Source organism: Glycine max, chromosome 10 (genome assembly GCF_000004515.6).
Source record: "Glycine max cultivar Williams 82 chromosome 10, Glycine_max_v4.0, whole genome shotgun sequence".
NCBI classification, from domain to species: Eukaryota; Viridiplantae; Streptophyta; class Magnoliopsida; order Fabales; family Fabaceae; genus Glycine; species Glycine max.
Genome location: NC_038246.2, coordinates 6,823,004 through 6,965,868, shown reverse-complemented (window position 1 = coordinate 6,965,868; position 142,865 = coordinate 6,823,004). Strand labels below are relative to the sequence as shown.

The window sequence follows — 142,865 nt, the reverse complement described above, 5'->3', positions numbered from 1 at the left end:
TCCTCATTAAACCCCACGCACGTCAACCACATCGAACCTGACTCACCTGAACCTCATCGAAGCTGACGCATCTCAACCTCATCGAAGCTGAGTAGTTGACGCACCTAAACGGTGTTCGGTTTTGTTAAAGTGAGGCGCATCAAAGCGAACCATAGCTCGTGTTCCTCGAACAGTGGGCTTCGACCAACCCTAGCCTCGTTGAACTAGTAATGTCGTCAACCCTAGCCTCCTTCTATTTCCCGTTTAATTTAGTTCTATTAATTGCGGCTAATAGAAGAGTAATGTGTGTTCAAGGTTCGTTTTCAATTAATGTTTTGTTATAATGCTAATATTTCTATTTCGAGAGAGATGTAAGCAAGGGTGTGAGGGAGGAGAGGGGCGACACTGGACAATGTTTCCCCTTGTCAGGATTAGTGCTGGTTTTACAACAAAAGAACTCGTAACTTCTCTTGTCTTTTTTCACTCTAATTAAACATACTTTTTGCCCATTAAAATTTACTCCCTTAAATTTCACCCATTGTTAGGCTGTGGTCAAATGCACCCTAAATCACAATGTAAGAAAAATGGGGCCTTAGGTTATAAAATTAAGTATGTTTATGTTTTCTTCCCTTCTTGTTTGTAGTAGTTAACTAGTTATTTCATAACTTTTCAAGTTCTTTGCTGGTGGCAGGTAAGTGAGGCGGAGAAGTGGGGCTATTCCTCTGATCGGAAGAAAGTGCATGTTTACTTCTTTGGAACCCAACAAATGTAAGTATTCAAAACAATGTTTCATTTGATTGGTCAAATGCTGGTAGTATGGTTGTTGTGTGAATTGATTTGTATAACATAACACAACTTTAGAAATCAAGTTTACATGTTCAAATTTGATAATGTAGGTAATTGAATCTTAGCTCTTGTTTGGTGAAAGGGAAGAAGCAACCTCCTATCTGTAAAGAGGTACATGTCATTAGAATTTGTTATGAACTAGATCACATAAATTCTGGTATTTTTATGTCATGAATTTGTCATGAACTAGATCACATAAATTTTGTAGGACAACACCATGTGACATATTGTATGACCTTATGCTCCATAGGTCCTCTGACTCTTATCTCATACACTATCTGTTGAAGTAGCCAACAGTTTGTTACATATCCTTTCATCTATATATATTGATGCCTGCAAGAATTTAGGAACAAATCGTCCATGTCCTGAGATATTTGAAATTCAAACACTTTCATGTTATATTTGCTCAGTTTTTTTATTATTTGTCTTGGTTCGTTGCTGCAAGTCATCTTAACTTGTACCAAAATAAAAGACTAAACAATTTAAATAAAAAATAATAAAATATGTTTAGTCTCCGTACTTATGGTGAAAGTTGGTTTTAGTCCTCGAACCTTAACATATAAGTTCTGATGTAAAGGAGAAATACTCCCCAAAATATTAGCATGTTATGATTCTTAACTAGCAGGTGACTATATGGTTATCCAGAGTTAGTTGTACTTAGAAGGAGGAAGCCTAGTTTAACAGGGATGTGTTCTACTCTACATTTTATATAATTTAGTTAGTCTTTTAATATCATTTAGTGATTATAACTAAAAAATAATGCCATAATTTGTTGCCCTCGTGCCGCCCTCCAGCATGTACTAGGATAGAGAAAAGGGATAAATCAACTCCACTGGTTAGTATCGTAGCCTCTGCTAATAGAATTGCAAATGAAATGCGGCCCAATATAAAAGCCAATGATATCTCAAGTTGTTTCCATAGTATACATCGCCATAGAAATTGTGATAAATTAACATTTCTGTAAGATATAATTGTTTTATATAGTACTAAGTACCTAATAATAATATTTTTTTAAGCAAATGACAATTGCCATTACTTTTGTAAAATAAAAGAAAATGACTTTCTAGTGATGTTTATGGAGATGATTTATGATAGTATCACGAAATCAATTTTAATAGCATAAATGCATAAGGCCATTGTTAAGTCAACTTTAAGTTATAGGTTGATAGTCTATAGGGTGATTTCCTAAATTTTTGTATCTCTAAGTAATGACACCAACATTAACAGTTATGTAACAATAATGCATTTAAGTCCTTTTGTTTCTTATTTACTATCTTGCATTCTTTCCTAGTACAAAACTAGACAAAGGATTCTTATTTGTCTAGTTATTCTCTGATGCTGCATCAAGTACATCGATCTTGTTTCCTAGTACAAGGAAAGGTACATTTGCCAATGACTCATAAGAAAGAAGAGCATTTAACTCCTTTTTTTTTTATTTTGGGAATCTCCCCTTGTCATATGCATCTACCAAGTGCAAATTAGGAGAAATTTTCTTGTGTATAGTATGAGAAAACAAACAACGTTCAGTTCACTGTCCAAGGCAAAATGAAAGCAAAAGTAACGATTTTGATTCGTTTACTTTTGGTCTCACCTGTGGCGTCCCTAAATTAATGACTGGTTTAATAGAAATAATTTAAATAACAAAAACCATGGTAAATTTTTTTTTTTCTTCTTTTTCTTTTTCATTTCTTTCTCTTTTCACTATAAATAGGTTTAGAAGGAAAATCCTCACTATAAAGTCCTGAATGGCCAGTTCACAACTCTATTCGGAGTCATTTCTTTCTTACCGCTCATAAGTCTCTAAATTATTTTGTTGTTTCAAAAGGAAGAATGTACCAGCCATTACTTTAGGTCGTCACGTGAAAATAAAAGAATAAAATACGGTCGATAAAATCTTTTACAATAAAGTTGCTAACGCTTTCTTTTCAAATAACAAGATCGATCATAAATGCATTCATCATTTAAAGTTGTCCAAAATATGGGAGTTTTACAAAATATACAGTGTCATCCAGAGCAAAGGTATCCATAGTGGTGGCTTCAGCCACAAGTATACAATAATCAAATGCTTATACATCGGGTCTACCCATACAAAAACAAAAGAGTAAACCTAACAGTTAGTCCTAGATACACCCACCCTCAAAAAGTATACAAGACTAATCCAAAAAGCTGTCCACTAGGATGAAGAGCCTCCGCTGATCGCCATCTCCCTCGGGCCGCTATCCTCCGTAGAGTCTGCCTCAGATGCCGACATGACTTCCTCGGGAGAATCCACCTCGAGAAGTGGATCCTCATCACCCTCTAGAAAGTCAAGGGCATCCACAGCAGGCTCAGGAGGTAGCTCCTCCAGGTCCTCCTCAGGGTCTTCCTCGGATGACGTTACCTCGATCACTTGAACGGGCTCCACTAGACGATATGGTGTAGGCGTGGGTAGTATCCACTCCACAGTGCGCTGAAGCGTCCATGCAGGTTCATCTGGATGCACCAAAGAAGTAGCCGTGAATCGAATGGTGCCCCGAAATCGGCACCTCGTGTTGCCTTCGAGGGTCTCCCAAGCTCCCTCTAGGCACTCCATCTCTACTCGATCACGAATTTGCTGTGCCGCCATCACGATCTACAAGAAAGAAGAGAAAGGGGTAGACTCTTTCACAAGAATCTAACTGCGCTACACACAATGCATCTCATAACCACTACATGACGTTAAAAGGAGTATCTTGAGGCTTTTCATCTCTGGTAATCGATTACACAACCTTGGTAATCGATTACCAGAGGCTAAACTTGAATTACACAGCCTCAGGACATGAAACATGCAATACTACACTGTGTAATCGATTACACATGCCTGGTAATCGATTACCAGTGACCCATTCCTCTGTGTAATCGATTACACAGGCTGGTAATCGATTACCAGAGGCTCCCTAAGTTTCCTGACTTCGTTTTCAAGCCTGGTAATCGATTACACCCCTTGGTAATCGATTACCAGAGACCATCTTAGCCTCCTGTCCTCAATTTTAAGCCTTGTAATCGATTACCCACCCTTGGTAATCGATTACCAGAGGCCACCATCCACATATTACACAAAATTCACAGCTGGCCAGCTACCACAAGCCTCCTTGCTTTGTGGTCTTGTTTTCCTTTTATCTGTTGACTGCCAGGAGCTCGCCTGCTTAGGTACATCACAGGTTCTCACTGACCGACTATGCCCGGGTTGGGTCGGGATTGGTCAAGTTTGGTTTTGGGCAATAGCACCCCACCTGACGTCCCCAAGGTCTCCTGACCCCCGCGACATATCTCCAGGTACCACTCTGTGGTCAACAATAAAAGCAGGAAGTTTCACCCTTCAACACTTCCTCATCTCAAGCTTGTAGGATTATGGGGTACCCATCACATGTGGTACTAGGTGGCGGTCGGGCGATGGTGCACAACAAGTTTTCCACATCCACAATGCGCGCATAAACCCACCATCCCCGGTTGCCCACCTCCAACTGAGCTCACGTACTCCCACGTAGCCCATATCCTCGTTTCTCTCAACACCGGGTCCCCATCAATCCTCCCAAGCTTCCACAACATCCAAGCAAAACAACATTCAAACAGCACAAGCTATCGCAGCCAAGCAAAACAGAGCAAAGGCAGAAAACTCTGCTCAACACATCAACCAAAATCACAGCTTTTCTCACTTAAAGACCACAGTAACAATTCCTTCGATCCAATTCGTTAACCGTTGGATCGACTCCAAAATTTTACTGGAAGTCTATAGTACATAAGCCTACATTATGACCGTTGGGATCTACTAGCAAACATCCAGAACTCATTCTGCACTAGACTTTCCACAGCCAACCACACACAAGCATTTTTCTGCACTTGTGCAAAATTCTGCTGCACAATTTCACAGCAAAAATTCTGCATAAGTGCAGATTTCGAAAATCACACTTCCCCTCATCCAATCTTGCTCAAATCAAATCCTACAAGTCCCAATTCATGTATCAAACATGTCTAAACCAAAGCCAAGCTTCAAACCACAGCAACACAAAATCTAGGTGTCCAAAACCCCTCAATTCAATGGCTTTTCTAGGTTTGAAAGGTGAAATTTAGAATGAGGTAAATTTGAAGCAAACTCTCACCTCACACAAGTCCATAACATCAATCTAAACTTGCCCAAACTGGATTTACACCAAAAATTCCACCAAATCAAAATTTGACTCTTCAACACCCAATTTTGCCCTAGAAATGGCTCTTGGTTCACTTTGGTCATTTGTTTTTCTCTCTAGCTCAGCCTAACCTTTCTCACATGTCCTAAATGACATTTCAAGCTAGTATTAACTCACTTTAACCTCCATTTACCACAGAATTCAGACTTAGCCTTCCAACTCTCAAAGTCTCACTCTTTTTCCACTCATAACATCACATTCTCACTTTCTAACCTTGGGTTAGTTCTACCCTTCGTCTCTAACAGATTTCCATCAGCAATTTCAGCATATAAACATCACAAACATCATCACAAAAACCCTAAAACAGAATGGGTATGTTTAACTCATCCAAACATGGCGATTTCAACAAGTTTTCAGCAAATGCCTTCACAAATAATCATCACACAGCAGAAAACTAACAAAACCACCCATCATATCTCCCAAAACCCCATACCCACGAAATTTAAGAGAGAAAGAAGTCCACCCAAACCTGGATTTTCGAAGTCCCACTCGTAGCCACGCACTTCACGACCCCGAAAATGCCCTTCTTTCGCGATTTGGAGCAGAAATGAGCACCAAAGGTTGGAGCTTTGTTGGGGTTTCAATGGAGAATGGAGGAGAAGAAAGGCAACGTGAGGGAGAGGGAGAGAGAGAGCTGTTCTGAAATTTTGTGGGGCTGAGTGAGGAGAGAGAAAAGCTTTTGGTCTTAAATAAAAAGGGTTTTCCCTTTTTCCCTTATTTTATTCAAGCTCTGCCACATGTCCTTATTTGAGTGGAGCAAGAAGGGCCCACTTTCTCTTTTTGACTGTGACCCATACTCAGTCACAAAAGTGAGAAAAAATCTGACCTTTGAAACGCTAAAATCCTGCCTCGGTTTGCGTGCCATTTCTCTGATTCCAGTTTCTCGCGTTTCTCTGCGTCCGCCGGGGCCAGTTTTCGAAAGCAAGCAATATATATATCAAAACGCTCAGAATGAAACCCCGAGCGTGGTTTAGAGGTTGGTTTCGTTAAATTTTAAGTCGCACGCAAAACGATGATTTTTAACTAATTAATTAGGAATTAACCCATAACCTCCCAGTTATGGATTTCTTTCCCTTAATTAGCCTAACCCGCATATCTTGCCCCCCGCTATTCCTACTTCTACCAAGAATATATAGGCATATACACTGAATAATACTTATATATAATCATTCAAAATACATCGTTTCCAAAAATTCCGGATAGAAATTTCCAGGATGTTACAATACTCCCACCCTTTTAGGAATTTCGTCCCCGAAATTAACTACTCTATGAACAAACTTGGGTACAATTCTCTCATCCTATCCTCCAACTCCCATGTAGAATCACCCTCATCGGTTCCCCACTGCACCTTCACCAATGCGATCTCCTTTCCTCTCAACGACTTCATCCTTCGGTCAGTGATTTCCTGAGGTTGTGCTCTATAGGTGAGGTTATCCTTCACCTGTACCTCGTCCACTGCAAGTATATGTGATGGATCTGGGTTGTACCGTCTCAGTTGAGAGACATGGAACACAGGATGCAAATTCGATAAACTCGGAGGTAAGGCGATATGATAAGCTACAGGCCCAATCTTCTTCAAAATTTGATATGGACCTAGATACTTGGGTGTCAACTTCCTAGCTTTAAGAGCCCTTCCGACTCCGGTTAAGGGAGAAACCTTCAAAAACACATGTTCTCCTTCCTGAAAATCTAGTGGCTTCCTCCTTCTATCATAGTAGCTCTTCTGCCTATCCTGAGATGCTTTTATCTTCTCTCGAATCAACCTCACTTGTTCATTAATCTGTTGTAGCATTTCAGGTCCAAGAAGTACTGCTTCTCCATCATCATACCAACAAATAGGAGTTTTGCACTTTCGTCCATATAAAGCTTCAAAAGGAGCCATACCAATACTGGCTTGGTAGCTATTGTTGTAAGTAAACTCAATCAATGGTAAACAATCCATCCAGCTACCTTGTTTCTCTACAATACACGCCCGAAGTAAATCCTCTAGAGTCTGAATGGTTCGTTCAGTCTGACCATCTGTTTGAGGATGATAAGCTGAACTAAGCTTCAGCTTTGTCCCCAAGGCTTCATGTAGACTCGCCCAAAATCGCGAAGTGAACCTTGGATCCCTGTCAGATACAATACTAGAAGGAATTCCATGCAACCTTACTACTTCCTTGATGTACAACTCCACCAGCTTTTCCATTCTATACTTCATATTCACCGGAATAAAATGAGCAGATTTGGTGAGTCGATCTACTATGACCCACACGGCATCATGTCCACGACTAGTCTTGGGCAAACTAGATACAAAATCCATAGATATGCTCTCCCATTTCCATTCCGGAATCTCCAATGGCTTCAATTCTCCTGATGGTCGCTGGTGTTCAACCTTAGCCTTTTGACATGTCAAACATCTTGCTACATATTCGGCTACATCTTTCTTCATGCCATGCCACCAAAAACTTCTCTTCAAATCTTGGTACATCTTAGTCATTCCTGGATGGAAACTAAGACGACTTTTATGAGCTTCCTCCAAAATCTGAACTTTCAAATCATCTAGAGATGGCACACATATCCTCCCCTTGAATCTAATTAACCCGGTTGTGTCCTTCTCAAACTCCACATCCTTATCCTCCATTATATCTAACACCTTGCCTTGCAAAAATGGGTCATCCCCTTGAGCCTCGCGTATGTGATCTACAAATTCATTGGTGATCTGCAATGCTCCCACAAATAAGCTCTTGGGTCGCGTCTCGATTGCTAGATTCAGATCTCGGAACTCCTCTATCAATCTCTGCTCCAAACTCATCATAGTCGCAACATGTAAAGATTTCCGGCTTAGCGCATCGGCTACTACATTAGCCTTTCCTGGATGGTAGGAAAGTCCAAAATCATAATCCTTGAGGAACTCCATCCATCTTCGTTGTCTCATATTGAGTTCCTTCTGATCGAACAAGTATTTGAGACTCTTGTGATCACTGAAAACTTCAAAACGAGTACCGTACAAATAATGCCTCCAAATCTTTAAGGCAAAGACCACCGCTGCTAATTCCAAGTCATGAGTCGGATAGTTAACTTCATGAGGACGTAATTGACGCGAAGCATAAGCCACTACTCTTCCCTCTTGCATCAACACACATCCCAAGCCTTGCCCGCTTGCATCGCAATACACTTCAAATGTTCTCTTAGGGTCGGGCAAAATTAACACTGGAGCTGTCGTCAACCGCCTCTTCAACTCTTGGAAACTTTGATCACACTTCTCATTCCAGACAAACTTCTCATTCTTACGAGTCAACTTAGTTAGGGGCAATGCCAATTTAGAAAATCCTTCAATGAACTTTCTATAATAGCCAACTAACCCCAAGAAGCTTCGAACCTCCGTGGGAGTTGTCGGTTGTTGCCACTCCATAACCGACTCCACCTTGTTCGGATCCACCGCGACCCCGTCCTTAGAAATCACGTGCCCTAAGAACTGCACTTTCTCCAACCAAAAGTCACATTTTGACAATTTGGCGAACAACTTCCTATCCCTCAGGATATGCAACACAATCCTCAAGTGCTTCTCATGCTCCTCCTTATTCCTTGAATACACTAGGATATCATCAATAAACACAACCACAAATTGGTCCAAGTAATCATGGAATATACGGTTCATATAGTCCATGAAAATAGCCGGAGCATTAGTCACTCCAAATGGCATGACTAAATACTCGTAGTGCCCATACCGAGTCCGAAACGCAGTCTTTGGGATATCTTCCTTCTTAACTCGGATTTGATGATACCCAGATCGTAGATCAATCTTCGAAAATACCGTCGCTCCCCTCAATTGGTCAATCAAATCATCTATCCTTGGTAGAGGATATTTGTTCTTGATAGTGACCTTGTTTAACTGCCGGTAGTCTACACACATCCTCATACTGCCATCCTTCTTTTTAACCAACAAGACCGGCGCTCCCCATGGTGATGCACTTGGACGAACAAATTGTTTGCTCAAAAGATCCTGTACTTGTGCCTTCACCTCTGCTAGTTCTACCGGAGACATTCTATAAGGCGCAATCGACACTGGACTCGCCCCAGGCACCAAGTCAATAATGAATTCCACTTCTCTCTCAGGTGGCAATTCACAAATATCATCCGGAAAAACTTCTGGAAATTCTGACACCACCGGTATACAACTAACTTCAGCGTCCTCTTCCACATACATAGAGAACAACACCATGTAAGTTCGAACATCTTCCATTTCTTCGTTGGCCGCATCCTCTTTCAACGATTCACTTGGAACTATCTCTCCACCAAACACTAGCATCTTCTCCTTACAGTCTAGAAAGATATGGTTAGCAGATAACCAATCCATCCCCAAGATCACATCTAGGTGAGCTAAAGGTAGGCAAATCAAGTCCGCCATAAAAGATCGACCCTCAACAATTATGGGACACTTCAAACACACCCGAGAGGTGGTTACAGGCTCGCTCGTCGGAGTAGACACCACCATATCATATGGCAACTCCGTCGCACATAACCCCAACCTCTCCACACATGCATGAGATATGAAAGAATGTGTGGCACCTGAATCATAAAGTACATCTAGTAGTTTATCAGCAATCAAACACTTACCCCGTATCAAATCGTCGGAGGCAGCCGCTTCTGAGCCACTCATAGCAAATACCCGAGAGGGTACTTTTGGTCTTCCACCACTATTGTTGTTGTTGCTAACATTACCGCTCCTTGTGGAATTAGTGGGTCCACGATTGACGGTGTTGGAATTGGCAGTTACCGTCGGTCTCCCGGTCACCCTACATTCTCGAGCATAATGGCCCACCTTGCCACACACATAACAACGGTTCTCCTGTGTCTGCTGGAGCTGTGGGCAATTTCTCTTAATATGCGGTCCTCCACACTGAAAGCATTGTACCCCAGTCCCCCTTGACTAGCTCATGTTGGAGGTAGCCATAGGTTGCTTCCCCTGGTTGCTAGCATACGGCTTCATCCTCTTGTTACCATTTCCTCTAAAAGGATGGTTTCTCTGAGGTCCTCCAACACCTCTAGCTTGCCTCTCCTTCATCTTGTCCTCAAAAATCCTGCACTTTGTCACCAACTGATTAAAATCCGTAATCTGCATATAACTAACCGCCTGTTGGATCTCCAACCGAAGCCCATTCTCAAACTGAGCACATAGATCTTCCTCATTCCGAGCATCTTGGTATTGAGGCCAATACTGCAGAAGCTCATTAAACTTAGCCGTGTACTCCCCAACAGACATGTTTCCTTGCTTCAAATCCAGAAATTCCCTCGCCTTCCGCTTCCTGAGATCTCGCGGGAAGTAATTCTCCAAGAACTTGTCCTTGAAGGCATTCCAAGGAATCACGCCTCCAGGTGCAACAAATGAAGGCTTCACGAACTTCCACCAATTTTCAGCCTCCCCTTGGAGCATAAATGTCGCATAAAGAACCTTATGCTCCTCAAGGCAACCCATCGCCTCAAAAATCTTTTCCGTCTCAGCCAACCACAACCTAGCACCTTCCGGATCATAGTCTCCACTGAACTTTGGCGGGTGGTTCTTACGGAAAGCCATGAGTCCCCGATACTCCGCCGGCTCCACATCACGTTCCTGCACTAGAGTTTCCAGCACAGCGGTGATGCGGTCAAGGACATCACGGTTCTGATCCCTACCACGTCCTGCCATACCTATCCTGTAGGGAAACTATTAGCACCCAAGAAATCCTAATGAGAGAGTGTACCACACAGGCTATGACAGTTATAACAACATCCTTCTCTTTATACATACTTATACACACAACAATCCTACGAATCAGTCACACATCCATGCTCAAGACAATAAGGCAGAAATACACACAATGTGTGACTTAACGTCACTCCCCGAAACCTACATCCAAGTTTCAGAGATACACAGCATTCACACAGCAAGACCATAACAGGTTCACTAGAATCCAACTTTTGCTCTGATACCACCAATTGTGGCGTCCCTAAATTAATGACTGGTTTAATAGAAATAATTTAAATAACAAAAACCATGGTAAATTTTTTTTTTTTCTTCTTTTTCTTTTTCATTTCTTTCTCTTTTCACTATAAATAGGTTTAGAAGGAAAATCCTCACTATAAAGTCCTGAATGGCCAGTTCACAACTCTATTCGGAGTCATTTCTTTCTTACCGCTCATAAGTCTCTAAATTATTTTGTTGTTTCAAAAGGAAGAATGTACCAGCCATTACTTTAGGTCGTTACGTGAAAATAAAAGAATAAAATACGGTCGATAAAATCTTTTACAATAAAGTTGCTAACGCTTTCTTTTCAAATAACAAGATCGATCATAAATGCATTCATCATTTAAAGCTGTCCAAAATATGGGAGTTTTACAAAATATACAGTGTCATCCAGAGCAAAGGTATCCATAGTGGTGGCTTCAGCCACAAGTATACAATAATCAAATGCCTATACATCGGGTCTACCCATACAAAAACAAAAGAGTAAACCTAACAGTTAGTCCTAGATACACCCACCCTCAAAAAGTATACAAGACTAATCCAAAAAGTTGTCCACTAGGATGAAGAGCCTCCGCTGATCGCCATCTCCCTCGGGCCGCTATCCTCCGTAGAGTCTGCCTCAGATGCCGACATGACTTCCTCGGGAGAATCCACCTCGAGAAGTGGATCCTCATCACCCTCTAGAAAGTCAAGGGCATCCACAGCAGGCTCAGGAGGTAGCTCCTCCAGGTCCTCCTCAGGGTCTTCCTCGGATGACGTTACCTCGATCACTTGAACGGGCTCCACTAGACGATATGGTGTAGGCGTGGGTAGTATCCACTCCACAGTGCGCTGAAGCGTCCATGCAGGTTCATCTGGATGCACCAAAGAAGTAGCCGTGAATCGAATGGTGCCCCGAAATCGGCACCTCGTGTTGCCTTCGAGGGTCTCCCAAGCTCCCTCTAGGCACTCCATCTCTACTCGATCACGAATTTGCTGTGCCGCCATCACGATCTACAAGAAAGAAGAGAAAGGGGTAGACTCTTTCACAAGAATCTAACTGCGCTACACACAATGCATCTCATAACCACTACATGACGTTAAAAGGAGTATCTTGAGGCTTTTCATCTCTGGTAATCGATTACACAACCTTGGTAATCGATTACCAGAGGCTAAACTTGAATTACACAGCCTCAGGACATGAAACATGCAATACTACACTGTGTAATCGATTACACATGCCTGGTAATCGATTACCAGTGACCCATTCCTCTGTGTAATCGATTACACAGGCTGGTAATCGATTACCAGAGGCTCCCTAAGTTTCCTGACTTCGTTTTCAAGCCTGGTAATCGATTACACCCCTTGGTAATCGATTACCAGAGACCATCTTAGCCTCCTGTCCTCAATTTTAAGCCTTGTAATCGATTACCCACCCTTGGTAATCGATTACCAGAGGCCACCATCCACATATTACACAAAATTCACAGCTGGCCAGCTACCACAAGCCTCCTTGCTTTGTGGTCTTGTTTTCCTTTTATCTGTTGACTGCCAGGAGCTCGCCTGCTTAGGTACATCACAGGTTCTCACTGACCGACTATGCCCGGGTTGGGTCGGGATTGGTCAAGTTTGGTTTTGGGCAATAGCACCCCACCTGACGTCCCCAAGGTCTCCTGACCCCCGCGACATATCTCCAGGTACCACTCTGTGGTCAACAATAAAAGCAGGAAGTTTCACCCTTCAACACTTCCTCATCTCAAGCTTGTAGGATTATGGGGTACCCATCACATGTGGTACTAGGTGGCGGTCGGGCGATGGTGCACAACAAGTTTTCCACATCCACAATGCGCGCATAAACCCACCATCCCCGGTTGCCCACCTCCAACTGAGCTCACGTACTCCCACGTAGCCCATATCCTCGTTTCTCTCAACACCGGGTCCCCATCAATCCTCCCAAGCTTCCACAACATCCAAGCAAAACAACATTCAAACAGCACAAGCTATCGCAGCCAAGCAAAACAGAGCAAAGGCAGAAAACTCTGCTCAACACATCAACCAAAATCACAGCTTTTCTCACTTAAAGACCACAGTAACAATTCCTTCGATCCAATTCGTTAACCGTTGGATCGACTCCAAAATTTTACTGGAAGTCTATAGTACATAAGCCTACATTATGACCGTTGGGATCTACTAGCAAACATCCAGAACTCATTCTGCACTAGACTTTCCACAGCCAACCACACACAAGCATTTTTCTGCACTTGTGCAAAATTCTGCTGCACAATTTCACAGCAAAAATTCTGCATAAGTGCAGATTTCGAAAATCACACTTCCCCTCATCCAATCTTGCTCAAATCAAATCCTACAAGTCCCAATTCATGTATCAAACATGTCTAAACCAAAGCCAAGCTTCAAACCACAGCAACACAAAATCTAGGTGTCCAAAACCCCTCAATTCAATGGCTTTTCTAGGTTTGAAAGGTGAAATTTAGAATGAGGTAAATTTGAAGCAAACTCTCACCTCACACAAGTCCATAACATCAATCTAAACTTGCCCAAACTGGATTTACACCAAAAATTCCACCAAATCAAAATTTGACTCTTCAACACCCAATTTTGCCCTAGAAATGGCTCTTGGTTCACTTTGGTCATTTGTTTTTCTCTCTAGCTCAGCCTAACCTTTCTCACATGTCCTAAATGACATTTCAAGCTAGTATTAACTCACTTTAACCTCCATTTACCACAGAATTCAGACTTAGCCTTCCAACTCTCAAAGTCTCACTCTTTTTCCACTCATAACATCACATTCTCACTTTCTAACCTTGGGTTAGTTCTACCCTTCGTCTCTAACAGATTTCCATCAGCAATTTCAGCATATAAACATCACAAACATCATCACAAAAACCCTAAAACAGAATGGGTATGTCTAACTCATCCAAACATGGCGATTTCAACAAGTTTTCAGCAAATGCCTTCACAAATAATCATCACACAGCAGAAAACTAACAAAACCACCCATCATATCTCCCAAAACCCCATACCCACGAAATTTAAGAGAGAAAGAAGTCCACCCAAACCTGGATTTTCGAAGTCCCACTCGTAGCCACGCACTTCACGACCCCGAAAATGCCCTTCTTTCGCGATTTGGAGCAGAAATGAGCACCAAAGGTTGGAGCTTTGTTGGGGTTTCAATGGAGAATGGAGGAGAAGAAAGGCAACGTGAGGGAGAGGGAGAGAGAGAGCTGTTCTGAAATTTTGTGGGGCTGAGTGAGGAGAGAGAAAAGCTTTTGGTCTTAAATAAAAAGGGTTTTCCCTTTTTCCCTTATTTTATTCAAGCTCTGCCACATGTCCTTATTTGAGTGGAGCAAGAAGGGCCCACTTTCTCTTTTTGACTGTGACCCATACTCAGTCACAAAAGTGAGAAAAAATCTGACCTTTGAAACGCTAAAATCCTGCCTCGGTTTGCGTGCCATTTCTCTGATTCCAGTTTCTCGCGTTTCTCTGCGTCCGCCGGGGCCAGTTTTCGAAAGCAAGCAATATATATATCAAAACGCTCAGAATGAAACCCCGAGCGTGGTTTAGAGGTTGGTTTCGTTAAATTTTAAGTCGCACGCAAAACGATGATTTTTAACTAATTAATTAGGAATTAACCCATAACCTCCCAGTTATGGATTTCTTTCCCTTAATTAGCCTAACCCGCATATCTTGCCCCCCGCTATTCCTACTTCTACCAAGAACATATAGGCATATACACTGAATAATACTTATATATAATCATTCAAAATACATCGTTTCCAAAAATTCCGGATAGAAATTTCCAGGATGTTACATCACCAACCTTTTCCCAAACATGCATATGTTGTTTGAGTTAAAATATTAATTATGTAATAAAGTTTAGATTAAAATTCAAGCATCTTGAACTAAATATGTAGTTAGTGTCAATTAATTATTAGAATTTTATTATGAGGCCTAATTTGTTCAAAACTTCTTGGGGTACTCTAAGACTGACAGTTTATCCCATCTTCATGAAATTAGTAACGCAACTAAGTTATTCAAAGAAAAACCCATAAATTTGAGAGAGATTAAAAAATACATAATAGACCTTTCATTTAGTAACAAACCTAAGGCAACAAGCTTTGGTGTTTATTTTCTACTTGAGTGAAAAGTGAGTTTTACATACATGTTTACCCAACTAGTATTGGCACCAGTCAGAGATTTAGAAGTACCACGCATCATAGTTGTCCAATAGCCATTAATTGAAATATTGGATGGCAGGTTCATATTCTTTTTTAAGTTTCAGTAAGCTGTAAGCACAACATGTCATTCTTTGATTGGATGGAAAAAGAAAGCAGTAGTTAAGCTTCCTGGTTGATATAAATTATTATATCACACCCCCCACAACCACAATCATTATCATTATTAAAATAAAAATAAGTATATGAGTTAAAGGTATATAATTATAAGCATGAAACAAAAAATGTAGCAGAAACAAACCTGAGCAAAATAGTCCTTCCAAACTCTGCTAGCAATCTGGTGGCCACCCAAATCGAAAGCCTTGAATTTAATCTTCCTCATACTCAACTCCTCCGAAGTTGCACTACTACAAAAGCAGTTTTTAAGTCACGAGACCTACGACGATTGTGAAGAACCGCCTTAGTATAAGGCACGGTGACAGTTTTTTACTAGCATTCACTTATATCTTCTCTCATGTTTCTTCCCTTCGAATGTTTAAATATTGAAATCTTTGCATTTTTCTATTCAAAGGTTTTGTAAGTTTCTTGCTATCTGTTATGCTGATCCTTTGAATTAGTCTAACAGGTGTTTGCATAGGTTCTGTATTTCATTTGTCATTACTTCCATTTTGTCTTCTGTTTTGCTTATTGGCAACTTCAATTCCTGATTCTTCTCCAAAACAAAATTTGTACCTCTTCTTGCAATGGCATGAACTCCTTATGAACAAAATTTGTTTGTGTCAAAATTGTTTCCGCCTTCTGCTGAATCAAGGGACCAGTATTACTACCCAAAGTATCAGCTAAATCTCCAAGCATAGCAATTGCTGTCTTAGCAAACAACATCATCCCTGGAAGGACAACAGGCACCAATAAATTAAAATAACAAAAGAATGATCAAAATGAATGCATGTGATCTACATGTCCAGTTCTATTTAAAATAGTAGGACTAAATTAAAAAAGTCTAGCAGACAAACCTTCCCTTGCTAGCTGTTATAGCATGGTGTTGTACGTACCAATGTTATTGAATATTAGAATTTTTTTTGAGTTTGGACGATTAGTGAATTTAGTTCTATAAAAAAAATGAGTTGAATTGATAATTTTTATATTTTTCTTGAAGTTCATATAATTATGTTTATTTTTGTTTAAAATTATCACATATATTATTATATTCAAGATAAAATATGTTTTTAATACCTCAAAATATCTCAAGATTCAGTAATTTTCTTTCCTCAGTCATTCTTCTTTTTGGCTAAAAAAATCAAATTAAGACAATTGTCAACTTTTCAATGATAAGAATTATATATATATATATATATTTACGAGATCCGTAGTGCATTACATGGTTGCATTGTGGGTAGTACTGAGTGTGAAAAGATTGGAAGTGATAACAGCCATGCTAGTATAGATTTGACCTTTAAATTTGCCACGGCCCCACTGAATCTTTATTTTCACATGATCATGAATAGTTTTTTTTTAAGATCAAAAGTATTTCATTTATAAAAAACAATATTACTGAAACTAGATATTATTATTATGAGTAATAAATTTCTCTTTATATATTTAGGCAGTATTTGGTTTAATTAGACTTTAATACATGATGAAACTATATTTCTCTTTATTGTGAGTAATAAATCTTTTTATTAACTTTGAAGATAACTTTTTTTAAATTAGAAAAAGTGTTGAAAGTAACTAAAAAGATTATGGGGTTTACACTTCTAAAGTTATTTTTTATCATATTTTAAAAAATAATAATTAAGGAGTAATTTGAAAAAACAAAAAATAATTAATTAATAAGAAGACAACATCTAATTTGATTGATTAAAAAATTAGCAATATCAAAATACTTAAATTATTGGAAGTACCATAAAAACTCAGGAATATACCAGGAAAATGTCAAATTCGGGGGGCAAACGTGTGTTTTTTTTTTCCTTTTCTTCTTATGGTAGCATTCATGCTTTCATACTTGTCTAGTAGTACTAATATATTATCAAAAATATTAACTGTTAACTAATATATTATTTAGTTTAATTTGTATATGTTGTATTTTCTATAGGCAAGTTTTCCGGATTCAAATTATATATGGAGAAATTGTTTTGTAGAAGAGCCAACTCTATCATACAATGAATATTTTAAATTTGAACAAAAGTGTCTCTTACAAGAAATGTCTTGGTCTAAATTATTTTTTTTATTAATTTATGATTTCATTAAGTCATTTTATTTGTGCTAGAGCTTGATTTCTTAATAAATTATACAATATTTTATTTTAAATTATTTATATTCAAAAACAAGAATCCTGTGAATGTGTACTTTTTTTATATAAAAAAATGAATGAGTGCTTTTTTTTATGGCAATTGAAAGAGTACCTTGAGATTATAAATTAAGGAAATACTAATATATATAACATTATGAAAAAAAATGATTCTAACAAAAACTAAAATCAAATTTACTAATTTTAATTGCATGTAAAAAATTATTTAACCCAACGTATATTTTGATTGGATGAATTAAAATGTAAAAAAATTAAAAAAATAAAGATAATTTTTTTAAAAAAAGTACAAAAAAAAAGAAATTCTACAACGGTTATTGTATAACCATCTTAGTATATTGAACTTATTAAGCTGGTTATTTAACAACCGTCGTAAAAAGTCACTTTTGCATGTCACATATAACGATGATTCTAGATAATCGTCGTAGAAAAGAGAAGTATACAACGACAGTTCAAGGTCACCCGTCGTAGAAAGCTGAAAAATATAACAACGGTTCAGGGATACCCGTCGTAGAAGTGAGAGACATACAACAACGGTTTAGGAACAATCGTCGTAAAAATTGAAACATATAACGACAGTTCAAGAACAACCGTCGTAGAAATGAAAATATACAACGACGGTTCAAGAAAAACCGTCATAAAAAGTAATATTTACAACGACAGTTCACAAATCCGTCTTTATACTATTTTTACTTTTTACGATGGCCGCTGTTACAACGGTTGAGAATCGTCGTAAAAAGTGCTATTTAACCGACTTAAAAAGTCATATCTGCAGTAGTGTATCTATTAAGTTAAAATTATACATGTTCTTTTGTCGCACAATCTGTGTTACTAAATAATGCTGGATGAGATTTGATAAAGAAAAAAGAGTGGAAATCGAGGCAAATACAAACAAGGATTAGGTGGAGTTTTTCTATTTTTTTTAATTTTCCAAATACTTTTATTTTGGATTGTACCTGTGAAATTGAATCTCATTTCTTAGTCATACTCAACAACAAAAGTTTCTCATGATCAACATTATCTATGAGATTGATGCCCAATGAAGTAACCAATGGTGAGGGTGAAGTTTTTTAGAGGTGGTGACTTTGTTCATTTATTATCTCCAATTATTTTTTGTTTATAGTTTCCATTTCAAATAACATATCAAGTAAAATAACCCATCCTCTTATCATGAGTTCAAATTTCTCTTAAAGTGGAGGTAATGCTTTAAAGGACAAGGGTTCAACATCTTGATCCTAATTTTAAGGTAAATTAATATAAGATTGTGATAGAATTTATATAATTAACTTATTGTAAGTTAGTTTTATTTTGGTGTGAAATGACACCATGACATAACCATGGAACTTAATTATCCCAATTCCTTCCAACTTTTGTACCTCTTATTTTTTTTTTTTATAAAAAACTTTTCCTTTGTGGTTGAGTTTGGTGTATGGTTTTTCTCTTGTCTCTCACAAGTCACAGGTAAGTTAATTTTCCCGCTTCTTGGAACAATTGACAAATAGAGAAAACTATTAATGTTTATTTTTTCTCTTTAAATTTGGCCGTAGAATTTCTAATCCTCTTTTAACTTCCTTCGAGCATCTTTGTCCTTGGTTCTTCTTCATTCATCTTATACTTTGGTTACTTTCATTTTATTTTTATTTTTTCTTTTAATTATAAAAATGTAATTTTATTTTCACTTTATTTTTTGTTTACAAAAAATTATATAAGAAACATAAAACATTTTTTTTATTATATTCTGCTTATACTTTTTATACAATCTTTTAGAAAAACAAATACAAAATATCTTTCCACACCTAAACGACTCTTAATTTTTTTGTATTTTCTTAAGTCATCAATTTTAGTAATAAATTAATGGTTTAGATTAAAAAATCACTACAAATATAATCATGTACTTACTGATATAGTGTTTTCAATTATAAATGAAAAGTCTAATGTGCCTCTATTCAAGTAAGAAAATATCAGTGATATAAATAGAAAATATAAATTTTAAGAAAATAATAGTTTTTGATTAATAGTATATTAGAATTTTAAAATTCAAAATATTTGAAAGTTTTAAAATAATAGTGGTTCATTTAAGAAGTCAGGAGACTAGTGACTAGTGAGATAGTTTAAAATATAAAATTTCAAAAAAATATTTAGTAGTTTGGCATTTTAAAATTAAAAAATGGATGTTTTCAAATAGTAGTTTGGAATTTTAAAATAAAAAATGAAAGTTTTTAAACAATAGTAATTCTGAATTTTAAAATTAAAAAAATGTCAGTTTTTAAATAATAGTGTTTATTTTTACTTTTTTTTTTCTAAAAAAAGAAAGCCAAAAACAGATTAGTGGGGTAGTTTGAATTTTTATTTTTTTATTATAAAAAAGTAGTTTTTACATAATAGTGGTCTATTTTATTATTCATCATTAAAAATATGAAGAAACAACTTAATCCAATCAAACAATTAACAAATATCAAGCGATTGCTTTAACAGTAGTGATTCATTTGAGAAGTCAGGATAACAGTTGAAATACAAAAATTCAAAAAGTATTTAGTAGTTAGGCGTTTTAAAATTAAAAAAAATTGGAATTTTTCAAATAGTAGTTTGAAAATTTAAAATCAATTTTTTTTAAATAATGGTAGTTCAGAATTTTAAAATTAAAAAAATGTTAGTTTTTAAATAATAATGGCTTTTCTTAAAAAAAAATCCAAAAACATATTAGTGGGGTAGTTTGATTTTTTTTTTCTTCATAAAAAGTCAGTTTTTACATAATAGTGATTTATTTTATTATTCATTATTAAAAATATAAAGAAACAACTTAATCCAATCAAACAATTAACAAATATCAAGCTATTGTTTTACCAATAAATATAAACCAATGTAACATAAAATAGATATTAGAAAAATATCATTGTGCATAAATTTCCATGAAAAAATAAACAAAACCTCTTGTATGTTTTAAATAATTAAAAATATAGGATTAAATAGTTAAAGAGATATTAGCCATGTTCAAATTATTCTTATCCTCAACATTTATTATGAGTATAATTTTTTGTAACGGCTTTGATTTGTTAATTACATAGTCTCCCATTTAAAGTAATAATATTTTTAGATCTAAAAATCTACCAATTAGTTAATTAAACTACCAAACTTTTTTCTATCTTTTTTTAAAAAAACCTTTTTGCCTATCTAGATTATATACTATCTCTTAATCTGACATATCCCTCTTATAAGATAAATTATAAAATTTTTAATTTATAATATGACATTTATATTAGTTTTAAGTTTTTTTTATTAAAAATAATCTGATGTGTCATCTAGAGAAATTATAAATTTTTAGGATAAATTACATTTTTTTTAATTTATAATATGTTGTGTATATTAATTTTAATTTCTTTTTTTAAAATATATGGTACAACCACTTACATATATAATAATTACAATAATATTTTAACACAATAAAAAGATAGATACCTAATAATTTAACGAATGCATTTTGTATAATATAAAATTAATTTATGCAATATATCAATGTTTATTTTCTGCATATACATATTATATACAATTTTATTTTATTCAACATATGATATATAACTATATATATATATATATATATATATATATATATATGTATATTAAATTTAACACATTAAAAAATATAATGACATAATAGACGTCGTTGCGCCTGTGTTTTCGCTCGTGCTAATAAAACAAAAGAAATAAAGGAGTTATAATATGGTTTAAAATTATGAATCAATGCATCAAATTATGAACAATTAATATGCTAGTTTTTTTTTAAGTTCCAACATTGCATATAGTATAACATATGGTACCATCAAGGGGGACTTGTTTATCATATAATTAGATATTAATGTTCAAATGAGCTTCTACCAAATGGTTATATCGTATAAGAGCTATGAGAGAAGAATAAATACTGAATATAATTAACCAGCTCCCCTCCATAACTTATCCATCCCTAAAGGTGACAAATCTTACTATATCTTACATCAAATCTTGTATATCTTCGAGTAAAATACCCTACTTGCTCAAATAATTAATGGACTCGTACTCTAGAAACTCAAGCATAAAAAGAAGGTTGAACTCTTTTGCAACAGAAAGAGAAAAAATGGATGATTTTTTGGAAGGTGGAGAAAAGAATAGATGATGACTATGTCCAAGACTTGTATGTTGTGTGTTACGTTGTCCATTATTGTAGCAATGTGAGATTAAGATAATTGTGACATGTGATGTTTATTTGGGGACTAGTAGTGTTGTTTTCATAAAAAAATTGGCTAGCAAACAACAATGCGACCCAAGACTATTGGAGCAAATGACTTGTGTACTAGAGAATATATGACAAAAGAGAGTGTTGCTAGGTGCATCCACCATTATTACTAGTGCACCTAGCACTAATAACAAAAAGACAGAAATACCCCTTACGGATCAAGTTAATCCGTAAGTTGATTTTTAAAATTTACGGATCAACTTGATATGTAAATTTTTTACGGATCAAGTTAATCCATAAGTCTTAAAAATAAATTTACGGATCAACTTGATCCGTAAGGGAAGAAATTAACAAGAACAGTTTTGTCATTTTCAAAGAATGTTGAATGCACTAGCAATAATGCTGGATGCACCTAGCAACACTCAATAGAAGATCGCGATGTAGGATCCGCAAAGTATCGCCAGTTTAGTGGGGTATTCGACCCTGAGGGAACCCATTGGTGGTTAGAGAAGCATAAAGTCACCTTTTAATTTTAATTTGCAACCTTCATGTTCAATGGGGAAGTAGAGAATTGATGGCGTTTTACGAGTTAGATTGTATCGATAATGGAAGAAATCATTACTTGGGATGCATTCAAAGCGAAGTTCCTTGAGAAGTATTTTACTGAGGATTTGTGCAAGTGTAAAGAAAGGAAATTCCTAGATCTGAAGCAAGGTGGCATGACAGTGGGGGAGTAGTACGAAATTCGATGAGTTGCTGAAGTGTTAGCTGTATTACCGTGAGAATGGATTGAGGGCAAATATCATGCAAGCCATAGGGTATAAGTAATTAAATTACTGACTTTGCAGCCAACTCTACTAACAATATGAGAATGATTTTATATTGTTAGTATATTTGAGAATGTGTTTAGCAATTCCTATTTATAGGAATGGTTTTATCTTGAGCGTTTTTATAGGATGACTCTTTGCAACACAAAGAAACACAAAAACTATCACTGTATTATTCTTTGGATTTTGTTAACTGGAGTCATTAAGAACTTGGTTAAGAATATAAAAAGAAAAAAAATATTTTTTTATGAAAATCATAAAAGAACAAAAATAAAGGCATGAACGACATAATTTTTCGTATTCCAATACAAATATATTTTTTTTATTTCTTAACTAATGTTATAAGGATACTGAATAACATTTACTTTATTCTTAAAATACTATTTTTCGCTTAAAACTTTTAGTATAACAAGTTGTTTATATTTTCTTGTTCCACTTATGAAATATATGACAATCAAGGCCAATGTTGGTATGGATACAGATGATAAAATCTTCGACAAAAGTAAAGAAAAATCTTAATGATACATGAACTTATATCTATGGAACACAAATCTAATGATTTTTATTGTTTTAATAAATTTAGGTGCAAAAGATCTATACTATTTTGTTGTACGCTTTACGAACATTGTCTTGGTCTTCAGTGTCATCCTTATCTAATTAAAGGCAGGAACAAGAATGCTACGTTCAACAACTGCAAAAAAAAAGAAGAGAAAAACAAGATGTAAATACATGATGCTGTTTCGCTTTAAAATAAAAATTTATATAGATAAATTGGCAATAATTCATGTGTTGATGTGTTCTATGCTTTGAACGATGTTGAATTTTTCATGGGAAGATGAAATTAGACTGATATATGATTAAGTGTATCATCTTAGCTGTAAAAGATGATGTTCACAAAAAAAAAAAAAAACAACAATTTAGCTAATTTATCCGTGTTTTGTATTTCGTTTGAAAGTTGGAAGCCATATTAAGCAAACAACCTTATTTATCAAAAAACTAGAAAAGAAATCAGATAGCTATTTGTTTTAAGTGATAGTCTTGATATATTTAACTCCTCAAATGGTAAACAGATTTTAAGAGAATTACCTTCCAGTTCAGCATATAGAAGGATCTGGTCGAATCTGGACTTGACAAATCTACATATTTGGTCTGGTACCAGAGAATTGTAGCAGGAATAATACTTCCTAGACCCTAAAACATTATCACGAAATAAATTTCCAACATTATTGGAAGGTTTAAATAAGTTTATATATAGCAATATGTAAAATAATAGACGTATGCTTTATTATGAAAGAATGCATTCTTTAAAGATCAATTTTTATCCTTGGCACTACTATCAAGATTATAAAATTGGAATAATCGATGCAATAAAACATTTTTCTCTACGAAATATTTATTCATTTAAGTGTCGATATCAAACAAAATGAAGTCTGTTGCACTCTAGTAAACATTGTATCTATATTGAGGTTCAAAGGGAGAAAAAATTACGTGTACTCCTATCAGTTTTCCAGCTTGGACCTTAGTTGGGAGCATTTTCTTTTGCATTTTTTTTATATTTCTTCTATTTTCTTACCAATAATAGAATCTTTCTTGTTATATGGTAACTATTTGTATTAGATTCATTAGTTTAAAGATTTTCTTTTAGAAATGGTTGGAAAAACAAACAAAATGCTTACAATAATAAAAATGATATTAATATTAATGTGAAAACATGTCACAAAAGATAAAAAAAAAACTATTTTTTATTATATTAAGAATAAAACCCAAATCCAAATTAAATAAAGAAATAATTCATTATATTAAAAAAAAAACATTCCTAAGACAAAATCTGAGTCTCTATAAATCACTTAAGATATAACCAAATATTTTTTAATTTTATTTTTTATATTTTAACACTTGTTAATCAAAATCAAAACCCCCATCCTAGGGTGCAAAACAAATAAATCCAACACACCTATAAATGAAACCTATATATGTAATAAGCATATTACCGTAATAATTTTAATCCAGAGGGGAGAAGAAGATGATGCTCCTGCGAGGAGGACAACTCCAAAAGCCACTTCGAATAGGGAAACACAAATCCAAAATACCTAACAAAGATTATTTAGGAACAACCAATAATTATACAAGAGGATATAACCAATTTTGCTAAGATGTTGCAATTGAAAACCATACCTTTTTTTTACCTAAACGTGTTGCAAAAGAACGTATGCCAAATTTTGTATCTCCTTCGATGTCGGGTATATCCTATATAAATTCAATAAAAGGTTTTACATTAAGCACACATATACTGAACCAAAAGCTTGATGTTAGAAAACATATGTATGTTCTGAAAAAATTAAAACCTTTACCTTGGACAATGCTAAACTTATAGAGTAGAAACCATAGAATACCATAGAAACAATCAACGATCTTGTAAAGACAACTGGCCTTTTGAACACAAACGTCTGTACATTTGTTACATGAATTAGCAACAAAAAAACATATGGCTTCATTACATATATTTCTTCCTTTAGTTAATTGAAAACATGAAAGGGTTGTTAGATAATATAGCATTCCTAGGACTATTTAGCAAAAATGTATTCATGCATACAGAGCGTGATCTCAGTTAATAGCTTATGACATACATGTAAACTATTTTTAACTTATTGACAACTAGTTAGGTATACGCTCTCTATTATTCAACTGAGATAATTGTAGCTTCTATAATTAAGTCTTAAAAATAAATGTACATATATAAGACTAAAGCAATGAAAGGGAATCTTCGTCTTTTCTCTCTATAAGAAACTTTCTTTCAACTTTCTCACTCACATCTCATATTAAGTTCTGATTGGTGAATTCAAATAGTTGAACCCTAAAATATTGGGACAAGATTTGCTATTATTTTTACGTTTAGTACTAAAGATCTATAAAAGCATAATTAGCTATAGGATAGCACCTGCATGTGAAGGAAATATGTAATTGGAAATATAAGTGTCCAACTAGAAAACATAATCATTGCTGTGAGTACTGGTGATCTCTTCCATCTCAACAGGGGCACCTGAAAAGTTTCCAAACAATGCGATGATCATTAGATAAGTTTTTTCTTCATCAAAATGAGCGATTCTTTATTATTGGAAGAGTATAATTGAAGGAGTGTACTAAAAGATGTATTTCTAATACTCCTTTATAGTGTATTTCTAGCACTCTCATCAAATAATAGTGAATGATTAAATTCATAAACTTATTAATATCTTTACTTATTTTTGTGGAATTTAAAAAGTAACTCATTCTAATGCACATATATGCTTTTGGAATACTTGGTTTATGACATGGTATCTGTTTAACAACCACAATTGTCCTCCCAACTTCCACCATGCTCTTCACCTTGTCAGCCCACCACGAGGGACAGATTCACGATATTTACATCGTGCTTGTTACCTAGCTAGGCTAACCAAGAGGTCGTAAAATTATAATTCTAAACTTTTTGGTTAGATGTTGAATTATATGTGGAGGGAAATAAGAAATCAGAGGTATAACATAAACGGAGAAAAAGAAATTAATCTTAGAATGAAAAAATGATTATCAATAAAAAAAGATAAAAATAATTGTAAATAAATGAATATTAATTAAAATGATATTTAATTTTTTATAAAAATAATAGAAAAATAAGTAAATTTTTTTAATATTTACCTATAAAAAAATACTAATTAAATTTACCATAAGACAATATTCTCAATTTGTAAATTATTTAATCGTTGTGGATATGTCTAATCTAACGTGAAATTAAATGCATGTTTAGGGTCAATTAATTTTAGTTGAAAAGATTTCTATATATATATATAGAATTGTATGTCTATTTAAGGAGTCTTCGATACATTTGTGAGGTACTCTTTCAGACACAAATTTTCAAGTTTAGAAAGAGAAGTTCTACTCTAAAATATTCTATGTAAGTTTTTCTTTCAATAAATTTTAAGTTTTCTTTTCATTTTTCTTCTTCCATTTGACTGATCCTGTGCGGCTCTGTCATCGCTTCAGTTTCTTCTCTTCTTTCCCCTCACGAATTCTATTCGGTTTTACCATCGTTTATGTTTCTTTTAATGATGTTTACTTTTTAATTTCTCGTATACTTAATAGTTTTGGTTAATTTCATTTTGTTGATCATTTTGTTGCGCATTCTTGCTTCTCATTTGTCCGTTGATCCCGTTCCGCTGATCTTTGGTATCAGAGTTTGATTGGGAAGTAAGAATATAATCCGTAAGAAAATATGTTAACTAATTTCATGGATTTGAAATTCTGTACAATAAATGTTTTTGTCCATGTACAGTAAGTTTAATTTAAACAGTATGTGTTTGAACAATATTTTTGTCCATGTTTTAGTTGAAAGATACTGTAGCAGTAAGTCTCGTGGATGAGAAAGGATAATAAGACCAAGGTGTATTGTTCAAATAAAATATTAAGACATAATATACTGGTGGCTATAAGAGTAATGTTCAAACTGTATTGAAAAAAAAAAGTTAAAAATTTTGTTTTTTCCAGATCCAAAAAACTTAGTAATATATAATCTTATGAAAATATTTCTATGGAACCACATGAAGACAAAGATACCAGAGGATGAATCATAATATGTCTCGCCTGTTACGATCATTTTCTCGAATTTCTTTCTATACCAATTCATCATCTTCATCCTCAAATTCTAGTTCAAGAAACCGAAATTTGCTCAATGAGCATGACAATTAGACCTATGAGGTCGCTCCAAAATATAAGAAGTCTGATTCGAAGAAATAAACTAAAATATAGATGACTGGAATATTCCAGAAATCTCTCAGGACACATCTTATGTTCCTAAAACAACCAAAGTTAAACATAATTTTGATTATATAATTAAGATTATAGAAAATAATATTCCTCTAAGACAAGACATAAGCCCTCAAAAGAGTTTATGACTTGTATCCAAACAGGCTAATAGAAAAAAAATTCTATTTACTTTCAAAAAATTCAATCTTAGAACATAATAAAAATACAAATACATATATATATATATATATATATATATATATATATATATATATATATATATATATATATGTTGTGAGACAGGATTAGATAACCTAGTACTAAATATTAACATCCTACAATGAAAAAAATTCAGCTTCTTGAATATTTTTTAATTGTTGTGTATATTAATTAAAAGATGAACTAATAAATTTATAATTATTATATAAATTCTAAAGTAATATTTTTAATTATAATAAGTTTTTAACCTGAAGCAAATTAATTAATAATTAATCTAATTGAATAACTTTTTGGTCCTTTATAAATATGCAAACTTCATTTTATCTCGAGTGCTGTAAATGGAGATTTGAAGAGGCTGGGTTCTTTCCAACAGTATGGGAGTCCACAAGATTTTTTATTAAGTAATTAACTCCTTTTGTTTCATCTTTTCGATCTACTTTCTATCTAACCGTTGCAACTTTTTTTTCCTTCTTTAATTAAAAGAAGAAAAGAAAGAAAAGATTACGGTTCAATTTATATTGTTAACAAAAAATAAATAATGAACAATTAATATTTGGTGATAAAAAAAATCATGCCTTCCTTCGAAACATTAACATACACCTTAAAATATTGTAAAGGGAAAAGAAGTTTAGATGCGATTGAAAAGAACTCACATTTACTGAATAGGCAGTCCACAGCAAAAAGCACAGCGCAACGTTCCAAATCAATGACCAAGAACCTATAATCAAGCTTAGCCAAAAACTCTGAAAAATAGAATAAAACAATAAGTCTCCTTCTACTTATCAATGAAGCTCATCATTTTGATTGAAAAATATTATTGTAAAAAGGGATGGATCTATATGGCACCAGAATTGCAGATGATGCTACAATAAAGACAGCATTTGTAATGGATAAGTTCCCAGATACTAATGGTAAAAATGGTTTATTTATCTGCAATAAAACAAGGAACATAAATTAGTAATAGAAGTTTGCATGTTTTCACCACCATATCAAAGGATATAATAATTAGGAAGCCTTGACAAACCAAATTATGGAATGAAGTTTGGTAGTAAATATTATATAATTAAATTGTTCAAATTGTTGTATGAGCAAATTCTCTCGTGTACACCTTGTCTTTATATGATTTTTTAAAATCTAACTAAACATAAACCATAGAAAAATCCCGCTGTTATCATATTTTATAATGGAACAATATAAAAGCCCTAAAGAAATTAAGAAAAGTAATTTAATTATTTCTAGTAGTAAGTTTGATACCTTGTCTATTTCAAGGTCAAACAGTTGATTCACACCATTAACATAAATATCCATAAAGAAGTTGGGTACCAAGACCTGAAACATTTTAAAAGTCCAAAATGGATTAATGAGATTCAAGGGTAGTTTACAATTAACAATTTAAAGAGAAACAACATATTTGAAGTCTCACCTGTAACAAACCAATGAAAAATAATGGAGATATATCTGACAATTTCTCCACTGCAAGCAGACACCCAGATGTTGCGCTTAATGTCTGGGCAAAGACAAAAAATTAGGTATTACTATATCCAAAGAGGTGTTTTATACAAAATTAGGTATTAAAAAATTTTTAGACGATTATTTATGAATACTAGAAAAGTTTGAACTTACTCGGCCAATCATCGAGTGAGGATTGCAAAACCAGTACAAAGCAACCAAGAATTTTTTGACAGGGTCCAAAATGTTTTTGGGACTGGAAGCGTGAGATTCAGAATCAAAAGATGGTATAGCATGGGCTGCTTTTACAACATATTTTCTATTGCATTCTTGAAATGTAGGCCTTCCTTCAATGCATTTGTAATGATGATTCAAAATTGACTGTTGTGACCTCAAAAGATTGCATTCTATTTGAGTTTTCCTATGGCATTGTGAAGCTTTTGATACGCAAGAAGCTAGAGATCACCAAATAATGGATATAGTTTTAGTGATCATAAAAAAAAGAGGGAGAGTATATTCATGTTTTAAAACTATTAATAGTTTTAATGGAAGTATAAATCATTTAGGAAAATAGTTTAAACATGTTATATATGAGGATTCTCTGTGACAATGAGAGTATCTGAGTATTGTCTTTAAGGCCATTGTAAAATATATATTTTCTCTGTTCTAAATAATACTCTTATAGGTTGTTTTATAAGACCAAGACAAAATAATAAATAAATAAAAAGAAATAATAATTTTATAAAATTAATTTTATATCATCATTAATTTATTTATAAATTTTATTGTCTACGGTTAATATTATAAAAAATATAAATGAAAAAAAGTAATTAATGATACAATGAAAAATTAAAATTTTTTCAATTTTTTTTATCTTAAACAGTAATTATAATGGGAGGGAAGAAATATACTTTAAATGTCACAAATTAAATTCAAAATATGTTTATGGATTATCTTTAATTATAGTATAAATCATTAAAGAATTATTGCAAGTTTCTGTTTCCAAAACTATGCATTAATTGAGTATGTGAGAGAACTAAGTTAAAAATATGTAATATATATAGGGTGGGGGGAGAAACTTCAATGCTAGGGGGAACATTTATGAAAACTAAAATTTATACATGCATATCAAATTTCATGTTAAATATTCATGTGTTGTAAAATACTAATTATACTGATTAACAAACAATTTCTTAAAATATGATTGTATGTACAATATTTTTAAACAAACTATATAAATTTGTTTATATATTGTTACATTCAAATTAAATAAAATTATTCTGTCTCTCACCGAAGAATTCACCTAGTGCATTCCAAATTTAGGAGATAATTTTTGAAGAGGGGAGATAACAAAAAATTATTTTGAATTAATATATTCTAATTAAACCAATTTTAAAGTATAAATAATATATTAACATAAAATTAATGTCCTAAAAATTTATTTTTATTTTAAGGTTAAATTAATTTTTTGGCCCTATAATTTATTTTTTTAGTTCGTTTTGATCCTTTAATTTTTATATCTCATCTATTTTACTATTTTATATTATATATTTTTATAAATACAAATATAATGCATGAGAAAACATTTAATATTTAATTTCGTAACTCTCTTCAGTTTTTTTTATCATGGCTCTTCAGCTAATTTTTAGATCCACAATTTATTAAAAAGTCATATATTTATTTTTAGAAACAAATAATCCTCCTCTTTTCTAATTATCACTTATATAAATTATCGTTTCATTTTCTCTTTCAATATAGACTATTAAAATTAAACACAGTAATAATTGGGAAAAAAGTAAACTATGTAGATTAAATTGTTATAACTGAGTTCTTGATTTTTAAACTTTAAATTTATTATAAATACTAAATGGAAATAGTTAAATTTAAATTAGTAATTGTAAAATCTAATTATTAATAAACAATTTCTTCAAATATGGTTTGTGTATCCAGTATTTTTAAAATGAGTATATAAATTTGTTTATATATTATTATTATTATATACAAATTAATTAAAATATTTACTTTGTCTCACAAAAAAAATTAACCGTGTGCATCCACGGGATACACACTATTTCAATCTTATCGTAAGAGATAATTTAGGAGATAGTTTTTGAAAAGGGGAGATAACAAAAATTTTATTTTGAATTAATATATTCTAATTTTACAATTTCTTTAAAGTATATATATATATATATATATATATATATATATATTAACATAAAATTAATGTTCTAACACTTTATTTTTTTAATTTAAGGTTAAATTAATTTTTTGTCCTCTAATTATTATTTTATTTAATTTTATCCTTTAATTTTTCTCGAGTTCAATTAAAATTTCTATCTTTTGAAATATGTTCAATTAAATCCTTAACATGAATTTCGACGAACATTAAATCTGGGTTTAGGTGACAAAAAACAGAAAATGACATCAATATCATTACACACTTAATGTCGTTAGTCAAAATTGAAGGTAAGGAATTAATTGAAACTATTCTAAAAAGTAGGGAACCCAATTGAACTTGAAAAAAAATAAAGAATTTAATTGAACAACAATATTAGAGGATTAAATTGAAAAAAATAAATAAATTAGAAGAACAAAAAATTAAACATTTATAATTAAGTTTTTTAAATATCATATAAAATTAGATGGCATTTTATTACTGGACTCAATCATCTAAAATAAGATTTTGTATCAAAGTCATACAAATGAAAAAAATATAATTTAAAAAAAAAGATCTTATTAAAGATAATCAAACAAATTTTTAAGTGGATATTAATTATCAATAAAATGAATGAATATTTTGTACTAAAATAATTAAAAAAAATAAAAAATAATCCTCCAATCTTTTTAACTTGGAACCTCCCCAAAGCCAAAGTTGAGTCTTCAATTTATAACATCTCAAAGTTAACATGTAATCTATCATTACCATATCAATGTCAATACATGCAAAACTAGTGAAACAAAAACTAGTCTGTTATAATGCTGCATCCATGAAGAATAAAAGTGATTCCTTCTACAAATACATTTCACGTAAAGCCAGCAGATGAAAGAAAAATGTGAAAGACTGAGATACACAAGAAGTTAAGTAATGATAATAAAGGTTCATTATAGTAGTAGTTGAGAATATTAGAGACATACTTGGATAGTATATATTGTTGGCCATGGTGGAATGTTTCCTGCGCATGAGATTTCCACCTACAACGACCATGGTTCCTCATATTAGTCAGCAGATAATTTTGTAATGATATTAAAATGGAGCAAACTTGCTAGGACATGTAGGGTACCATTAGTGTTTGAACAGACATTAGGTGAAGACATAACAAGCGTACGATCCATGGAAACTGAACTCACTAACAACACAAAGCACTCTCTATAGAATAAGTAAAGAAGCACACACCCCTACGGCGGAGATGATAGGAATGAGATATTTCAATTTATAGACTTGGAGTGGATAAAAAATTTTGATTGGTGTTTAATTAGAAATTAATACAGAACGCATATGGTAAACTTTTCGTGGGCAAATAATTGTAATGTTAGTCAAATAAAGTAATATTAATACATATAAAGAATAATTGCCTGCAGAACTAAATCAAGTAGAAAGAAAGATTAAATATATTTTTTTTCGTTAGTCAATTTTGTTTTTCATCTTTCAAATTTGAACCTGATTATTTTTGTCTTTTAATTTAGAAATTGCCCACCTTTTGTCCTTATCACGGGCTACATTATTCGTAAAATAAGGATGAAAAGTAAACATTTCCAAATTATAATTTATAAAACTACAAAAAAAACACTTTTTAATTAGAAACTGATAGCGAACATTACCTACATTTAAGAGACTAAAAAATATTTAAATCAAAAGAAAAATATCAACACCTAGCTGGGGGGGAGTGAGATAGGTGGACTTGTAATAATTTTATTACTAGCTAGTCATTTAATTGAAATTGTCAAGTCAGAGTTATTAGGTCAAGTCAGCAATTCCGAAATTATAATATAAGTTATTCAAATTATATCTTATCTTTAATTGCATTCAAACTAGCTTGTTTGACCATAAAATCTAATCATTCTACAATCTAACTGCATCCATTTTTCCCAATATCTCGACATTTCTGGATTCATCAGATAAACTTGTTAACGCTTTTTTTTCAAGATAACAGAATGATTAAGAGCATCTCGAATAATCTTCATATATAAAATTCAATTTATCTTACGTAAATCTTAAACAATTTAATTAATTTTCTCTCCAATAAGAGTTTCTATTAATAAGCTGTTTAATCCACAAATACTCTTTTTTTCTCTTATATTTAAGACAAAATTAAGCAACCAATGAGCAATAGTTGCTTATATATACAATTTGCCTCAATTTTACGCAACTTAAAATCACGTGTAATACTAAAATAATATATTTTACAAACAACTCCCAATTGTGAATACTCTAACTAAACATGAAATTATGAAATACAGTAAAAATAACAAGAACTTGACTCACAAAGTTAATAAATAATATTTAACACAACATTATTTTATTTTTTAAAAATATGAAAATAAACCCAAGGTGTTTATTATTATTATTATTATTAAATTTTAGATATGAACTTGTGATAATGGACATTATTCTCTATTGTTGAAGTTTATACCTATATATTATAATACATTTTTAGTTTGATTTTTTTTTGTATATTTTGAATTTTAAGAACCAACAAATATAATGTTTTATTTTAAATTTTTAGAATTAAAAAATTACGATATAATATATCATATTAAAATATTTATTATATGTACTTTTATAATTAAATATTTATGATATTTATTATATTTTAAAAAAAATTTATTGAGTCCTTTTTATAAGAAACAAGTAATAGTGTAAAATATACTCTCAATTTTTTCCTATAAAAGACCGTAATATCATTTAAAATTTACAATTTTTATTATTTATTTATTTATTATTTTATTAATATCAGATTAACTACCATTCAACCGTTAAACTTTTTTAAACTATTGTTTTCAGAATAAGAAAATTTTAAACTAGTCTTTTGAGCCGTTCATTCACCAGTTTATTTTAAAACCATTTATTTACACAGTCCAAATCGAGCTTCCTACGCAAATGGGTTTTCTAAATTTATTACTACTATACTTTTGTATGACTAAAGATATAAATAGGTTGTCTTTATCGAGCTAGCTTGTAATTAAAAATCATTTTGAAACAGTGTATATTTCTCGAAGCAGATGAACAAAAAGAATGTGAGATATTTGAGTAGTTACTTTATATATTTTAAACCATTAGTATTTTTGACCGGATATAAATCCTGTAAATAGTTAAGCTATAACAGCAAAGGTCAAAGGAAGGGGGATATCCGGATATGTGACACATACTTGTATGATAAATATACTAATTAATAGTTCTTCTCATATTAGTCAGCAAATAAATTTATAATGAACGGATAAAAAAATAATTTTATAATGATGAAATATTGACCAAATACCCAAGGGTGAAATCAAAGAAAGTATTGGTAATACGAAAGCAGTACTTAGAGATACAGGTAGCAGTTGTGACTAATAAGCGCATTTGGATAAGATGTAACCAAGGCAAATAATTACAAAGTATTAACAAATGAATAATCGTCAAAAGTAATTAAATCAAACAAACAAAGAAAGAAAACTGCCGGCGCCGTGATATTGACTAATCAAATTTCATTGCTACTGATCATAATTCCTAGTTTTTTTTTCTTTTTTTCTTTTAAGGATGAAATAGTCATATATGATTGTATTTTGATGTAGCAAGGAGCGTTAGATAAATTCACCAGTATGCAAAAGTAACCCATTTTAGCTAGTTTTAAATTGGATTGGATCTGACTGGCCAGTTTAATTAATTTCTTAATCGGTGAATCAGATCATTGTTATGATTAAATATATAGAACTAACTTTATCAAATCTTATCGAACATTTCAAATACCATGTATCTGTTCCACGTGTTGAAGATAGACACATTATCATTTGACGTAGCATGTAAAATAAGGGATGACCTTTGCAATTAGTTTGTAACTGTTCAAATACAAAAATTAGGTAAAGTCTCATCATTAAAAGGTTGAGAATTATATAAGTAAATATAAAATTTATAAATCAAGACTTTAATATTTTAGTTTAGATTAAAATATGATGTCAAGTTTATTTATGTGATTATTCATATTTATTGATATAAATATCTTTCGCATTTATCTCCTCGATTGCATAACAATTAATATGGTTTGATTTGTTGATTGATTCAAATGAATAAAATAACACTGATAATAAAGAAAGTCTTTCGAGATGAATGAATCCATGCCCGGAAGTCAAGCAATAGATTTTCTAGGTGTTGCGACGATATAGAAACAAACAAAACTTAATTGATAATAAAGAAACCAAGGTTTCACAGCACAAGGAGTGTAAAACCCAAATCCAAACAAGAGATGCAATTAAAAGAGTCAGACAAAGGCCCAAAATATAAACCAAGGACTCGATAAATTAATCTTACATTTGCATTGTTTTTCAATACTTTTTTGTTACAATTTAGGTATTTTTATGTTTCAAGAGGTTGTCTCTTGAACTTTGAGACATCAAATCAAGGAGAAAAATGCATGTTGTCTCGAAAGATGGAAGCTAAAAGCATAGAGACATTTAAAAATTAGAAGAAAAGCAAAACCAAAACACCTGACAAAGGTCATGGCCATGACATTTGAGTCATCGTCATTACCCACACTGACCTTCAATTCTTACTCTGGCAGCAAAAAGTCTTGGTAAAGACCTTAAGTCAATAGTAAGTAATGGTGTGAAACCCAATTTTAGAAGTTATCTTAATATTTATTTCATCCTTTTTGAATGTTTGTTTTATCTTAATCTTATCTTTATCTTAAATTTAATTAATCTTTTCAATTTCAAATCTTTTCTTATTAAATCATATCTTCCCTTTTTTTATTTGCATTAAATTATAAAAATTACAAAGTAAAAAACGTACTCCTTGTGAAGATGATAATTTTCAAATCTTTTCTTATCAAATCATATCTTCCCTTTTGTTTTATTTACATTAAATTATAAAAATTACAAAGTAAAAATCGTACTCCTTGTGAAGATGATAATTTTATTACTTGACGATAACTATGTACTTAGGATAAATCTCACATCAATTGTCACTCATTTGAAAAAAAAATTGTTTAGACTAAAGAACTCCCAAGGTTGGGAAATTATTTACGTGAAAAAATCAATTTATTTGTGCAAAGTTTTAAGCAATAACTATCTAACCTTCATTCCTTTATTTATCTACAAGGATTCAAGAGAAAGTCCAAAATTAATATATTTATATATGAATCAATGAAATTTATTCACATCCTACTTTTATTAGGGTTTTTCAATTTTTTTTTTCTTCAAATAGACCAAGGGGGAAATCAGGAAAGCTTATTGAAGGTAGCACAATTTCAATCATCATAATCATGGTATGTGGGCTCAAATTCAAAAGATGTTACTTGAGTCTTGCGATCAGTTTAAGAGTCATGAAGTTTTTTTTGGCCCATTTTCAAAAAAGATCATCCATGACTTGGTGCTTGTCATGTTTGTTAACATAGCAGCCTCAATGGGAGTTGTCGCAACGGGCCCTTCGCGGGTGAGTGAGGGCAAGGTTCATGGGTGCGCTTTTCAAAGGAGGAAAGATGCGCGGAGTCGTCACCAACGTTTATTTGTGGAAAACGTCGGAAAAACCGAAAGAAACCGGTCAAAATGAAAATTCTAAGTTCGGGAGTTGTATTTACGCTTGAGGAAGGTATTAGCACCTCTTACGTTTGTCTCGAAAGACAACAGCCTATTTTTTAGAATTGTGGAATTGTGTTATCTTAACTTTTATTTCTTTTTATTTTTTGAGGTCGACAAAAGCGGGGCTTTTGCTCCTACGTACCCTCCTTTGGAGAGGAAATCAGACCTACGTAGTTCCTTCTTATGCGTGAATCAAGTGATTTTTTTACTTGAGGGGTGATCATTTTAAGGCGTTGGACCTTAAAAATGATCCTTTTTTACTTAGTAAGAAACTGACATGATAAACTTTCAAAAACCTATTTTTGTGGACGAGCTTGACTAGGCGAGTTGATTTTAGCTTTAATTTCACTTTAGTTATTAGTCAATTCAATTAAGAATGAGAAGTCCCAAAGAGAAAACGTCCGATTGATCTTACGCTTTTATTTTACTAAAAGGTATTTTTTGATTATTATATTATTATTTTACCTCTTTTTTGATTTCCAACGTGGTTACGACACGACCGAACGGTCGGAATTCATTTTAACCGAAATTAACGGATGACACAATTCAAACGATCGGTGGAAATTTATTTTATTTTTAGATTAAGCGAGAAATGACTTAAATAAATGGCTTAAGCACGTCAAAAGGGGGTATAAAAAGTGAATGAAAACGAGAACAAAAATACATGAAACAAAATGTGGACCACTACGGGTACATAGAATGAATTGAAAAGCTTGGTTTGAGGTACTTACCCGTTGAAGACTGAAGAAAACGAAGAACGAACGATGAATCTTGAAGAACGGTCGAGAATCTTCGCGTAATTACTCACGGAAACGTTACGAAAACGTTACGGAAGCGCCTCGGCTTGAATTTTCTTCACGGAACTAATTTTCCTCAGCTATTTCGAGAGAGAGAGAGAAGTGCCTAAGGGGCTGAACCCTTTTCTTCTTCACTTCTCCCCCTATTTATAGCAAAATAGGGGAGAAGCTTGCCGCCCAGCTCGCCCAGGCGAGCAAGGTTGCTTCCTCCAGAAGCAACAGCCTTCTGGAGGAATCTTCTGGAGGGCTCAAGTGGGCCTGGTTGCTATTTGCACCCCCCTGTTTACTAAATGCACCCCCCTTTCTATTTTTTTTGTAATTCTTTTTCCGTAACGTTACGAAACTTTACGAATTTCGTAACGATACTTATTTTCCTTCCGCAAGGTTACGAATCCTTACGGATTATGTATTTACTCTTTTTTAGCTTTCGAAGAAGTTACGGAAACCCACGGATTGCGCAAAAACACCTCTTTTCGACTTCCGCCACATTACGGAATTTCACGGATCGCGCAAGCCTGCTTCCTTTTGATTTCTGAGACGTCTCGGGACTTCATTTACTGTGCAACAAAGGACGCCAAGTATCTCAAAGCGGCTAACCAAAGGTTGCATGTCATCCAGTAATAATCCCCGGACGAAATTAGGGTATGACAGTTGCCCCTCTTTACTTACCTCTCATCGGAGATAAGAGGAAAGCAAAGATAGGACACTGATTTCGTCCGTCCTGCCCTTTCCGTGATGATGACTCCCATCTCTAATTCTTCTTTTTCCTTCTCCACAAAACAAAATACAAACAACAACCAGAGCAACGAATATAATATACATATACACATATACACATACTTGGCGAAGGAACCGATCTGGAAAACAACAGAATAACGTGCTTCCCAGTCACCAGAAGCTTCGCACTTGATAATGGAAAACACATGAACAGCGCTAGGCAATGACATTCATGGTGCTCCGAACAAAGGTGGAGTATGGAGGATTGCCTTGAGGGTCCGCACTTAGGCAATCATGAAACTCAGCTCCAAACTCGAAAGTGGAGGACACACGAACAGCCCTAAGCAATAAAATTCATGTGGGTCCGGAAAAGGATGAGAATGGAGGATTGCCTTGAGGGTCCTCTCTTAGGCAATCATGAAACACAACTCCAAACTCAAAAGTGGAGGACACATGAACAGCCCTAAGCAATAACATTCATGTGGCTCCGAAAAGGGGTGAGAATGGAGGATTGCCTTGAGGGTCCTCACTTAGGCAATCTTGGAACACAGCTCCAAACTCGAAAATGGAGGACACATGAACAGCCCTAAGCAATAACATTCATGTGGCTCCGAAAAAGGGTGAGAATGGAGGATTGCCTTGAGGGTCCTCACTTAGGCAATCATGGAACACAGCTCCAAACTCGAAAATGGAGGACACATGAACAGCCCTAAGCAATAACATTCATGTGGCTCCGGAAAAGGATGAGAATGGAGGATTTCCTTGAGGGTCCTCTCTTAGGCAATCATGGAACACAGCTCCAAACTCAAAAATGGAGGACACATGAATGACAACGCAATTCATTCAGGTGGCTCCGGAAAAGGATGAGAATGGAGGATTGCCTTGAGGGTCCTCTCTTAGGCAATCATGGAACACAACTCCAAACTCAAAAGTGGAGGACACATGAACAACCCTAAGCAATAACATTCATGCGGCTCCGGAAAAGGATGAGAATGGAGGATTGCCTTGAGGGTCCTCTCTTAGGCAGTCATGGAACACAACTCCAAACTCAAAAGTGGAGGACACATGAACAGTCCTAAGCAATAACATTCATGTGGCTCCGGAAAAAGATGAGAATGGAGGATTGCCTTGAGGGTCCTCTCTTAGGCAATCATGGAACACAACTCCAAACTCGAAAATGGAGGACACATGAATGACAACGCAATTCATTCATGTGGCTCCGGAAAAGGATGAGAATGGAGGATTGCCTTGAGGGTCCTCTCTTAGGCAATCATGGAACACAGCTCCAAACTCAAAAGTGGAGGACACATGAACAGCCCTAAGCAATAACATTCATGCGGCTCCGGAAAAGGATGAGAATGGAGGATTGCCTTGAGGGTCCTCTCTTAGGCAGTCATGGAACACAGCTCCAAACTCGAAAATGGAGGACACATGAATGACAACACAATTCATTCAGGTGGCTCCGGAAAAGGATGAGAATGGAGGATTTCCTTGAGGGTCCTCTCTTAGGCAATCATGGAACACAGCTCCAAACTCGAAAATGGAGGACACATGAACAGCCCTAAGCAATAACATTCATGTGGCTCCAAAAAAGGGTGTTGGCGGGACCGAACGGTCCACCGGGTTTTTCCACCTAAAAGGATAACATGCTTTTTGCAAAGAAAGATAAATCATTCGCGAGAGCACCACATCTTAGAGAAACAATATACTTGTGCCAAGGGTAATCTTCCTTGTAACCGAGAATGAAGGGTAGGATGTCAACTTCTAGCTTTCAAATGAACACGCAGGGGAAATATCGGGCTAAGCTGAAAATAAATCACTCATAGTGTATAAAACTCACAAGGCAAGTGTCTCATCCTATTCTCAAACCATAACTGCACCAGGACTCTATTTTGCACACGACTTCCTATCGAATCATAAATCACACGTACGATCACGGACCAATAGGATTTTCTCGAGGTCAGGGTTTTTGGAGAGGAATCTGGGTGTTTCGGTCTTTTCCTCTTTGTTCATGTGGGGGGGATATTGCCATTCAAGAATGATTCTGAGTGGCAATCTGGCTTTTGGAGACTTTCTATCCTCTTTCTTTCATTGATCGAGAATTGCTTCTTTTCCCTTTTTACTTCCTTTTGATCTTTGATCGGGAATCCTTCTTTCCTTTCTTTTGTTCTTTTCTCTATTTTTACTTTTCTCTTTTTTCTTTCTTTCCATTTCTTCCTTGTCTTTCTTTTCACTTTTCCTTCCCCATCCCTTTCTTTGGGAAATCGGGTTTTAGCATTCTATTCGCTTTCCCTTGAGGAGATTCCGCTGTCCTTTGCTTCGGGGGAAAGAATGAGGATTCCTTTTTTACAGGCCAAGTTTCAAAAAGGTCTAAGGTTATGTTTCAATGGGGTCTTTTATTGTGGGAACCCAATCTTGATATCTGGGGCGCAACAAATTTGGGTGTCAAGGTATCGGTCTCGGGCCGAACTCCCATATTGTTCCATAAGGCACGCGTGACAATGATGATTTGAAAACAACGTGCAAAATTAGTCATGGCTACAGCTAGGTGGGCACTCAAGCATCCTGTTTATGGCATTGTGATACTACGGTTGGGAATTTACACAGACAGACCCAACGTTTCCAAGTTATGTTCTTTCATCAGTTCAATGAATTCATCCATCCTTATCTCGGTTCATTCCGGAAAATAAACTTTTAGCATCAGTCCCTTGTTTCCAGAAGATGCGTTTGCTCTTTACGAATGATTTATACTTCTTAACTATAACATGTCGACCTTCGCGGTCTCTCTTTCTCTTTACTTTTTTGTTTTATTTTTATACATGTTCACTAAAACTATACACCTGCTGTCCTTTATGAGGAAAACCTTTCTTTGTACATCCATATTTTTATACATGACAAACTGTTTCTGTACACGCATTAGAACTCTTCTCTTTATGTCACACGGTCTATATACAAACCCTATTTATATTCAAAGATTTTCATTTTTTCCAACCCACACTTATGGTTCACACAAAAGTTTCTTCATATACACTCGTTGCTCACACACATAAGAATTCCTTTCCACGCATCATTTACACAAAGACCTTCTATACACATTTTCCTTTTACACACATGTATAGATAAAAACCTTTTTCTTTTCTTTATGAACATGACTTTTATTCACAACACTTTTTCCTTTTTATTAGGATTTTTGGTTCATTTTATTTTTAGGACGACGTCCCTAAATAAAAAACTCTACACGGTTCCGGAATTTCAACAAACACTATTGATAACAGTGAAACAGGTACCGACGTAACAACTCGAACGATATGTATGTACAAAACAAAAGTCAAAACATGAAACAAACGTTAGTCCCTTAGTCAAACAAAAATAAGATGATATGTAACAGCAAAAAACAAAATGGAAACAAGAAGAAATATGGATCAAGGAATCTCCCAATCATGTAGCTCCGCTCCCTCCTAAGGAATCTAGTAAATCGGTCATCTCCTCGTCCTCGCGGGCCTCATCTGCCTCGTCGGGAGCCTCTGCTGGTGCCTCCGCTGATGCCTCTCCTGCCCGGGCCTCGGGCCTGAACTGGTCCGGAGTAGGGCACGGAAAAGAAGTAAAACCCTGGCTCTGCAGGCTGAGGCTCATCTGGTAAAGACAATCATGAGTTTGTACATGTGCCCGGTGGTTGGCCGCCTGCTGGCGAACCAAATGCCGCAAATACTGCTCCGTGTCAAATGATCCAGCTGGACCAGCCTGATGTGGTGGCGGCGCGTCCGCGGCCTGTGGTGCATCACCCTGGACCTGTCTCTGCGTGCAGTACTTCTCAATAAAAGCTCGGGTGATGGGCGGCCGAATCACCTTGCTAGGTGCGACGGGGACGTCAAACGATTGGCAGAGTCCTGTGATCAAGGCAGGAAATCCCAGGGCCCTGTTGGACTTATCCGGGTCCAGAGGGTGCCTGGTAGGCGTTATACCTGCAAATATATAGATGGCATCAGCGATTAGCTGAGCCACATAAATGCTCATCCGCGTCAGGATGGCGTACACCAGCTGACACTTCGGCAGGGGGAGGTCGGAATTATGGTCGCTGGGCAGGATGTTACTGAGCAGCAAAGTCATCCATATCTGAGTCAGGGTGGTCATGTTGGTGCACATGATCCGCACTCGTCTCCCGGCAGCAGTCCGAGCAAAATCTTGCCCCGGTATACATAGTAACTGGGCGATGGCCTCCTCATCGAACCCATCAGACCGGTTCCTCCTCTGGCCATACTCGCACTCCTGGCCCTCTTCCAGCACTAAAGGATATCCCAGGAGCTGGCCGATAGCATCTGCATCAAACGGGATCCACTGACCCCTCACCCAGGACCTCATATCACGCATGCCCTCCTCTGTTGGCCAAGCATTGGCATAAAATTCGAGGACTATGTCTGGATCAAACTTGGCCATGGGGGTAACCAGTGATGCCCACCGCCGGTGACCTATTTCTTCCTAGAAATCGGTATACTCATCGTCCCTGAGCTGGACGCGTTGCTCCCGGAGAAATGACCATCCCTTGATGGCCTCGAAGCGCTGCTGGTGTTCAGCGCTCCTAAAACGGTGACTATCATACTCGGGAGCAGAACTAGTTCCTTCGGCCGCCTTATCCTTCCTGGATCTCTTTGAGGCAAGTTTCCTCGGGGCCATTTCCTGCGAGAACAAACATTTGGAAGTCAGTTTTACAAGATAACACTTATCTTAACGCAAAAAAGGTCGTGTTAATCCCTCTGATGGAGAACGGACTCATGTAATCCATTTATGCACACGCGTATGTGTAGAAAATATCCTATTATTTATATCAACATACAAGGATATTCAAAGCATTCTAGTTACCACACATATATATTTTTTGGAAAGAATACTTACACGCACGCTCAAGGTATCGTGCCAAAATTACATATGTTCATATCATAACTATTTTGCTACCACAAACTACCCACACACATTTGAAGTATTTTATTAACATACAAATTTTTGTTGTTTCATTTATATTTATTTACATATATGCACATTGGAGAGCCAATCTCACGTCACGCACACACTTGCATTTGAAAAGGAACTTTCATGCCATCTATTTACACTTGAGGAGCAATTCCACATCATATATTCATTTGGGAAGCATTCTTGTGCCATTTTTGGCATGGGTACATTTTTTTTTTTGAAAGGCTTCTTATGCTACCTATCCACAAATATACATATTTTAAAAGGTATTTTTACGCTACCTATCCATAAATATACATTTTTGAAATGCATTATTTACTATTCATTCACTTTGCAAGGTATTTTCATGCCATATATTCACATATATACATATTTTTATGCCATATATATTTACACACTTATCTACACACCATTGAAAAGCATCTCCCACGTTACTTAGGTGCAAAGTGCCAATCATGGGGCAGCCCAAATTTTTACAAACAAGTCCCTATTTTCATGCTTTTCTAATCCTAAAACCAAACTTTGGGTTCCTAGTCATGAGTATGTTTTCTTGCATTGAAGTTTAAAAAGTTTGGGTTCCTAAGCTTGGGACTGCATTTGGGCATCTATTTTGACTTTCCTATGCTGTCTCTACATACACAAAATAGCCCCACCATCCCAATTTTGCAAAATCACATTCATTCATCATTGGGGCATCTCACCGAGCACTTGGTGAGCGCCTGTTTGAACATAAATTGCAAGAGGATGGGGACAATGTGGCATGCCCCATTGCTTCAGAATACAACCTAGGCCTAAGGCCTTCTCATCCAAATCCTCAACCCAAGAAAACAAGGATCAAAGCAAACCAAAACTGCCTCACAAATATAAGCATGTTCTCACAATTTAGAGTACCAAAAGATGAAGAAAACACATCAATGGGAAGCAAAAAACATCAAGGATGGAATACTTACTTGTTGGAGTGAATGATAACACCAAAAATGAAAGCAAAAGGCAACCAAAAGTGGCTTGAGGGGGCAAGAACCGCAAGCCTTCGTGTTCTTTCTTTCTTGAATGAAGGGGGGGGGGGGGGAAGTTTTTGGATACAAAAACGTTCCCCTCCTTCGTTTTTATATTTTGAGTGCAGGGGTTGCTCGCCCAGGCGAGCTAACCTGCTACTTTTTTTTTTTTGAGGGGAACATTAACCATGTCCCCTCCTTTTTCATGGGTTAGCGTTTCGCCTAACTTGAACTTACTTAAGTTAGAATTAGGCGTCGATTACTTATTTTAAAAAAACAATAGTAAAAGAAACTGTGAACACAAAGGATATTGGGCTGCCTTGCAGCGACGTTCTCTGCTTGTTTAGCGCCGGGAAGGGGCAACGATCGGTCGGTCGTGACCCTAGCCCCACTTGCATCCGTCCCTATGTACCTGCAAGTAAGAGCCAAACGATATGCGACCAATCGTGAGCGGTCATCGTCTTACCTTGGTTGACTTCTGCCATTGACTTGCCTTGACTTCTGACCGTGGCCTGAGACGATTCTGCTCCTTGCTACCACAAGATATGCATGTGCATGTGCATGTATGAATGTTTTGAATGCGATGATTTTATTTTAGTGAAGGCTGGTTAGGTTCAATTTTAAATAAGCGTTTGGGGCACCCCATACACCGAGCGAAGAGGGCTCAAGTTATAATAAATCTAGAACATAAAGTTTGAAACACCAAAGGGGGACTAAAACCTCACCCATCTTTTCTTTTCAAAGAAACGAGACAAATACAGTGAATGGGAATCCCTAGAGGAAACCAAAAGGAACGAGAAAAACTCAGAAATAAAAACGTGCAACGGTCCTCTCGATTGCCCCAGACTTCAAGCGTAATATCGTTTAACTACATCGGAGTTCACGGGCGAAGGCAATTCCTCGCCATCCATGTGGGTGAGTATCAGAGCACCCCCAGAAAAAGCTCTTTTCACTATGAAAGGTCCTTCATAATTCGGGGCCCACTTGCCTCGATTATCTTTAACAGCGTGAGACATTTTCTTCAGCACGAGGTCCCCTTCGTCGAACTTGCGCGGGCGTACCTTCTTGTCGAATGCGTTTTTTATCCTTTGTTGATACAAACGCCCATGGCTCATGGCGGCCAAACGCTTACCTTCAATAAGGTTAAGTTGGTCGTAGCGCGCTTGAGCCCACTCTGACTCTTCTAGGCCTGACTCCGCCATTATCCTCTGAGAAGGAACCTCTACCTCAAATGGGAGCACTGCTTCCATCCCATAAACCAAGGAATACGGCGTTGCCCCAGTAGAAGTTCGCACCGAGGTTCTATATCTGTGCAGGGCGAAAGGCAACATCTCATGCCAATCTTTGTATGACACTGTCATCTTTTGAACAATCTTCTTGATATTCTTATTCGCAGCCTCTACAGCCCCATTCATCTTTGGCCGATAAGGGGTAGAGTTATGATGCTGGATCTTGAAGTCTTCGCACATCTCCTGCATCATCTTATTGTTCAGATTGGTGCCATTGTCAGTAATGATCTTCTTGGGGAGTCCGTATCGACAAATCAACTCCTTCTTTATGAATCTAACTACCATATTCCTTGTGACATTAGTATAAGAAGCCACTTCGACCCATTTGGTGAAGTAATCTATCGCCACAAGAATGAAGCGATGACCATTCGACGCCTTGGGTTCGATGGCCCCAATGACATCTATTCCCCACATAGAAAAGGCCAAGGGGCGGACATAACATTCAAAGGATGTGGCGGAACATTGACGTTGTCTGCGTATGCCTGACATTTATGACACTTCCTTACATGAGCGCAGCAATCGCTTTCCATGGTGAGCCAATAGTAACCGGCCCTAAGGATTTTTCTGGCCATAGCATGCCCATTGGCATGTGTCCCAAAGGAACCCTCGTGGATCTCCTCAATCATGAAGTTCGCCTCTTTGGCATCTACGCATCGTAGGAGGGTCATGTCGTGGTTTCGTTTATACAGGATGGTACCACTTACAAAGAAACCAGTAGCCAATCTCCTCAACGTCCTTTTGTCATTGTCAGAAATCCCGGGTGGGTATTCTTTGTTCTCGACATACTGCTTGATGTCGAAATACCACGGTTTCCCATCCTGCTCTTCCTCTATTGCATAACAATATGCCGGCTTGCCTTGAGATTTGAATTCGATGTATGGCAGATCCTCGTGTGGGGCAAGTTGAAACATGGATGCCAGGGTGGCTAGTGCATCAGCCATTTGATTCTCTTCCCGAGGTATGTGGTGGAAGGAAATGTCGTCAAAGTACTTGGCTAACCTCAAGATGTGAGTTTGATAGGGTATCAACTTCGAATCCCTAGTTTCCCATTCTCCTTTCAACTGGCATATCACCAAAGCCGAGTCTCCATATACCTTGAGTAGTTTTACATCAAAATCAATGGCCGCCTGCACCCCGAGGGCGCACGCTTCGTACTCGGCCATATTGTTGGTACAATCAAAACCTAGCCTAGCCGTAAAAGGAATACACTGATCATCCGGGGATACAAGGACTGCCACTACTCCGTGGCCCAAAGCATTTGATGCCCCATCGAAGCAAACAATCCATTTGTCTAGGTCCTCATGCGTCCGCTTCTCTTCAAACAGGGCCATGATATCCTCATCTGGGAACTCGGGGTGCATCGGCCGATAATCCTAGAGGGGTTGCTGCGCCAAATAATCTGCTAAGGCACTTCCCTTTACCGCCTTTTGGTGACGTAAACAATATCGAATTCAGACAATAGTACCTGCCACCTGGCGATTCGTCCCATGAGGGCCGGTTTTTCAAAGATGTATTTCACGGGATCCATTTTGGAAATGAGCCACGTGGTATGGCTGAGCATGTACTGCCTGAGCCGATGTGATGCCCATACCAGAGCACAACACGTCCTTTCCAACATTGAGTAATTCATCTCACATGCGGTAAACTTCTTGCTCAGATAGTAGATGGCTTGTTCCTTTTTCCCAGAATCATCATGCTGACCCAACACGCACCCCATAGACTCGTCCAAAACGGTCATGTACAGGAAAATGGGTCTTCCCGTTACAGGTGGCATGAGTACCGGGGGATTTGCGAGACTTTGTTTGATTTTCTCAAAGGCCTCTTGGCAGTCATTATTCCACAGGACCGCCTGGTTCTTACGTAATAGCTTAAAAATGGGTTCACAGGTAGGGGTGAGTTGCGAGATAAATCTCGCGATATAATTCAACCTGCCCAAAAATCCCCGAACCTGCTTCTCCATGCGTGGTTCCGGCATTTCAAGGATAACCTTCACTTTCTCGGGATCTATCTCTATCCCTTTCTGACTTACGATAAATCCTAGCAGCTTCCCCGACTTCACCCCAAAGGTGCACTTGGTTGGGTTCAGTTTTAATTGGTATTTCCGCAACCTTCCAAACAGCTTACGCAGATTGACAAGGTGTTCGTCCTCAGTCCGAGACTTGGTAATCATGTCATCTACGTAGACCTCTATTTCCTTATGCATCATGTCATGGAACAACGCCACCATGGCACGTTGATAGGTTGCCCCAACGTTTTTCAACCCGAAGGCCATCACTTTATAGCAGAATGTCCCCCATAGGGTGACGAAAGTGGTCTTCTCTACATCTTCGGGCGCCATCTTTATTTGATTATACCCCGAGAAACCATCCATAAATGAGAAAAGAGCGAATTTGGCTGTATTATCTACCAATATGTCAATGTGTGGGAGAGGAAAATTGTCTTTTGGACTAGCCCGGTTCAAGTCCCGGTAGTCTACACACATTCGAACCTTGCCGTCCTTTTTCGGGACTGGGACAATGTTGGCCACCCACTCCGGGTACCGCGCCACAGCTAAGAATCCTGCATCAAATTGCTTCCTTACTTCTTCTTTAATTTTTAAAGACATCTCGGGTTTCATTCTTCGTAACTTTTGCTTAACCGGAGAAGAGCCAGGATTCAAAGGCAACTTATGCTGCACAATGTCGGAATCCAGACCGGGCATATCTTGATATGACCATGCAAAGACATCTTGATACTCTTTAAGAAGGGTTATCAAGCCTTGGTGGATAGGCGCGGTCATACCGGTTCCTACCTTTACTTCCTTCTTTTCCTCCGTGGTCCCCAAGTTTACCAATTCGGTTTCTTCTTGGTGAGGCTTTATTTCACGTTCTTCCTGAGCGACCAGCCTCTCCAACTCTGGTGACAGGACGTCCTCTTCCTCTTCCTCGTTTATCGTTTGGCTTATATCTCGATCGAAATCGATTGTCAAACCCTCGTTGTTAGGTTCCTCAAAGAATTGACCCTCACATCTATACCAAACAAGACAAAAGAAACAAAAACATGCAAAATGATATGAGAAAAGGTGGTACTGCAAGAACAGATGAAACAAGATCTCTTTGTTTATTTAATAAGGTAGGTTTCACAAAACAAAAGAGAACGGAAATCTATAGGCTCTAATTACATTGAATCAGCGGTATAGACTTCTGACTGGCTTATCACACGCCAGTTCCCCACTTGGGAATCGGAGTGGCATGGTTGCACAAAACTTGGTGGGTCTTAAGGGAACTCCTCTTCTATTGCAGCCACCTCCTCCTCGGATACCATTCCAGCGCTGGTGAAACACTGGCTAATACGGCTGGGCCATACCCTATCCGCCCGAAATCTTGACGGCACGTTCCTCCTCCCCGGCACCCCGGGTTCATACCCTAATCCATACTTGTATGGATTTCCCTTGATATCGACCACGTCGGCATTCCCGAGGCAGTCCTTGCCTAGACCCATTCCGGGCTCAAATCCATTCCTGAGCATAACACGCGCCACCATTATGGCCGCTTTGGAGAGAGAAGGTAGCGACGGACTCGGTTCCACAGAGGCGCAGCTCACCACCTCAAAGGATTGGAAAGCCGTTTCCAATGATTCTTCCGCCGCTTCTACGTACGGTGCGAAGGAGGGGCAGCTCACTAACATATCCTCTTCACCCGACACTATCACTAAAAGTCCACCCACTGCGAACTTCAATTTCTGGTGAAGCGTTGAAGGGACCACTCCCACGGTCTTCCCAAGAGGCAGCTATAGGCAGGATTTATATCCATTACTTGGAACACCACATTGCAAGTGTGGGGGCCTATCTGAATGGGAATGTCGATTTCCCCCATTACTTCCCGCCGAGTACCATCAAAGGCCCGCACCACCATCGAGCTCGGTTTTAAACGTGACGCACTAAAAGGAAGTTTTTCCAAAGTGGTCTTCGGCATTACATTTAAACTCGATCAGTTATCGATAAGTACCTTTGCGACAATGTGGTCCATACATCTCACCGACACATGTAGAGCCTTGTTGTGTCCTCTCCCCTCAACGGGAATCTCTTCTTCCGCAAACGCGATGTAGTTGTTGGTGGTTATATGATTAACGATGCCTTCGAAACCCTCCACCGAGATATCATGTGCTACATGGGCATCGTTAAGAACCTTCATCAACAGCGTACGATGAGGCTCGAAGTTTATGAGTAGTTCAAGCAAGGAGATCTTTGCTGGAGTTTTATTCAGTTGCTCAACCACCTTAAACTCGCTTTGTTGGATGAGGCGGAGGAACTCATGGGCCTCTTCCAAAGTCACTGTTTTTCCTTGAAGTCCCTCTTTCTTTTCGGCTCCTCTTGCCACGGGAGGATCCACTTCTTTCGAGGGGGTGGCTATATCTGTGGGCTCTTGGACCATGGGCGCCTTTCCTTTAGAGGGCAATTCCGCCGGGTGAGGGGAAGCGAACACCCGACCACTGCGGGTTACGCCACTGAGGCCGATGATGTTGGTTACCTTAGCTGATAGGGAGTCAACTTCGGTTGCAATTCTTTCGCTGGACGCGGGAGGGGTATACTTCCAGGGAACGGCCTTATCACTTTGATATGCAAATGGCGTTGGCTTGGGCGCCGCCCGCGGGTATATGGGTGTGGAGCCGGTCCCTTTCCTAGTAAAACATATCACTAGGGCCTTGGGGGTTAGAGGAACCCTCTTCTCTTCCGACTACATGCAAATTTGTGGTTCTTCCTTCCCTCCTATGAACACTTCAAGCTGCCTACAATCCATGAGCCGCTGAAGCAATTCTTCCACCACGGGACAGGTTTCCATGTCATGCGACTCCCCGAGGTGAAACAAACATTTATCCCTTTCATCTCCACCTCGGGAGACCATGCACGCCGCTTGCAGTGATTGATAGATGAAGAGTCTAGAAGTAGCCACGTCTCCTAACCTCTTTGTCCATGATGGCCCGTCCTCTTCGACGGCGTTCACGCTAGCACCTCCATGACTAGCTAGCGGGTTGGTTTTAACATTTGGGCCTTCTTCCTGAAACGCTAGCCAGCCGACACTAATCAGATGCTTCACTTTATACTTGAACGGGATGCAGGAGTCAATATTGTGTCCGGGAACTCCACTATGGTACACACACTTGGCACCTGGATCATACCACTTGGGGTAGGGTGGCTGGAGAACCTTCCCGGGTATGGCCACCACCAAGTGATTCTCCAATAATGAAGGCCATAACTCGGAATATGTCATGGGAATAGGAGGGAAGTTGTCTTTCGGGTGCTGTGCATATTTATAGGTCGCGCCGGGGGCTGTATTATTAATTGGCCGGGGTGCGGCTGGAGCTGTGCGTTGGGTCGGCGCTCTTTCTGCTATGGGTGGTCCTTTTACTTGAGTCAGGAGGGAGTTCCCGGCTCGGATTAAAAATTTTGGGGGATTGGGCTGGTATGAGCTTTGGATATTTTGGGGTGCTTTCATCCATGTTGGGGCGGTGGTGACTGCGTGGGCATCTCCTTCCTTTTTCCTCGCGCCCACTACTGGGGCTCTTCTGTTGTTGTTGGGGGCCATATTGGCAGCATATTCAAACTTGCCTTTTCGTAGCCCGGATTCAATCCTTTCTCCGGCGAAGACGAGATCCGCAAAGTTAGCTGGCATGTAGCCTATCAGCTTTTCATAGTAGAACGTGGGTAACGTATCTACCATAATTGTGATCATCTCCCTTTCCATCATGGGTGGTACGACTTGGGCTGCGAGATCTCTCCATCTCTGGGCATATTCCTTAATGGACTCATGCTCTCGTTTAGTCATACCCTGAAGTTGGTTCCGATCGGGAGCCATGTCCGTATTGTACTGGTACTGCCTAATGAAGGCAGTTGCCAAGTCCTTCCATGATCGGATCTGGGAAGCTTCCAGATTGGTATACCATGCTACAGCTGCCCCGGCCAAGCTGTCTTGAAAGAAATGGACCAACAACTTTTCGTCCGCAGAATACGCCCCCATCTTCCGGCAATACATCCGGAGATGCCCCTTTGGACATGTCGTCCTTTTGTACTTATCAAAGTCTGGTACTTTGAACTTGGGAGGGATGACGATGTTGGGCACAAGACATAAATCTGCCAAATCCGAGAATGGGTAATTACCGAGGCCCTCGACTGCTCTTAACCTCTCTTCAAGTGCCTCAATCTTTCCCTTATCTTCCGCAAAGGGAACAGATTCTTTCACGGGTGTGGGTGAGGCCGGGGTATGACGAACTATGTTCGGTTGGGGTAGTTCATGCGGGGACGGATCTTTGAGGTGGAGCAGGGGGCCAAGATGGGTATCTCCTTCCCCATCGTCTTGCCCGGGATAGTCTTCATAAGGTGGGAGTTGCCCCTCAAAAGTAGGGGCTTGGCTTAACTCTTCCGGGGTGGCACGGGGGGTGAAGTCCGGAGGCAGGCCATAAGGATAAGCTTGCGGACTATACCTTCGACCGAACACGGCCGTGTTTCTGTCTAGGCCCGGATTCAAGGCGGGCTGCAGCACCGGCTCCGCTTCCCTAATAGTACTAGAGGCGGTTGCGGTGGCTTTATCCTCTATGGTTTTCTGAAGTTTTAACATGACCTCCGAGATGGAAGCCATTTGATCTTTTAAGGCTGATAGATCGGCCTTCATCTATTCCTGCACGCCCTCTTCATTATCCATTTTCCTGGATCGAGTGTTATAGGGGTGCCTTGGTGTTTTCTTAGTTATGATGAAATTCCTAAAGAAATAAACAACGGTGTGTATGCCACCAAAACATGAGTATGCAAATGGATGATCGGAGCACTTGGATCCACCCCAAGGTTTTTAGATAACGTAATGAGTCCAGAACTTCTAATTTTATAAAAAGAACAAAGCTTTCATCTAGCCAAGGTTATACAACGGTGTTACAAGAGAACCTAACGATTCCTAATTATATGGGCCATCAAATCTATCATGTGCTGACAGTAATTGATTAGCCCATGGATCTCCTCGGGGGCAGTACACACTTCGGCCATGGCTTTTTCTTTGGCTAACAGACGCGGGAGGTCTTGACTTACATTCAAGGTCAAGGCGAACCTATCCATCCATATAATCGCCTCTTGATGCAACGCATCAATCACCCTCCCTCTTGCTTCTTTTTCAGCATACACTTGTGCAAAATCCTCCACTAGCTTTTGTTCATGGGCCATGGACTGGTTCAATTCTTCCTTGTATTGCCCTATGATAGCTAGCATGCCTTGCTCCGTGGCTTCCAAGTGTTGAGCCAAACTCCTTTTGGACCTCGCGCAAGCAACTAACTCTTCTTTTAATATCATGCCATGCACCCGTGACCGATCTCTCTCCTCTCTTCGGAGTTTGAGCTCATTGTTGCTCCCCCACAATGCTCCTCGGAATTTCTCTCGGCCATATTCCTCTTTGCGGGCCCTTTTGATTTCTTGTTCAAGGGATTTTGCAGTGGCCGCGTTTTCCTCTTGTAACTCGGTGCGCTCCTTCCGGATGTGTGTAGCAGCTGACTTGAACTTCTCCTTGGCGAGTCTCGCCTTCCCTAACTCTAACTTTAGAGCTCGGACTTCTTCATCTTCCTCCGGAGCTTCGAAATTCTCCTCATCGATAACTTTCAATTTGGGGAGCCAATCTAACCCTTGCGCATGAATTCTTAGCCATCCATGATAACCTCCAATGACGCCATTTCGGATGCCCCTAAGCTCCTTGTCTTTTTTCAACGGATTCCTCCACGCCTTGTGGATTCTTTGTATAACCTTGAGACCTTGCGCGCCTAGATCCCTCACAAGGCAAGGCGAGAGACTTTCTTCAGTTGGTGCTCCCCTCATGGGGTACCCTAGCTGTCTTATGGCGAGTGCGGGATTATAATTAATACAACCCCTAGTCCCTATCAATGGAACATTAGGGTAGTCCCCACACGAGAAGATAACTCCTTCCTTGCCTTCCTTCCAACGAGGAAACCAATTGATCGCGCTACCCCCTATCCCAGCCAAATGTTGGTCCCAATCGACTCTTCCTTTTTCGGCACATGAGCGATAGCTTTGAAGCGGGCACGGGTGTCTCGTGTCTTGTCGGAATAGGTGTGAAATCAACCACACACAGAGAGCGGGTAAACAACAGACAATCCGCGCGCTGTTTTTCTCACACCTCCGGTCAAAGGTGTCAAACAAATCTGCCAAGATAGCCACCACTGGACTTTCCTTGCTATGGTGATATGCGAGGAAAGCATCAATGGCGGCTAAGTCTACCAAACCGTCGACGTTCGGGAAGAGGACAACCCCAAAAATCAGCAAGGCTAAAATATCTGCAAACGGGCCCCACTTCTCTTGGCTCGCCATATCCATTGCCTTTCCTTCCAAGTATTTCCGAGGCAAGCCCACTACGCCGTTTTGAGTTTGCTTCGTGCGATCCAACTCCTTTGCTGAATCCCCAACCACAGCCGCAATTTTGCTCAAGGAAGGAAGAAAACCGGAGAAGAGATACGGTTTCCTCCCCCCTAGAGGGCATCCTAATATTTCTTCAAACTCTTCAATAGTTGGGACCATTTGGAAGTCCCCAAACGTGAAACACCTCAACGGCTGGTCATAGTATTGGGCGAGGGATACGACAGCTTCCGTAAATACCTCCGCTACGGTCAAATCTAGAATCTTCCCGTACACTTTGCGGAAGACTTGCCTTTGGAGAGGTCCCATCAATCGTCCTAATTCCTTGAGGCTAGTGACATCTAGACCTTTAACCTTGACTTGATAAAACCTTTTGCCGTTTTGGTTTGTCCCCATCATTTTACCTAAAAAAGGGTGGATCAAGACTCCGACATGAATGATGCAATGCTTATGCATGAAACGGAAAGAAAACCACACAAAGAGGTAATTCACACATACGAGACCGCAGAGATCCAATTTTAATGCTACGTTTTGGGCATGACGGCGCCTCAACGTAGCATTAAAAAGGTTACGTATTACTCCAAAGAAACCAAACATCAACTATCAAAACTATAAACTAGTGCTATTTACCAAAAATGCATGAGAACAAATGGCACGGAGCGTGTTTGCTCTTTGCCCCTATTTGGGAACCTAAGACAATATCTAGGGGTCTCTAATAACTACTCCCCAATAATTCATAACTCACACGGCTGTTTTCTAGAGGTATCATCACTCAAGATAATAATGTTGTGGCGGTATGGAATACCAGCGACAACACATTATAAAGAGAGAAAGCTCTAGACGAGGTTTCACTATTATCAAGCAAGTCGGAGACCTAGCATGATAATAGATTCACCTTCACTCCTTAAATTCCCATGAACCCAGGTATAGGGCCCCTTTTTTACTCAAACCCGTGGGTGCTTAGAATGCAGTGTAAAGAATGCGAAATAGACAACAATTATTTACATTTTACACAGTTCAATAAAAGCATACCCAAAGTTTCACAATTCCAAAATTCCTAAAATAGGCCTAACTCACAAAATTATCCCCAGTGGAGTTGCCAACTGTCGCAACGGGCCCTTCGCGGGCGAGCGAGGGCGAGGCTCACGGGTGCGCTTTCCAAAGGAGGAAAGATGCGCGAAGTCGCCACCAACGTTTATTTGTGGAAAACGTCGGGAAAACCGAAGGAAATCGGTCAAAATGAAAATTCTAAGTTCGGGAGTTGTATTTACGCTTGAGGAAGGTATTAGCACCTCTTACGTTTGTCTCGAAAGACAACAGCCTATTTTTTAGAATTGTGGAATTGTGTTATCTTAACTTTTATTTCTTTTTATTTTTTGAGGTCGACAAAAGCGGGGCTTTTGCTCCTACGTACCCTCCTTTGGAGAGGAAATCAGACCTACGTAGTTCTTTCTTATGCGTGAATCAAGTGATTCTTTTTACTTGAGGGGTGATCATTTTAAGGCGTTGGACCTTAAAAATGATCCTTTTTTACTTAGTAAGAAACTGACATGATAAACTTTCAAAAACCTATTTTTGTGGACGAGCTTGACTAGGCGAGTTGATTTTAGCCTTAATTTCACTTTAGTTATTAGTCAATTCAATTAAGAATGAGAAGTCCCAAAGAGAAAACGTCCGATTGATCTTACGCTTTTATTTTACTAAAAGGTATTTTTTGATTATTATATTATTATTTTACCTCTTTTTTGATTTCCAACGTGGTTACGACACGACCGAACGGTCGGAATTCATTTTAACCGAAATTAACGGATGACACAATTCAAACGATCGGTGGAAATTTATTTTATTTTTAGATTAAGCGAGAAATGACTTAAATAAATGGCTTAAGCACGCCAAAAGGGGGTATAAAAAGTGAATGAAAACGAGAACAAAAATACATGAAACAAAATGTGGACCACTACGGGTACATAGAATGAATTGAAAAGCTTGGTTTGAGGTACTTACCCGTTGAAGACTGAAGAAAACAAAGAACGAACGATGAATCTTGAAGAACGGTCGAGAATCTTCGCGTAATTACTCACGGAAACGTTACGAAAACGTTACGGAAGCGCCTCAGCTTGGATTTTCTTCACGGAACTAATTTTCCTTAGCTATTTCGAGAGAGAGAGAAGTGCCTAAGGGGCTGAACCCTTTTCTTCTTCACTTCTCCCCCTATTTATAGCAAAATAGGGGAGAAGCTTGCCGCCCAGCTCGCCCAGGCGAGCAAGGTTGCTTCCTCCAGAAGCAACAGCCTTCTGGAGGAATCTTCTGGAGGGCCCAAGTGGGTCTGGTTGCTATTTGCACCCCCTATTTACTAAATGCACCCCCCTTTCTATTTTTTTTGTAATTCTTTTTCCGTAACGTTACGAAACTTTACGAATTTCGTAACGATACTTATTTTCCTTCCGCAAGGTTACGAATCCTTACGGATTATGTATTTACTCTTTTTTAGCTTTCGAAGAAGTTACGGAAACCCACGGATTGCGCAAAAACACCTCTTTTCGACTTCCGCCACATTACGGAATTTCACGGATCGCGCAAGCCTGCTTCCTTTTGATTTCTGAGACGCCTCGGGACTTCATTTACTGTGCAACAAAGGACGCCAAGTATCTCAAAGCGGCTAACCAAAGGTTGCATGTCATCCAGTAATAATCCCCGGACGAAATTAGGGTATGACAGGAGTGAATTAAGTTCGTTTAAAATCATTTTGTGCTAAACCTTTAATGCCCAAGATATTTAAAGTTAAAAATTGCAATTTAAACACAAGTAATATAACAAGTAACTAAAGAGTTTAGGGATAAAAAGACTATACAAATATTTTATCCTGGTTTGATCAACTTGACCTACATCCCGTCTTCAAGCAACACTTGAGATTTTTGCACCAAGCTAGTTCTGTCCCCATGTGTGATAACTTCTCCAATTACACCCCTCTCTAAATCGTCACTACTAGAAAAAACACATTTGACGACAATTCTTTGAGATATTTAAAATGGTTTTAAACCATTTTTGAAGCCAAAGTCATAGAAAGTCAAAATTTTTTATGACAGTTCTCAAAAATCATCTTAGAATAATATAATTTCTAAGACGATTTTATCTAGAAATAGTTTTAGAATGTAATTTTTTTTTAAAAAAAATGAGAATTCTAAGACGGTTCTTTCAAAAACTGACTTAAAAATTTTTAAGTCAATATTTGAAAGAACCATCTTAGAATAATTTAAAAAAAATCTAAAATATATTGGAGATTCTAAGACGAATGTAGACTTTCTAAGACAATTTTTCATAGAATCGTCTTAAAAAGTTTTTTTTAAAAAAATTAAAATATTATTTAATTTTTCTATCAGATTTTTCATATTAACCTTAGATCTCTTAAACAACCAATAATCAAGCAAAAGAAAGAAACAAATAATCAAATAAAGGGCTCATATATGATATTTACATTGCTATTATTTAACTATTTATCAATAATTTTTCATTCATTAGGACATGTAATATGATTCTTTTATGCTAATTTAAAATTTTACTTAACTTATTTTTTTATTATTTTATACTACTTTGTTGTTTAATATACAATATTAAAAATATATGTTTTATTATTAGTTTATTACCACCAATTTGACCCACAACTTCCACCTATATACTTTCAAATTTCACTTTGCTTATTAAATAATCTAGAGGCAGCATATAGGTGGGATTCTAGTTTCACAATAAATTACCAGAAACAACACTGGCATTTATTTATTGCTATACCTCCACTCTTCAAAAATAATCTCAATCAAAATTATTTTAGATAGTATACAAGTTATAAATTGTTAATAAAAATGACTACAGAAGCAAATGTCTTTACAAATGGTTAAGAAATCATTTTATTTGACTTAACTGATAGGGTTTCTAGTTTAACTTACCTGATCAACCTCTACAAATTTATTATGTTGGAGTGATTACAAAAACATAAAGGGTAACGATGTAAAGAGATGACTTGAAGATAAAACTTTCCAAAATAGACACAGGAAAGTAAGAAATAACTATTACCCCAAAAGTTCCCATCACTCTGTTGATATGTGTTTGTTCCCTTCATTAGTTGTTGTTCAGGCCAATCTAAAATTGGATACTTTTGGTGTAAAAGCATTTTCCAGCAAGATATTGCTTGACTTGAAGTCCCTATGTATGACATGGGGACTTGAATCTTCATGCAGATAAGCCAGTTCATGAGCAAACCGAGAGCTATCTTTAACCGAGCACTCCAATCAAGTGGGCTATTTTCCTTGTCAACTCCTACCAGAAGACCAAATATAAGAAAAACCATTATCTACAAGAACTAAACAATTGGAGTGGTACTTCAGATTGAATCAAGAAAAGTTAAGTACCATGTAAATGGGATTCCATACTGCCATTTGGAATGAGTTCATAAACTAGACAGCGGAAGCTGAACTCTGCGCATATACTAATAAACTTAACCAAGTTTCTATGGTGAAGGCGGCTAAGCATCTCAACTTCAGATAGGAATTCACAGTTGCCATGATGATCCTTTCTTTTTAGAACCTTGACTGTGACTTTTGTCCCATCTTCAATGTACCACTATAAACAAGCTCAAAACCACCTTCTCCAAGTACTCTGGAAGCATGGAAATTATTTATGGCTTTCTCAATGTCATTCATACATAAAGTCTTGGTAGATCTAGTGTAAGCAGCAATGTTAGATCAAAATGTCGAAGTTGAAGCAAGCCCACCTCCAACTACTAATCCAACACCACCGGTAGATTCCATATGTTTGTTTCTTAATAAAAAAAAGATTGAAAAAGGATGAAACAATCAAACTGGAACAATAATTTGGTGATATGAAAACACTCAAAATTATAGGATGTCAATTATTTATTTTCAACTATTGCAACTAAACTTTTCTTTTTCTACATAGAATTCTGCCTACCATTGTTTTCCTAATGCTTTTACATGAGATAAATACTTAAAATGTAGTGTTTTCTCTCTATCTCTCTCTTTTGGGTTAAAATATAGTGTCACTTAAAATGCACTAGTTTACTAGATTATAAGACACTTTCATTTGTATTACTTATTGCTTTGGTAAGAGGAGGTAAAACCTGTGGGGTTGAAGGTCTTGACTCACATAGTCTTTGTACATCACTACTAAAAATTATTCAGTTAACATCACTAGGTTAACATCGATTTTCGAAAAAACCGATGTTAACACAAACGTAGTGGCATACTTGTAATTAAGACCAGTTTATTAACATCGATTTTTAAAAAAACTGATGTTAACATATAATTGTTAACATCGGTTTTCACAAAACCAATGTTAACATTACGTAGATAACATCGGTTTTGTCAAAACCGATGTTAACGATTCTATGTTAACATCGGCTTTTTCAAAAACCGATGTTTACATCGATTTTTTTTTAAAAAAACCGATGTTGTCTTTTTACTTAAACTTACAAACTGAAAAGCCTTCTCTCTTCTCGCGCTCATCAGTCTCTCGCAAACCCACCCTCTTGATTCTCCCTGACCCCCCACGCTCACTCTTGCAAAGGCACCCTCAGGTCGCCGTCATCACTGCCATTGTCCCTGACCCCCAACGCTAAGTCTCGCATAGCCACCCTCAGGCCACCGTCATCGCTGTGACGCTCACGTACCACACCCTCATGTTTTGGTAAGTTTTTTTTGGTTTCCTTGAACGACCTTCGCTGCTCACCCCACCCTCAGGTCACTACCATTGTCTTTGAACAAGCTTCGTTGGTTTCCTTGCAGGCATTCCATTGGCACGAAAGCAGTCTTTGCTTGTCTTTGTACTCACAATCACAAGGTAAGTTTTGGTTGTGCTTGCCATTCTGTTAACTTCCCTTAGTTATAACTTCCCTTAAATTAAGCTTTTAACTTCCCTTAGTTGGTCGCAACCTGCATTTGATCTATTTTGGAAAGATGTAGTTTGACTATTTGAAGGTTCAGATACCCTAAGACTAGGTTTAGGCCCTTTGATTTGCACTATATCAGAGGTGAGTTAGCCTATTGGCAATTACCCCTTTGTTCATAGTGATTATTATTTGTGTTGTTGTTGATGAAGCTTCGTTGCTATAGGTTTAGGAGTTGTAGTTGCTATTTCTTTCATCCATAGAAGAAACATTGTTGGTAAAATTATTTTTTTCTTCTGTAACATTTCACTAAACATATGGTAGTATATATCATGGGTTTGTTCTGTACTTGCGATATGTAGTTGGCTAAACTTTGTCTTATGTGAGGCATTTGCTTCAACATTTCATATTGTCTTTACCTTGTAGAATCTAGATAACCTGAACTGCATGTCCTATAGTGGCAAAACTATGCTATTTTGTCAGCATATAAACATGTTTACACCCCTATATAGTCAAGTATTCTACATGGATACCATAGAAAGTAGAAAAAATAGTAGTGTTTTTCACTTGATTATGCAGAAAATTGATTACAAAGATATAGAGTAGAGAGAAAATGAAGATAAATTTTTTTTTGAAAAAGTATATATGCACATATAAGTTTGATTTGGATTGGACTGAGTTGCTTTTCAAAATTGAATATGAAACCTAATCCACAGTTCACTCTTTCTTATTAAAAGGACAAAACGCATAGTTCAATCTTTCTAATTAAAGGTAGTTCATGTTAAAGGTTTGGTTGGAATGAAATGACTTCACCTTACTTCTTTCATTGTCATCATTATCTATGTTGTCTTTTTGTGAAATACCAATCTTTGTTTTCAGGTTGGTTTCCAAACCATTGCTGAAGCTCTTGGTCTGGCTGCTGTTAAGGCAGTGGTTGCCCTTTCAGCCATAATTGCAGGTGGACGATTGGTAAGTGATTTTTACAACTGAGGCGTACATGTGCAATTTGTTATTAGTAAAATATACTCCAGATCTGGATAGCTGATGTTTAAATTTTTTGTGATTGAAGGAAATATTTAGTTTTTTCTTGTGATTTTATCTATTTTTGTTAAATTCATCTTATAAGTTTACATGGAGCATAACAATAAGCTGAGGAATAGATGTCTTCCATTCCTAACTTGTTAAGTAGATCATGAAATTTGGAGCTATTTTAGGCAAACTTAGCAGTATGAAATACTAGATTGCAGTCAATACTATCCCCTGCAAGACTACTACCTTAAATATTGATAAAAGCCATTTGGATATTTGCTTTTGGACTGGTACCCTTGATTTAAGATTTTCTTCAGCATACACCAACAATCCCCACCTGGTCTGTACTGTATTGATTTGGTAGTTCAGCCTTCTTGACAACCAATATAACTTTAGTCAATCTCTCAGTACTTTGCAGTTGCACATAGTTGTAGTTTCCTCTAGAGAAACATGTGGCTCTTTCTCCATAACAATTTTGCAATCCTCAATTTCTTATCCAAATAATCCAACGTTGTTTGCTTCTCTATTTCACTGAATATGCAGTATGGCTAGGTTGTCAAGGTTTCATTTGGTCTTGTCTTATCTTGATGCATATATGCTACTCAATGATATAGTATTAGAATTTCGAAGTCCACATTCCTTTAGGATCTCATGTTGAAAACCTCATAGGACAAGTTGGCAAAGTATGCATAATGCAAAGCTTCTTTAAAAAATAATGAACAAATTTATAAATTCATTCAGTAGAATGCAATGTTCTTGATCCCATGATAAAATCAAACACTGGCACACAACTCCAGCTTGAATATGTTTGAATCTGAGTAGCTATACTAGTAAGTAGTAACCTTTCATGTTGTTTAATGTCTTGGCAACTTTCCCTCTGATATATTATAGAATCCAACATGTACTGCATAATTTCAGTTCCATCTGAAATTGCCCTATTGCAATATAGAACATAGTTGGAGTTGTCATACTTAAGGCCCTACCCATAAGCAGAACAAGCTTCAGAAAACTTCAGCATTACTGCAATCTAAGATGCTAGCCTTTTCTGCAACCGCAACAACATTCTCAAACCTGCAACAATCAATTACTTGTTCCTCACTCAAAAGTTTTACTTAGCTTTGGATTTCGAGCCTAAGGTTTTTAGTGTTTACCTCCCCAAGGCCATCTTAACCTATGCACACACAAAAGGAACATAGGATTCACCAACCATACCAAATAACTTGGTCTAAGAGCACTCTGGAGGACAACCTTCCAACTTCAGAACATTCGAGAGACTTGATTCAACATCTTCAAGTTGATGCAGTTTTAAATAGGCTTCCACCTTGCAAGCAACAATCTTTAAGTAGCAATCCAACAAGTTAGCCCAATACAAATTGTCACAAACCAACTATCCTAAAAGCTTAAACTATCAAGTAAAGACCCGAGGATGATTTTATACTTGATTGTAGAGACTCTAGTCTACCACCATACCACGAACTAAGGACCTCATTAATTCTCTTCTCACTTTTTGATTTTAAAAACAGTTTCCCAAAATAATTTTACACTACTTACCAATCAATTTACCATCCAAAATCTATAAAGTTCTAAAAATTGTTTTAAAAAAAAAGTATTGTAAAAACCAAAAACCTAAAAAAAAGAAATTATTAAAACCTGTTCAATTTCCCCATCAATTCCACACTTTTCTGTCCCTTGCACTACACTCTGCGCCAGCCAACAGAGCAACCTTGTTTAGTTGCATTTTGGAAACTAAAAACAATTATTTGAAAACAGAAACCAATCACATCCTAGCTATCGTAAAACTTTATGCTATTAACCAAAGACACGCTAATAATTTCATATTACATCTCTAACAAAAACAATGTAGACAATGGTAACATCAGAAATTTCAATTCAAAACTACCTGAGGCGAAAAATCTGCTCCAACAACAATGGCAGCCTCAGATTCCCTAAGCACCCTCTTCCAATCACCAACTTTTTGTGCATCAGCGCGCCAATTCAAATGCTTCTCCAACAACACCAGATTTTGCTCCTCAGATTGATCCTTTTGAACCCCAGAGAGACACAGGTGCTGCCACGAATTCTCAACCTTTCTCTTTTGTGTGCCTCCCAAGTGCCCTGCCACTGTAGGGTATCTTATAAGCCCTGAAAGAAAACTTCTCCTTGAGAATAATTCATTAACAGAAGCTGATCTCATAAACCCTCCACCAAGCTTTCCACCTTCATCAACCATAATCCTACACCCTCACCAAGCAAGAGATTTAGCCTCTGCTGCTAAAAAGAACTACGACAATGGGGCATTTCATTTGGGGAGCGCCAATTCATCTCTTTTGCCAGTTGCCATGCCGTGGTTTTCAAAACCTGCAGAGAAATGGAAGGGCCCTATTGTGATTATTTTGAAAGACAAATGAGAAAGAAAGTGTTTTTGGTAGGACTAATTTTGTCGGGCACACCATTAAGGTCGAAGTTGGAAGAAAAATGGGTGACTTGGCTGGGAAGTTTCAAGCCCAAGACAATGATTTTCTGAGCCTTTGGAAGTGAATACTTTTTCAAGAGTGATCAATTTAAGGGCAGTGTGTTGGGTTTTGAACTCCCAGGAATGCCTTTCCTGGCTGCATTAAAACCCACTATTGGAGCTGAAGCAATAGAATCAGCTTTGGTTGTATGGGGATTGGGTTCAACAACTATTGATCTTGAGTCACCCATCTATGGGTTGCTTTGTGACTCAATATGGGTCTAGGTCATTAACAGAGCCTATGGTAAATGAGTGTCAGTTGATAAAGGTTCAGAAAACAACATTGTTAGCCTTTTGTGTGCCTTCCAAGTGCTTTGCAACAAGCTAGTGTGGCTTAGAAATTGCTGGCTAGTGTAAAACAAATTCAAACTCAATCACATCCTTGCTAGCATAAAAAAACACAACTACAGCACCCAGTAAAGCTTATTTCATGTTTGTCCATATCATAAACAAGCACCATATATGCTAAAAATTGATTGATTCCATGGGCTTGGTAAGAAGATGCGTGTGACCATAAGCCAGACCCATCAAGGCAGCAACGTAATATGCATTAACAACTTCAATAGTACTTTGCTGATTTCTTCCATCTTCAAACTCAGTTAACCCTCTAGCCCATGAGTGCAGTTTATAAAAGTCAAAACACCTTAGTCTTGTGTAATTTAAGGCTTATACCTCCAACCCCACACCGGATCAAGTATGGGTGACATGTAACCACTGCATAGTGTAGTGTAGTGTTGTTCATTTGGATTGAACAATTCTGGTCCTGTTTCTTGCAGCAACTTCTCTGTACCTGTGTTTTCCCTCTTGATACTTTCTACTTTATATTGTTATACCTGAATTGCATGACATTGTCCAAACCTTCCTCAATTTTACCTTCTTCCTCTCCTATAGACATTGTCCAAACCTTTCCACAACCAAACAATAAAGGTATACAAGGGTGATGGTGTGTGCCTGAGATGTGCATTTAAGGGGAACAATAAAATCTTTAAGCATAAATACATTAATCAAAATACTTTTTCTTTATAACTTAGATCCCTAGCTGAAGTGTCCTGCCAACAAGATCTGAGTTTCCAATTCTAATCTTGAACACGCCAAAGTAGAAGTCATAAGTCACAACTACACATTCTATGCCATGGTGCCTATGGATGGCTATATATTTCATACTTGTTTGTGCTATGAAGAGGCAAGTTTATATCAAACTAGGCATTAATGGAAACACATCCCACAAAATCATTCCAAACCCAAGACACATTCATAACAAGGAGTCAAAAGCCTAAACTACAGTGATTAGAATAAAAAAATCCACAAAATCCAGATTTCTGATCCAAAAATATTTTGTAAAGAATATTGATGCAGAAACACTTATATATACCAAACTCCTTATTAATACATAATTTATATTTATTTATCTTTTTCTATTATATATTATATGTTTATTGATAGAAATGCATTGTATATAGGAGGAAAATAAAACTACAAGCCATGTTAAAACTCAACTCTTTTGGAGGTAATCTCATAGATTATTCATCATGTTCACTTGGAATCAGCCGAGGGAGGAGTTCCTCTTATTAATGTAGTAGTCTTATTCAACTTCAATTAGCAGGAAAGCTCTTTGTCTATCAGTGCAACTTAAGAGGCTGTTTGATAGGTCCGTTAGTTAGTTAGTTAGGGGATAGTGAATCAAATAGCGGGTTACTTAGTGAGTCAACTGTCCGATGAAGAAAAGTAGATTAACAAGGAATAAAGTAACAAAAATTAAGTTTAGTAAATAGTAGGAAAATTGGCAGGGAGATTAAATTACCAAAGAATAGAAATAGAAGGTGCTAGATCTAATGTACTTGCTAGGAAATAAAGTATAAGTTTGTGAACCGTGAAGAAACTAAAAGTGTTTCAAAAATAAAATGCATGCATATATGGAGTAAGTGAATTTAGAAAAGAGAAACAGAAAGTAGTTAAGCATGCAATAAGCAATTATTTAACTACTTTCTCTTTATAACTAAATACATACTATTTAAATTCAAAATAAAAAAAAGAAAACACACTTAATAAATAACTAAGTACTTGCCAATTTTTTAGATAAATCATTTTTCATGTATTTAAATTTTGTTGACTTGACATTTAGAGCTCAAAGTTTTGGTTTAACCATCTCACAACTAGATATCTTAACAAACGACATCTTGTTTTGTGATAGAAAGAACATAAAGCACTTTTGATATTGGTATATCAATCTTTTAGGATGTGATTCTCTTCTACTATACTCTATATCACCACTGGATTTGAATGCTGAATTTTGTCAACATTTTGGTTGACAATTGATAGGTTGTTGCCTTTCTTTGATGGCGCCACTTGCTGAGTAAAGTAGTTGTGGACATAGCTGATAAAAGGCTTTAAATACATTGTGGCTAATTGGAGTATGCTTTTTTTTTTCAAGTTATCATTTACTACTGCTAATTCGCGTTGTTGTGGAAGCCCTTTGATTATAGCAACTTCAGGTACATACTTACGGACTACTATGTATATATATATTATCAATGGCTGGTTTCGATTAGTTAGCTAGTTTCTCTTTTGAGATATAACACAACACAATAGATCGGGAAGAAACCTAAGCAAACAACAAAGCAATGGTTGCGGAGTTAGGGCAATAGACGCTGGAGGTATCCACTCTCGTCACACCTGTCGCTCACGATAACTTGTCCGATTCATTAGCGATGCTAACGAATTGGAGGACTTATTGTGAGTGGTGCGTGTGACGAGAGTGGATACCTCCACTGTCTATTGCCCTAACTCTGCAGCCATTGCTTTGTTGTTTGCTTAGGGTTCTTCCCGATCTATTATGTTGTGTTATATCTCACTGTATTTAAATTGTATGTTATTAATGTGCTTTGCTTTAGATTAAAATTTTGTTCATAATGAGTGAACCTTAGATTCCTGTTTGAGATTGAATACAATGATTCTTGCGGAAATTTTGCATTAATCATTGTATTCAATCTTGAATTGTCCGTTTGGACAGTTTGGGGAGACTCCCATTTTTATGGTAGATTCATGTGTTAAGGTTAACATTATTTTGTTTAATTTGATGAAATTACGGTACAATACATTTCTAGTTGTTCTCTGAGTGCATACTTGATTATCGGCAAATTAATGTCACCGATTTCATGTCGTGTACCTAGAGACCAATGTGAAATGTTGCCAAAATTTCATCAAATTTAACAAAATAAGATTAACCTTGACACATGAATCTACCTTAAAAATGTGTCTTCCTGAATGGAATAGGGCCACACCTTAAATGAAAAAGTGAGATATCATGCATTGAAAGAGTTACGGAGTATGAAGGAGTTATTATTCAGATGGATCGAAGTTGGATGAATGAAAGCCGTTTGAGCCCTGCGTATGCGGAAGGTGTGGAACAGTTCCTACAATTTGCTTCAGAAAGAAGTCGACCGGATGAAAATGGGAAGTTTTTCTGTCCGTGCATAAATTGTTTGAATGGGAGACAACAAGAAGTCGACGACATACAAGACCATCTGTTGTGTGATGGAATTAAGAGGAATTATATGATGTGGATATGGTATTGTGAAATGACAGACATACAGAGTGGGCCCCAATCTGAATCGTTTGATGTAGAAATGGAAGATCGCTTGGAGGATATGATTCGCGACCTTGGACAAGAGTCTTTTCAGCAAGCACATGCCCCTATGTATGATACATTGCAAAGTGATTCAAAGAAGCCTTTGTATCTAGGGTGAAAGAATTCGTTAATGCTGTTATTGGTGGTGTTAAGTCTAGTTAATGTGAAGGCCATATATGGGTGGAGTGACAAAAGCTTTAGTGCACTACTTCAAGTAGTGCACGATATGCTTCTAGAGGAAAACATGTTGCCTAAAAGTTACTATCAGGAGAAGAAGGTACTGTGTCTGATGGGTATGGAGTATCAGAAGATTCATGCTTGCCTGAATGATTGCATATTGTACAGACATGAATTTGAAGAAATGTCCAAATGCCCTAGGTGTGAGGTATCACAGTCCAAAGTCAAGGATGATGAGGAGTGTAGTAGTGATGAAAACTCAAAGAAGGGCCCTCCAGCGAAAGTGTTGTGATATCTGCCGATTGTTCCAAGGTTTAAGCGTCTTTTTGCTAATGGAGACGATGCTAAAGACCTTACATGACATGCAAATGGGAGAAAATGCGATGGAATGGTCCGTCATTCGGTTGATTGCTCCCAATGGAAGAAGATAGATCGTTTGTTTCCAGATTTCGGCAAAGAGACAAGAAATCTTAGGCTTGGACTAGCCAATGATGGAACGAATCCATATGACAATTTAAGCACTCAACATAGTTCATGGCCAGTTGTACTAGTAATTTACAATTTGCCTCCTTGGTTGTGCATGAAGCGAAAATACATGATGTTGTCTATGATGATATCAGACCTAAGACATCCAGGAAATGACATTGATATTTATCTAAGTCCATTTATTGAAGACCTGACAAAGTTGTAGGACGAAGGGGTTTTAATGTTTGATGGGTTTCAGAATGAGACTTTTGAAATGCGTGCAATGCTTTTTTGTACCATTAATGACTTTCCAGCATATGGGAATTTGAGCGGTTACAGTGTTAAGGGTCATCATGCATGCCCCATATGTGAAGAAGACACAAGCTACATACAACTGAAACATGATAGAAAAACAGTCTACACTAGACATCAGCGTTTTCTAAAACCTCGCCGATACCATTGACTGGTGAGCAGGTCTTCCAACGGGTTTAACACCTGAATACTATATTTGGAAATACCCAAAAGAAGGAAAAAAGTAAGACTTGCATATGGAAGAAGAGGTCGATTTTCTTTGATCTTTCGTACTGGTCTGATCTAGATATTAGACATTGTATTGATGTTATGCATGTGGAGAAAAATGTATGTAATAGTGTCATTGGGACGCTCCTTAACATTCAAGCAAGACGCAAGATGGGTTGAATACCCGTTAAGATCTAGCTGAGATGGGTATACGATCGCAGTTGCATCCAAGGTCTGATGGTAAAAAAATATGCTTGCCTCCAGCTTGTCATACTTTGTCCAGAAAGGAGAAGATCAATTTTTGTCAATGTCTGCGTTGGGTCAAACTCCCAAGAGGATGCTCTTCAAATATTAAGAGCCTTGTGCAGTTGAAGGATCTTAAGTTGGTAGGGTTAAAGTCTCACGATTGTCACGTCTTGATACAACAATTGTTAGTCGTGGCCATACGAGACATTTTGCCTAACAAAGTCAAGTTAGCCATAACTCGCCTATGCTTTTTCTTCAATGCCATATGTAGCAAAGTCGTTGATCTATGAAGTTAGATGAGCTAGAAAACGAGGCTGCTATTATACTGTACCAGTTGGAGATGTATTTTCCTCCTACTTTCTTTGACATCATGGTTCACTTAATTGTTCATTTGGTCAGAGAAATCAAATGTTGTGGTCCTGTTTTTTTGCGGTGGATGTACCCGATTGAGCGATACATGAAGATCTTAAAAGGGTATACAAAGAATCTACATCATCCGGAAGCATCTATTGTTGAAAGGTAAATTACAGAAGAAGCCATTGAATTTTGTTCAGAGTACATTGAAAAAGCTAAACCTGTTGGGCTTCCCCGAGTCTCGTCATGACGACAGAGTAGGTGGTAAGGGCTCAAGAGGACTGCATGTTATCACTCCAAGTGTAAAAGATTTATTACAAGCTCACTTGTACATGTTGAATAACAGTAATGAAGTTGTCATACATACTTCAACATGAAGGTTTAATCAAAGAAAGTAATCCAAAAATGTCGAAGAACTGGGTCTTGAAAAAGCATAACAAGACTTTCCTTGATTGGTTTAAAGATACAATCTTTGTTGATGAAAATGCTTCTGAAATGTTAAGAAAGCTAGCAAATAGGCCTAAAAGAAATGTTATAACTTGGCAAGGATACGACATAAACAAGTATTCCTTTTATACAAAAGTACAAGACGATAAAAGTGCAATGCAAAACAGTGGGGTCACCCTAAGGGCTAAATCTCAACACTTCGCCAGTGTACATGATGACAATCTATGTGTAGCTTCTATCCCTTACTTTGGGTTCATTGAAGAAATTTGGGAGCTTAACTATGTCAAATTTACTGTTGGTGTTTTCATATGTAAATGGGTTGATAGCAACACCGGCGTGCGTACCGATGATGTAGGATTTACGTTGGTAGATCTAAAGAAACTAGCTTACTAGAATGACCCTTTCATCATGGCAGAACAAGCTAAACAGGTATTTTATGTTCAAGACCCTTGTGATGAAAGGTGGTTAGTGGTTCTACACGGGAAAACAATTGGTGTTAATGTAGAAGATGATGATTCATACATTGATACTTATGTTAGTCCTTTGTCCACACAAATGTCGCCTAACATTGTCGGAGAAAAAGAAGCTGACGACGTTCATGCTAATCGTAATGATCATGATGAAGGAAAACTAATTAACAAAGTCTAATTTAATTTTGTTATTATGTATTTCATTTCAATCCATTCATTTACATAACTGATTAAATGTTTTGATAATGTTAATTAACTAATGTTTTTTTTTCTTTACAGGCAGATGGCTACTCCACCCAGCTCTCTTCCTCCTCCTACTGAAGCAGCATCACATTCGTTGTCTACCTTGAAGCGGACAAGAAAAGTCACATGACTAAGATCATTGGCGACTAGACCAGCTAGGGCTGAGACACCGGAGGTCCACGTCGATCCTGCAACCGAGAAGGCTGACGGTCCCCACAAGAAGAAATTAAGAACATATTTGGGGATTGTCACTCCTGATAAGGTCGATGTGACATACGAGAATTGGAAGCAAGTCCTTGCTGCTTAGAAGGATTTGATATGGGAGGATATTTAGGTATTTTAGTTTTCATCTTGCTTATTGTTCATTAGCCAAAAATTTTAATTTACTAAAAATAAAACCTAATGTATTGTTTGTTAGGCTGAATTTGATATCCCTGAAGCATCTGATGTTAGGACAAAAAAGAAAATACTTTAGATTGTGGGGGAGCAATGAAGACAGTTCAAGTCTGATTTTACATCAAAATAGGCACTTTCAGCCAACAAGGACAATGTCGATGACACTGTATGCGAAAATATGACATTAGCAAGGAGAAATGGGCCCATTTTTGTCAGAGCCGCAGAGACCCCTTGTGGGAGGTATGTACTTTGTGATTTTCATTGTTTTCAAGTTTAAGTTCACTTATTATAATACATTGTAATCATGAGTTTCATTAATGTTCAATTTTTGCAGGATGTGCGGAAAAATGCACAGGCCATCCAGAAGCAAAACACTGCCCCCCACATGTTGTCTCGTGGGGGTTATGAATATTTAGAAAAGAAGCTGATGGATGAGAAGACAAAGAAAAAACTGGAGGAAGTTGCTCAATCCGAAAGCACTGAGACCGTGATTGATCCTCCATCTCCCATCAGACGACATGTGAAGTGGAAGATGGCCCGCACCAAGAAAACTAGCCAGATGACGTCTGAGGTAGCAAAGGAAATTGATGAGAAGTTTGTAAGTCACTTTCAATTAATAATTGTAATTATTTATGTTTATTGTGTGATTGACTAAACAAATAAATGTGTTATGTACAGGATTCGTTGGAGGAACAGGCATCACAAGGTTCCTTTGTCCCCCATGGACGTCAGGATGTCCTGATTGCTGCCATTGGGCGACCAGAACACCCTGGTCGTGTGCGTGCTACTGGAGCCGGTGTGAGGATCAAGCAATACTTTGGACCGGCTCCATGGACCTCCCGCACATCTTCCTCCATGGCTCCCGAAGAACTAGAGTAGCTGACTCAACAAATCAGGGACCAACTAGAGGAGTCGATCATAGAAAAAGTGATTCGACAGCTGATGTAAACTTCAACCAGATGCAGTCCCAGTTTTAGTCACTGATGCAATCACAGGGACTTGTACTGCTTTCGGAGCCTGAGGGGAGTTGTGTTGATCCCTCAGGGAACAATCCAGACACTGGTGACTCAGAAAAATGCGGGTTGTACATCGAAGAAAATCCTCCCCGCTTGGTTGCCCTAGGAAGAGTTTATGAGGGATCCACAACCGTTCACAACATCCCTTTGTTGCATGATCAAGTGAAGGTCGGTGTTGAGCAGGTTAAAGATGCAGATGCTCCCATTCTTGTACCCACTGACGAGGTTATTTTAGTGGGGCAAGCACTTAACACCTTCCTTGCTTGGTTGACACATCTCGTCAAGCATTTATCAGAACAAGTATTTTAGTGTCGTTAAATGCTTCTTTTTTCAATTGAATTGTTCACTGTAATTAAATTATGTTAATTAACTATGTTGGATAAACAGGGAGCTGTGGGACCAGCAAAACCTGCAGATAGGCCGGATCATGAGGTCGATGATCCCCTATATCTGATGACATTGACCATCCCACAACTATTTTTGAAGTCGTTGCAGGTTATATGGGATACTACCGTGTTCGGGGTGTTTAACGAAGAATTCCCCTTGTACATAAAACATGAAGATTTGTCTGAAATAGCACATGGTGGTCAATGTCTCAGCATCTCTATTATACAGTTGTGAATTTTGTAAGTCAATTTAGATTATTGTTAATTACCTAAGTTATTGTTTTAAATTCATACATAATTTACTTTGTGTTAACAACAATAGGCATCTGACAGAGACAAGTATGCGAGTGGGGAATTCCGATGTGTATGGATTCCTCGAGCCATAGTCCTCTGGGCAATCACAATTTGAATCAGAAAGTTACATGAAGAACTGGATGCAAAATTCAAAATGGGATGTCTACTTAGGAGCCTACCTGAATGGGTAAGTAAAACTGAACAAATGAATTTAAATAATGTATAATACTGCAATAACCTATATTGGTCTCCACTGCAGTGCACACTAGCAAATGGTCGTCATTTTGCCTAAGGAAAATCTTGTTGTCTTGTTTTGTTCCTTGGATAATAGGTCAAACAACTACCTAGAAGGAATAATTAATAGGTCAGCGTTATTTTTTAATACATTTGCATTAGCATTAGTCAACAAAATCAATATTTTAATGTTCCTTGTATTCAACAGTGCTTTGAAAGGACTTGACGATACTCCACAACCTAAATCCAAGGCTGGTGCTAGGTGGATTATTGTTAAAGTAAGTGATTTAAAGAATGCTTCTACTTATATATATTTTATGTGTGTGTATCTTAATTTGTAGTTAACGTTGAATATCTAAATTTCATTATGTTTTTAGTGTAATAGATAAAAAGGAAGCACTGAGTGTGGCTATTACATGATACACTGGATGTCCACTATAGTCTTAGAAAGTTTCAAGAATAATTAGGAAACGGTAATTGTTTATTTCAAACAAATTTGATTTTGTTATGATTGATATTATATTATTAACTTATGTTTTTATTTTATCATGCAATATTTTAATGATATTAGACCATTGGAAGCAGGGAGATTGAAGGCGCTTCGCATCCAATGGACAAAGTATTATCTCAAAGTTAGAAATCAAACTTAGGATGTTAGGAAACTTTGTAATTTTAGTTTACTTAATTAGTTTACTAGCTTGCTTTACATTTTTTACAATTTAGTTGATTGAATTTTTTCTTTCAATTAACTTGTTTATATGATGACTAACAAAATCTTATTTGTTTGTCTTGATTGATTGCTATGTGCTTATATGATTGATTAAGTTATTTTCTTTCATGAAGAATGAATTTTAATATTAAAACAAATAGTTGATAGTACATATGATTCTTGCATGATTTTTGTATGATATGTGAATATTCATAAAGTTTTTTTTTTATTATGTTGTATATATTTTTTATATAAGAGTTTTTAAATATAAGATACTTTGACTCCTTTTCAAATCCTTTCACTCTAAAAATTCTGTCAGCACTTAGTTTTCCTAAACAACACTCTGGTAATCGATTACTATAATACTGTAATCGATTATAGCAATTTAGGAAGAGTGTAATCGATTACCAAATGTTGTAATCGATTACAACACGTCCCTGCTCCTATATATTCAGATTTCGAAATCAGAAATCAAAAACCTCCATTGCTCTCGCGAAACCCTCGTTCCCAATTCTTCTTTTTGCCAAAACTCACTCATTTCTTGTCCAAATCACTTCCCACAAAGCCCAAACTTCATCTTTTCTCATTCTCTTTCATTTCAACCGATTAAAATTTTGAAAAAAATCTCTCAAATGGCGGAACCATCAAAGAAGCACAAAGGTTCTTCGAGTAGAAGCCAACGACACTCCGAGGCTCAGGATATTCCAATTCCTTCCTCCATTTCCTCCTCCTCATTGTTCTCATCAGAAGAACAACGTATACGGTACACAAACCTATTCTCCTCTCATTCTATCATTGACCCTAAGTTCATAGATTTGGATTTCTTTTCTGATGAGAGTTTCAAATGCATTCAAGCATTTCAAAAATCAAATCTCATTCCCTTTATGTCTCTGAAATTGCCTGTGTATTCTGAATTGGTAAAAGTTTTTTATTCGAACCTTGAAATTCAAGAAAGTACCTTGATTTCAGAAGTTTATGGGATAAAGATGGTCATTGACCAATCCCTCTTCTATGATTTGACCCAATTATCTAGCAACGGTGTACCATTTGAAGGTACATTGGACGATGATTGGAAGTTTAATTTTTCTGTGCATGATGCCCGCCGGTTGGTTTGCACCAACCAAGCAGATATGATCGGAAGGCTTCTTGCCAGTTCATTGGCTCTTGAAAGTCGCATCCTTCACTATCTTATTGTGCGTATTTTACTTCCAAGATCTTCAAACCTTACACAGGTTTCTGAAGAAGATCTTATTGTCATGTGGGCTTTTCATATCGGCCGACAAATTGATTGGGCACACTTAGTCTGATATCGCATGCATAAGGCATTTCGATTAAATGCTCCTTTACCATATCCACATTTAGTCACTCTTTTCCTTCAACATTTCAACATTCCTCTTGATTCTGAACCTTATGTTCCAATCAAGAGATCTTTCTTGGTTGGTGTTGTTGTAGTTGCATCCTTTGGTTACCGCAAAGAGCGTGATGACTCTTGGGTAAAAAAGGGTACTCAACCAAATGATGATGAAGGACAATTACCAGTTGAAGGAGACTCTTCTCTCCTTCAAAGTATTTTGGACAGGTTCGATGGACTCCAAACTTATGTTGGTGAAAGGTTTGATCTTTTGGAACAACAAGTGGACACGCGATTCGACGAGACGGACTCAAGGATCACAAAGGTTAAAGAAGATGTCACCTTCATTTGCAAATGCTTTGATCTACCACCACCACCACCACCATCGTCTTAGACTTTATTAATTTTTAGTATTATTAGTACTTTGATTTCTAGCCGTGTATTTGGCTATATTATTATGACATTTGAACACTTAGTATTTCTTTTAATATTTGCTTAGCATGACTAAACTTTTATGAATTATGATATATGACTATGTGGTTTGTATTTTATTTGGTTTATTCATGTCTTGCTTCATGATTGGTTTAGAATCTTTTATGATTGGTTTACAAAGGATGCTCTGTGTATGTTTTTAAATCATGTATGTTTTACGCACTTTGGCCTTTTTGATGTTGCCAAAGGGGGAGAGAAAAATGGGTATTTTAAGAAATCAAGATGTTTTATTTTCAAGACTTAAAATTAAGCATAAATTCAAAAAGAAAGGGGGAGAAAGGGATAAGTGAATGGTAGAACAAGACTTGTATGCATTCTCTTGATTTCAGGATTGTCATCATCAAAAAGGGGGAGATTGTGGAAGCAATGTCTTCCAAGGTTATTTTGATGAAGCCAAAGAATCAAGAGTTAAGCAAAGTTTCAAGCAAAGATTCAAGAATCAAGTTTCAAGATTCAAGAATCAAGTTTCAAGTTTCAAGTTTAAAGATTCAAGATTCAAGAAAAATCAAGATCAAGATTCAAGACTCAAGATTCAAGAATCAAGAGAAGACTCAATCAAGATAAGTACTAAAAAGTTTTTCAAAACATTGAGTAGCACATGAAGTTTTCACAAAATCTTTTACCAAAGAGTTTTACTCTCTGGTAATCGATTACCAGTAGCCAACATTGTTTTTCAAACTGATTTACAAAGTTGTAATCGATTACCATAATCATGTAATCGATTACTAGTGTTTTAAAACGTTAAGATTTTCAAAATTCAAAATAAAGAGTCACATCTATTGATGTGTAATCGATTACACCTTAATGGTAATCAAATACCAGTGACTGTTTTTGAAAAATTCATTTCCAAAAGTCACAATTCTTCAAGTGACTTGTTTCTGAAGATTCTTTCAAAAGTCATAACTTTTTAAGCAATTAGTTTTAAAGAAATTGCCAAAAGTTACAAGTTTTGACTTGAGTCATCAAGAAATTATAAATATGTGACCTTGGCATGAAACAAAAAGATATTGATCATAATCATCTTTTTCAATCAATCTTTCAATATTTTCTTTCATCTCTTTCAACAGATTTTTTTTTTCTGATTCATCTTCTCTTCATCTTTCTAAAAGTTTCTGTTCAAAACTTTCTCTTCCAAGAAAAGTTCTTTGTTCAAAAACTTATGTCATTCATCTTTTTTATTCTCTTCTCCCTTTGCCAAAAGAACGAAGGACTAACCGCCTAAATTCTTTTGTGTCTCTCTTCTCCCTTTGCCAAAAGAACAGAAGGACTAACCGCCTGAATTCTTTTGTGTCTCTCTTCTCCCTTACAAAAAATTCAAAGGACCCCACCTGAGAATTCTTTTGATTCTTCCTTTTCCCTTAAGCAAAAGATTTCAAAGGACTAACCGCTTGAGATATCTTTTGTTTCCCTTTTACAAAGATTCAAAGGACTAACCGCCTGAGAATTCTTTGTCCCAACACATTGGAGGGTACATTCTTTGTGGTACAAGTAGAGGGTACATCTACTTGGGGATTGTTATACTGAGAACAAGAGAGGGTACATCTCTTGTGGATCAGTTCAAGTGGAGGGTACATCCTCTAGGGTTTTCAAAGATAACAAGGGAGGGTACATCCCTTGTGGATCTTTGGCTTGTAAAGGATTTTACAAGGTTGAAAGAAATCTCAAGAACAGCAGGTTGTTTGGGGACTGGATGTAGGCACGGGTTGTTGCCGAACAGTATAAAATTCTTGTGTTTGTCTTCTTCTTCCCTACACTATTTAATTTCCGTTGTGCACTTTAATTATCGCTTTTACTTTTGATTAAGTTTCTATTTCTGTTCTTTACTTTCTTAACTTAGTAGTACAAGCCTAATTGAATCAAGCAACATTAAGAAGGATAGATTTTTAATTAGTCAAGACACGTTCATAATTAATTCAACCCCCCCCCCCCCCCTTAATTATTCCGAGGCCACTTGATCCAACATAAATAACCAATGTAAAAAATATATTTTCTAGTAGTGCATGAACAATGCCAAAGCAGCAGCAGCAAAGCATAAAACAACTACTAGAAAAATTGAAAGAGCAATAATAGCAATTATGCCCAAAAGGTTTGCTATATTAATTAAATATATGAAATTCATAAGTTATATCCTATTATTTATTATATTAATTAAATATATTTTGTTATATGTGTCAGTTAATAATTAATAGTAGTATTACGTATTAACTCTTTTTTTAATTTCTTTCCTCTATTATTACTTTTTTATTTTTTAAATTTTAGTCTCTAGGATATGATATCCAAACTTTTGAGTACACGATACTACTGATGCAAGCTCCATTGGAGCTTGTAAGCCTAGGATCTTCTTCATCAATGGATTCCTTTGCTTCTTGGAAGATAAATGGCAGCGGAATGGAGAAGGAAGAGATAGAGGAGACGCCACTTCAAGGAGAAGATGAGTCTAGAAGAAGCTCACCACCATAGGAGGCCATGGATAAGAGCTTGGAGGAAGAAGGAGATGAATGAAGGGAGAGGGAGAGAAGAGCACGAAATTTTGTGCTCAAAAAGAGCTCTGAAATCTGAAGTTAATATTCAAATGATCAAAGTTGAAAAAAATGCACACACATTACCTCTATTTATAGCCTAAGTGTCACACAAAATTGGAGGGAAATTCAAATTTCACTTGAATTTGTGGAGCCAAACTTTGGAGCCAAAATTTCACTAATTATGATTAGTGAATTTTAGTTATGGTTCAGCCCACTAATCCAAGATCAATTCCAAGATTCTCCACTAAGTGTGCTTAGGTGTCATGAGGCATGAAAAGCATGAAGGACATGCACAAAGTGTGACTATATGATGTGGCAATGGGGTGTAGTAAGCAAATGCTCACCTCCCCCTCTAAAATTTAATTGGATTGGGCTTCTACCAATTCAATTAAATTTATTTCCAACCACACACATCAAATATCCACTTAGTGCATGTGAAATTACAAAACTACCCCTAATACAAAAACTAGTCTAGGTGCCCTAAAATACAAGGGCTGAAAAATCCTATATTTCTAGGGTACCCTACCTACATTATGGAGCCCTAAATACAAGGCCCAAAAATAATGAAACCTTAATCTAATATTTACAAAGATAAGTGGGCTCGTACTTAGTCCATGGGCCAGAAATCTACCCTAAGGCTCATAAGAACCCTAGGGCCTTCTCTTGCATCTCTGGCCCAATCTACTTGGAGTTTTCTATCCAATGCCCTTGCGGGGTAGGATTGCATCAACTACTGCGTAGGGTACACTTGCCCTTAGCGAGTACACATTTTACTCATCAAGGGTTGTTAGTGTAATGTTTTTAAACATATAAAATAGTGTTAATGTAAAGTTTTCAAATTTAAAAGGGATAATGTAGGAAAATCAAAAAAGGGTGAAATTATGTGTAATTTGATAAAAGCTCAATAAAATGTTGTAATTTATCAAATAAAATGTTTACCAAGCAAATATATTTGTCTCTAGCTATTTGTGTTCTAGTCAAATTGAGACCCTGACACAACCAATTTTACCTAGCAATAACTAGACATCAATATTTTCACAAAATCAATTTTAATTGGAGCCAAGATCAATTCTCATCATTCTTATTATGAAATCAAACACACTCAATAATGTTCACATCCTTATTGTCTTTGGAAATACATTAGACACTATTGAATGTGGATCATCAACACAACTAATAATTACTTTTGAATTATTTTTATATGACTTTGTACTAAACATGGATCCAAGATGAGAAACCAAACACTACTCTATGCCACTTATGAATTATTTGGTATGACAGAAATTGATGAAACACAAAAACTTGCTAATTTTGTGGTGTGCATGTGGTAGTCAAATATTTTTTGCGTTGTGTATTTCCTCTTTGGTGCATGGATGGAAATATTGTGGTCTATTCTCAACTTCTTTTAAGTTCATTTGTCTCTATCATCAACTACAAGATTGTTTGATTTTGAATATCTTAGCTAGAAGATAAAATTGAGAAGAATCTTTTCTAGTTCCATGTCCCTTCGTCTCATTGTGCTAGGGTTTCCCTAGTGAATGCACCATAAGGGTTTTTTCATCCAAGATCTTGTGTTCTTGGTTTCCGTAGGCATATACCTTGGTTTTGGGTTGGGGGCTATGGCTTAGAGAGTGGCGATGGAGAAATGGAAAAACATAGAAATGTCCTTTGGGGTATGGTTAAAGGTGTCTCCCATCAAGGCGAATGTAGTGGTTGGGGTTAGGCATGAGGTCACATGCTATGGTCTCAGTATGCAGATTCTGAATGATAAGAAATGAGGTTTGGGTAGTGATTCTAAGGGAGAGATAATCCATGTGCCCCCAAAAGTTGCATCTCTTGTTAAAGAAGGGGGACAAAAAACTATTACAGTGTTAGAGTTAATTAACGGTAAAGTGTGTGCTTGTTTTTGTTAACAAACATATTTTTTTAGGTATATTCGTAGAAGGGGACGATTCTTCCTTTGGAGGTCTTTTATTCTCCGTGTAGGCCCTTGGCCATGGGTCTATGTGTTAAATTTTTATGTTTAGTTCAATTTAAACCTTATGATTGCAAGTGCAATCAAACAAACTATTGATACTTATTAAGTAAGAGAAGATGTTATTGGAAGAAAAAAGTAATATAAAAATGAGAAAAAAGATGTGCAATAAAGGTAATGAAAACAAATAAAACAACTTGATGAAAAAAATAAAATGTTGAAATTGAAATGGGGGTTAAGATCATTGTCTTATAACCCATCAATATGTGAGGTGGATGTATGAACGTTGAGTGGACTTTGAAGGATATAAGAGTGTTTAATGTTACAACCCTTTATATATGAAACAAACTAATATTTATAAATAAAGATTCCTAATTATCAATAACTTCCAATAATTTCTCCTAATAACTTCCAATAATATTCACCATTGATGATTTTCAATCTCCATTGTTGATGATTTTTTTTGTCTTTAATCTTCATTGTTGACGTCTTTTATGATCTTAATGTTTTTGAAATTTTCATTTCTTCTATCAATGTAGATTAGTCAAAAGATTATATTTTGACAATTAGTCAAAATAGTCTATTAAAATATTATTTTTTAATACTTTGTGGAAAACCTTTTTTGACAATAAAAAAAATTACAATGTTAACAAGGTTGTTGATTACTTAGTGTAGATACACAATTTTGTACTCACAGACTAAAAAATGTTTAAAAAATAAATAATAAAAAAGGTCAAACAAAAAATGAAGAAAATGCATGAAAATTAAAAAAATATAAAAAAGGAAAAATACAAAAATTAGCTAAGAAGTCAATTTAAAATTTCTTTCTAAATCCAAATTGTAATAATTTTTTAATGTACAATTCAAATTCCAAAAAGAAAAAAAAAGAGAAAGAAAATGTCAAAATTAGAGAAAAATATATACACAAAAACAAATATTATATTAAAAAAATTATATAGAATAAAAGATCATGATGATGATTTAAATCTCTTTTTTAACTGTGATAACTTTTCATTTTCATTTTAGACCAAATCTTTGCTATTTTCTTGTTAGAATGACTTTTGCAGCCTTAGAGCTTAGAAGGAGAGTTTGCAACGCAGCTTGCTTTTCTTTCTCATAACCACCACTGTATTAGACTTGTTTGGTTTAGAGGAAAGAAATATAATAGGTGAAAATAAAAGAGAAATAATTTTAAAAAAATAGAATAAAAATAAAATGATATGTTGTGTTGTTTGGTTTAAGGGAAATAAGTTGTATTTTGTCGTTTGAGCTAGGTCTGCACGCTGCACCTACAAGCCGGAGGAGTCGATTAGAAAAGCTTTTCAACCCAAAAAACATATCTAGTCTCATGGTCAAGTTTTCATGCTCAATGATTCACACACACACTCAAGGCTACAGGTTCGTCTCGATCAAAGTCTCTTCTAATTAACAAGGAGGAATTTTCTTTCTCTTCTTCCTCTTTCCCTGGTACACACAACCCCTTTGAAGCTCCTCTACCTTTCCTTCCACCACTGAGTTTTTCATAGCACCAACACATCTTCTTTTCTCATATGACAGCCATGGTATATGAATTAACCTCCGTGAACAAACATCATCATCACCACTAACAACACTTACTCTCACTAGAAAACCACATGTCACAACACCTTCTCTTCTGACCACACAACACACTTTTTTCCCTCTCTCAACTCTCACATTTCTCACTCTCTTACCATCTACCAATGGTTTTAAATTGCAATCGCAGTTGCATTGCTGTCAGGCAGAAAAACTATATATTGCGGGAAAATACGACTGATAAAGTCACAATTATGGTTGCGGAGAGTCAAAGTACCTTGACTTTGCATACCGTTATTTAAAGTCATGCATCTAACATCTCTCTGTCCATCTTTCCCGTACAAAAACCATGAAACTAATTTCTACCTTTGAACCACCATGAGAGTATCAAACTAACTCCATCACAACCAACACTGAACCACAGCCACCAAAATCCTCGCCAACATCACAATGCCAAGCATTATCTAAACCTCGTGATTCATATTTTTTCATTTGAAATTTTTGAAAAATATGTTTTTTTAACAATTATATATTCTATTTATTTTGTGCTAACCCATTTTTATATTCATTCATGGAGTCATCATACTAAAGCAAGTCCACGTGGGTCCTTAATTATTTTTTGTCAAAAGATATATATATATATATATATATATATATACGACTTTTATTTTAATGATGTTTATATTTCTTTTTATACCAAATCATCCTTCATTTTTTTAATCTATAAGTATTAAGAGATCTATTTTTTATACAATTATATATTTTATTTATGTTATACTAATTCACCTTTATATTCATTTGTTATAATGGATAATTATATTAGAGTAAATTTATTGAGATGATTAACTCTTTTTTATAATTATTGATTTTTTATGTTAAGAGACTCTTTCATATTTATATTTAAATTTAATTTATACAAATTTTATATGAATGATATTTAAATTTCTTTTTATATCAAAACATCCTTATTTTTTTAATAATAGACTTGAATAATATATAAAAAAAAATATGATTTTATAGGAAATGTGCTTAATTGTTCTTATTTGATAAGAATGATTTTATCTTGTGTTTTTATAAAATAGGCCGGGCACTTCGCAATACAAAGAAACACACAATTAGTCAATTACTATCACTACTACTCTCTTTCCTAAAGCACTAAATTTTTCCTCAATAGTTCTAGTATAGCAAATTGCTTATATTTTCTGGTTCCACTTATGAAAGATTTGACAGTAGAGGTCAATGTTATTATGGATACACATAAAACATAAAACCTTCGCACAATTAAAGAAAGATCTTAATAATACAAGAACTAATATCCAGGGAACACACATTTTTGTAGTTTTTTCTATTTTAATAAAGTTTAGATGCAAAACAAATTCCTTTATATATATTCTGATGTATGTGCTGCGATGAGCATTGGTTTTAACCTTCAACGACATCCCTATCTGATTAAAGGTATGAGGAAGTATGATGTGAACAACAACTGCAAAAAGAAACAAGACATCAAAACAAGATCATGTTCCACTTTATATGGAAGAAAAAAAATCAAAGAACTTAGTGCTAACAAATTAATATATATATATATATATATATATATATATATATATATATATATTTGAAATAATTGACATCTCAATATGTTCTTCACTTCTAACATTGTTGAATTTTTCATCGAAGAAGGATGAAATTAGATCAATATTGTTAATCATAAAGAGAAGAGAATGTGAATCATGACCTCTTGTGATTTAAGATTTTAAATGTAAAAGTAGGAATGTTTTGATGAAGGCAAAGCCAACAAATGACACTTTGATAAAGACTAGAGAAAAAGCAAGAGAAAGGAAAAGCTTATTGAAGACTTAAGACAAATAATGAAGAACAAAGCCAAAGGCTTAGACATATGCGTAAACACTTTGCGTCCCAATCAAGTTAGTTCAAGTGATCCATTTAAATAATAAAGATACAATTAAGTTTTCTAAAAAATCAAAGAAAGGAAAACGTTACTGAAGACTAAGACAAATCATGAAGACAAAGCCTAAGGCTTAGGTATAAGCGTAAACACTTTGGATAATTTAAGAATCCCTCTTGAGTTTCATAGACCAATAAAGTGACAAATATATGATTAATTGCTTCATCTAATTCATAGAAATTTATGTTAAAAAATAATAGCATTAATTTAGATAATTTATGTAACACTGTGATTTTCTTAATGCATGATTAAGTGATTTTAATTAAATTAAAAGAAAAATTAAATTTATTTTATGTTGATATTGAACTCCTAAAATGGTAAATAGTCTTTATTAGAATTACCTTCCAAATCAACATATAGAAGGATCTTACGGAAGCTTTGCTTGTCAAATCTACATATTTGGCCTGATACCAAAGAATTGAAGCAAGAGCAGCATGTCCCAAACCCTAAAACATTGGCACTGAATTCAAACATTGCTGGAAAGTTTATACAATTTCATATCATTTAAATCCATCCAACAATAGAGCTATGATTTATCCTAAACGGGTACCTCTTATAAAGATCATCTTGTAACTTTTGCAATTTCATATGATGATTAAAAAGTTGGAATAATCTATGCAACAGAGACATATTTCCTAGGGAAATAATTATTCATTTAATTATAGATATATATATATCTACCATATTAGTTTATGCTGATAATATATATATATATATATATATATATATATATATATATTATGAGATGATAATATTAAACAACTGGAGTCTACTACAGTAAACTATGAATATGCAAAGAGGCTCAGAGAGAGAAAGATTATGTGTACTTTGTCAGTTTTCCAGCTTATAACTTAAGATTGTGGTTGGGATCGTTTGCTTTTGCATTTTTTTGTATTTTGCTTTGTTTTCTTATCAATAATATAGTCTCACTTATTAGGTACTCACTAGCTTAAAGATTTTTCTTGTAGAATTGGTAGGAAAAACAAACAGAATCTTAAAATAATAAAAATTATATTAATGTTGATGTGAATAATGTCACAAATGAAAAAAAAATTATTAATATTGACAATGGACCTCTAATCCTAATTAGACAAAGAAATAATTTATTATATTAAAGAAGAAGAAAAATCAAAACTAGAAGATAATAAGATATTATAAGACATTTGTTTTATTTTCTAACAGTTGCTAATCAAAATCAATCTCCAATTCTTAGCTGCAAAACAAATAACTTCTTAAGTGGAAGAAAGATAGAACACACCTATACCTATACATGTAATAAGCATATTACCGTGGCAATTTTAATCCAGAGGCAAGAAGATGTTGCTCCAGCCAAGAGGGCAACTCCAAAGGCCGTTTCAAAAAGCAAAACACAAATCCAAAATACCTAACAAAATTTTGTCAGGAACGACCAAAGGCTATGCAAGAAGGAACAACAAATTTTGTTAAGATTTGAAAAACATACTTGTTTCTGACCAAAACGTGCTGAAAAAGAATGGATGCCAAATTTCTTATCTCCTTCAATGTCAGGTATGTCCTATATAAATCCAATAAAAGGTTTTACATTAGGTACATATTGAACCAAAAGCTTGACGCTGGAAACAAACAAATTTTCTGAGAAACTAGAGGCTAGGCCTTTACCTTGAACAATGCTATGCCTACAGAGTAGAAGCTCATGAATACAATAAGGAAAACCAATGATCTTGGAAAGACAACGGGCCTCTTGAACACAAAAGTCTGGACATTGTTACATGAATTAGTAATAAAAAGACTATTTGGCTTCCTTTCATCTTTATTGTTTAAATTAATAACATCAACAGGGTTGTCAGAGAATATAGCATTTTTAGGACTATGTGGCAAAAATATATTAGTACATGCAAAGGATGTCAATTGTTTGTGACTTGTTTGTGACTTACATGTAATTGATTGTAACTTATTGACAATTAGTTATGCCCTCTCTATTCTTCGGGCGAGATAGCCATAGTTAGCATAATTATCTTTCAAGATAAATGCATATATATATATATATATATATATATATATATATATATATATATATATATATATATATATATATATATATATATATATATATATATATATATATATATATATATATATATATATATATATATATATATATATATATATAGCATACTAGAGAAATGTAAGTGAAGTTCATTTTTCTCTCTACATATTTAGCTTTTCCTCCTTTTTCTTACTCACATAACATCTTTTGATTCAATTCTGATTGGTGAATTCAAATAGTTAAATCAAACCCTAAAACTAGCTAGGGATGAGATTTATAATTTTAGTATGCCCATATAAGCTCACTATAAAAAGAACAATTAGCTATAGAACAAAACCTGCATGTGAAGGAAAAATGTAACTGGAGATATAATTGTAAAACTAAGAAAAATGCACATTGCCGCGAGTAGTGGATGTCTCTTCCATCTCAAGAATGGCACCTGAAAAGTTTCAAAACACCATCAAACAATTTATTTCAAAATGAGCCTTTTCTTTATTAGTGAGCTTGTTAGAAAATATTCATATATGTTCATCTAATAGCTTAGTTTGTATCAGAGTAATGAATTTTAATAAGTACTAAAGCAGGTTTGGGACAATTGAAATTTCTCAATTTTACTTGTTTTAAATATAGAAAATAAGTTGTTTAGATAATGGGAGGATTATATCTCTCTTATATGTAGACTGTACAGTCTTCATTTGACAATTATAATTGCTAACGGTCAAATTTGAAATTTTAAATGACATATAAATTACCTCAAAGGATATTATCCTATTAATTTTAATATTTATTTTCAGGGTTTAATAAATTTAGATCTCTATAAATATGTGATTTTTTTTTATTTCACTCCCTATAAAAAAATAGAACCTTTTGCATGCCCCTACTTTATTTTTTTGCCAACAGTTTTAGTCCCTTACATTAACTGGGGACAGCTAAGTGTTGATATGTGCAACAAAATGCACGTCAACCTACCAAGTGGACATGTGTGATGTGGCATTTACATCTTGTGTGATTTGTGTGATATTTGGCAGTCATATGAGAAAGTCTCGAGTTTATAGAGTCTAAAATCAAAAGTCACATATTTATATTGATAAAAACCAATCTTGCACTTTAATAGGATCAAAAATTTATTTAACCATTAATATATTAATTATCAATTAGTTTATTTGAGTTTTAAAATATAAAATATTTTTAAAAAATTTAAAACAAAATATTTTATAACTTATATAATAATTATAAATTTTTTATTTCATATTTCAATCAGAAAAGTATTTTAAAAGAATACTGAAGAAGTATTCTCTAATTATAAATTTATATGAATTATATGTTTTGTATAGATGGATATAGGAATTTATAGAAGATATATAAGACAAAAATTAAGAGGAAGGAAAAAAATTACTATCATAATAAAAATGATTATCATTAAAAACTATGGAAAAAGTTATATTAAATAAATGTTAATTAAAATGATTTTTATAAACTTATCATACACTAATAGACATAGAAGTATTTTTTTTTTTACTTTGATTAATGATTGTCTCTCTCTTATCTTAAAAAGAATTTTTTTGTGATTGCCAAGTATTTTTTTTTAATTTTTATTTTTGATTAAATTATTCTTAACTACACCAACAAGTTGTTGGTCGAGTAGAATTAGGTTTTGGTCCTCTTAAACAAGATTTTATATTTAAGTCTTGTGGATAAAAAAAAAATATGGATGAGAAGAAAAACTTTATTAAAGATAATCAATCAAATTTTTTGATCGAGATTAGTTATTAGTAAAGTCGGTAAATATTTTATCAAAATAACATGATTATGGAAAAAAACTATTATTTATTACACTGTAGAAAAAAATTAATAACCATTTTTTTAGGACTGTCTGGGGTGGTTTGAGTTTTTTATTTTTAAATGCAATTTTTGAAACAAAATATGTTTAAAAAAATTAAGTTCAAATGATTTTTAACTTAATATGAAAACACTTTTACCTTTATTTTTAAAATTAAGAAAAAATAATTTATAATTTTATAATTTAGCTTTAATAAAATATTATAAGCAGCCTTATCTTTTAATTTTGGTTAATCTAGTTTCTATTATTATGAATCTATATGCAGCCTTATCATGACAAATTGAACCTAAAACCCCGAGGTCCCATGATAGCAACTCCTATAGCCATATCATCACGAATTGAACCTATAACCCCCAAGTCCCATGATAGCAACTCCAACTGTTGCCGCACCGTGGCTTCCCACCATAACCTTTTACATATATACTTTTGTCTTAAAACATTGTTTGAGGGACAGAAGAAATTTAGATGCAATAAAAAAAAATATAGCTCACATTGATTGAATAAGCAGTCCATAATGTAAAGCACGACACAATACTCCAAATCAATGGCCAAGAACCTATAATCCAGCTAAGCCAAAAACTCTGTAAAAGAGAATAAAACAATAATCATCCTTCTACTTTGTCAATGAAGCTCCCCTTGAAAAATATTATATGGTAAAAATAGAATATGAGTTTATATGGCACCAAAATTAAAGATAATGCGGCAATAATGAAACCAGTTGTAAATGATAATTGTCCAGATGCCAAAGGAAGATGTGGTTTATTTATCTGCATGCATAAAACATGTAACATAGTCAGTAATTAGAAAAAGCTTAAGGTACTTCCTCCAAAAAGTTTGTAAACTATGAAATGTTGTATGCTTTATCCACCTTATCAAAGGATATAATAGTTAGTTAGACTTGATAAACCAAAATATAAAAAGTAGCTTACTAATCAAAATCATGTAAATTGTTTAAAACTGTCATATGAGCAAATGTTCATATACACCTAGTCTTTACATGTTTATGAATATTCAAATCTAGATAAACCATAAAACAATTGTCATTATTACATTTTTTAATGGAACAATACAGTAGTCCAAAAGGCATAAAAAGGTCATTTATTATTGATCCAAATTATTTATTTCTAATCACTATTCCAAAAGTTACATTTCCCGACCATTTTTACCAGCCATCAATGGCATTATTTTTTTATAATTTATAATTTTAATGGCTAATAATCAGCATTGGCCTGTAATGCATCATTTTATACTGGCAATAAGTATTAATTGGCCTTTAAAATGATACTTAATTAGTTTCCCAAATACTTGTTATTTTTGTTATTGATTTTATCTCCTTTAATTTTTAAGTGGAAGGTAAGTTTCATACCTTGTCTATTTCAAGGTCAGACAGCTGGTTCACTCCATTAATATAAACATCCAAAAACGTGTATGGTACCAAAGCCTGAAACGTTTTAAAAACTCAAACTATTAATGAAGTTAAAGTGTAGTTTACATTGACTATTTAAAGAGAAATAACATATATATATATATATATATATATATATATATATATTGAGTCTTACCTGTAACAAGCCAATAAAAAATAATGGAGATATATCTGATGATTTCTCCACGGCAATGAGACATGCAGAGATTGTGCTTAATGTCTGGCAAAATAAAGACCAATTAAATTGACCCATTTAAAACATTATGAATGTTACTATTATCCAAAATAGTGTGTTGCATATACAAATTAATTGAATTAAATATATATTTTTAGGCAAATTGAATTAAATAGTAATCATAATATTTGCTGATTATTTTATGAGTAATACTAGAAAAAGTTTGAACTTACTCGGCCAACCATTGTGTAAGGATAGCAAAACCAATAGAAAGCTGCCAAGAAATTTTTTATAGACTCCAACATGTTTTTGGAATTAGAAGTTGGAGGTTCATAATCAAAAGATGGTTTAGAGACTGCTTTCACAACATATTTTATATTGGATTCTTGATATACATGCCCTCTCTCAGTAGACTTGTAATGATGATTCAAAGTTGGTTGTTGGAACCTCAAAAGATTGTATTCCATTTGAATTTTCCTTTTGTTTTGCAAAGCTTTTGATGCACAAGAACCTAGAACATCAAATTTTGGCATAGTATTAGTGGTTATGCGCACAACAAAAAATAGATTTTTGTTTTGAAATTATTACAACCAAAATTACGATGAGATGAAGAATCAAGAAAGAATAATCAATTAAAAATTTCCAAAAAAAAAAAGAATTTACAATCAATTTTTTAAAAAACGCTAAAATTCCATAATATTGAAAAATTGATTTCAAAAACCAAAGTCGAATTCAAGAGTGATTAACAAAGTATATGGCATTTGTTATAAAAACATGATGAAATTGTAGTAATGATCATTTCAAAACTAGTCCGACTATTAGAATCAATTTTTTAAAATCAATTCAATTTTAAATTAGTTTTCAAACCAAATTAATTATTTGAATATAAAATTAAACCGATTAAAACAGTTTAAAACTAATTCGATTTGATTTTTGTACCGAACTAGTTTTTTCATATCCTATCTCATAGATGTTCAACACTCGTCCACCAAGAAGGTGGAAAGCAGTGTCGGTTATCCATATGTACTTTCAACCTTTCTTTAACTCTTACACCTTAATTTTTGTCTGAAATACAATACGCTCTTCCTTTTTTCCTACATGCACTAGCCCCTTGAAAATTAAAAATATCACACCGACACCCCCCTATTCTACTAGCTTCTCTTAATGTTTAAAAACGTTACACAAGCATCTGTTGGTGTAAACAATATTAAATAAAAAATATATATAGTGTATAATTTAAAAAAATCTCTACAGGTGTAAATGCAATTTATTCTTTATTTTATTAATGTTATTGTTTAACTTATCAGATTGTGAACTTAAAATGTATTTTTTTTCTAACCATGGTATTCATACAAACTAGTCCCTATCAAAAGTGGTGACTAATATTTATTGGAGACTCTGAGCACACACAAGGTGAATATTCTCTTCCCAATATGAAATTAAAATATAAAATATCCCTACTATTAATTAAATATCAATATTTGCAAAGAAAAGGTAGTAAATACTCTCTCTGATCATTTCCTTTTTATAACAAAGTATATTTTGTATTATCATATGTTTCTTATAAAATACACTTTCATTTGTTTTTATAAGGAGCAAACTGACGAAAATGTAAAAGAATGAGATACTAATAAGTAGTTAAATAATAATAATAATAAAGGTTAATTAAAAGAATAAGGGGGGGGGGGGGGGGGGGGGGGTATGCGAGACATACTTGTAGAGTATATTTTCTCAGTGGAATGTTTACTCCGCCAGAGATTTCCACCTACAATTATCAATGGTTACTTATATTAGTCAGCAAATAATTTCATTTGTAATTGAAAAATTTTCAAATGCCCTAGGTATTGCGCGAAAAATAGATTAAATCAAAGAAGAAATAATGGGTCATGCGGAAGCATACATAATTACATACCAGTTGTGGCTGAAGCATTGGGACAAGATATAACATGCACTAGTACTGAATCCATGGAAACTTAACCCACTAACAACACTAAAAGCACTTTCTATAGAATAAGTAAACAAACACACCTATGCAGCGTGAGAGGGAAGAGAGAATTTATATGTTAGACACGATATGCATGATTTGATTTTTGTCAACAAATTGATACGTTACCCCATCGTTAACCGCGTGGTCAATCTCTATTTATTTTTGCCAACACATTGTCAAACCATTCTACGTCAGATAACTGCAGCTACAACAACTAAAGGCACTACTATTTATGTTGTTTATTTGCATCAAATTTTTGCACCCATGCACACGTTTTTGACATTAGAGAACAGTCAACCAAACAAGCTATTAACTGCCTATAAGAAGAATCGATCAAAAACTAAAATAAAAACTGGTCAAAATCCCGTAAAAATGAACAAGAAATCGATTCATAATATACCAATTAATAATATTTAGGCTAAAATTTACTTTCGATTCCTTATTTTTTAACTAAATTTTGTCTTTGTCCTTTATCTTTTAAAGATTTATTTTCATCTTTTATCTCTCAAATTTGAATCAGTGTTACCTTACTGAAATAATGATTATTTTTTATTTTGATTCACGATTCTTAGTTCTTTGTAAACTTATTCAAATAGATTCTTCAACGTGCATGAAAACCATGGATTCCAACTAATGTTCAAAACAAAAAAGTCATAAATATCATAAAAAAATTGCATCAAAAGATAATCTAACATACAACTATAAAAAAAAAAATCTAGTATTAGACTTTTCAATTTATTAGTTACTTACATGAATTACTCAGTTTTCATGTGATTTTTATCATATTTAAGAATTTTTTTATTTGAACATTAGTTGATTTCATACTTTCCATGTACATGTAATTAAGGGAATCTTTTTTGCTAACAATATATGTAAGGGAATTTAATAGAATAAAATTTACATCTTAAATAAGTAAAAAAAAAATCAAAATTGTATCTTAAAATAAAAAAAACAATAATTGTTTTGGAAGGGGAACAATGACCTAAATTTGAGAATAAATGACTAAAATAAATTTTAATCGAAATATAAGGGTCCAAAAATATTTTAGCCTAATATTTAATACAATACTATTTTGATTTTAAAAAATATATATAAAAATGTATACAAGTTGTTTATTATTTTAGAGTAAATTACAAGGGCTCCCTTTGATTTTCACTTATTAAACATGATATCCCTCTATTAGGTAACCCTACAAATTAAAAAAATCTCATATTTTATTGCCTCATATAACACTGGCACCCCTCGGTCCCCAGGGTCGGCCTTGATATTTTAGGAGCCCTAGGTGGAATAATAGTTAAGGGTCTTTATTTCTTTTTCTAGTAACCATATTATTTGTGTGAAGTATTTATTGATTTTGTTGAAGACTATTTTTTATTGAGAAATCTAACTAATCATCTTAAATGAGATTTTTTCTTTCAATCATATTTTTTCCATTCACAAAATTTGAATTTGAGATCTTTATTAAGGAGACCAAGTCTAGTTCCATTCATATACAAGTATTTAAAAATGTGAACATATTTTACATAAAAATAGACACATAATTTTATTAAAAATGATACATTTAATTACATTAAACAAATAATATAATTTTATAATAAAATCTCAACAAATAAAAATATGCATCATAATTTACGTCAACCAAGAAATTACATACACATAAATATTTATATATAAGATCACATACAAAAGAACATATAAACAATTTCAATGCAATTTGAATAAAAAGATACATAAAACTAGAAAATAAAATTAAAGCCATTTATAAAAATAAAAAACAATATAATTTTTTTTACAACACAACTATAAATATTTTAAAAAGAAAATTGGGTCCCTTTTAGCCACGGGCCTTGGGCTGCTGCCCCCACCCCCACCCCAGCCCACTCCCTTGTGTTTTCTACAAATTGTGGTTGATACTCCTCCATTTTTTTTTGTTTTAGTCTTATTTATATATATCAAGTAATAATGATATTGGCAACTCATTAACATCTCATGTTACGAAGAAGTCTAACGGGATAGCCACATCTATTTTTTTATGTGTGATTTAATCTTTTATCAACTTCTTTGGCATGCATCATCAATTATTTTGGACATATGAGAAATTAAAAACACAATATATCTAGAAAAAAATACTGGTTTGCTTTGTCAATTTCTTGATGATATAACTAGTCATTAAGCTATGAATGTTATTGTTACATGATCAATTAACATTGTTGTTACATCATTAATTAACGTTATTACTTAACAACAGTAACTAAAAAAATAAAAATTAATGAAAGGATGTCAAACACAATTCACATAAAATAAAGGAGGTGTGAGTGGAGAAAAGGGATGTCCGATATTATATCAGGCAATAAATTAGGGAATTTTTTATGAGGTTACAGAATAGAAAGATATCAAGTATTATAAGTGGAAACCGGAGGTAATGTATTTTAATTTTTTAGATATGAACTTGTAATAATGGACATTATTATGTATTGTTGAAATTTATACCTAAATGTTGTGAATTGTGATATGTTTCATTTGAACTTTCATAGGTACTTTGAATTTTAACAATCGATAAATATGATGTTTTATTTTTAGTGTTATAAAGTTATGATATTATATTTTCAATATTATTTTATGTGTTATTATTTTTTTTCTTCGGTGATTACACTTTAAACTAGTGTTTTGAGTAGTTTACTGACCAATTTGATTTTAAAAACATTTATTTACACACGGACCAAGTTGCACTAGCTATAAAAATGTTTTTCTAAATTTATTATTAGAACATTGTATGATTAAAGATATAAAAAAAAGGTGCTAATAAAAGTTATTTGATTAATAAGGATTGGATTCATATTTCAGAAGAACGGGAATAACAAATCACGTCACTAATGTAAAACCTTGTAAATAATAGAAGATTTATATTTCCGGTAGCAGATAAAGAAAAAAAAATGAGATACTCAAATGGTTAGTAATAACAAAGTCTGAAAAAAAAAAAGTAATAATATCAAAGGATAAGGGAATTGAGGATGTGACGCATACTTGCATAATAAATATTCTTGGTGGAATGTTTACTACGCCAAAGATTTCTACCTAAAATTAATTACCTGCGGTTCTTCTCATATTAAATAATTTTATATTGAGAAATTGACCAAATACCCTAGGTTGAAATCAAAGAAGGAAGTAAAGGGTGATGCGAAAGCAGAGAGATATAGGTACCGGTTGTGACTAAATAGGCATTAATTAGGAGAAAATACACATGCATGCACAGAATCCATGTAAACTAAACCCACTAATATAACACGAAACACTTTCAATAGAACAAATAACAGCATCTATAATAGAAGTTTTTAATTGGTTGTTTAATAAAAAAATATATTATTTTAGTATTTTACATGTGATTTTGAGTTGTGTAAAATAGAGATATACTTATATAAATCATTATTGTTCATAAAATACTTAATTTTATATTAAATATAGAAAATAAAAATAAAATATTTATGAGTTAAACAATTTATTAATAAAAATATTCATTAGAAAAAAATTAATCAAATTGTTTAAATTGAGATGACATAAATTAATTTTTTTTTCATACATCAATATCATTGGAGATGTTCTAAACAATTATGTAATATAGTATAAAACTCGATATGAATTGAGTTATCTCCAAGTTGATACACTCCATAGCACATATGATCGACCTTTTTACTTATTTTATGACTAGTGCCTACACATTTTCAACCTATCCACGTCAAATAATTGACAAAACAAAAATAAATAAATCCACTAAAGTCACTATTATTTGAATTCAGCAGCATTCAACTTGACTATTGTACACACATCCATAAATTAAACCATAGACATAGTCAGACCTATGTTAAAAATTGGATTTAGATGGGACAGGGCAGCTTAATTGAGAATCCGTACAATCAGCCCAATGTTCAAAGATAGAATCAAATTTGAGAAGAATTAGTAAACGAAAATAAAAGAATTTGGTCGACTTAGTATGACAAAAAAAATCTGTTCGCAGTGATCTATAAAAAAAAGTCGGCTGATTTTATTAGGAGAAGATATAACATGCATGCACAGAATTCATGTAAAATAAACCCACTAATATAACACGAAACACTTTCAATAGAACAAACAAGAGCAACTATAGTAGAAGTTGTTTAATAGGTTAGTTAATAAAAAAAATATTATTTTAGTATTTTACATGATTTTGAGTTGTATAAAATGAGAGATATACTTATATAAGTAATTATTGTTCATAAATTACTTAATTTTATATTAAATATAGAAAATAAAAATAGAATATTTGAGTTAAATAATTTATTAATAAAAATATTTATTAGAAAGAAAATTAATTAAATTATTTAAGATCAAGATGACATAAATTATTTTTTTTATATATCAATACCATGGGAGATGCTGATCTAAACAATTACGTTGTATAGTATAAAACTCGATATGAATTGAGTTATCTCCAAATTGATACACTCCATCGCACATATGATCGACCTTTTTACTTATTTTACGCCAAGTGCCTACACATTTTAAATCGACTGAAGGCACTATTAGTTGAATTCAGCAGCATTCAACTTGACTATTGTACACACATCCATAAATTAAAGGAAATAGAGATTTCCATTTCTCTATGGAAATGCGGAGAATATGCACTCATTTTTCATGGGCTTGGTTGGGTCTTGAATGTTTATAGAGAAAAAGAAAATAAAAACTGATAAAAAAAGAAAGATAAAAGTACTATCACATTTATATTTTTTTATTTTTTAAAAATATATAAAAGAATATTTTAGTTGATAAATTTCACGGATATTATTCTCTTAAAATATGAGAAATATTTATTGTAGTTATTTTTTTGTTATATTTTTTAAAAATAATTTTTTTTATAAAATATTGAAAAAAGAAATAATATAAAGTTTCAAATTTTTAGTTGAAATTATTTTAATTAAAAATAAATTTTTATATATTTTATTTGTTTGTTTCTACTTACTTTTATTCATCTTAATAAGAGCTAAAACAGTGTTTGGTTTAAAATAAAAATCATAAAAACATTAAAAAAAATCGTTTGATTAAGAGCATAAAAAAGGGGCATGCGCGTAAAAACATCTTTTTACAAGGACACGCCATATATAGTTATTTATCCATACCTTTTGTAGTCACTCCAGTAACAATTCCCTCGTTCTAGTAAATGTGAAAAAAAAAAAAGAATATATTAAATGTGTGTATGATGAATATAATTATGCTTATAGAAACTCACCGACATTATGCAATAGAATTTCTGACGTGCTGAAATCTAAAACTTAAAGGCATTTCTGACCGTTTAATTTTTTACATAAAGACGAGAAAGAATTTGAATAGTGACTTTGGATAAGTTCCTTAAGCTGTGTATCAATTATTTTTTGAAAGTATAAGGCAAAGGCTGTCATAGTTTTAAGGCAATGGAATGGTTCAGATGCCCCGTTTCAACATTTTTATTCCTCGTTTTCTTCTTTGTTACGTCTTTCATCTTCTTTCAAAAGTTAGCTAAATAATAATAATCCAATTGAAATAAGATATTTTAAGAGTGCACAACCTCTCAGTATTATGCATGGTAAATTGACAATAACTTCTACGAAAATCCTCTACAAAAGTGTTAAATAGTACATGCTTTTGATGGGATGCAATGATGATAATATAAAGATCAACATGGCATAAATTTGTTACATACGTACGTTTATAAGATAACATAAAATAATAAAATTTAGAGATTAAGAAACCTACCGTTTGCATAAGGTCCAATAAGTGTGAAGTTCAGGAGTTCATATGGTCCCAAAAAATGAGTGCTCATGAAATATGAGTAGAATAATTAATAAAGGGTATTGATATATATCAAGTTTAGTGGTAATTTTATTCAAATATGAATATTAAGTGGAGAAGACCTATGAATAATTAACCATTGTCTCTCTCTCACTATGAAGAGAAGAACTATATATAAAGAAAGAAATCCAAATAGTGGATGGTTAGTGAAAGAACTATATGATTAATCAACCATTCTCTCTCTCTCACTATGAAGTAATTAAGAGTAAATAATAATAATAATAATAATAATAATAATTACACTGACGAATAATTATTGCTACTTTTTCTGAGAAGCTTTATTGTTGAACCTAAATATAAAATATAACCGAGTAGTGAGGAATACATACTGTATCATAACAATCTATTATTTGCTCGATCATTCACTAAAATTCAAAGAACCAATAAAAGAATCTTGTCTGCAAACCTGCATTGGAGGCCAAAAATTAGAAGATATGATAGTAGCAGAAATTGCATCCATGGATATTGCATTGTCTCCCACTTCAACACCTGAGGGTGCATCACCAATTTATTTGTTAAAAAGACTTAAAACATAAATAGTAGCTAAAATTGTCGTTGGCAATAATCACAAACATGGGAAATATGAACTTGGAAATTACTTGTCTGAGATGGCCGATTTATGGTAGCTTTAATGTTACTATTGGTTCTCTTTGAGCCAATTAGATCGTTGAGCATAATCTCACATTTCTGTGGGCTGCTCTCTCCAAAGTGTATATGCAAAAATAAAAGAATTAAACAAATGTTTAGATGGCAATACAAAATGAAGAATGAATACACACAAAATAATAATAATATTATAATAAAATATTAACTCCATACCCATCAAATAAAAAGACTTAATGAGTTTTTATTTGAATAAATACCTTGAGGAGTTCTAGAGTATGTATCTCTGAATCAATATCGTAATCTGATTTATTTAGAAGTTTCTCGGCAAGCATAGTTCGATATTCATGAACTAATTGATCTTTTGAACCAATTATGCTAACAATCATCCCAAGTATGTCAACCTTCCTTTGCTTTTTGCTTCCCTTTAATGGATCTGCTTCCACAGGGCCAGGTTGCCATCTGCTCGGAAAAGCCATGCTTGCCTATCATTAGTGTTAAAATCATCATCAACACCAGCATTCTCTTGAATCTCTTCATCTCTGTTCAACTACTACAAATAAAGCTTTTTAAGTCGGTTCTGAAGAGCATTTTACGACGGTTTTGAACCGTCATAGCACGCAGTGTCGTAAAATGGGTCAACCTCTACAACAATGGTTTTTGAACCGTCTTTAAAGAATGGTGTTTCTAAGACAGTTTTAAGAATAACTGTTTTAAAATGTATTATTTATATAAGGCGGTTATCAATTACTAACCGTTATAATAGGCCAACTTTCTACGACGGTTTTTACTAGAACCGTCTTAGAAAGTGAGACCTACTAAGACGGTTTTCCCTATAACCGTCTTAGTATGTCCTTTGTTTTGAAGGCTTTCTAAGACGGTTTACGTCGTAACAGTCTTAATATGTCTGTTGTTTTGAAGGCTTTCTAAGACGGTCTCAGCCAAAACCATCTTAGAAAGTGAGACATACTAAGACGCTTTAGTCTGAGACCGTCTTAGTATGTCATTTATTTGTAACACTTTCTAAGGCGGTTATTCATAAAACCGTCTTAGAAAGTTAGACATACTAAAACCGTCTTAGAATAGTTTTTTTTTATTTTTTTTGGTGCAGCTTTAATTTTGAAGAGTAAAAAATAGTGTGAATGATTACATAGGGAACACAATAAAAAAATTTTGTTTCTCCATTCAGTCAACTTGCTCTGTAGTAGCCTCAATATCGAGTTAATTGTTTACTTAATCCCTTTCCATTCTGTTGCTCCAAGCATTCTCTTGATAGCTCTCTCTCTGTCCTCATAATGTATCTGCATTTTGCTGAAATTTTTTTCAGAAACTTGTTGATCTCTATCCTTCTTACCCAATTCAAATTCATAATTCCATTTTCTAATGAAATTCTACGATTACTTCATTTTTTATTACAAATAGAAACTTTTTCCATATTTCTGATTAAATTCATTTTTTATTTTCATTTTATATTCAGACTTTGCTAATTTTGTTAATTGGAAATGAATTTTCAAGTTGACCAACTTGTTGGAAAGAACCATATTTTCAAACACAGTATTATCTTAATCAAAGCTTGGTGCTATTATGAGAGTCGACTTCTTGGTGGACACCATGGCTTGTTATCAACATATGCGGTAGAAATATTAGTCTTGTATATTATCAATCGTTTTCATTCATGAGTGCGTGGTCCTCTAGAGGTGAGTCACGTCTTCCATCAATAATATTATTTGCACCCTCTTGGCATTTGTATTTTAAATCTACTTGAAGAATCAAACCACTGAATCGCTACTACTAGCAGGTGCTATACATATTTTTAGACTACTATGGCTCATTTGATTGGGACCATAACTATGTTAGTATATGGGGTCCAAAACCCTTATCATCTCTTCCAGAAATTGCTGGTAAGTGTTGCAATGTGTAAGAAATTAGATCTACTTACAATCTTCAGTCCTTGATAGATCCCAATTTGCTTGTTGCAGAGACACCAGAATGTGATCAGGGTGAATTCTTGCTCCAAAAAGAGTTTCTCAGAAAGTACAGGAATATGTGCACTTTTCCATCAAGGGCATCTGAGACTATGACCCATGAATTTCCCGTTAAGTTCATGAACATCTTGGATCCTCTAAGAAATGACAACAACCTAGGCCGTAGTGTAAACATAGGTAATTTTGCCCACTAAAGTTAGTAGATATTTTGCACTTGTAACATGGTAAAAAAAAGCATCAATGGGTTGTGGTGAATGTTTTGTTTCTTTGTACTTTAATTGCTTGAGCTTTCATTCTTCATAATGATTAAAGGGTCTGCGAAATTCATGTTGATCCTAGTCTTACCACATGTAAAGATTTTATAGTTAAGAAGATGTTTACCTGTGGCTTAAAAACATCTACAATTTCAATACAACTCAGCATAATGGTGAAAAATGCACCAAGGCGTACTCAAATATCGTTATATGATATACTCCCACGATGACTTTAAAGTTTTATATACGGGGCTGAAATAATTAGAGATTGTCATATTTCATGACATTATTTCAAATTTGTAATGGTTATTTTTTAAAACGCACAGTTTTCTTCCACTTATTTTCCTACCTTTTTACTTACCTGCAGCTAACTTACATCGAGTAAGATTTGCTCTTTCCTACGGTGCTAGAAGGCTTAAGCAGATCCTCACACTTCCAGGAGAAAACTTGGGTGCAGCACTAGAGAAGTTTTTTTTTAGCACTTTGGACAGGAATGGGAAAGGAGAAAGGGCGGATGTTGTTGTTCCGATTTCTCCATTTTATAGAAGTTATTTTCATTTAATTTTTCCAAAAGCTAAGGTGGATTAGTTGATTATAGCTTATGGAAAATTTCAATGTATTTAACCTTATTTTCTTCTCCTATATGTGTTTGTGGACAAATTTAGCTGAATAGGACCTTATATTGTGATAACACACTATATCATCCCCAAAATGGTTGAATCTTTCAGAATTATAATTCCTACTGGGATATGCACACAAAGCCATCCAGGCCAAGGAGATTTGCTTCTTCAAAGTACAATGCATTGCCCAAATCACCTTCGAAAAAGCAACAAGCAGAAGAGGTTCATTCTTTGACAGACATAAATGCTAATTCAGATTCAAGGCTGTTTGAGTTCTCAAGTGAAGATTCTCCCCTTCTTCTATGCAATTGCAAGGTTATACTGCCAACGCAAGCCCAAGAGTCTACTCCATTAGCAAAGTTTCATTCTGAGACAGACATGGATGTTACTTCGCAGTTGCTTGAGTTCTCAAATGAAGATTTCCCCCTTCTTCCAAAGGTTTATTATGAGACACACATGGAGGGTAATTCGAGGTCGTTTGAGCTCTCAAAGAAAGATTTCCCCCTTCTTCAAAGCACTGACAAGACTGCCCTGTCAGAGTCTGCTGCTAAGTTAACTAAGCAAGCCAAGAGTTTCCCATCCTCTAAAGAGTCTAAACTGAAAAATATTGAGTTTGGAACTTTCAAGAAATCACAATCATTGATAGAACCAAGTTTATCAACAAAGGGTGAGAGAGAAGATTCTGGTGTTCCATTATCTCAAGAAACTGTGTTGGTGGTTCCAAAGGTGGCAGCGGAGAGGAAAGATGAATCTCCCTAGAGCAATTAGAAGATGAATTGACAGAGTTAACATTATATATTTTGTAGAATTTTGAAGGATATACATCAGCAGAGTTTCTAATGTGTGGCTTTGTTGCTGGTGGTCATGTTTTGATCAAATAAAGATAATAGTAATCTTTTCCTTTTTAATTTTTCTTTTTTTGCAGATGTAAATTTTGGAGAAAGAGAAACTAGAATTGGTTGCTAGAGATAGTCTCAAACTTCATAGAACAAACAATTGGTAGGGGATCTTAACCGTTTTTGTGCTGCCTTAGTGGGAATAGTTTACCATTACTCTACAAAGAGAATGACATCTCCCTTCTAACATTTGAATGAACTTGTACATGATTTCTATTTAAGTTAAATCTTCTAATCATTTATGGGCCAGCTCTTACGTCTATATTTGGATTGGCAATAAAGAATGGAACAAAAAGGATCAAATATAATGAGTCAGAATGTATTAGAATAGAGCAAAATAAAAATATCATTATATAGTTTGGATGTTTTGTAATGACATCATTTTGGAAAAAGGAAATAATGGAATGAAGTTATAATACTTTATTGGCTAAATTAGTGGCTTTTGGATGACAAATACTATCCAGAAGAAGTTCGAGGTTTGTTCCACCCAGCTTTTGTATCAATCAAGTCCATATCAAGCAACAACCCTGTTAATCTCTGGTCCATATCTGGATAAACTTATGACCAACCAAAATGTATTTGGTTTCAAGTGTACAACACAAGTGACGGTAACTTGGTAAGAGGTAAATAGTGTTCCCAAGTTCCAACTCTTATTTATTTATTTATTTATTTATTAATGTGTTCTCAATTATTTCTTTCTGCATTTTTCATCTCTGTCAATTTCAGTACGTTCCTTGTTATTGGAAAGCCATCTCCAGTCGCCTATCATTTATTGCAGATCATATCAACCATTCTATTTCTGGAAAAATCTAGCTCCTCATCATGTATTCTATCTATTAAAGAATTGGTAAAGCTTAATACATGTATTCTATCTATTAAATCAATATTTTTATAAATATATCTATAATTATAGACACAATTCACCTTAAACCTATACCTACCTATAAGTTAAAATAAATCTATCATATTCAATTGTTTTTTGATGATGGGGTTTCTTGTTTTCAACCAAGCCACTACAACCTTTTCTAACAAAGCTGAATCCCAGTCACTACTCAACCTCCTATTTAAGCTATACTCGTATTCCCATACTCTCTAAATAGTAACTAACTGCTATTATTTGGAAATCTCTAGGCTACATATCAAGCAACAATGTAATAAATGAGGACATAAGTTTCAGAATCACATACATACCTCGAAATAGGCTACTAACTAAAGCTTTGCTTGCGGTCACACTGCATATGAATGGATGAGTGAAGAAACTTGTCCCATAGAAACCTTAACTATGAGTGAAGAAACTACAGCAAGAAAAAAAAATGAAATTTAGATTTCAGAAAAACAATATTATCAGAAAAATCCACCAGTAATCTAACATTCATTTGTTATTGCCTTAACTTTAAGCATATTGCAACCATGTCCTTTGACTTTTCCAAGAATTTTGGTTACTTTTTTTTTGGAACAAAAAGAAAAGGGTTTCATTTCTAACTTTCTAATGGATGCAACACATCTTATATTATATGATTTGAACTATCCGCACAATTCAGCTACACCAGTAACTGAATAACAAGGAATCAATGATTGTTGAGTAATACACATTAACGTACTCTTCAATTACTATGATAAAAAATAATGGCCTACCTAAACAAAATAGTCACACCTTGATATTAGAAAAACTACCCAAAGACAAGAAAATTGCGCTTTAACACTAGCAAACCAACCTAAATTGAACTCAAATGAAACTTAAACTTTGGCTTGGTGCTGCTGCAACAAAAATGACACCACCAAAAGCAGAGAAGCAAATTCTATCTTAGACTCATGATTTTTGGTTATAAGGATACCTAGATCAAATTTATACAGTTTGGTGAGGAGTGATTAGTTATTAATGGTCTATCTTAGACTCTAAAAACTAGTAGAGCCCTATAATAATATTGTGTTATATATATCAGAACCTTGATTTCTTAGGTAAAATTAGAGAAAAATGCAAATTGGCATCATAAATCACTGCGAAAGTTCCACTAAATGTTGAAGATAATAGAAATAGTAAAAATACATAATTAAATGGCATTTAAATCAGAAAACAAACATTTATTGTTTCTTTAGTGCTGCAGATATTGTTTTGTAGAATTCAGAATATAATCTGATTAAAAAGAAAAAAAAATGTCATCCAACCAAATATCTCCTATAAGTATCAAATTGAAGCAGTATTAGCCTGATCTTCAGAAGCAATACAATGGGAAGCTAGAAAATCAAATTACATATTAGAAGAAAGAAAAAGGCACTAAGCTCTCCCATGATATACATACAACATAATACTATTTCAGATAGAGTTAGTGACTGGTTATTAATTGAACATATAGTTTCCACATGTTAAGCAGTTGTAGGACTGTTATGATGCATGACAAGATACTTTCATGGGAAACTTTATAAAATTAGAAGATAAATATACCACTCGTGTATTTTAAAAGTATAATTTACTCATTTAGATAATCTACATGCTAAAATAATTAAATGAGAAAGACTAAACTAGAAAGCATTAGAATATATATAGAACTTTCTTTTTTTTAGGAAAGAAATATATACAACTTGAAGAATGATATTTACACATTTGTTGAAGTTACAGTTAACTAAAACAGATTATAACTAAAGAGAGAAATGCATAAATAGCATTAATTATACAACTAGTTGGTGTTAGATATTCATATCCTTATATTATTGCAGACCGGTTACACATTATTTGAATAAAACATAATTGCAAATACTGCTATATGAATTAATCTCTAATTGACAATAAATCTTTTCTATGGTTAAATCCAAATTAGGCAGAATTTTTTCCTTTTTCAATTTTCTCTTTGTCAACTCATTTACTAGCTAGCCAAGATGTAATCCCCCTACCTTTGAGACAAATATCTGCATTCTATATACTAGCTTTTTATAACACATACAAATATCTAGCATCTAAAGTTCAACTAGTTGAAGTCAGCAAAAGGTTGGCAAACCACATGATATATAATAGATATATTTTTTTTCTTATTTCTTTTGGATAAGACAAAAGTGTATTAATGATAAATACAGTACCAGGGTACGTCTAGCTAACCCAATTACAAAAGACACTGTTCTACATCAGTGAACAATCTAGTTATAGCTCAATTACACATCAATGAGAATACCTAATTGCAGCAATGCAGTATCTGCTAATTAAAATGCCCTTCCTTGATACCACTACCTTCAAATATCAGTGCATATTTTTGTGAGATAATGAATAGATCTTAAACAAAAATAAAGCATCTACTTATATTACACACTTAATATTAATTTATATTAATACCAAAGCATAAACATGTGGTTCAAAATAAGAACGTGCGGTACCTTTACATCCCAGATGAGTAAGGGTTTGGTTAACAGATATATATTGAAGCTGCAAGCAACCTGGCCTTCATCCATGTCTTCAAAATCGATAAAGACAAAATAAAATGATGGTGTGAACCCAAATACACTCAAAATGACAATGGCATTCATTACAGAGTCAAAACAAAACCCAAAACGATTGAAGCAAAAAGGTCACATATGTTGGCAAAAAGACCTAACATATAACTCTTTCATCTAAAAAAGAAAAAAAGTATTTTATCAACATTTGCCTCGATTATGTACAGATGCATCAGTAAGATAAGGTACCATTTGGTATATGGACAAAACAGAATGAAATGTTGCATTTCGTTCAGTTCTCCTTGATTTCACCCATTCTATAGAACCCCAATGTGCATTTGTTTCAACTTTAAGTCCTATTGTATTTTTAAAATGAAACATAAAAGAAAAATTCACATACTATGTTTTTGTCTGTTTCAGCTGACACACATACCAAACACTGCCTAAATTTGGTTTGAAGAATTCTGGAAATTAAGTTTTAAAAAACTACAAAGCGGAAATTTCACATTGGCTTGGGTTTCAATATCAACAAACGAGTGATTACAAAAGTTCTAAACCAGAATGGAACTGACTAACCCTAATCAACCATTCCAGGTCCAACACATACAGGAAAATGGCCATAATTAAAATAAAAAAAAAGAGAGGGAGAGAAAGGAATAAGAGAAACATGTAAAGGCGAAGGGATCAAGTGAGTGTGGCGTTTGGTTTCATCCAATGAAAACTCAACAAACTTTTGATAAGATACTGAACAACTTGGTATACAATTACTCCTCCTCAAGGCACAAGTAGAAGTGGCTATCGCTGTTAACGGAGGAAGAAGCACCGCCACACACCTTGAACAGGGCCTGAGTAGGACAGAGTTCTCTTTGATAGAGCTTAGTGATGGGTCACAAAGTTATGGGTGAAGACCAAAGCTGGGTTGCATGTATTCGAAGATTGGGTGAAGACCAAAGCTGCTGGGTTGTATTCGAAGATTGGGTGAAGATGGAAAGGGCTAACTGTAGGTAGTATGAAGCCCTAATGTAATATAATTTTCAGGAAATAAAACAAAGGCGGTTCTTGTCAAAACCCGTCGTTGAATTTTTTTCCATAATTACAAAAATGCCACCCTAAAACATTCTAAGACGGTTTTTCATAACCACCTTAAAATTTGTGTTGTAAAAATCAATTCTCAACTTTAATAATTACAACTTTGCCACCGCGTCACTTTCTAAGGCGGTTCCGAATAACCGACTTAGAAACCGCGTCGTAAAAAAACACATTCAAGTTCATTTGGAAATCCTGGAGATAGCGTTATCTCCAGGATTTCCAGATGAACTTGAATGTGCACCAGTCCCATCTGTCATCATGGTTACTATGCACTTTATGGTATCTCTCCTTCCTCTTAGATAATCCCTTATGGGTTCACCAACTGCCTCAAGGAAAACACCTGCAGGGTCTATTGTCCTAAGTGCTTTAATAGTTGAAACATATTGGTGTAATATATCATTGGTTGACGCGCCTGCAGTAAGCAAGCGATAACGCAATGCTGAAATAAATGATTCCACCAGCTTTGAATGTTGTCCAGTGTATTCAAGACACAACTTTAAGTCTTCAATTGCCGGAGAGCTTCCAATATTGGTAGAGAGAAAGGAAAATAAACTATCAGAAGATGTCACATGAACAAACGAGCCACAATCTAGCAAAGAATTAATTTGTTATGACATGTCAAATGGCACTAGTGCTTAATGTTGGAGTTTGAAATTTATTCAAAACCAAGGTTAAAGCATGCAACTGTAACAAGAAAGAGGTGATAATTCAAATTCAAGCTTCATTGTCCAGAAGAACATTTTAAAGCCTACAATAATTGCCATTCTCTCTGCTATGGCTGGAAGCTATAACCAGTGAACATGTTTCAGTCAAGGGTGCTAATCTAGCCCTTCAATTTGCTAAGACATAAAAGAGGGTAATTAATTTTCTAATTGAAAACTCAGAAGAAAAATAGAGAATTAAAAACAAAGTACCTCTCAGGATAATCAACAATTATCTCGAATAATTTGGCTATTCTTAAATCTTGTAGTGTTTCATAAGCAAAATATTCCAGCCGCAACTTCCATCTTACAAGCCCTTCAGAGGGAGTATCAATTCCAGGACAGCATGAAGATGGTTGTGGTGCCAAAGGTGATTTCAGACCTGATGAAGTACTCTCATAACTAACGACATCACCCAAATAGACAAGAAGTGCATGAAGAAACTGAAGAGGAACAACCTGAATGATTTCAGTTATCATCAGTGTACTATGTTAGAATTATGAAAGCATACATTTATTTTTCTAAATAGGCTACTATGGGCAGAAATTACATTTTAGATATAGTGCCATAGTGACTGTCCAATTTTCAAAAGTAAATAAAACTAGGATCTAGTTTTAAATTCTTCCATTAACAACTTTGGAACTCGTATGCACTATAGAGATATTTTTCACCTACTAGACTTATTGCATATGATCATTGATATTTTTTATACAGCATGTAATTCAAGTTGTTCCTGTGAAAACAAATGATTGGCCAAAGCAAAGCATCCTAAAAAATCTTATTAACGGAATCCATACAATATATGTAAATGAATTTAATATATCTCCTGAGGAAAGAATCATAGTTATGTAAGAATTGAAATGCAACAAGACTAACAAATTAAAAAATGCTACTAAGAAAACAAGTGAAGTGAAACTTGTATGTGGTATAAAATTTTGACAAGACTGGATACTTGGAAATGTTTTTGGGGGTTGGTCATTATTTGATCAACCAGTGACCAGTCTCTTTTAACATGATAAATTGTTGAGTGCTAACTGAATGATGAGAAGTACCACGACATTAATTGTTACAATATGATAGAAATACACATTTGAAGTATAATGAGTCAAAATTATGTTTCACCATAATTTTAAAAACAGCAATTGAATTTTAAAACATAATAGGATTAGTAAAAGAACAAATTACTGCAATTAATTTGCATTCATGCCACAGTGAGATGTACTTCTATATGCACAACAAACCTGTATCCAGCTTTTAATAGATTGTAAAACAGAACTCTGAAAATCATCACCAGCTACATCATGTACTTTTGCCTGTCACTCAGATGAGAGAAAAACAAATGTCATCCAAAGATTAGTTTCACAAAGGGACACATAAATGCAACAAAATTGTGAGAGCAAAATTGGAAAAAAAAAAGAGATTGAGGACAACTGGAAAAGCCAGGATTTAGAATTTAACAAACATGCTCACCTTCAGTAGTAAAAATATAGCAGAAGAATAAGCATCTTCAGCCATGGAAGTAAATCCAAGATTCCTAAGATCAAGAACAACTTTTCCAATGTTCTTCACAAGTCTACTGTTTTCCGAGAACCTATGGTCGCTATAGCACTCATCAACTTACTGGGAAGCGAGAAAATAAATACGACATGCCCTAACCTAGATCAACAATGGAGCAAAAACGAAGATCAAGCACTCTGAGCGAAGGGTGAGAGAGACCAAACCAATCAGGAATAGGGGTACTTACCTTTGACGGAGATTTCACTGATGATCTTCTCCGGCGTTGCTTCGCAGAGATTGAAGACACAGAGGGCCCAGTCAAAGCTTGAGTGACACAATGCAGGTGAGTTCGAGGGTCACTGTAAACACAAAGGCACAAATAAGCATTCAATCCATGAGGGTGACATAATTAAACTCGAAGACAAACAGAAAATTAAGGGACTTTTGAGAGAGTACACGTACAAGTAGCTTCGACAACGATGAACGGTGAGTACAGTATCGAAGAACCTAGCTAGGTTACGTGCGCGCAACTGAGACGAAGGTATCGCGACTCAGTAAATTATTAGTGACTGTGCCAAAAAATTTAAAAGCTCATTCAAAGACGGTCATTATGAAAATCCATCTTTGTATAATCATATCAACTATGACGGTCTTAATACAACCGTCGTTGTACATGCAATATTCATTATTGAAGGCGGTTATTACATAACCGTTGTAGTAAACTTTCTTAAAAATTACAACAATGCCTCCGCGAATCCTCAACGACATTTTTCTTATTAATCGACGTAGTTGCTGTGTCGGAAAAAAGTTTTATTGTAGTAGTGTAATCCTTTGGACTCTGATTTTTTTTTAAGAATGAGTGTTGCTCGGTATTATTTTGTTTTTCTCCATTTATGAGTTCAAACCATTAGAGAGATTTGCAGTTTGATCTTCTAAGCCGTCATTTTGTTAAGGTTGTCAGCTTTAAGAATTGGCAAGGAAATATTAATTTTATCTCCTCTAGCACATGTTATAAACTTCTTCCCCTCATAGAATATCCTTTTCTCACTCAATTTATAGAAGATCTTTTCAAACTTAGTGTCCAAGTAACTTTAATCTTCTTTGTTAGTTTATGAAATTTCATCTTTGTTATAACACAGGGAAGTGAGTTGTCTAATTAATAGAAACTACAAAACCATAACCTAGACAACTAAACTTGTGTAAGATCTTTATTAATGTACACGACCTTAAGTATCAAGATTCAAAAAGGTTGGGTAGTTAGATATAAAAACATAAGATATATAGCATAGGCAACATTACATGTAGTCTTGAAATTAATTTTGAAATGATAAAATTTACAGTCCAAATTTTTTCACTATCATTGTACGATTAGTTTTGTTTCAAGTTTAATGTATATTGAACAAAATGATTAATAATCTAAAAAAAATTCTTATAGTATTTTCCATTATTTGGATGGCATTATATAAGTGGTTTTTCTTCTACATTTTATAAATGGCAGTTGCAGCCTTTGATGGTCTTATGTTAAAGGGTGTAATTTTCCTCCAATCAGGTCCACCTATTTTTGGAGTAATATATTTTCTTCAATTGTCACTCCATGTCTAAAACGTGTATCGAATCCCAGAGGAACAAATCACTTGTGCCAACATTTTTTTGTGATGAAGGGAGTTTTGAATCTTTGTTTATTGTCGGTTATTTAAATCAAGCAGCAAATTTGTTACTACACCCCATACATGACAGCACCATCTTTAATTCACTTTTAAGTGGTCGTTAGTTTTCAATACACTGTTCTCAAACTTGTTAGGTGTAAGGGGTGTACGTGGGTTGATTTGGGTAAGATTTAATCAAATTTGTAACCCAATTCAATCAAGATTAGTTTGGGTCAGTTTTTCAAGAAAATAAAATAAAATTCAACTCAAACCAACTCGCTTGTAAACGGTTTGGATTGGATTGAGTCGGGTCAGCGGGTCAAAATATTTAAATTTATCTATTTTTTTTAAATCTAATATTTTTATAAACTAATTTTTTTTGTTAATTGAAATATCAAATACATTATTTTTAATTGTTACGAGTAGTCAAAGTGGAAAACAAGTTCAAGGGAGGAATCACATTGTTGTCATGATCATCACATAAGCTAACATACTATGTTAAACATAGTTTAAAAATTAAAATATAATAAATAAGCACCACACTATGACTCCTAAAAATCCAAAAACTAAAATTATTACATCATAGTTTAAAAATTTCAATGTTCTCAAATAGTTAAATGAGTAGTGCAACTGAAATTTCAACTAAATCTAAAATAGTTTAAAATAATTAAAAATAAAATAGATGTTCTACAACAAACTTTGTGGCAACAAATTTGGACCGAGTAAAAAATTTGAAGTGCAAACATATAAATTCGATATTATAAAATAATAAGAATTTAACACAAATTAACGGATCAACGGATCCATATATTAAAACTCGTGACTTAATTCAAAACTCAACGGGTTTGATTGATTCAGTTCGAGTTTGACTCAAATACAAAAATTATTGATTTAATTAAGTTTTTCATACCTAGAATATATCATGTTTTTAAAAAACTATCAAACATTCATTTTTTCCCCAGATACCTGAAAACAATTTGTGTTTCATTTTAGTACCTGTCGTTAGGCTGCATCCGTTAAGTGATGACGTGGTCAATGGAAGGTCACGTCATCACGCATAGTCACTCACCACGTAAGTGCCTTTTTTCCACGTCACTAATTTTTGTCTTTAAAAATGAAATTTAAATCAAGCGGCACCCCTTCAAAGGCCCAAGCACTCCTCGACCTCAGAGGCCACTTCTCAACCCCCACACTGTCGCCAACTACTCTGAAGTTATCTTGTACATCGTCGGCTACCCCTCCAACACCATCTTCATCCCCTCTGTCTAAGGGAGGCATTTGGGATTTTGGAACCCTAACGGAGGTTGTTAGGTTGATGGGTGAAAGGATGAAGGGAAAGGGTGGGTCATCATCGTCGTCGTCGTCATCTCCTATGATGGTTAAGTGCAAATGTGAAGTACCCGTTATTATGTTCATGTCGCGTAGTGTGAACCATCCAAGGAGAAGGTTTTGGAGATGCCCACACTGGAATGTAAGGAAATGTCAATTTTGTGTTTTGTTTTGGATTTTACTTTGTTTAATTGGTATTGTATCGTAGGAATCCAGTTCTTGCATATTTTTTCAATGGGTTAATGATATTGAGGCTCGCAATAATTTTTACGTAGAAGGGAGTGAGTTGATCCAGTATGTTCATAAAAATGAAGAGCTAAAGCTAAAACTTGCTTCATTAATGGAGGAAGCTAAAGCAAATGCAAAAGAAATAGTAGAATTGAGGGAAAAAATTGTTGCACATGAAGAAAAATATCGCACATCCTCGGCTAAAGTTGTGCACTTGAAGAGTAAAATTGGAAGGAAAAAGAAAAATGTTGTTGTTGAAAGGAATAGGGTGAAGCTGTAAGGTTTTGTAGTTGTAGTTCTTTGGGTGTTCATTTCTTTACTAAGCATTGTAATTGCAATGAATGTTGGTGGTTGTAGAAGAAACTGAGTTGTAGCTGAGTTTGGTCATTTGTTTGGGTAGTTGTATTGTTAAATTTGGTAGGTTGGTAGGATGTAAAACTTGGAAAGTGATTATGTTGTATTTGATGTAGTTGGATGTTTGTAATGAAATTAGTTTATGATGTGTTAATGTCATCTTTTGTACTGGCTTAACAAGGCAAGCAAGGTCAGGTTTTAGGTAGTTTGTTGGAACCAAAAACAATTTGAGGTAGTAATATGAAACAAATTTAAGTCAATTATATGAAAATGATTTGTTTTGCAGATAGTTTAATGGAACAGATAAAAAAAATTAGGTACAACATTTTACAGGTACTATGATATTAAAAAAAATTAAATTTGGGGTAGTGAAATGAATATTTGTTAGTTTGCAGTAACATGAAGATTTAATTCATGGAGTTAATGTGGCAATATAAATATAACAAAAGAGATATCAATATATTCATAAATGAGAATTGTTTGATATAAGAGACATTGTCCCAAAACACCTAAAGTAGTAGTTAATGTGCTCATTGTCTAGAACAAATACACAAAAGGTGTAGCAAACTATGCACATGATTCCCAAGTCCCATTACAAAAACTAAAAAATGAAGCAAGCAACATTCCCACACCCCACAACAAAAAGTATTCCACATAGTCTTATTTTTGTCAATTTCTATCTTTAACTGATGCGTCTGGCTTGGTCTGAGTGTCAGCAAGTCCACTTCCCAGCTCAATGTTCCTGTCAATAGTTGTTAGTTGACAACCTTTAAGTTTTTTTTATTGTTGATGCCTTGGTTGTTGTTAGTGTTTTGCTTTTAGGAACAAGTTTTTTGTAATTTTTCATTTAAAGCAGTGTTGTGCCCACAATGCCCCTATAAAAATTAAATTTGTCAAATTAATGCAGTTAGTAAATAATTAATGCAGTTAGTACAAAAATAAAACAGTAAGTACCATTGTGTACCTATTTGTAGGTTTAGGATGCTGATGTTGTTGAGGACCAACAAATTTTCTTATAAACTAATGTACATCTTTTTCCTACAAAAAATAAATTACCAAATTAATCTATATGAACCATGATGTAGTATGTTATGCATTTGTGAAAACTTTACCTTATTGATTTGTGTGATGTCCTTTTTTTTTATTAAGCCTGAACTCCAGCAAGTGCACCCAGAATAATATTCAGTTGCTCAAGCCGACCTCTAGCAGGTGCACCCAGAACAACATTTAATTGCTCAGGCTGAACTCCAGCAAGTGTACCCTCATTTCCACCATCAGTTGCTCCTTGACCTCCATTAGGTGGACCTTTACCCTCACCTGCACCTTGATTTGCACACTGAGCTACACCTTGAGTTGCACCGTCACCCTCACCCTCACTTGTACCTTGATTTGCATCCTGAGTTAGTTGTTGAGTTGCACTATCACCCTGACCTGCACCTTCATTTGCACCCTGAGCTACACCTTCAGTTGCACCCTCACCCTCACCCAATTCCCAGACTTTTCAACCTCTCAATCCAACCTTTTTAGGGGCTTAGGCATCACCTCACCTTTGTAATTTTTCAACTTGTCTCTAAGTGTTACAAATATATTCATGAGGTACATTCTAATCTACTCACACATTGTTATGATAGAATTATCCCTAGCTACTAGTATTGTACTATTAAATGACTCACTAAGGTTGTTCTTCAAAATATCACACTTTGGGTAATGTGAAAATGCATACTTAAACCATGTTTTCCTCTCCAATTTATACAACCAATGATATGTATCTTCATTGATGTCCTTAATCTGTTGCATTTTTTTGTTTCCACAAATGTTCATAAGTAGCTTTAGCAGCTCCCATCATCAGATCTTTCAGTATTACCCCACCACAAATTTTTTTCTTAAAATTGTTGTAAAGATGTCGCAGGCATAACATGTGCTCTATCAGGGTTGGAAATTCCAGAAAAACTTGTTGTAATCCCTGCAAATAAATTAACTCATGAAAATAATCCAAAAACTTTTTACATAATAATAAAGTACAATCCAAGAGTATAGTTTTTTTTACCTTTTGTTGATCACTAATGAATAATCATTTGTTGGTTTCAACACTACCAATATCCTCAAACAACAAATTCAAAAACCATCTCCATGTTTCCTTAGTCTCTATTTCTATAACAACAAAAGCAATAGGCATGTATTGGTCATTGGGATCTCTACCAATAACAATCAACAGTTGTCCTCCAAACTTTGATTTCAGATGACATCCATCAACACCAATCAAGGGTTTACAAGCCTTTTTGAAAGTAGTTTTTGGACCTTCTAAGCACATATAGAAACTACCAAATCTTGGTATTACTTCAATGGATGGTCTCTCCACTCGAATCAAGCATGAATTGATTGGGCTTCTATCCTTTAGTTCAACAACATATGACCAGAGTTGGGAATACTGTTGGACAAAATCACCATCAACGACCTGTTTTGCTAGTTTTTTGGCCCTCCATGCCCTAGAGCTTGTAATTCCAGTTGAGTAGTTAGCCCTTATGTCATCAGTAATGTCCTTTATAGACATGTCAACATATGTGGCCTTCATCTTTTTTATTAACACTTTGGCTATCCAGGTAGACTTAGCCCTTTTATTATTGAATACCCTACCACAAGTGTGTTTAGGCTGTAAGGTACTAAGCCTATATGTGTCAGTCTGACCTATCTTACTGACATATACCAGATAGTCAGTGCAATGCTTACACCTTGTTCTTGCTCGTCTCTTATCATTAAAATCAAACTTGATTTCTCTCCAAATTAAAACATTGTATTCCAGTATGACTTCTTTGAACTCTTTCAAAGAAGCAAACTCCAATCTCAACATCCATTTAAATTCCTTACAAAGCAACTCGGGGTTGAATCTTTCATACTTTTTCTTCAAAACATCTTCATTTGAATCATCACTACACAACTATTCACTAACATAACCATCTTCAGGAAAACTAGGTGACACCAAAAAAGTGTCACTGACATTCAATAAATTATGTTCAGCCCTCTTACCCCTACTAGCGGGCTTGTTTCCTCCACCAGTACCCTTGTTACCCCTATCAGTAGCCTTTTTACCCCTACCAGCACCCTGCTTACCCCTACCACCAGGCTTTTTACCTCCACCAGTAGCCTTCTTGTCATCAATATCTTTGTTCACCTGCCTGAAATATGCATCACTTCGCATTTCACTTGGTAGGTTTAAGTTTTCATCTAGGCTGAAGTAATCATCAGATACTTCAATTAATTCAACACGTACACATTGGCTATTAGGTATGTCACCATTTTTATGAACATAAACACTAGCACAAGTATCATCACCTTCCTCCCTCAAATTATACACCTTTTTTAAAGTTGTCATCTTTATTCATTTATTTTTCATTCTACCAATTTCGGGAACAAGTCAATCAAAACCATCATCCAGTCCAATTGCCCTTTCCTCCTCAGATTCATCTAACTCTACATTCTTTAGTGATTCATAATTATTGTCTTCACAAAAATTGTCATTCACAAACCCCTCATTACCACCAGCACATTCCACAAACAACTCCACCTCACAACTCATTAGCAATCACATAATCAGACAACTCCAATGCATAACTATCCATGGTCATCTCCTTACCGTAACCATCACCACCTTTCCACCATAGCCTTATTGGTTGATCACCATATCCAAAGTTTTCTTTTAAAATCCCAATTGCTTTAAAGAATGACCACTTGTCAGCATCTATATCAATGACACTTGCAGAATTGCTAGTCCCAACATATTGCATCACAAGGTCTCTTTGAAAGAAAGCACTGTGATGCAATTTCAATTTGAAACTCATGCCTGCAACACATATAGAAACAATGTTTAACTCCAAATAGTTTACACACACACACACACACACACACACACACACACACACATGAATGTTAATTATGTAATTTGTACCCAATTCTGCCATTAATCAGACCCTTATCAAAAACTAATCAACCCTAACCGAACCCGATTAAACCATAAACCAACCCTACACAAAACCCGAAATCATTCGGTACACGAACCTTCCAAAAACCCAAAAAAATCCAAATGCAAATTTAAAAAATTTTTACTTCACAAAATAGGGACCACTGCAACTAGGTCATAGGAGACAAAGGGACCACTAACAAAGAAAAAGAAAATAAATAATACCATAAAACAACATTACCTAGTATAATTCGAAGATGACTCCTCTCTCGTTTTCGAAGACAACATGGACCACTAAACAATGCTACAACACATACACCTCAACGTACATCAACCTACATGAAGGAAGATGAAGATGAACTCACGTTTGTGAACAATGCCACTAGCAAATGAACCACTACAATGAAGTCACAAAATACATGAACTCACTACCTCGATAACACTTACAATTAGCCATTGAAGAAAGGGAATACCATTGCCGAGATGAAGTGTCGTTTGCGAGGTATGAATGATTTTCAAAACGATACAAATTTCATTCTGATTTAAATTTCATTTTTTTTATTTTTAAAAATGAAAATTAATGACATGGAAAAAAGGCGCTTACATGATGAGTGACTATGCATGATGACGTGACCTTCTGTCGGCCACATTATCACTTAACGAATGTAACCTAACAACAAGTACTAAAATGAAATGCAAAATTTTTTCAGGTATCTAGGAAAAAATAAATATTAGATAGTTTTTTGAAAACAAGCTATATTCCAGGTATGGAAAGTTAATTAAGCCAAAATTATTCAACTCAACCCATACTGTTTGAGTTTGTTTGAATCGATTTCGGTTCGCGAGTGATTCGTACCCATGAACACTCCAACTAGGTGTTATGTTTTTGTTACTTGGTTATTACATGGTGATAAATAGTAACTCCACGGTTTGTTTATTGCTAGATGGGAGGATTAGCAAATTACTACGTGTAACTACTATGTTCCTTATGTGCCACTTAGCAAGATTATAATATATTATATTACATTTAATATGCCTATAAAGGACCACTAGTTGTACGTTGAAAAATAAGTAAGGTTTTATTTGGGTTGGTCGTGAGTTTTTCGGTTTTAAATGTAATTTTTAAAATAAAGTGTGTTTAACAAAAATGAAGTTGAAATATTTTTAGAGTTATTTTCAAAACCAAGAAAAAAGGTTGTGAATTTGATTTTTAATTTTAAAAAACACATTTTTCGCATTTGACATTGATACATTTGTTGTCACTACCACTACCATTATCATTACCACTACCACCACCATCATCATTATTGCTATCATTACCACCAATGCCACATCTATCATTGCTACCATTGATACTATCATTATTGTCATCGTAACTGGTTGTCACCACCATCATAATTATCACAACCACCACCACCACCGCCACCACTTAGTGTCACCACCAACACCAATGTCACTGTCATCATTGTCGACACCGACATTGCTACCACCACCATCTATATCATTATCACTGTCATTGTCATCACCAACAACAAAAACAATAACACCTCTGTCACCATCACCACTACCAATAATACCACCTTTGTTATTGTCACCACAACTACTACCAATGTTGTTACAACTACCACTACTATCACTTGTTGCCACCACCAGTCCCCCTGTGCATGAGTGGTGTGAAAAAAGTTTCTATTATTTGTCCACTGATAACATTTATGGCCTCTAAGTCTGTTGTTGGGTATTATGCAATATATATTTATGTCAGATGTGATTCTGTTTTCTTTTCTCGCTAATTTCCTTTTTCCATTTAATGGTTTGTAACAGTTTAGGTATATATATGAGGTATAAAACAGAACCTAAAAAGCAAGGCACAACATTATTCCATTGCCGGAACTTGAACACTGGTCTTCCAGGTGATAGCCAAATAACCTAACCAACTACACTACAACGGATCATTGATTTTTTACGTAGATAGTAACAATATAATATATTTAAACATATTTTTGTAAAATTGCATTTTTTGAATAGATGTACGGCAGTAGTAATTGAAATATTAGAAATACATTAGATGCTAGATTAATCTTAAGTAGTCGATTCATATATAAGAGATGTCATTGTAGTAAATTGAGACTTTAATATTGTCTTAGTGTTAAAGAAAGAAAAAGAAGAGTGTCACAAATCAAGCTTGAACTAGAAAATCACCACGCATAGATCTGCACATTAGGTGCAGTAGCTATCAAGATAAAGAAAAACAGAGGCTATTGCTCGAGAAGAAAAGAGGAAAAGCTTATGAACAAGAAAGCAAAGAAATTGAGCAAGATGATCAAAACAAGCTTCTATTATTCATTGAGCAAAAGGAACTTATATACAGATTGAGAATAGATCCAGAAACTAACACAAAAGCAGTTACAAAGTTTGTTACAAATCTGTTAGAGTTCAAAATGAATTTGGCGGGAAATGACAGCTTGATTAAGAGCCCCCCTCAAGCTGGGAATAGATGTTCATCATTCCCAGCTTGGAAATCATGAATTTGAATGAAGCTGGCTGCAAGGCTTTGGTAAATGCATCGGCTAGCTGCATAGAGGACCGGACTAGTAACAATTTCAGAAGACCACTCAAACATTTCTCCCTAACAATGTGACAATCCAACTCAATGTGCTTAGTTCTCTCATGGAATACTTGGTTGGAAGCAATTTGGATTGCTGAATTATTATCACAGAAGAGGTTTGCTGGTTGATTAAATGAAATGCGAAACTCCAGGAGGAGATAAGTGAGCCATTGGATCTCACAAGTAGTTGCTGCTAGTGCTCGATACTCTGCCTCAGATGAGCTACGGGAAACAGTCAATTGTTTCTTAGATTTCCATGAAATGAGAGAATTTCCAAGAAAAATTGAGTAACCAGTAATAGAGCGCCTGGTATCACGACATCCAGCCCAATCAGAGTCACTAAAGGCTTGAATGTGAATGGATCCTGAAGCTGGGTAGAATAGGCCCTGTCCTGGTGATCCTTTCAGATATCGCAAAACCCGCGAGGCAACCTTTTGGTGATCTATGGTTGGGACATTCATGAATTGACTAAGTTGTTGGACAACATAGGAAATGTCTGGCCTAGTATTAGTTAAGTATATAAGTCTGCCAATTAATCTTCGATAGGAAGAAGCAGCTGTAGCTGGCAGGGGGTCACCTTGGCTTTGAAGATGAGTAGTACAATCCATTGGTGTAGCAGCTGGACGACAAGCTAACATACCAGAATCAGAGAGAATATCTAGAGTATACTTTCTCTGGCATAAGTGGATGCCTTGAGGAGATCGAGCCACTTCAATAAAGAATAGATCTATGGCATTCTAGATCGAGCCACTTTCTATTATTCATTGAGCAAAAGGAACTTATATACAGATTGAGAATAAATCCAGAAACTAACACAAAAGCAGTTACAAAGTTTGTTACAAATCTCTTAGAGTTCAAAATGAATTTGGCGGGAAATGACAACTTGATTAAGAAAGAGAACATTGTTGACGTGTGTCGGTGTGTGTGATGCTACATGTTTTGTGTGTGAAATTATAAAAAGTGGATTAAGATGGGTGCTGTTTGAAATTGGTCACTGTTTAAGTTTTTCTTTTTAGAGTATTTTGCTACTATTAACTTATATATAAAAGGTAATTTTAATTCATCTATTTGTATTCTTACATTTTATTTTATCTGTAAAAGATATTTTTTGAAGTTCCGTATATATACCATCATCTTCAGTAAGTAGAATTTTCAAAATAGTTAATTACACACAAGTCACATAAAAAAATAAAGAAAAAATAATGTTTGTTTTGTAAAAAATATTTATATTTATATTTATATTTATTTAGTTCTAAAATATTGGCATGTTAATTATTTTTATTTAAGTGAATTTTTAAAAGTTGTAGTTGGTTTTAAATGTTGCAACTAAAGATTTTAAATCATGTTTTTTTTTCTTAGCACATTTGTAGTTTGTGTTCATGATAGTTGGGGTTATAAGGTAGGATACTTTCATTTAACATAATAATGCTTTGTTTTCTGCATGTTCTTTGCATCCATGTGTTTGAACATAGCGCTTTAATTTTTAATTTTTAATTTTATTTTGATATTAAAATTCTACTAATTATCTTTATTAACAATGTGTAATATAAAATTATTAAAAATGACAAACGTTTTTTAGTTTTTCCATATTAATGATTAAAATTGAAGTTAAAAGAAAATTACAATGTAGAAAGGATTTTTTTTATAAAAAAATATATTATTTTACATTTTTTAATTTTTATGTTTTGTTTGTGCAGTGCGCTGAAGCGGGAACTCAAGAACACACAAAAAGAAGAAGAAAGGAAATGCAAGGAGGAGGAGAAGGCCAAAAGGGTAAATCACAATTCCATCTCCCCCAACGATAATACAGTGTTCCTTGTCATAGTTTCAATGGCAACCAAGAAAACTCAATCATCGTTGGACTAAACGCTTATGCTTTAATATTTATTCAATGTATGAAAGACTACATTTTCTATGAACTTAATGAATCAGTTCACAGAGAATTAGAGATTAGTTTTAGATTCATATGTTTGCATAACTTCTTTAGAACTTCTTTGTTTGTTGGTGGTGATGATGATGAAACTAGTGGTGTCATCAGTAGTCATATAGATAAATCTCATGAGGGTTTGTTAGTATTTTGTTTTCGATTTCCTTCTTCTTTCACTTTTGTCCAACCAAGATAACTAGTGCTTTCCATGTGGGTAGGTGCTGGTTGATATTGTAAAATTAGCACAAAAAAGAGGCCTAAAAGGTAATCTAGGAGGCTAGAAAGAATTCTTGAACAATCATGACAAAAAGTTTGGGGCAGGTTTGAGTGATCCATCAAAGAGATCCCATGAGGTATTGGCTGCATTTCTAAAGACATTTTCAAAGGAGGAAGAGTTGAAGGTAAATAACTTTTCCGTGCCCTATATGCACACTCAAACACAAAAAGATGTGAGTTTCATCCATTTCTCCCTTGTGCTCAGTTTTTTGATAACATCATGCGACATCATTTAAATCAATACATGTTGGAGCGACTGAAAGATAAATCTCATGATTCCCCTGAGCAAGTATGTTTTAATGGTGATTGTTCTGCTAGAAGTCAATTTAAGATTTGGGGTTATACATTTCTTGGACTATATACCAATACTAATAATACCGTTATTTTACTTGACATAACACATTTGTTTAAAGCAATTGAGTTATGACTCAAATATTTATAAGCATTTTGTTTTCATTTTGTAAGTTTTCTATCGAAGACTCAATTTGCTTCCTGTAAAAGTCATACTTGCAGCATGTGTTTTGGGCTTTCTGCCAACCCTTTATTATTATTTCCTTAAGTGATTCAACGTTTTTCTTCAATTTCATCTGGAAATTAAATGTTCTAATTACTCTTTACGTGTACCTTTTGCCTTGTTTTTTACATTACTATTTACATAGTTCGAAACTTATAATTTTATGAATTCTTGTTATCCTGACATATATTATCTAAATCATCATGCCAATTTGAAGTTGGCTCACACATTGAATATGCCTTGTTGCTGTAATCAATTCTGAATAATTGAAGAGACTGCAACTAATAATGACATAATACATAATCTCTATGATTTAGCAAAGACTCATTAGTGCTAATTGTTGTTTTCTTCTTGTTGGGTTTTGTGATTGATAATGGAGTGCACTTGAATTTCAAATTAATTAGTAAAAATATTAATGGTGTTGATTTCATTGGCACCTGCATTTTTAATAACTTTTGTAACCTGCTGATGTTGGCAGCACAGAGGCTAGTCCAAGCAACTCTGTAACATTCATTATATCCATTGGATTATTCATTTCCATTAATTGATGAGGTTTGTTGCCACCATCCGTAATTGAATATAAATGGGTGGATAGTTATACCAATTCATTATCTATGTTGTTTTTATGGTGTGGATTTGAAGGGGTGGATAGTTATAAACTTCAAAAACAAACCCAAGGTGATTAAGTCAACTGAAATGGTTGTTGTTGACTGCGAAATGGTTCTCTGTGAAGATGAAACTGAAGCGGTAGTTAAAGTCTGTGTGGTAGACCATAATTTTAGTTTATGCGTACTCTTTCTTTTGCATACCTCCCTCCCCACTTCCCCCACAAAAAAAAAAGAGTTTGCAATTAAAATGTTGTCCTTTTCAACGTTGTAGATAGATAATTTTCAAAACTTTTTAGGTCAAAGCTAGAAGAACTTGTAAAACCAAACAAAGAAATTGCAGACTACAGAACAAAGATAACTGGTGTCTCTTCTCAAGATCTAGAGGCAGTGACTTGCTCCATGGCTGATATACAGGTATTTTGTGGTTTCCTTTGTTTTCCTATATCATCCTTTCAAGTGCATAATGAAGATGTATTGTACTTCCATAGAAATACATGAACAAATTGTTATCAAGTGGAATCATATTAGTGGGGCACAGTTTGCCTAATGATCTGCGTGGCAAGTTTGATATACATTTTACTCTATTTTGTTGTGTCCTTATATCTATTGTTAGTTTTTGAGTATATGGAAGGGACTACTGTTGAATTATTTTTTGTGGTTCTATTTTATTTACTAATTTTGATTGTTTGCAGTGCTGAAGCTTGATCATGTTAAAGTGATTAACACTTCATATATCTTCCAATCCTTGGATGGATCTATTCACAAGAGACCTTCTTTGAATAGTTTATGTCAGGCAAGTAACAAATTGTTTACATACAAAAACTAAGTTCTCCTTTGCATGTTATTTAATTTATGAAGCATTATTATGAGAAATTACCACTTAGCCACTCCTTTGGAGGAATCTTGTTGTCTTGAATGCAAAGTCTCTTTGTTGTGCACTTGTGCTTGTCTATTATTTAAATTTAAATTTAAGATATTTCATCATACAAACTTGCGCAAGCAAATTGTGGCAAGATAGAAGAAAAACAGAAATGGAAAATATTGATATTATATTTATAGTTTATCAGCAATTGTTGTCTAGATGATGCAAAAGCAGCTATGGACCTTGTTCTTGCAAAGATCAAACATGGAGTTGATAAGGAATTTCCAATTGCATTAGTTCAAGAGCATGTAAGCTGATATATGCATCTTCGGTTCTAGATTTTAGTTGTACTCATGGTGGTTGGTAACTAAAGATCAATACTATTACTGTTATCTCGTTTTAGGTTTCAAAAAGTGAGCTGGCAAAGCTTCTTCTTCACAAGATACCAAACACTGTAAACATTGAAACATTGCATAAAATTCTTCCTGGAGATTTCAAAATTGAACTGAAGCTAGGTAGTGTGTCCTATGAGTATCTCAATGTTATGAGAAGAGGTTTGTTGGTAATTATTGAAATAGTGTATGTCTTTAATTTGAAGACATATAGGTTTGTCTTATAGGCACTCTTGCTGGCAGTCTGCCTTGGGTTACATTTTTTTGTTTGAGTTTTGAATCTAATGCATTGTAAAATCTACTGCAGCCTTCCAGGAAAGGTCAAGGAGCAAGTTATTCTGCCTTTGCAATTTTTAAAAGTCCACAAGAGGCAGATGAGGCCTACGAAAATGTCCAAGGAAGCCAATTAAAGGTACATATATTGTATACCAATGTCCAATGGTTCTACTTGATATCACTAAAAATGCTTGTTGATTAGATGAGCTAATGAAACACATAAATGTGTATTCCTCTCTCCACTATAATATTTGAACCTATTTATTCCAATAGAAATGTTTTAAAGCTAGACATGTATTTGATCCCCCTGCCAAAATCTGATGAACTCAATGACTTCTCCTTTATCTCTTCAACAAAATGAGGATATTTTTTATGCTGATAAACTGATATTGCAGTTGTATATCACCTATGAAGCACCGACACCGGACACGACACAGACACGGACACGTGGACACCTGAAATGTTGAAAATGTAGGACACGGACACGGCTATATATATATATATATATATATATATATATATATATATATATATATATATAATTAAATAAAATAAAATTACATAAAATTAAATATGAGCGATATGCATAAAAGATCTAAATTAAAATCAAGATTTATATATTCATCATCATCTCAAAAGAATTTTTCCTATGATAATGAGTCACAAAAAATACTAAGAGACCTCATTATACAATTTGTACGCTTTATTTTTTTACAAAAAAAAAATTATAAAGCAAGATGATGAATTAGCAACTTCAAGTCTTCAAGAATTCCACAAACTAGCAATCATCATTGAAAAAGACACCCTCTAACTCTGGTTCATCTAAAGACAAACTAACAATTTCAAGAATACCACAATCATCAAGTGACCCAAAATCATCTCCAGCTACATCCCACATTTTAGTTTCCTCTTGATGATATTGTGGAGTATTCCTTGAGAGAAGTCGTAGGTTGCTATGAACAAATACTAAATCTTCAACTCTATGTGGTGCCATCTTGTTTCTCTTTAAAGAATGGATAAATGAATATGTACTCCAATTCCTTTCACAACAAGAAGATGAACAAGGTTGCGCAAGTAGCTTAAGGGCAATCTTTTGAAGTATTGGAGCATTAATGCCATGAATTAGCCACCAAGCTTTTGGATCCATTTGACCTCTATCATTTAAAGAATCAAGATCATCAAAACCTTCTCTTCCATCCGAGAAGTTGGTAAACTCAATATTCATTTTCCTCCTTACATCCACATCAAGAAAGAACCTCTTGAAGCATTTTAATCTTTCACGAGTGAGTTCCATGTCTTGATGTGGGGGAACTCGATTAGAATCTTCACTTAACCATTCATGACTATAATATCTACAATTAAAAAGAAATATATACATGATTAAAATTTATGTAATTCTAAAAAAAATGTAAGTAAAAAAGTATAGAGTCAATTACCTAGGATTTAAAGAATGAGCTAAACAATGGATAAGAGTGTTACTCTTAGTCCAACGGTCAATTAATATAGAGTGCACTACCTCATAAAAGGTTGATCCTTCACTCTCATTTCTCTCATATTGATATATGGCATTCTTCACCTTTTCAATCATTGAATCCCACATCTCATATACTAGATGGAGAGATGAAGCTTTTGTATCCGTTCTTCTAAGAACATCATAGATAGGGCTAGTGAAAGAAAGAATATAATCAACCTTATCCCACAATTTATCATCCAACAAAGTATCTTTCACAAATTTAGCCTTTGCAACATCATCTTCCTTATAAGAAGACCATTGGTCACTAATGACCATCTCTTAGAGTCATTTCTTCAATTGCTTGAATCTCTTGAACATTACAATAGTGGAGGCAAATCTTGTTGGAGCAATGGATAACAATTTCAATGAATTGAATGAATTGAAAATTGATAGTCTCATAGAGTGACTCATGACAAAGTTTTTCACAAACATTGCATCATCCGCAATTTGGGTGATCCAAGAACATTCTTCATAAGCAACATTATTTTTTTTTTTTTGTATTCTTGGCTGCACATATGATCTTCAAAGCAAGATTTAATGTATGGACAACACATGGAGTCCAATAAATGGAAGGAAACTCAGCCTCAATTATTAAACCTGTTGCTTTACAAATGGCTGCATTATCCGTCACTATTTGCACAACATTTGAGTGTCCAACCTCCATAATTACCTCCCTCATATGTTTGGCAATGAAATCCTTGTCTTTGATCTCATTTGAACAATCAATGGCCTTTAAAAACATAGGTCCACTCTCCGTGACAACCATGAAATTAATAAGAGATCTTCTTTGCGGGTCACTCCATCCATCACTAACAATGCTCACACCCTTCTGGCTCCATGCATTTTTAATTGGTTGTAACAAATTCTCCACATGTCTTCTCTCATTTTGAAGTAATGTTGTCCTTAATTTATTATAACCTGGAGGTTGGTAACCACTGATCTGATTGTTGCCAGCATAGGCAAATGCCTTCCTATAATGAGGATTTCTTGCTAAATGAAAAGGCAGCCCCGAAGAGTAAAACATCCTAGCAATTTCATGATCAAGTGTCTCTCTAGCTTGCAAATTAAAGGCATTTTCTACAGATGATGTCTTTCTCTTTTTTGGATCAACACCAAGAGTGTTTGTATCCATTTGGTGTTGAGTAGAAACCGGAGGCAATGACACAGATTTTGTTTTTGACCTCTCCACCCTCAATGTAGCCTCATTGTCTATCTTCTTCAAATCTATAAGTTTGGCAACTGTTACCTTTTGACAAACTCTAACTCTCTTTCTTGTCATCTTCAATAAGTGTGCCCTCACTCTAGTGTAAGACCCATTAAAGGTAAAATCACAAATATTGCATTTTATCTCATAATTTTCACCACCAACTACACTTTTTTATCTTTGTAACATAGGTCCATAAAGGTTTGGTATCATCATCTTGTTCTTTAGCTTGACTAGGACTAGAAGCACTCATCTCTACAACAATTTAAAAAATAAAAAATTAATGTAAACAATTTCTAAATAAAAAACAAACAACAAAAAGCAATTTGTAATCAATGTTGAATGGGAATGTGAAAATAAATACGTTCCAAAAACATGTACATGAAAAATACATAACAAATTTATCTCCAGCTTAACCAAAAAGAATAATAAAGATTTAGAAGCTCCTCGTGCTGCATAGTTCATGTATGGTTTGTTTGAAATTTGAAATAAGATGGATAAATAACTAAATAGTGAAGTTGACTATTTCACAACAAAAAAGGTAAATGCATTTCAAAATTTTAATTTTCAGGGTGGAAAATAGAATATGTAAGTTTTGTAACTCTACAACTTGCCATGCACGTCCAGGTGGCACCACAGACAGTGAATTACTTGGCACACAGGTAACCCAAGTTTACTTAGAGCGGGAACAGCGTGGGACCCATGGAAAGGGTAAAATCATCTTTGAAACATTGTAACAAGGGTAGATTTTTCATATTGTGTTGGACAATAATGATCTCGCATTCACACATTATTCATTCATACGTACGAATACTATAAAACAATAATAAGAAGGAAAATCAGAAAAGCATTTTCATGGGGTCTTACACAGTGATCATGACGACGTTGGCGTATGTAGCAGTGGTCATATTCTAATGAATAAGTCTTTGGAGAGAGAAGGGAAAAGTGGTATGTGTGTGTGAGAGAGAGAAACAAAGGTCAAAGCGAGGCAGTTGAGTAATTGCAACACCGTGGGGTGGGAAGGATAGTACTACCCATTGCAATGCATAGGTGTAATCATTTCGTGGAAGGGTCAGTGCAAACAAGATCAGAAGCCTCCTCGTGATTTTTTTACAATAAAATAATATTTTTCTCTTAATAAATAAATAATTTTTTAAAATAACAGTTATCTTCAAACAAAGAAATCAGACTTTACTATTTATCCAGTATTTGCAATTCAATTACTACCTATATTATGACTAGGTTGGTGATGTAGTTATTCATTAATGAAAAAAAAAAAACTAGTACTAGTAACTCATGATCATCATTGTCTTCCAAGTTAAAGAGAAGGAGGGCACACAATACAGATGACAACTACTTAACTCCATGGAAGATTTTGAAACGAAGAAGCTGCAAGGGCAACAATAATTTGGAGTTGGTTTTTAAAGAATATTTAAACCATTACTAGAAAGTAAAAAAAGAGTGAAACAGAAAAGAAAATCTGGAATGCAAAATAAAGGGGAAAGAAAAATGAAAGTGGTTTAATTAACTTTACAGAACTTGCAAGTCACTTCCCCTATTATTATTAAAAAATGTTTGTATGTGTGTGCATGAAAAAAGATGCTCCAATGCGTGAGAAATTTCACTTGTGCCACTCCTTTACTCCTCAAAACCCCACCATTAGTGTCTCATACACAACAAACCAAAGCAAAGGAATCCTCATTCCTTCCATCAAAACAGTGCGCTTTGCTCCCTCTTTCCAAAACCAACACATACTAACTTCTCCTAAGATCAGAAGCCTCCTCGTGATTTTTTTACAATAAAATAAAGTGGGGTACATTCAATGGCCTACGTGCTTTTTACAATGAGAATCTTGTTTTTTACAATAAAATAAAAAAAATGGAGAAACATGTAATACCCAGCAGATAACAGCCAATGGATAACAACAAGAAAGAGAGAGAATGTGTAAATGTTTAAAGAATAAAGTGGAACACCACAGTCCACACTAAACGAAGGAAAACCAGAGGCATCAAGCAGCAAGAAAAGAAAAACCAGAGGCAGCAAGAAAAGAAAAACCAGAGAAGAAATAGGAAGCAAAGCCTACCTGCGCGGGGAAGGAAACGAATACGGCAATGGAGGCGCTTACGGGAACAAGAAGGAGAAGACACAGAATGATAGAAGAGGTATTTTTTTGGTAAGCATTTTAAAATAAATAATAAAAAAAAACCTAAGGCTCTTAATGGGCTGCGACGCGCGTGTCTACGTGGTGGGCCGTGTCCAACCAGAGGTGTCTTCCTGTTCAACCGCGTTCGGTGACGGCGGAGGCGACGGACATTGCGTCACACCGAAGTCGTACGCGCATGCGTGTCCAGTGCGAGTCCGATGCGGGACACACCGGTGATGAGCTGCGTCCGTGCTTGTTAGTATATCACTGAAGCATATTTATTTATTGTGGAATTGTTGATCTATCCCACACTTGTGATGTACATTACCTTATGTTAGGATACATATTGACTTCCCCAGAAACTTGTAACATTCCATCTAAGTACAGGTGATACAAAGGAAGAAATAGCTAGCAGAGGCAACAAAGATCATCAAAAAGAGGTTCAAACACAGAACAAACGGGTACAAATAGCAGCAAAGGCAAAGAGGACCATCACAAGGCCCTCTTACATCAGGGACTACGTATAAAGAAAAGTCATGGAGAGGAAGCTGACCTAGATTTGCGCTGATATTGCCAGATGAGGAATTGTTGGTCATGGGGGGACAGTGTAGTCATAATTGATGATCCAATGATTTCCTAAAAATATTCCTTGGCACAAAATGACAAAAACCGTTAGCAAGGAAACTAGTATAAATAAAGCAATTGTAATTCATTGAGATATATGGAAAATATCAAAGCTTCCTTCTTCCTTGCCTTTCTGGAGGTGCTGGCCTCGAATCCAGTTTCTTTAATCTAACAATTTTGGTGCTCTCGTCGTTTTCCTCCCTCTATGGGCTCCTCTGATAAGTTCGATGAGGTTCTGCTTCGACTTTCCAACAATCAGCTGTCCTTGGGCGAGTCTATGAATACCCTAACTTAGAAAATAAATGCCCTCCTTAACAGAGTCACCCTCATCCTCTCCCCATCACCTTCTCCAACTCCTTCACCCTCTTCACCAATACCTGCAAACAACCACCGAATGAAATTAAAAGTACCTCGATTTGATGGTACAAAACCACTTGGCTGGATTTTTAAAATAAATCAATTTTTTGAGTACCATGGCACTCCTGAGAATGAAAGGCTTACCATAGCTTCATTCTACATGGAAGGCAAGGCACTTGCATGGTTCCAGTGGATGACTGGAAATGGCCAATTTACTTTGTGGCCGGTTTTCCTTCAGGCCCTACAAACAAGATTCGCACCATCACAGTACGAAGATCCAACAAGAGCATTATTCAAGCTTACGCAGAAAGGTTCAGAGGCACAATACCTTTTAGATTTTGAAGACCTCGCCAATCGCATCGTTGGCCTGCCACCAGCCTTCCTCCTGAGTTGTTTTGTCTCTGGTTTGACGTCGGAGATCCGTCGGGAAGTACAAGCACACCAACCATTGATGTTGGTCCAGGCCGCCAGTCTAGCGTGCTTGCAAGAAGAAAAGCTGCTTGATGTCCATCACCCACCGTGGTCGCGAGTCCTTCTGGTGACGATAGTTCCGCCATACACTCCATCACCCTCTCCACGCACCGTGACCCTTCCACCACCGTTACCTCCACCTGGTCGTCCGGCACCACCCCCGTTGAAGTGCCTTTCCCTGAAAGAAATCGCATCCCGCCGGGAGGGCGACCTCTACTTCAACTACGACGAGAAATTTCATAGAGGCCACCATTGTGCCTCTAGGGTTTTTCTTCTGATCGCAGAAGAGGACGAGAACCCTGACCCTCATATAGTGTTGAATGACCCGCCCCCCGACCCGCCAGGCCAAGTGGACTCCCTTGACCTGTGCCCGACCCAAATAAGTTTTCATTCTTTGGCGGGTCAGCTCGCACCAAAAACACTACGTATGTTGGGCTCGCTTTTCGGCCACCAGGTCATGGTGCTGGTGGATAGCGGAAGCACCCACAATTTCATCCAACAAGAGCTGGTGACCCACCTGAATCTTCCATGTCGCATGACCTCAGTTCCCTTATGGGTCATGGTGGGAAACGGTCAACACCTTCAATGCACAAGCTTGTGCGAAGAAATCGTCATCGATGTCCAGTCTTCAAAGTTCACTGTTGACCTCCACATTCTTCCCATCTTCGACGCCAATGTGGTGTTAGGCATCCAATGGCTTAAATCCTTAGGACCAGTCCTAACGAACTATAACATGTTGTGCATGCAATTTATCCATGATGACCGTGTGGTAGAACTCAAGGGCGATACGGATGACACTCTGAACATCATCATCCCGTCACAATTCCGACGTCTAGCGCGATCCCAAGCACCGGGCCTGTACTGTCACATATCCCTTCTTTCGGAAGCCACGACCATCCCACAGGACCTTCACCCAGCCATCCAATCAATTCTAACTAAGTTCGAGCATTTATTTCAACAACCTAATTGCTTACCGCCGGAGCATGACACCGATCATCACATCCATCTTCTTCCTCAGATAGCTCCGATTAATGTGTGGCCGTATCATTACTCGCACTTTCAGAAGTGCGAAATCGAAGCTCAGGTGGACCTCATGCTTCAGAAAGGTCTCATACAACCAAGCACAAGCCCTTTTTCTTCCCTGGTGTTGTTGGTGAAGAAAAACGATGGGTCATGGCAATTCTGTGTGGACTACCGCACCCTGAATACCATTACCATTCGAGATTGTTTTCCCATTCCAACAATAGATGAGCTTCTTGATGAACTTGGCGGTGCCAGATGCTTTTCTAAGCTTGACCTACTTCAAGGTTATCACCAGATACGAATGCACTCCGAGGACATGTCCAAAACAACATTTTGCACCCACAATGGGCATTACAAGTTCAGAGTGATGCCTTTTGGGTTGTGTAATGCCCCGTCATCGTTCCAAGCAACGATGAACAACATCTTTCGACCATACCTCCACCATTTCATCATTGTGTTCTTTGATGACATCTTAATCTATAGCACGTGCTTTGACGATCACTTGCACCACCTTGAATTGACCTTCCAGGTACTGTCCGATAATCAATTCGTTTTGAAAATGACTAAGTGCTTCTTTGCTCAAAATCAGGTGGAGTACCTTGGCCACTTGGTCTCACATAGAGGGGTAGAGCCAGTAGCATCTAAGGTCAACGCCATTCACTAATGGCCAACACCGAGAACAATCAGGGCAGTACGCAGCTTCTTGGGGTTGGCCGGATTTTATCGCCGTTTTATTCGCGGCTACGCCTCGATCACAGCTCCCCTGGTTCACGTCACCACCTTGGCGAAATTTACTTGGTCTCCGCAAGCTCAGATTGCTTTTGACCAGCTCAAGCAAGCTTTATCCCAGGCACCGGTCCTGGCCTTGCCAGATTTTAACCTTCCTTTCACAATTGAGACTAACGCTTCTGGGGTAGGTATGGATGCAGTTCTCTCCCAAAGGAACCACCCCATAACTTTCTTCAGAAAGCCATTTCCTCCCAAACTGCTCCACGCCTCAGCGTATGTCCGCGAACTATTCGCCATTACAGCAGCGATAAAGAAGTGGTGGCAGTACGTGCTTGGTTGTCGCTTCACCATAATCACAGACCATCGAAGCCTCAAGGAACTGTTGACGTAGGTGATACGGGCGCTAGAGCAACACATGTACCTCGCACGGTTGATGGGTTATGATTACCAAATTCAATACCGTGTCGGCACTCATAATCAAGCGGCGGATGCACTCTCCAAGTGCTTTGATCAGGATACTGTTTCTTTGATAAGCCTTTCTGTCCCTTGCCCTCTTTTCATGGAGGAATTGCGTCGTCAATTGGAGAACCATCTTGCATACCACCATCTCCGACACGCGATTATGGAGGACCCCGACAAGCATTATGAATTCACTCTAGTTTAGAACTTGATTTTGTGGTAGGGCTGCATTTGGTTACCAAAAGACTTGGTGCTGATTCCTACATTGTTACTAGAGTACCATACAACCCCCACCGACGGTCACATGGGAGCTGTGAAAACGACAGCCCGCCTGATGGAAAATTTTGAGTGGTTTGGCCTGTGACAGGACATCATGAACTTTGTCTCCTAATGTCTCAATTGTCAGCATGTTAAGTATGAGACAAAAAGAACCGAGGGATTGCTCTGCCCTTTGCCAGTACCCCATCGACCCTAGGAAGACTTGTCCCTGGATTTCATCACCGGTTTGCCGCCATATCGTGGCAACACTGTAATCCTGGTGGTAGTGGACAGGTTCTCAAAGGGGATCCATCTTGGCATGCTTCCAGCAATGCACACAACCCACATCGTTGCTTCTTTGTTCATGAAAATAGTAGGGAAGCTTCACGGCTCGCCTCACAGCTTGGTCTCTAACTGCGACCCCCTGTTCGTAAGCAAATTCTGGCAAGAACTATTTCGTCAGAGTGGTACTCAACTTCGGATGAGCTCCGCCTATCACCCGCAGAGTGACGACCAAACGAAAGTGATAAACAGGGTCATTGAACAATGTTTGTGAGCTTTTATCCATCGTCGACCACAGGAATGGGGCAGGTTCCTCCTCTGGGTGGAGTGGTCACACAACACCTCCTGGAATGCGGTCACTGGCACTACCCCATTCGAAATTACATTCTGGTGCAAACCCTTTAACTTTCCCGAATATATTGCAGGTTCATCGACTTTGGGTGCTGTTGACGAAATGTTGACCAACATGGAAGAAACGTTTCAGGCAATACGCAAGAAACTTCTCAGGGCACAGGAACGTATGAAGCTAACTGCAAATGCCAAAAGGAGAGAGGTGTCTTATCAACCTGGGGAATGGGTGATGCTCAAGTTAAGACCTCGCCGACAAGTTTCGCTTAAAGGATCACTAGCAGTCAGGGGCAAGCTGGCTAAAAGGTTCTATGGGCCATTTCAAGTTCTCAAGCGCATAAGACCTGTAGCCTACCGCTTGAAGTTTCCAGAAGAAGCTCAAATCCACCCTATGTTTCATTGCTCCTTGTTGAAAGCTTTCAAAGGGTCTCCAGACCACATTCAGAAAGTAGACTTACCTATGCAATTCGTTCAACACCAACCAGTCATTACTCCCTTAGCCTTAATTGATTATCGCCGGTCATCGGAAAACGCACCCTGGGAGGTGTTAGTGCAATGGGATGGACTGTCACCTGATGAGACTTAATGGGAGAATTGGGAGCAATTGTGTGAGGACTATCACCTTGAGGACAAGGTGAATTTTCAAGGGCCAACGAATGATACAAAGGAAGAAACAGCTAGCAGAGGCAACAAAGATCATCAAACAGAGGTTCAAACACAGAACAAAGGGGTACAAATAGCAGCAAAGGCAAAGAGGACCATCACAAGGCCCTCTTACCTCAGGGACTACGTATAGAGAAGAGTCGTGGAGAGAAAGCTGACCTGGATTTGCGTTAATATTGCTAGATGAGGAATTGTTGGTTGTGGGGGGACAGTGTAATCATAATTGATGATCCAATGATTTCCTAAAAATATTCCTTAGCACAAAATGACAAAAACCGTTAGCAAGGAAACTAGTATAAATAAAGCAATTGTAATTCATTGAGATATATGAAAAATATCAAAGCTTCCTTCTTCCTTGCCTTTCTGGAGGTGCTGGCCTTGAATAATAAAGCAATCTGTCACTACAACGACCTCTTCCCCGTCGCTTCGACGTCGTCCATCGGTGCCACACACAGCCGATGTCGCCACTGCATCGAGAGCAGGTGGACCTCGAACCCGACGTGATCAAGAGGCAGCAGATTGTTCTGCACCAAGCGTCGTCGAGGTAAAACCACGCGATGTAGGAGATGGAGTGATGCATCTGCCTCATGTGTGCAACTGAGGTTTAAATCACTTAAGCTTTGTTTATTATTTTGTTTAAGATGAAGTATATCCCTTTAGGCTTTAGCAAAGAAAAAGAAAAAAAATGGGATGACAATGTATTTATGTACTTCACCATTTTCTTATATTTTTTATTCTGAAAGAAGAAAAAAATAAATGATATGACAGGGTATTTATGAATTTTATTTTATTTTATGTTCTTGTAAAAAAAATTATGTTGCTTGAAAGTTAGGTCTAAAATATATTTACTAACTTGATTATAGCTTTGTATTTTTAATCTCTGTAATGTATGAGTTGTGATTTTAATTCCTATAATTTTAATTGTTTCAATTTTGTCTGCATACATTTTTTTTTAATTGTTAAAAATTAATCTTTCGTTTCAAAATTCATCAAATAAATTTTCTTTGGTTTGTACTGAGAATATCTTCTAACTAACAATTTGAAGATTAATTTTTAAGACGTAAAGTTCGTTGAAATGAGTATTATCTTCTTTTTTTTTTTTTATATGATCATAAATTGAACCTTTGAAAATATACTTAAAAAACTCAATTATCTATTATTATGTTAGACTTTGTAAATTTCATCTTATAAATAACCAAAATATGACAAAAGTTTGATATGACATATATTTTTATAATTTATAATAAAAATTTAAAATATTTAAATAAATTTGAGAAAAACAAAAATATGTCTATATTTGATACATTTTTATTTCTTATTTCTTATTTTAAATATTTTATACATAGACTAACATTATAACTAAACACTAATGATTATGTGAATCAATTAATATAAAATTATTTTAATTAATTAATAATTTCAAACAAACTATATTAAAAATTCTGGAGAAAAATTTAGCTGCTAACTCAATCAAAACTTCGATATGATTCACTTTTACCAAAAAAAATTATCTCAAAACTTTAGTTACATAACTTTAAAAAGTTGAAACTGTTGTGTTTGGTGGAAGACAAGATCAAAGTAAGAAAAAAAGTTAAATAATTTTAACTCTCTATTCTTAAATCAAGATATTTAATTTTTATATTATTTTAAAAGATTAAATAAAATAAAAAATATATTGATACGAATTTAACCAATAAACTTTTATACAAGATAATATTGCTTTATTAATATTATTCTCATCAGAGAAAAAAAAAACCTTTTTAAGTTAGTGTTTGAATTTAAGTTAAAAATGCAACACACGTCATCTTATATAAATCCAACAAATAAAAATAAATTAAAAATAATAATAATTAAAAAAAAATATTGATGTTTCAACAAACATACGTTTGCAACTTTTTAGTCAAACAGACAGTAATACTTTAACTCCACCTCAGTTACAACAAACACGCGTTGGCAATTGGACTGAGTCAGTTAAACCCTAGTTGTTGTCCTCACACTCTCCCAAGCAATGGAAGTTCCTTCGGAAGCGCCGTCTACCGGCATCGCCGCCGAAACCATAAGCAAAAAGTCAGTGCTCCAAACCCTTTTCTCAATCAAATTTCAATTCGTAATAACCTTACCTCAACTGAATTGATTTTTATTTTTTTTTGCGCAGTGCGCTGAAGCGCGAACTCAAGAACAAACAGAAAGAAGAAGAAAGGAAACGCAAGGAGGAGGACAAGGCCAAAAAGGTAAATCAAAATTCCATTTTCCCCAACGATAGTGCAGTGTTTTTGTACGTTTCAGTAAGATTTTCCGGGATTTCATTTATTCATCGCATTAAGATCCCAATTTCTTGTAAAAAATGGAGTTTTATTTATAATGTAATTCATTTTATATATTTTTTTCTAGGCAGCTGAAATGCAGAAGGCTAAGGATAACAAATCTGCACCTGCTGATGAAGATGATATGGACCCAACTGTGATAGCACCACTTTTGTCATTTCAGTGGAATTCTTGATGAATTGCTATTAATTATTTATTTATTTTTCTGTTGTAATTTTTGGGGTGATCTCAATTTCATTGCAGCAATACCTTGAGAATAGGCTAAAGTATCTTGCAGTTCAAAAGGCAGAGGGGAATAACCCCTATCCTCACAAATTCTTTGTCACTATGTCTCTTGATCAATACATCAAGGAATATGGAGGTTTAAGCAACGGGCAGCACCTCGAGGATGTCTCTGTGTCTATGGCTGGTAGTTGGCAGTTTCCGCGTTGATGGTTTGGTTGTTGCTTCTGTTGCTGTATGCCGATGCTGATTCTAATAATCTTTCTGCGTTTCAGGCCGAATCATGCACAAGCGCACCTCTGGTTCTAAACTCGTCTTTTATGACCTGCACAGTGGTGGCTTCAAGGTCCAGGTTATGGCTGATGCGAGGTACCCAAAATTGTTGTTCAACTTTGTGTAACATTATGTATCAAAATAATATTAGATCAATTATTAGACTTCTTACACACGTAGGGATGTTGTTGAACCAGGTGAATAAACCTTTAGTATTAGACATGGTTGAACATTTTTGTTAAATAGTTAAATTAGAGGAATAATCTGAAAGAATATGTACGGCATATAATCTGAAATAGTCTCTCATGGAAATCCATTTGATTTTTTTATGCTCTAGCATAATCTGCACTATCCTTTTGAGGCTTTTATTATAATTTTATTACACAAATACCGTAGGCTAATATGTAGTGAAGTCTTTTGATATTGTACCATTGATTTTGCATAGTGTTCTTTATACTACTTTGGTTAGGTGCTACAGTGCATTATAAAAGGATAACTATTTAGTGGTAATAATTCAAATATTGAAAATGTAACATTAAGAGGTTACTTTGTATTGCCATATTCTATGGTACTCCTTGTTATAATGTCATGTTCTGTGGCATACCTTGCTACCTCGGTGTTTGACTTAGATGTAGCTGTTTGTATTTTCAATTTATGAAGATAGTTTTTTTGTAATTTTAATTCTTTCATAATGGTGCTTCTTTCTTATTGTTGAACCTCTATTTTCTTTTCTTTTATCCTATTTGATTCTAGTTGGACAGATGAAATAACTGATATCTTAGCAATGCAGTAAATCAGACTTGGATGAGGCTGAATTTTCCAAATTCCATTCTAATGTGAAGCGTGGGGACATAGTTGGTATCACTGGGTTTCCAGGTTTGTGATGTTATAAACTTTCAGTTTAATCTTTTTTTAACTGTCTTTCCCACATATAAGGTCTGTGTCCAATTCTATGACCTTGACAATAAATACATGCAATTAGGAGAATAGAGATTTTCTTAAAATGAATTAAGTCTAGGTAAATAGGAAAGTGTAAAAATATAAATTCTGTTATGATTATTTCAATATTATTAAATGATTTCTGTCTCAACTAGGAAAGTCATGTCACATTGTAGCAAGCAATTGGGAACCATTTTAAGCCCTAGAATCACTCTGTAAATATTAGCTAATTGCCAAAATTTAGACATTAGAACCATATTTCCTGTACGCTTGTGCTTTTTATTCATTACAAATGGCTAAATCCTGCTAATCATGCATATGTTTTTCTATTCTGATTCTCCATAGTTAGGATGCATTCTACAGTATTATATTCTGAATTACAAGTTTATTCACTCTATAGTCAGCAACTTTTTCAGTTCTCCCTTGTTTAATTATCCAGGCAAAAGTAAGAAGGGTGAACTTAGTATTTTCCCCAAGACTTTTGTGTTGCTGTCTCATTGTTTGCATATGATGCCAAGGCAAAAGTCTGCTGCTGCTGCGGATAATGCAAATTTGAAGGTCAATAGGATAATTCTTTTATTTTATTTTATTTTATTTTTTTGGTGATCATATGCAATGACATTGTTGCTTTAATGATCTGCAGAAAAATCCATGGGTACCAGGAAGTACCAGGAATCCTGAAACATATATTTTGAAAGATCAGGTATTAACCATATTACTGTTAGACACGTTCATTGTTTTTAATCTTTTAAAATGATTTGTATGTACTCTCATGTTGTTGGAACCAATCTTGGGACAGTGGTAATGGGGTGGATGCACTTTTGCAATTGAGAAAATATAGGAATGCAATTTACCTTACCCCTTAGTGGTTAGGGTTAAGGATAGGAAATGAATGAGATTGGTGGATGTTAGTCATTATTATTCACACTTATCCTGTGTGCAGTGTGCATATTTGTGTCTTTTCTTTTTGAAATGTATAGTTGTTGCTGTTAAGTATATTCTATATTTCTTCGATTCTTCTGATAAATGGGCTTTTTTATGTTTTATTCCATTCCTTCCTTTTGTGATTTTCTTTATGAATTAACTTTCTAGCAACTTGCAAGGGCCCCAGTGACACAAAATCCACTGTTTTTATTGATTTGTATGGCAGCTTTGATTGGCAAGCAATTTTCTAACTGGTTTGCTAAAATGAAAATTTTCATTTCATGTTGAATTAACGTAGAGTTTGAATGTAATCTTTTCTTCTTTTTTTTTATATGGTTTGCACATTGATTTCAACGTGAAATCAAACCAAAATTTCCTATGTTTTGGACCAGCAAGAGTGAAGTGAATCATATATTTTGATTGAATCACTAACCGATAACAAAGGCCCATATGATTGTAGGATCCAGCTCCTCTACAGTGAGTTTTCTCACTTTACAATGTAAATTGAGCAATCTTTGCCATTAAATATATGAATGGCTCATTTTGAAAATCTCACTAATAGCTCGTATTGAAAATCTTAGCCATTAGCAACCTTGATCAATTAATCTCGCTATTTATTTTTAATTGAAAATCTTATAAACTAAAAAAAGTTAATGATCTATGTCCCCAGTTTCCTGAAAAATTGACTCACAAATTCGTCTTTTGATATTTATGACTGGATTGTCGATGGGATCTTTATTGGAGATTTATCTCTTTTGGTCTAGACAACCTTGTGAATGTGGCTGAGGGCAATGTACTTCCAAAAACAGGCAAATGTCAATGGATTCTTTGTACATGAACTTTACAGCATCCCACATTGCATCAAATAAATGATTCTAACCTAAGAGGGTCGACAATGAGGTTCCTCATACTTGACAGTTGACAGGGAGAATAATTTTTTTTCTCTTTCAGTTTTTGAATTTTTAATAAAAATAGTAATGATGATGTAATAATCTGAACCATTCATCTATTCAATGATTAAGATTTCCTCTCACTTTAGAGGAGCCTGGTCCAAGATTGTACAAGGGCATCATAAATTGTAATTTTGAAACTTGTATTGTTTTCTTTTATGGTCTAGATGATCAGCTATATTTTCTGCTTGGTATAATAAACATTTTTTATTACTGTTATCTGCAGAAGCTGAAGAGACAATCTTCTTTTGCATTATCTCCTGTTTGGTTAATCTGTCTCTCAATATTCATGTACTGACAATAATATGTTTTATTCAATTAATTGTTGTTTTTTAGGAAACTAGGTATCGGTTACGCCATTTGGATTTGATGCTTAATCCAGAGGTTCGAGAAATATTTAAGACCCGGTCTAAAATCATTTGTTACATTAGGAGGTTCCTTGATGACCTTGATTTCTTGGAGGTTTGTTCTATGTCCGAGTATTCTGATGCTGGATTCTGTGGTTTATGTACTTCCATTCACCTAATTTTTGCATCACTTTCAGGTTGAAACACCAATGATGAACATGATTGCTGGTGGAGCTGCAGCCCGTCCATTTGTAACTCATCACAATGATCTTAACATGAGGTTATTCATGAGGATTGCTCCAGAACTGTATCTTAAGGAGTTGGTTGTTGGTGGACTGGATCGTGTTTATGAAATTGGTAAACAATTTAGGAATGAGGGCATAGATTTGACCCATAATCCTGAGTTTACTACCTGTGAGTTCTATATGGCTTATAAGGACTACAACGACTTGATGGATATAACAGAGCAAATGTTGAGTGGTAAGAATTTAATGGGTGTTTTAATTTTAATGTTGATATTGATTCTCTTTCATCATCAGCTTCTTAATCTCTTGATGTGAAAACCATTAAACAGGTATGGTTAAGGAACTTACCAAAGGCAGCTATAAAATCAAGTATCATGCTGATGGGATTGACAAGGAACCTATTGAAATTGACTTTACTCCTCCTTTTAGGTGTGTGGCATACATTATCTGGTCACTGATGGTCATTATAATTCTATTCTATTTTTGAATGATAGATTTGGATTTTTGATTGTTACAGAAGGATTGACATGATTGATGAATTAGAGAAGGTGGCAGGCCTAAGTATTCCCAAAGACTTGTCGAGTGAGGAAGCTAATCAATATTTGAAGGACACATGCTTGAAGTATGAGATCAAATGTCCTCCCCCTGAGACAACTGCTCGTTTGTTGGATAAAGTAATCTCCTTTCTTTAGTTATTATATACTTTGTTTTTAAATATTGTTTTTATCTAAAAGATTGTTTACATTCCTTTTCCTTGTCAGAATGTATCAAAATTTTTAATGGCCTTGTTTTCCAGTGGTATTTTCTCTCACACTTGTTTTGTTGTTGCTGGTCTGATTACGACCAGGACAAGAGTTCAGATGTTGGACGTAAAAGCATTAGTTTTGTGTGTTATGGTTGGGAAAATGAAATATATATATATATATATATATATATATATATATATATATATATATATATATATATATATGAAGGTTGGGAGGGGATAGAACTATAGTCTGTAGACATTCTAGGCTTTGTAAAACAACAGCTAGCCATTGTAATAATATAACTGTAATTTCCTTTCCAGTTACCCAACGTTTGTATTTAGTGAGCTGTAACATTAATTTCTATAATGTGGCTGCAGGTTTAGTGAAGCTTGGGTACTATTCTGGTCTACTATTATTTTTTCCCGTTTTATATTTTACCTCTACTTGTTACTTAATTATAGAACATAATTTCAGATTAAATTTTGCACAATTCTAATTAATGTATTTTTATTCGTTGTTTTGAGCTTCCTGTGAGGTGTCTGCTGGAAATATAATTATATTCTTTTCATATTGCAGCTTGTTGGTCACTTTTTGGAAGAGACGTGTGTAAATCCTACATTCATCATAAACCACCCTGAGATCATGAGTCCTTTAGCAAAGTGGCACAGATCAAAACGAGGCCTGACTGAACGTTTTGAATTGTTTGTTAATAAGCATGAAGTAAGACCATGACATATAGGTGATTATTATTTAAAATAAAATGGAATCATGCTTCTGACCACTGTTACTTTTCAGCTTTGCAATGCATATACTGAATTGAATGACCCTGTAGTACAACGACAAAGATTTGCAGAACAACTCAAGGTAATGAAATTTGATATGTACTATTCTCTAATTGTTGGGGTTTTTGATAGAAAAATGTTAGTAGTAACTGTTTGTTATTTGTTTTACATGTCAGGATCGACAATCAGGTGATGATGAAGCAATGGCCTTCGATGAAACATTTTGTACGGCTCTAGAGTATGGTTTGCCACCTACTGGTGGTTGGGGTTTGGGAATTGATCGTTTGACCATGTTACTGACAGACTCACAGAATATTAAGGTTTTTGCTCTTTCTCTATCTGCATGCTTACTTTGTTTTCACGATTTCTTACTATCTTTTGTCATTTTGGTGACAAGCTTACTTTGTTTTCACAGTTTCTTTTCACGATTTCTTACTATCTTTTGTCATTTTGGTGACAAGCTTACTTTGTTTTCACAGTTTCTTACTATTTTTGTCCTTTTGGTGACAGGAGGTTCTTCTCTTCCCTGCCATGAAACCTCAAGACTGAGCCTTCAGTCAAAGCTATGTTTAAATCTCAGCAGTAAAATCATACACTTCAACAGGTATGTTCTTCCTCAAACTGTTATATTCCACATAGCACTAACTAGGTTTTGGTATTTCTGTAAGCTTCTCAACCACAATAGTACTGCTATTTGCCGCAATTGATAAATGATTATTCAGCTCTGTACATATTTATTTTTAATTTTTAATGAAAATGACTGTAGAAAATTGTTATTATTTGATTATCCAGAGTTCAGGTGTTAATTCATATCTACTTGTATAATGTCAATGCTTCCTGTTGGTATTGATTAGTGTTTGATTTACTAATGTTGGTTATGACTTAAAATCTTCTCTTTTTGTGGAGTTCAAGTTTCCTTTTTCCTTTTAATGGTTTCAGGAACATGAGAAAGGCAAGATGATTAACATGGGATCTCAATTTTGATTTATGTACTTGATTAGGAGACTTGCCATCGACTGGTCATGCATTATCCACATTTGTTGATCTATTTCTTAAGGGCGGTTGGGAGGGACGTTATTCTAGATTTTTTTTGTTGTTGTGATCGCATTGAATGTGATGTCATATACCAGCTTTTTTTTATTACATACTTTGAGATTTGAGACAACAGAATGGCTAGATTTGTTATCAACTAACGTCCATATTGATGAAGCTCAAAATTAGTCTCTAGTTCCACAGATAAGAATGAGTGAGTTAGCCGGAGCCTACATTCTAAAATCTAAATGAGCTTATATTTTGTTAGGTTGGCTTTAATCTTCGGGATGGTAGGCCAATCCGAATACACTCTTTATTTGAAAATGAGGGCTATTCATACATAAGATAAAAAAAAAAAATGTTATAAATTGACAGCATAAAAGGTTTTATATGATAATCAATCATGTATGATAAATTTGTTAATTTTTAAAATAATTATCTTAAAAAGTATTTCAAACCATAATTTGTGATTGGATGATTTTATAAAATTGTTTATACTCTATTCATAAAGCTAAAAATGACATTCCAAATTAAAATGGTTTTTCTTAAATAAGAATGAAAATACATTTAGTTGATCTGTAAAATTTCGAGGTCAATCTGATTGACTCTTTTTGTTTTGGTTCTGATGGGTTATGCGGGTTAGTTTGTGTAAGCTCTCAATTAAATATTGTTTGGTTTTGCCTCAAGAACTAACGTATTTGACAGGGTTAAAGTAAAAAAAAAAAAAAAAAAAACGTGATTTTAAAGGCAAGCTGATGCAGATCCCAACATGCTCGAAGTGTCACTATTGTTTTAAGCTTTGGTTTGTAATTTTAACGGCATTTGTGGGCTAATTTGCGGGTCAAAACCCAATTAAGCCAATCAATCTGTCTGGCAGCAGCAAAGGCTGTGAAGTGTGAATTTTGAATTTAATTAGTGGCTTGAACCCTGTTTTTGCTAGACATGATTACAGTCAATTGTATATTGTTTACCCCAAATTTGTCTGAGAAATTTGGCGCTGACCATATTATTAGTTCCTAAGAAAGTAAAAATTCGATCCTCGTTCGTGAGGGCTACAAATGTTGGATATATCAGTTCTTAGGCAACAAGACACATTAGTTTTAAAATTGACAGTTGTGGTACTTAATAGATTTCGGGTAAAATTTCTGCATTTATATTTGGGTTTTCAATTTTCATCCAGTGAGGAGTTTGCCTGTGCAGGCACCCAATTTTTATTTTTTATTTTTACAAGAAATCACAGAATTTTCTTCGGATGAATGAATGTTGGATTTTTAACTTTTATTCATAATCAAAGAGATGTATATGGTTTTAATTCACTGATGAGAGCTTTTGAGAACTTAAATTAGCAACCTGCAAAACAAAAATGTACCTTTGCGCCTCCTCTTTCCAAAGGCCATCGTTATCGAAGTATCACATTCTAATTACATTTATTGATATATCATCATGTGAAATTTCAGCTCATTTAAAAAACTAACTAAAAATAATAATCAAGTATATCTGCTGTACATTTTTATAATTGGTTTGTGTATATGTTAATCTGATGGTGATAGATTTAGTTCTAGACTTCTAGCGTCCTAACTTCTAACAATAGCTTAGTATATATAAATAATTATGCCAATTTAAGATGATGAAAGACAAGATAGATCAATATACTTTGCATTTGCTGGAGACCTACAAAAGCATTGAAGTGACTTTTATTGGATAATTAAATATGTTTAAACCATTTGAACCAATGTTTGATTTTCGTATATTTAGAACTTACAAAAGAATCAATCATTACAATTTATGAAAAAGTTGATTCTGTCACGCTTATCTTTTAATTTTTCTTTTTCTCATCACCGAAAGGTCAAAATTAAATCAAATTACACTATTAATTTATT

The 142,865-nt window shown here is 35.0% G+C and overlaps 5 protein-coding genes, 1 long non-coding RNA gene and 1 pseudogene across 6 annotated transcripts; 3 read left to right on the top strand and 4 right to left on the bottom strand.

Annotated features, from left to right (window-relative positions):
- Positions 1-22,925: 22,925 nt before the first annotated feature.
- LOC100778084 (glycinol 4-dimethylallyltransferase-like) lies at positions 22,926-32,417 on the bottom strand. The gene is made up of 13 exons (XM_041005679.1): positions 32,256-32,417; positions 32,110-32,166; positions 29,146-29,426; positions 28,946-29,029; positions 28,777-28,851; positions 28,369-28,452; positions 28,176-28,265; positions 25,466-25,567; positions 24,879-24,974; positions 24,703-24,774; positions 24,519-24,617; positions 23,614-23,718; positions 22,926-23,218 (listed from the first exon to the last, which is right to left on the bottom strand). Exons 1-13 carry the CDS (start codon positions 32,305-32,307, stop codon positions 23,177-23,179), a joined length of 1,239 nt encoding a protein of 412 aa, XP_040861613.1. The 5' UTR covers positions 32,308-32,417; the 3' UTR covers positions 22,926-23,176.
- Positions 32,418-82,070: 49,653 nt separating this feature from the next.
- PT10B (prenyltransferase family protein PT10b) lies at positions 82,071-90,267 on the bottom strand. Its single transcript, XM_006588774.4, has 13 exons — positions 90,154-90,267; positions 89,956-90,006; positions 88,475-88,752; positions 88,203-88,286; positions 88,007-88,081; positions 87,324-87,407; positions 87,132-87,221; positions 85,138-85,239; positions 84,413-84,508; positions 84,237-84,308; positions 84,063-84,158; positions 83,116-83,220; positions 82,071-82,291 (listed from the first exon to the last, which is right to left on the bottom strand). The coding sequence occupies exons 1-13, from the start codon at positions 90,206-90,208 to the stop codon at positions 82,250-82,252; spliced, it is 1,230 nt and encodes a 409-aa protein (XP_006588837.2). The 5' UTR covers positions 90,209-90,267; the 3' UTR covers positions 82,071-82,249.
- Positions 90,268-96,365: 6,098 nt separating this feature from the next.
- LOC100776873 (anaphase-promoting complex subunit 2-like) lies at positions 96,366-110,214 on the bottom strand (annotated as a pseudogene).
- LOC112998129 (uncharacterized) lies at positions 98,208-98,909 on the top strand. The gene is made up of 3 exons (XR_003263138.2): positions 98,208-98,387; positions 98,489-98,591; positions 98,670-98,909. It is a non-coding gene; the product is annotated as an uncharacterized lncRNA (long non-coding RNA).
- A 9,113-nt stretch (positions 110,215-119,327) lies between the features above and the next one.
- LOC112998160 (small RNA degrading nuclease 3) lies at positions 119,328-122,591 on the top strand. The gene is given in 12 exon segments (XM_041006157.1): positions 119,328-119,333; positions 119,415-119,597; positions 119,678-119,761; positions 120,470-120,538; positions 120,629-120,775; positions 120,898-121,008; positions 121,083-121,152; positions 121,287-121,391; positions 121,595-121,764; positions 121,860-121,976; positions 122,156-122,260; positions 122,520-122,591. Coding segments are annotated over 12 exon segments (1,239 nt in total).
- A 311-nt stretch (positions 122,592-122,902) lies between these two features.
- LOC112998159 (uncharacterized) lies at positions 122,903-123,913 on the bottom strand. The gene is made up of 2 exons (XM_026124204.1): positions 123,561-123,913; positions 122,903-123,476 (listed from the first exon to the last, which is right to left on the bottom strand). The coding sequence occupies exons 1-2, from the start codon at positions 123,911-123,913 to the stop codon at positions 122,903-122,905; spliced, it is 927 nt and encodes a 308-aa protein (XP_025979989.1).
- A 10,219-nt stretch (positions 123,914-134,132) lies between these two features.
- On the top strand, positions 134,133-141,142 carry LOC100809106 (lysine--tRNA ligase, cytoplasmic). Its single transcript, XM_041005678.1, has 17 exons — positions 134,133-134,265; positions 134,354-134,429; positions 134,590-134,658; positions 134,766-134,931; positions 135,020-135,113; positions 135,808-135,893; positions 136,396-136,514; positions 136,600-136,659; positions 138,167-138,292; positions 138,375-138,657; positions 138,752-138,851; positions 138,940-139,096; positions 139,748-139,891; positions 139,967-140,035; positions 140,130-140,273; positions 140,464-140,557; positions 140,893-141,142. Exons 1-16 carry the CDS (start codon positions 134,207-134,209, stop codon positions 140,500-140,502), a joined length of 1,791 nt encoding a protein of 596 aa, XP_040861612.1. The 5' UTR covers positions 134,133-134,206; the 3' UTR covers positions 140,503-140,557; positions 140,893-141,142.
- Positions 141,143-142,865: the final 1,723 nt, after the last annotated feature.

Bases quoted from the DNA above. Each gene is read 5' to 3' on its own strand.
- LOC100778084 (XM_041005679.1), bottom strand. From the start codon at position 32,307: ATGGATCGTACGCTTGTTATGTCTTCACCTAATGTCTGTTCAAACACT. The intron at 28,852-28,945 runs GTGAGACTTCAA...AAAATGTTTCAG, and splicing joins TTTTCATTGGTTTGTTACAG to GTCTTGGTACCCAACTTCTT. The intron at 25,568-28,175 runs GTGAGTTCTTTT...GAAACTTTTCAG, and splicing joins GGACTGCCTATTCAGTAAAT to GTGCCCCTGTTGAGATGGAA.
- LOC112998159 (XM_026124204.1), bottom strand. From the start codon at position 123,913: ATGGTCATTAGTGACCAATGGTCTTCTTATAAGGAAGATGATGTTGCA. The intron at 123,477-123,560 runs GTAATTGACTCT...TTTTAATTGTAG, and splicing joins GCTCATTCTTTAAATCCTAG to ATATTATAGTCATGAATGGT.
- PT10B (XM_006588774.4), bottom strand. From the start codon at position 90,208: ATGGATTCAGTACTAGTGCATGTTATATCTTGTCCCAATGCTTCAGCC. The intron at 87,408-88,006 runs GTATGAAACTTA...TTATGCATGCAG, and splicing joins CTGACCTTGAAATAGACAAG to ATAAATAAACCACATCTTCC. The intron at 83,221-84,062 runs GTAATATGCTTA...CCAATGTTTTAG, and splicing joins TCTGGATTAAAATTGCCACG to GGTTTGGGACATGCTGCTCT.
- LOC100809106 (XM_041005678.1), top strand. From the start codon at position 134,207: ATGGAAGTTCCTTCGGAAGCGCCGTCTACCGGCATCGCCGCCGAAACC. The intron at 135,114-135,807 runs GTACCCAAAATT...TTAGCAATGCAG, and splicing joins CAGGTTATGGCTGATGCGAG to TAAATCAGACTTGGATGAGG. The intron at 140,036-140,129 runs GTAATGAAATTT...TTTACATGTCAG, and splicing joins GATTTGCAGAACAACTCAAG to GATCGACAATCAGGTGATGA.